Source organism: Sesamum indicum, linkage group LG3 (genome assembly GCF_026168435.1).
Source record: "Sesamum indicum cultivar Baizhima isolate 11 linkage group LG3, ASM2616843v1, whole genome shotgun sequence".
NCBI classification, from domain to species: Eukaryota; Viridiplantae; Streptophyta; class Magnoliopsida; order Lamiales; family Pedaliaceae; genus Sesamum; species Sesamum indicum.
In genome coordinates this window covers 19,027,822-19,130,257 of record NC_142659.1, presented here as the reverse complement: position 1 = coordinate 19,130,257, position 102,436 = coordinate 19,027,822, and the positions used below count along the sequence as shown (strand labels likewise).

Sequence of the window (102,436 nt, the reverse complement as noted above, 5' to 3'; positions counted from 1 at the left end):
GGGGAAAGGGGATAGGGGCATGACGACAAGGGGGAAGGGGAGAGGGAGAGGGAGAGGGAGAGGGAGAGGGAGAGGGAGTGGGAAGAGGGCGATGGCGTGGAGGGCGGTGACAAGGGTGGATTGGAGGGGGGAGGGGATGGGGTAGCTGGTTTCGGGATGACTATAAATAAAGTTATAAATGTATTTTGTAATTAAAAATAAAAAAATAAAAAAATATGAAAAGGTCGTGAAATACACGAACTCGTATGAGGGATTTTTTTGCTCCATTTTTTAAAATACATGAGGGTAAATTATTATTATTTTTTTTTATAATTTTTTTTTTTTTGCATTTTTTGATTAACATATAGAGGTGAATTGCATTTTACCCAACTTTAATATGTCACTTTATACAAATATATTTAAAAATAGAAAAAACTCCTAGTCGGGATACTTTGAGTTCGAGCTTTGAGCACGAAATTCCATTCGTGTTTGAAACAATTCGAATTTGGATCGAACCTTTTACTGAGCTGCAGAGACTCGTATTGCAAACACCGCGTCAGAAGAGCTACTTCTCGTTTAAGGCTCATTACCAAGATTTCAAACTCAATCAGGCGTAAAAGTCACCTCATCACAAATTTAAGCCACAAGAATTCGAATCTATTTCCACCATTTGAGCGCGTCGACTCGCCCCAGGAAATTTCCACGACGCGTTGATCAACTCTTTTACAATCTGGAATGAGCAACTCTCGCACCCTGCCTTCCTTCAAGGCTGACTAGATCGCACTTCATTTTACTCCAAATTCATCCTCTGGCAGAAGAATCATGGCTAGGGTTTATGATAATTGGGAGAGGCTGGTGAAGGCAGTGCTTCGGAGCGAGCAGAGGGGTGGCCACCAGCGAACCCCCAGCGGAATTGCCGGCGCCGTTCCCGATTCTCTTCAAAGGACCACCAACATCAATGCAATTTTGCAGGCTGCCGATGAGATTCAATCGGAGGACCCTAATGTTGCAAGAATATGTAAGTGAAAACACAATGGGTGTTAGTAACAAAGTTTCTTTGTGTGTATTTGTATTTTTATGATTACTTTTTATTTCTATTCTTATGATTCATGTTTATGCATCCTGTACCTAAAACAATCTATTTGTTTTAGTTACTCTTGCTAACGGGAGGGAGCATAGGATTAACGAATGAGTTTTAACGTTTCATTTAGAGTAGTATCTGAGACATGATATTGTACTTGGAACCTATTATTTCCTGGCTGAGAGTTTGCATCAATTGTCTTGAAGGTGCAAAAGCCAAAAACAAAAAAATAAAAAAAGAAAAAAATCTTTTCCGCTGCTGTGGAGACTACACTATGTTGAGTTCATTTCATTGTTATATTAGGTTCTATCGCTAACATACTCTAGAGAAAATTCTCTCGGGTTATGCGAAAATGAAATTGTGTTTGGATGAGCAAGTTGGAGGATTTGACCAATTTTTATTAATATGTAGTTTTGACATTTTTATTCAAGAAACTATCTTTGGTTTACGTGTTATTTAAATGCTTGATCTTAAATTTCAAATTAAGAACACATTTTTTGTTTCCTTGTTACTTAAATCTGAAATAAATAACGTTTTCTGAATGAGATGCATTCTTTTGAAAATTAGGATGTAGGCTTTTGGAATGGGGAATGAAAATTAGCGTGTAGTCTGAAAATAGGGTTGCTCTCTGCAAATGTTTTAAGCAAAGTTCCTTGAAAATGTTCCAAACTAACACATTCATTTTGGGGAAAGAATCCTAGTTTAGTTTCTAAATAGCCCACAAAACCAATACATGTCTAGGCAGCTTTCGATCTGCCATGATATCCACATCTGTAGTGGGAGTGTGTTGATGAACAGATGAAGATTTTATATCTGTGGTAGAACTTGTAGCCAAGGTGGATGCTAGCAGTAGTTTTGGAGGTGTTGTCTCTCATGTTGCTTTATGTGTTCTATGGAGGGTTATATGTGAAGGCATTTCCTCGACTTAATCTGGCTGTTTCTGAAGGCGGGCTGTGATGTATTGACACTGTTAGTGGTAATTGTTGACATTCTCATTGAAGATATGGTGCACTAGGCTTTTGTAATCTTTGCTAGTTATATGTTGGATGTGATCGTATCCTTGCATTCTTTAGTTGCTACTTATATGTTGGATCTGATAGTATCCTTGCTCTCTTTAAAGACTATGAACTGTGTCATGTGGATGGAGGGCTCCGGTTCTTAAAAGCTAAGTGTTGTTTGGTTTTGTTTTCAAAGGCACATTTTCAATTCTATACTATTTATTGTGATCATGTTTGGTTGGGCTTCTTTTTTTTTGTGGGATTAAACATAAACTTCAAAAAATCCATTCTATCACTTCTCTTTTCATGCCAAAAAAAAGAAAAAACAAAACAAAAATGCTATTATAAAATATCACGTCTTTTGCATAAGTAACTATCACAAAACATCATAATCCTTATATCACGTATTTTCGTATAAAAAGCTATCTCAATACATCCTAATCCAAACATATTTTCATTCTTTCACATCTTTCCGTTAGAATACCCATCTCAGGAGATTCTGATCCAGAAATATTTTCATTTTTCTCATAAAACCCAGTGTAAAACCAGCAACTGACTTAGCGTATTGAAAATTGAAATTGAGAATGAAGACAAAAACAAATCAGGCCAAATTATTTGTCAAATTCTTGTAATGAATTCTTTATTTTTATCCACCTTTGTTGGTTCCTTCATTCCATTTCTTTTAAGTGGTTAAACTGATCAAATATGGTTTTGAGGTTCTATATGTTTTAACAGTCTCTGGCAGCTGAATTTACTTGTTGATTTTGATATTGTAGCTATCCATTGATTCAAGAGTTTTAAGTTTAATTCTTGTCTTCTTGGCATTTTTTTGGTTCAAGTGTGCGAGCAGGCATATACTATGGCCCAGAATTTGGACCCTAACAGTGATGGTAGAGGTGTTCTTCAATTTAAGACAGGTTTAATGTCTGTGATCAAGGTACAGTAACAGTTATCATTTGCTTAATGTGTTTTATTTGGCTGGCTGAAGTAAGCTTACGTATGCTGGGTAATCTCACAGGAAATAATGGATTCCAAATATTTGATTAGAACAAAAAGTTTTCCAATTCCATTGACATTTGCGATATTCCATTTCAAAATAGAGAATTCCATTTATACCATATATGGGCTTCTTTGATCTGATATTAAGATACTTTCTTAACGGGCGGTTTCTTTGGATGCTTATTCTTGTTTTAATGATTCAATGGTTCTGTTTAAGTAGAAGTCTTTTAGCATGGAATTTCACTGTCTGCTGCAGCAAAAGCTTGCCAAAAAGGATGGTGGCAGAATAGATCGTAATCGTGATATTGAGCGATTGTGGGAATTTTATCATCAATACAAAAGGCGGCACAGGGTGGATGACATCCAGAGAGAGGAACAGAAATGGCGTGAAAGTGGCAATTTTAGTAGTAATATTGGAGAGTGGGTCTTCTATGCCAATTTGTTGTTTTTATGTTTTACCATTTGTCCTTGCTAATGCTACTTTAATCCACATGTGAAATATTTATTCATGTGTATCAGTGAAATATGATGTTCAAATTAACAAAACTTGCGTTCGTGCTTTGTGCATATACAGCCAATAATGTATTGGTGGCTGTATTACATATGGCATTTGCATGGATAAAGTATTTGGTATTTTTATGTGCAGGATGCGAATAAAACATATATTTTTAGCAGGGCTTTACATATGGTACTAAATAACCATATCCTAGTGTTACAACATTATTATTAGTTATGTAGTTCAATATTTTACTGATGCTCTATCCTCTGTAATTTGATTACTCTAGGTTATACTAATTGCTCTCTTTTCCTCTTGCCATCTGTTCTGCCCTTCCTGGAGAAAAAGGAAAAAGAGAAAACAAGAATAACCTTTCTCTCTTAGTTTGCTTGTACGCATTTTTATTATTACCCATATAACCTTTGTGACAAAACAAATTATTTTCTGTTTCTACATGATCTGTTATTAGTTATTATTTTGCATGTATTCTACTGAAATAGTTATTATTAGTTATTATTTAGTATGTTGATCCTACTGAAATAGTTTATTGTGCCTGCATAACAAGCTGACTTTTTTACTTGTGCTTGTCTTCCTCTTTTAGCTTGCAACTTAGATTCTCAGAAATGAAAAAGGTATTTGCTACACTGAGGGCTTTGGTTGAGGTGATGGAGGCACTTAGTAAAGATGCAGCTCCAGATGGAGTAGGAAGGCTCATTATGGAGGAGGTATTGCCTGTCTACTTTCCATGTTCTTAGTTCATATAAGAACGGAAATATATTCTTATCAATGTTTCACTGGTAATCAGTCATGGTTCTCTTTTCCTGCATGTATGTTAGTAGCAGATTTGTTAAGACTATGAACTCTTCTTAATGAAGCATGCCAGTGAAAACTAGTCCATTTTGGCTGATTTTGTTGTTTGTTGTTACAGTTAAGAAGGATTAAAAAGTCTGATGCAACTATATCGGGTGACCTCATCCCGTATAACATTGTCCCTCTGGAAGCACCATCCTTAACAAATGCTATTGGATATTTTCCAGAAGTAAGCTGATATTGATCATATATATGTACAGATACATATATATGTCCCTTTTCTTATTTTGTCAACTTTTCTAGATGTTGCCTGAGCATCCATAACCTTTGTAGTTTGATCTTTTACTCTATGAAGATGTACCATTTTGTCCTATTTTATTATTTTATAGGATGATCTTGTTTCTCTGCGGAGTTGTACTATTGATAACTGAGGCTCTAAGCTTGCCTATCTTTAAAATCATAATCTGTTGCTGATGGCTATGTTGGCTTTTCAGTTTTTACTTTATATTTTTATTCTTGCCTGGAAAATCATCCATTGGTTGAGGCTGAACTTAAATGATAAGTGTTCTTGAGCTCTTATCAACACTGTTTACCTTATAATCTGTGCAGGTCAGGGGGGCAATATCAGCGATAAGATACAATGAGCAGTTTCCTCGGCTTCCAGCTGATTTTGAGATTTCTGGACAGCGGGATTTGGACATGTTTGATCTTTTGGAATATGTATTTGGGTTTCAGGTTCTTGTTCTTCAACCTTCTCTCTTTGAGTAAAATTGTCTAGGGGGGTTGGAGATTTCCTTTCTTTCTGAGTTTAATGAAGTTTAAAAGTTTGTTCATAGGTTCCATTAACTCTTTCCTATTTGACGGAGAAAAGGAAAAGAGTATAGAGTGTGGTTATCATTTGTTTCTGAATGAGTTTGCTAGCAGTTTAATCATCTGGAAAGTTTTCTAAATGAATGCTGCTTGTTTGATGTGTGCAAGTTGACTAATATATGCTATGGCCTCTAATGGTTTTCATGATTCTTGATTTACAATCTTTCTTTTACTGATGTAAGTCTTTGAACCTTGCCTATTACAGAAGGACAATGTAAGAAACCAACGTGAGCATCTCATTCTTGCTTTAGCCAATGCACAGTCCCGACTTGGTATCCCAGTTGATGCTGATCCAGTGAGTTGCACATTAGGTTTTACTTGTTGGACTTGGAGACAGTCATAGGTATAGAACTATAGTAGTCTACAGCTAATCGTTTTGCAATATATTCTGTTGCAGAAGCTAGATGAACGAGCTGTAAGAGATGTCTTCTTGAAGGTCCTGGATAATTACATTAAATGGTGTAGATACCTGCGGATACGCCTCGTATGGAATAGGTTATTTCTTCAACATCCTGCTATCTTTTAGTTGACAAATAACCAGCTTCTTCGTTTCTTCAACATCTTGCTATCTTTTAGTTGACAAATAACCAACTTCTTTTCAATTTGTTCCTTTAGTTTGGAAGCCATTAACAAGGACAGGAAGCTTTTCCTAGTTTCCCTGTACTTCTGCATATGGGGCGAAGCCGCGAACGTCCGCTTCCTTCCTGAATGCATCTGCTATATATTTCACCACGTATGATTTTAATATACCTGCGTGTAGGATCTTTATTCTTTGTTGACCAAATATGTCATATCTTTTTGAAGTGTTCTTTATAATTTCTCTTTTAGTTGGAGAACCTTTACTTTTACATATTCATGTTTCGATTGATGAAGTATTTCCTTCTTCTGTGTTGGTTGCGTTGTCCAACTATTTTTATCTTTCCTTCGTCTTTCTGGTTTACTTTTGCCAAACTTTGATTCTTCTTTACAGATACTTTTGCCGTTGATGACCTATCTGCTCAACTCATTGCCGTTTCTATTTTTCACTTGTTATGCAGATGAAATAGACTTGCTTATTAGATTAAGTTACTGATGCACTTTCTGTACTTTACTTAGGCTAGACCTCTTATAAAATTAGTGTAAGTTTTCAGTATACCTTTTCTGTTCTTCTTTGGCTAAAAAATTTATGAAATTACTTCAAGTTATCAATGTATGATATGTTGTTGCTGTGGGTAAATATCTAGAACATGTATGGATGGAATTTTACATTTTCTAGTTTCATCTCCATATTTGTTTGCATGGCTTGTCTAGATGGCAAGGGAATTAGATGCAATTCTGGATCACGGGGAGGCAACTCATGCTACAAGTTGTATAAGTGAAAATGGTTCTGTGTCCTTTCTGGAGCAAATCATTTGTCCCATATATGAGACCTTGGCAGAGGTGAGTACATTTGTTGCATGCTTGCTCGTGACAGTTGTGTCTCACCTGGCTTCCTTAACAGGTGAGACATAATGTGCACTGTATTAAAATACCTGATGGAATTATTTCTTGGGTTTGTTATATGATAGTCTGTTGTCTAAGTTCTTGTAAAATGCATAGAATTTTTCCACTAAACATCTTAGGATAATGCAATATTACCTGCTTAAGTACCATAAATGGTTTCTTTTGGAAATTCTGGATGCAAATTTAACCCTCAAGATGCCTGTCTTTCTCCTTCTCTGGGTATCTCTGTTTATCTGCAGGAAGCTAGCAGAAATAATAATGGGAAAGCGGCACACTCAGAATGGCGGAACTACGATGACTTTAACGAATATTTCTGGTCTGTTTTTCATTTCAATTTTTTCTAACTGATGCTTTCGTATTTCTTTTTATCTCAGATATCACATCACTTGCAGGTCACCTGCTTGCTTTGAGTTGAGTTGGCCTATGAAGAAGGATTCTTCATTTCTGTTGAAGCCTAAACCTAAAAAAGGAAAACGGGTTGGTCTTGGTTATCATTTATCATATTTATTTGTATCTCCTTTGTTTGTATATAATTAAAATGGCTATATTGTCTGTATTTGTTCTGTATATTCACTTTCATTTGTTGTTTGTTCTCAACAACAGACTGGCAAAAGCTCATTTGTTGAGCATCGAACTTTCCTTCATCTGTATCGGAGTTTTCATCGTCTATGGATCTTTTTGATTGTAATGTTTCAGGTAAAGGTTTCAACTCTGTCAAATGTCATATGCTCCACAGGGCAGTCCATTTCTTATTCGGTCATCTTGCTTTGTGGTTGACAGGCTCTTGCTATTGTGGCTTTCAACGATGGAAAACTTAACCTTAATACCTTTAAAAGAGTGCTTAGCGTTGGCCCAACATTTGCTGTCATGAATTTTTTAGAGAGTAAGCCGTCCCATTATCTGATGTTATTCTGTCCTCGCTGCCCCAACTTACTAATCTCGTACTTCAGTAGTTTGCCTTGCCTTCCTGTTTTCTTCAGTGGGGCTTATTGTTTGTAATATAGGTTGTTTGGATGTGCTACTAACTTTTGGGGCCTATACTACTGCCCGAGGCATGGCTATATCAAGGCTTGTTATCAGATTCTTTTGGTGGGGTTTGAGCTCCGCGTTTGTGCTTTACGTCTACCTGTAAGAGTATACTCTTCATATAAATACTTGGGTTGCTTCAATGCTTATACTAGTTGCTTATGTAATAACATGGTTTCAGGAAACTTTTGGAGGAAATGAATACAAACGCCTCAGATTCAGTCTATTTCCGGATTTATGTCCTAGTATTGGGTGTATATGCTGGTTTTCGTGTGGTTCTTGCACTGCTGCTCAAGTTCCCTTCATGTCACAGGATCTCAGAAATGTCTGATCATCCATTTTTCCAATTTTTCAAGTGGATTTATGAGGTATTTGCTCGTCTATTGGCACATGTCCAGTATTGATTTTCAGTAAATTTCTCTATCTATTTTCAGAAAACCAACAGAGGAAAAGGATACCGGTAAAAATATAGAATGGAAGAGCGATACTGGCATCTCTTTTTTGCATTGCCTATGTCTTTATAATCAAGTTGACCCTAAATGATCAAACTATCACCTTCCTGCTTGAGGTTTTAAGTACAAGTTGATGGCTCCAATGCTTTCTATTCCTGAATGGGTCTTTTTTCCATGATTCAACAATCATGAGTTTCTTTTTCGTCCAACAAAAAAGGATTGTATTTTGCACTCTTCTTTTGTAAACTTAACAAGTTTCAGATCCTTTTGCTGTAAAAACAAGAAATTTTTTATGCTGAATTGGACTCCATAATGATAAAATAAATATTCGAATTACCTTTTATTACATGATTATCTGTACATTAAATCTTGTGATAACTTCAGGAACGCTATTTTGTTGGTCGTGGACTTGTTGAAAGGACTTCTGACTATATAAGGTTTGCTTCTGTTTTTCTTGAAATTGGTGCATGTTTTCTCCTTGACACCTCCATGTGGGTTTCTCACCTATAACTGAAATCTCATTTTTTCCATTGCTGTGCTCAATAAAACTTTTATCGATGTTTTCCTACGTATGCACTGCCATTATTTGTAAGCCAATCTACGGTGAGGAAACTGGTGGTTATGCTTTTGTACAAAAGCATACCACTTCACTTCATTACCTTTATGTGCATTAGAATCTATGTCCAGAGAAGTTATATGCTTCAAAATAAGGATTGGGCTTATCATGGTGGTGACATGCTAGTGCTGTGGTTTGTGTTTATAGTTCACCATACTATTACTGCGGTGTTTATTCTTTCTGCCTGTGCAGCTACGTGTTTTACTGGCTGGTGATCTTTGCTTGCAAATTCACTTTTGCTTATTTTCTTCAGGCAAGTCATGATATCGTGCTGTTGAAATATTTATTACTATTAGAATGTGCATTATTTTTTGTCTTGTCTGAATCAGTTAAGGTATTCTGTGATGGCAGATTAAGCCACTAGTTGAGCCAACTAGGATTATCATAAATCTACCGCGGCTTCGGTATTCATGGCATGATTTGATATCAAAGAGTATGTTCTTCTTTTCTCAGTTAGCATTTCCCCCTTGCTTGATGGTAAGATCTACAGGGTTGGTTTAGTGAGAAATCAAATGCTTTCTTTGGTATTGTGTCGTGTATTATTAAGAGGGCTTAAGTGTCCCTTCTGACTTCGAAAATAAATTGCACTTGATATTATGTACCTTGTAAAGAACCAAAATGTATTGTGGGCTTAAAAGATCTTGGTTTGGATTTTAGAGTTTTCACTTTCATTGTTATGATATCCATCTGAGTTGCTGGTTGGCTGAGATGTCCTTGATAAAGATTTCTTCTACAGAAAAGCAGCAATGATGGTTATAGCATTTTTTTACGGTGAATCTAAAATGGCTAGTCTAGATTATAAATCATAGAAAATTCATCCGCTGACTTCTTGTTTCCTGTCAGTTGTGAAAGAAATAACCCATAAGCTTCTTAATTTGTTAATTGTGGAAAACTTAGTATTCCCTAGTACTTTGTTTTTTTGCAGTTCAATTGTTAACCCTGCTCTTGTCAGCAGTCCTTGTCAAATTCCCCTTTGTTTTGGCTGTCCATGGAGTATCACAGTTGTAGTTTCAATTTCTCGCGCACAAACAACTGGAAAAATGTTTATTTCCCTTTTTGAGTTTCCTTGAGTTAGGAAATTTTGATTCAAAGGATCCATTAGGTCTGTGACCACCAAAAGATTGGCTGATGGTCAATCCTGGCAATGAAACTATTCGTTTAGTGCTTGAAGATTCTATGATTTAAACCACTCCAGCTGTTTACTTTCATGGCTAGGTAAGTTTTTAGACTGACTTGTTCTGCTGTTTTTCTCATACAAATTGATTTTGGACAGAAGATCGGAACTCTGTGTATTTGAACTTGATTTCCCTGTGGGTTCTTACATACAAACGACATAATCTCTCTAGGAGTGAAATATTTGTCTTTAAGATCTTGCCGTATAATTCAATTTTACAGGTGGAGTTATTTTTTGTGATCAATTTGGTTGAATTTTTGGACTAGAACCTGATGCTGTCTTATTTTATTTTGTCACAGATAATAATAATGCATTGACTATAGCTAGTCTGTGGGCGCCGGTTGTGGCTGTGAGTGTTTCCATTTCCTTTTTTCATGCATATGCAATTGTAGTGGTCGTTCTAATGCTTTGTAAAATAAACTATGTGGCATGTATGTATTACTGTACACCTGACGAGGAAAAGTTTACTTGCTACTCATTTCCACCAGGAACAAAACCAATTGCTTCTCTCTATGGAACACAGCGCATAGAGTAGAGTTATGAAGAATGGAGCTTGTTAAATTTTTTCTGGCTTGAGTCTGAGATTGTTTTAAACTTCTGTGCTCAAACTCTTGAACATTTATCATGCTTCACACCAGGTCCCATTGCCAAGAGTTGCAGAATAAAATGGCGAGGACATTACCAAACACCTTATAAAAATCTTACAAATGGAAAGAAAGACTAATCAACATATACTAATGTTTATCTCATCCCTGTAGCATATTATCCAAATGAAAGATTGTAAGTGTATAATAATAGGTATCTCAGTCCTGGTTGGACTCAATGATTGTGATGTTGTGCTTTAAGCTTCAATTGGAAGCAAATCCACTGAAATCATATTCTCGCAGCTGCCATTATCTTTAATAAGCTTCCCAGACTACCCACCTAATCTATCTCCTATTTTGAATTACAAAGACTTTAATGAGGCTAGTCAACATCACCGAACATCATATCTCTCATCAATCTTATTGTTATCATCATAAGTAGAGTCTTGATCCCCTTCCATGCGAACATTTCTTATCAACAATTTTTCTGGTTTCTATTATTGTTCTTTCTACTGTAGACATACATACTTGTAATAATGATTGTTTACCTACCAATTTGATTTGAAGGAGCTAATGCAGCATTATTCGATTATTTGGTGGTTTTGCTGATTTAGTTTTCATGCTCCAATGACCATCTAATGGTTTCTTGGAACCGTTCCATTGCGCTGCTGATTTCATGTAGCCCTGGCTATTTTCAGCTCCACTATTGTCTTTGTGCTTCTTTCTTTTAATTCGAACCTTTTCTGAACTGCGGTGCGGTAGGAGACTTTTAACGAGTTCTGCAGCATGAGTGCTTCTTTAATGGATTAATAAAGTCCTCCATCCTATCCTGCTCTTAGGTAAAGGCAATTTGCATTATCAATTGACAGAAGACCTCTGTTATAAAAAACAAGAGTTGTTGTCTTTTGTCTCAATCTTGAAACATAGTCTGAACATAGTTTGAGGACATGATTTTTATGGATAAGCTTGTTTTCTATTTCCTCTCTATCAAAATTTTAGACTTACCCCTTACATTAAGTTGATTTGAATTTCCTGATGCACGTCTTTTCGATACCAAGTCCACTACATTCATCTTTTCACTCTCAGATCCTTCTTTAAATCAATGATTCTCTCTAGTGTGGTTAATTATTTGTAGAAACCCAGCGCATAAATTTTTAATCTAGGAACTCTCATCTCACCTTCACTCTCTTGTCTGTTAGGCACACATGACAGTACCCCAATTATGATAGAAATCTCAATTTCCCTACGCCTGTCTGCGTTATTTGGACTATCCAGTTGCATAGTTAGAAAAAGGCTGTCGGATTTGCCTTTTTTTGGGGCGCCAGGACACCCATCGCACACCTGGTTGAATCTCAACCTTGCTGGGCTTTTTACAAAATAAACCTTTTTTTTTTTTTGGAAGAAAACCCTAATCTGCGCCTTTTCTTGTCCGTCAAAGGCAGTAGTTCTTATTTGTCCTATTCTTTTGTGTTTTTTCCTTGAAAATTTAGTAAATGGTTGATTACTTTATTTTGATATTGATATATTTATTGTTACAATGTCATAACTCAAGTTTCTTGCTATCAATATAAGTCAATTTCCTAAATAACTGAACTTATGGTTTTTCTTGCCATAATATTTGTAATGATTTGCATGCTTCTTTAAACTTTGGGTTAAAAGATAAAATACCTAAGTTTGAACATGTTGATCTTGGTAATTAATTGTAAAATATGAATTTTTTTATGCAAATATACTATGATGAACCATGGGCCTTTGACAACTATGTCCAGTGGCACAAGGTGCTGGGTGAAGGCTTTTGCTTGCCTGCTTGACTAATTCTTCCTCTTTATTTTATATGGAGGAAAAACTCCAGGGGTTGCATCATGGCCTCCACCTTCCTTTTGTGTTGCAAGTTTCTTGAGTTTCCCAAGGTCTTATTGCCAACTAGCATAACTAGTCTATTAAGAATTCGGTGCATAATTCAACTAGCTAAATAAAAATCAAGCAGCATGTTCAATGCTGTGCATCTCAACTTAGATACTGAGACTAGGAATTCAAAAACTTAAAACTACTTCTGTTCAAAATACTCTTCTTGGACTAGATTTCATGCTCACTGGCAGAAGCTCAGTTTTGAAGTGTCCTGTATTCCTATTGATAACTAAGTGAGCACTTTTCTTTATTCTGCTGCAACTAATGGGGCATGCTGTCCAATATGTTTGGGGTATAAGATGACCGTATCTCCTAGTCGCCTAATGCTGTGGTGTAAGATTCATATTTCTGCAACTCCTGTAGCATTTGAAATTTATTGCTAGCATTAGTAATTCATTTCTCTAACAATTCCAATATTTTTCCTTGTCCTGGGATGTTACTCTATATGCCTATTGTTTATATTTCAGGATTTCATTTATGATATATGTGGTCATGTGTTCTATTTTAATTTGGATATGCATTCCTTCCCCCTTGACCATTTGATCTACAGATTTATCTTATGGATATTCACATCTGGTATACTCTGTTATCTGCAATTTATGGTGCCGTGATGGGAGCAAGGGCTCGATTAGGCGAGGTATTGACTTTAGTCTTTGCCGTCTTGATATTATGTGTTTAGTGAATGCGCTGTAGATATGTATAGTAGTTCACTCCTCATACTTGTATATTGTAATGTTCAAAATGCAGATTCGATCGGTTGAAATGGTGCATAAGCGTTTTGAGAGTTTTCCAGAGGCTTTTGTGAAGAATCTTGTGTCTCCACAGATCAAAAAGTAAATATAAGAAACATCCTTTGTTAAAAAGACCCTAATTGGTAAAACCTGGGTTTGTATGACCTTTTCAATTGACGTTTTAATCATTATATTTCTAGGATCCCATTCGAAGCACAAGCATCTGAGGTCAGTTTGTCTGGAACAGCTACCTTTTTTTTTTATAATTGAAGTTAGCGTGTATTTGATACTGAATTTGATTGTAGATACCTATATTTCTGCAAACTGGTTCATCTCCCCACATTAGGTGGCATTTTGGTTTCTTTCCTTCATGAGTTTTATACGCGCATGAAGTTTGATTTGGTTGTTTCAAGTGAATTTGTGTGCTTTGACTTGCCAGCAAAAGAATGAATGACCTTCCCTTCTCTGTATCAATTGATTATAGATGGCAAAAGACAAAGTCCTTCCTTTAAATTTTAAATCAAGAGTGCAAGCATTTCTTTTCTGCTCTTATTGAAATTTGCATTATCACATCATGCAAATATTTGAATGCAAGATTTTAGATCAGCATTGTAAATACATAATTATGTGAGCAATGACGTGCATGTGCTTATAGAATTCCTATCTATTTTGTCTATCCTTAATTTATTTATTAGAGACTCCGTTTTCGTGATACTAAATTATGTGGCTCATTTCTTTGTCGGTCAATATAGTGCATGCGCAGTAATTATAAGCCAGTGGTCCATGAATGTAGTTTCTCTAAAGATAATTTTGGTTGAAAACAGAAAAGTATGTTCGGACTTGGCGAACACATCCTCAGTGTTGTGCTACCTTGGTTCTGCTTGTAGAAAAAAGAGTTAATAAACAAGAGTATTACGGAATTGATCTGCGTGATCATAGATAATTGACAAGAAGAATCTATTTTCTGAAGTCTGAACATGAAGTTAATCCACGTGTCCTGAAATTCATTTTGGCAGCTGAAGCCTTCTTGAGCTGATCTTTTTGAAGAATCAGAAGAATTTGTGCCAAAATAACAGCTGACAAGACATCCCTAGCACTGTAGAGCCATAAATTTTTGGGTTTATATTATTATGTCTCAAGAATTAGTAGAGTGGATTGATGCCACACTAATTCCATCTTAAGAGAAATAAAGATTGAAACTGATGCTGGATGTGAAATCACTAGGCCATTGACCAAAAATCATTGGAGATGGTTTCATGGAAGATGATATATGGGATCTTGAAGGGTTCTAACATATGTCAGCTAATGAACGGTATGTGGAAACAATAACTTGCAAAAATATAAGAGAGTAGATCAGGAATGTTCGAAACCTAGATTGGGTACAACTTCAGGGCATCAATCTGAGAATTGGAATTTTGTCACTGTTGAAGTTGTTTGATATCCGTCAGCTGATGAATATCACTGTAATTCCAAATAGAGGATATGACCTATGATGCATTGAAATCCTTCTGCGCAGTGCTGCAGATGTATTATACCTGGCAAGACGATTTCGACATATATCGATAAAAGAAAATTCCTGCACGGTTCCAACACATCACTGACGTGGTTGGGACTTGTTGCTGCATTATTGGGTCTTTACTCTCCCTCCCGTTTTTTAAAGGTTTAAGAGCTGTGACAAATTAGCAAACAATCTAAGATTTCTAAAATCAATTGAAAAAAGTAGTGTTAACGCTTCTAATTCAGTCTCTCTTTACCCTCTCAAATATCTTAAGCTAGTAGACTGATGTTTTCCTCTTTCTGATCTCATACTCCAAGTACGACAAACCCAGCATTACTTAATGTCTTTATTCTATTTGCATCAATGTCTTTGTGAATCTGTAATCTGTTACCAATTATACAAGTACATGCGTGTTTGTAAATATATATTATATACATATATCCCTCTTAATATTTTTTATAATTCTTAATAGGTAAAAGTACATTATAGTTGTGTCCAACATTTCCTATATTTCCATTTTTGTGACTTAATCGTTTTGTGCCTGTTTTTCTGTCCACGCTCAATAAGTCACAACTCCATCAATTGATTCCAGTATTTTGTTTCAACTAGTACTGAACTTCTTTTTATGAAAGATGAACTGATCCTACTATGTCTTTAACTTCTGATACTATTAAAAACATTAAAGAACTAATCTTAATTTGCGGAAAGTCTGCTGTTCATGTTACTCTAAGACAGTCTGGACTTCAGTACCAAACTACTGGAACCATACAAACTAATACAGATATCTCTTCTATACCTAATTTTATTATATCTTTTTGCTTCAATGATGGGGATAATTAGACTTACCTCTCTTCTGATATAGCTAAATTACCAATTCTTGCTATGCGTTTGTAATTTTAAAAAGGGGAAATTGCACCTTTGGTGCCACATGATAGAGGGTGTTATACATTTGGTCTCACAGTTTACGGGCTGAGCACATTTGGCACAAATAATGCTACACCCATGACGAAAAGGGCAATTCCCCTTTTAAAAACCTTCTTACCGAACTTCTCTTACTGTTAGATTTTGCATGGAAAAACGATCACATTAGTATAATTGTTGTGAGTTTTCCTTTTTATCTTTGGCTGAAGTCTATCCTCATGTTTTGCTGACAAACCTGAAGGGCTAGAAATGTAATAATTGTGTACATAAAGGGGAATAATGGTAATAAGCATTAAGAAAAGAATATAAAAATATAAATCTTTACTAGAAATTTGGTCCTTTGGAATTGTTGGTTCCTATTTGTGTGCCAGGACAGTTATTGAATAAATGGATAATTTTATTATTTTTTAATTCTAGTTCCAGCACATCTCAGTTTTGAATTTGGGTTGGGTTTTTTATTGACGCAAACTTAGAGTGGTGGTTTATATAATTGATAAAGATGGAGGGGAGGAGCTGGTAATTTAGGTATTTCAGAGACAAGGTAAGCATAATTAACCTTAAAGCTAATTTAGTTGGTTGCTGTAATTATTCAAAAGTCAAAATGGTATTGTTGAGGCTGGAAAAAGCATCTTTTGGCTATCAGATTTTAAGAAAATATTCTTGTCTGTTGTGCATTTGCGTCTTCTTGGTACTTATCAGAAGAGTGTGGTTTGATTAAGGATAATGAGTTAACTACTTCAACCATACTTACTTTTGATATGTCGGACTTTGGGAACCATGTGCTATCCAGCAACTAGGAAGTTGTAGAATGATTCCTATAAATCACATATAAGAATCATGAGTTATGGTGTGCTGTCATTAATATCGTTCCAGCGCTTAGTATATCTGTGTAATTTCTATTTGCAGATGTGACAAATGCTCTTGAATTTTTGTATTCTTTATTTCTCGCTAAACATTTGGCTGTTTCATCTGTGAATTGGATATTGGTTTCAGACTTCTCATGATAATAACAAGGCCTATGCAGCCATGTTTTCCCCATTTTGGAATGAAATAATCAGAAGCTTGCGTGAAGAAGATTTTATTAGTAATAGGTAAGTGGTTATGGGCGTACTTGGTTATGATCATAGTATTAACTTTCTTTTTTTCTAAGCTGAACTATTTTTCTGCTCGTGTATACATATATGCTTCAATTCTCATAAAAATTTCAGGGAGATGGACTTACTTTCTATGCCAAGCAACACTGGAAGTCTGAAATTGGTTCAATGGCCACTTTTTCTTCTAAGCAGTAAGGTGGTGCTTTTTTCACTTGTTTGCCTTAGATCTTAACTAGTAACTACCATAATTGCAAATGGATTTCATTTTAGTATGCATAGTTCTCAGTAGTCCCATCATTTTTTGTGTTCAGATATTGTTGGCTATTGATTTAGCTTTGGATTGCAAAGACACACAAGCTGATCTTTGGAGTAGAATCTGCAAGGATGAGTACATGGCATATGCTGTGCAGGAGTGTTATTCAAGTATTGAAAAAATTTTGCACTCCCTGGTTGATGGAGAAGGAAGACTTTGGTATAATGTCTTTACTTTCCAGGAGGAACAAATTTTTGTATCTCTCAATTCTTGTAGAAGTAAGGAATATTCTTCTTTTTCTGACTGATGTTTTTTCTGGTTTCTTTCATGGCAGGGTTGAGAGGATATTTCGTGAGATCAACAGTAGTATTTCAGAAGGTTCGCTTGTCATTACGTTGTCTCTTAAAAAGCTTCCGGTGGTGCTCTCCAGATTTACAGCTTTGACTGGGTTACTGGTATTTTGTTTTCCCTCTGGTAAAATTTATCTCCATTTTATTGCTAGATCTCAGATTCTAATCTGGAAATTGGTGCATTTCCTTCTTTGAGATCTGAAATTTTTTGGTTGAAGAGTATGGACTTCTGAACTGGCCTACCATTCACCTTCGCCACCTACTAGTACTAGAATTACTACTGCCACTGCCATTACTACCTCCAATGTTATAAATAGTAGTAACCAGAATCGCAATAACAAGAACAGTAGCAAGTAAAAAATACAGATAAAAATACAAAGTTATAGCAAGATAGAATATTCTATTGTTAACTAAACAATTCAAATGGCAATATTTCTAGTAGTCTGTGAGGAGTTGTAACCTTTTATTGTCTATGCTATGTACATCTTGTCTTCCGTAATCTAGTTGACAATACTCGGTGTACATATAATAAATATTTCAGATGTGGTGGAGTTTTAAACACAGAAGAGAACTTGGAATATTTTAAACTCTGTTGGTTACTCTTTCATAAGAATATATCCTGTAGATTCATATTGCGTATTGAGGGTTATTAATGATGTCTTCAATATTTCTTGTGCAAACTTAATTGATACACATTTTTTATTGTTTTATGCTAAGTAACCTCCTCAAAAGGCTGGGGAACTCTCATGGTTTAACCGAGTTTGCTGCTGCTATATCTTTTGTTGTTCCGTTAGTTGCCATTCCATTATGTTTTCTATTGGTTCTGTTTTTTCCCCCCACTCAAAACTACTGATGTGATTCTATGTCACATTATGTCTAATTTTTGGTAGTCTGTCTAGGTCTGAATTGTTATTGGTTACTTCAACAACAATTATATTGTGCTTGGGTTCTCTTTCACTACTACTAGATGATTGTAAACACATAAAATGTATATAACAAGTTCATTTATGATTCAAACATTCTCTTGCCTTTTCTCATTTGTCATTATGCTAACTCCCCTTTATCCTTTTCAGACTCGTGACCCTACTCCTGAACTTGCAAAAGGTGCAGCTAAAGCTGTGTATGATTTTTATGATGTTGTTACACATGAGCTGCTATCATCTGATTTGAGGTGAAACTGAGTGGAAAAATTTCCCACATTCTTTATTTAAATTTTCGAATATTTAGTGATATATATACTTTATTTCTCCAGGGAACAGCTTGATACCTGGCATATATTGTTGAGGGCTAGAAATGAGGGGCGCCTCTTTTCACGGATAGAATGGCCAAAGGACCCTGATATTGTAAGCTTCCATAATTCTGTTGTACTTCATTTGACTCTTATGCAATGAGGCTGCTATTAATGGCTTTTTTCTGGAACAGAAGGAGCAGGTGAAAAGGTTGCACCTACTTCTGACTGTAAAGGATAGTGCAGCTAATATACCCAAAAATCTTGAAGCAAGAAGAAGATTGGAGTTTTTCACTAATTCATTGTTTATGGACATGCCACCAGCTAAGCCTGTTTGTGAAATGATGCCATTCTGGTATGTTATTCTTTGGCATTATTATTACTACATTCATACTATTATTATTTTTATGATAATATTATGTTTATCTTTGTGTTACTTGATTTTCCGGTTTTGCCCAATAATTCATCCTAACTTTATGTTGGCTTGAGATAGTGTCTTCACACCGTACTATAGTGAAACGGTGCTTTATAGCAACTCTGAGTTGCGGGTTGAAAATGAAGATGGCATATCAATTCTTTTCTATCTCCAGAAGATTTTTCCGGGTATGTTGCTTGTTTCATAGGTTATTGTTCTTGGATTAAGCTGTATCTCATCACCTGCTTTCTTTAGTTAATTCTTATGCTATCTATGTCTGCAAGTAAATGATGGATTGCTAGATGAAGTATGCTCGCTGAGTGTATTTATAAATCTTCCCCCTTTTAACATCACCTTCTAAACGGCCTGAGGATTAGTTCGAAATGTTGAGCTTTGCTGAAGTTTCTCTTCGATCTGCTTGGAAAAGTTGTTTATTCTTTGCGGCCTAGACCTTGTTAGATTATTGCCTGCCTGCTATGTTAGCATATGAATCAATTTTAGCTGAGTGATCTTGTCTTTCTGTATGCATCTGTCCACAATGAGACCTTGTACTACCCTCTGCCTCTAGCCACCGTTCTTGAATTGGAGGGAGAGGACAAACGCTTAACGATCTTCTGCTGTTGCTTTCTGGACCAACTGATTTGTCAAGTCTTGCGGAAAAAATGGTGTCTTCTTTAATGTCTATTGAATTGTATTGCCATGGTTTGCTCGAACATAGAGAACCCCCGAGAGTCGCCTCATTCTTCTTCCATGGGTTCTGCATGTGAAAGCAGTATAGGTTCATTATATTCTTTTGCTGATCAAACATCAAAGGATAATTACTGATGTATTTACTTAATTGGCGTGACTTCTCTCATCATTTAAGCATATTTGTTCTGTCTCCATGACAAATGTGACTATGGATATAAAGGCGTCTATAGCTGCCTTTGCCACTTGGCGACACACTGTAGCCTGTGGTTTAGTTTGTTCTCCCTATTAACTCCATGGGTGTATTCTGTAAAGTATCTATTTTTGGATTTATTCTGCTTTGGTATACTGAATGACACTGTGCTTGTGGTTTTGCTTTAGAAAATCTGATTCTGGTGATCCCTTTTATCTACATAGCAAAAATGTGATTAAAGTTGAGGAGGTTTGTGAGGGAATGGTAATTGGCTAGGTACATGTTTTGCTGGATGTAAAATAAATATTTCAGAGGGTTTAGTTAGTGATCATATTAACCACATGGCTCCTCTAGCTGATTGTAGGCATTGAACTGCTGCTAGATATAACTTATGATGGTAAACTTATATTCATTCTGCAGTAAGATAAGGCCGCTCCTCTTCTTAGGTTGACCTCTGATTCTAACCTATATGTAGGATGGAAGATTGGTTTATCACATAGTATGCTAGAATCTTCTTACTATCTTTTCCTCTTGAGAATCTATCAGTGTGTTTTAGACTGTTGTTTGGCACAACAAAGTAAAGGGTCGGATTTGGGTTCATTTCCTTCTCTTATGAAGGATGCCTCACTTCTATGCACAATTAACCTGAGAAAAAGTTCACTTTGTTCAGTTGCATTTGGCTGGAATAAATTATAGGCCCAGTCCTTGACACTTAATTCTACTGCAATTTTCAAGCTGGTAACTTGTTTTCTCGAAAGCACTTTCTTGTTTTAAAGCATATTATGCAGTTCATATTTGTCTGATGTCTGCTAATAAATTGAATTGCCATTATTATTGCATTTACCAAGTTAGTCAAGAACGGAGAACAGTCATTATGGAATCACTTGCCATTTCTTTGGATGTTTTTCTACTCAGTCTACTTTTGTTACCACTTAGTTTTCTTAAATTGCTGGCGGTGTACCCAAGAATCATTTTTGCTGATTTTGGATTTCGATACTACATATGAGAACATATCAACAAAAATTTTCCTTGGTTCCTCATGCTGACTTCCTATGTTGGCTTTGAGTTTCCTCTTTGTTATCCTTTGTTTAAAATTCTTTGAAATAGACATCCAGCCAAGTGCCATACCATCTCCTACTTTAGTCCTTTCTGATTCAGCTGCAAAAGTTGGACTTTTAGCATGTGGAAGGATCTTTTCCTTACTCTTCATGTTTCCCCTAGAGTCTTAGGCCTTCTTGATTATTTGATTACTTAGTTCTCCTAATCTTCTTCACCAATTAAAGGACCTTGAAACTGTCATATGATAACTGTTCTAGATTGCCTTTTTTAGATTAACTTTTTAAGTGATCCAAACTATCATATTTTCTTCTATTTATTTCCCTTTTCTCTTCTTTAATCATGATTTGTTGATAGATTTTTTATTTCTTTTGAGTTGGATTGCCCCCACCTTGGAATCATTAATGAATCAAGGCTTGAACCATTTTCCTTGTAGAATTACCTTTTCACCTAAAATTTTAATATGTTAAAAAGGAGAAAATTTATTGCTTAGCATGCATAATACACCTTCACATGTCTGTGCTATTCTCTTTTTTTCTTTTTTAAAGATTTAGCGCGAGAAAACTCTTTTTCTTAAATGTGGCGATGAGATTAGAACTATGAGTTCTAATTTGGGATGGCTACATATGCCATCTCATCTAAAAAAGGTTAAGTTATTGGAGAGGAGAGTGCTCCGAAATGAGTAAAATGTTAATTTGTTTCTGTAGTACTCGATAATCATTGTATGTCAAAAATGATCAATCAACAACTTAACTTTTGAAGGGCTTCTATTGGTAAACAATGTATATTGAATTTGGCGAAACGATTAATTGGCACCATAACTCTTTACACCCCCTTTGGCGTAAATGTTAATTGCATTTGTTTAATTGTTTTCTGTCAGCCCACTTATAATTCTCTTTTTCTTTGGCTTCTGTATGGTTTGTCCTTGTAGACTTCAATTCTGAGTAGTGAGTTGTTACTTTTAATTTGAAATTTAGATGAATGGGAGAACTTTTTGGAACGTATTGGCCATGGTGATGGTGGTGATGCTGAATTTCAAGAAACTTCAACTAATGCTTTGGAACTTCGATTTTGGGCATCATATAGAGGACAGACTTTAGCTAGAACAGGTCTACAGAACTCCTTAAATGGCTGGTTCTTACTGTTTTAACTTTCAAGTGGAAAATTAGGGAATTCAGATGTTTTTTCCTCTTATGAGCTGTGACAGTTACTACCTTGGGTATTATGCAGTGCGTGGCATGATGTACTATAGAAGGGCACTCATGCTGCAAAGTTACTTAGAGAGAAGATCTCTAGAAGGTACTAATTCTATCATGGCAAGATCTTTTGGTGTCCTGAAATCACAATAATCCTCTGTTAAATGCCTTCTATTTTGCAGAGGATGTGTCTTATCATACAAGTTTCACAACTCAAGGTTTTGAGTTGTCCCGTGAAGCACGTGCTCAAGCCGATATAAAATTCACTTATGTTGTTTCCTGCCAAATTTATGGCCAACAAAAGCAGCGGAAAGCTCCAGAGGCAGCTGATATTGCTCTACTGCTACAGAGGTGGGCATTTGATGTTGATTCATATTTAATGTTCTCTCTGCGTATGAGGCATGTGTATTATCGTCTTGCTATCTTACTTTTGTGTGTATAGTTTCTTTTTTTTTCAGTGTTATATCCTGTACATTCTTCTTTTGTCACTCTGGTAGGAGGGTGTGAAAACATTCTGATCTTATGAATGCCTTGGTTGAATTACATTGCTTGGGCTGGGATGTGTAGTTGCTGGATTTCGGTTATTTGCTCTCATGCTTAATGAATCTGAATATAGATCCATGAGAGTAAATGATTTAAAGTTTTGCTGGTCTGATAATTTATCCTCAGATTGAGATCGATGAAGTTAAAGAGCTGTACTCATATTATCGGGACAATTATTGTAGGCTCCATTTGGATTTCATTGGAGGATTTGGAAAAAGAATTTGAAATGACTGCATATTAAATATTTGAAATCCATCTGAATGCTACTAAATATAGGTCAAAATTAGAACGGAAGGATTGGAAATTCTTCATAACATTGTATCATTCAAGCAATAAAGTGGATTTATTATTATGGATTTGAAACCTTTAGCTACAAAACTGTTGGTTCAAACACAACATTAGACCAATTATGAATCATTTTCTTTTGGCATGGAGTGGATGTTGAATGGACATTAGTCGTATGTGTAGCAGCCATCATGTTCATGTTGCTACTGTTTTATTAGGTTTTTGGGTAGTCTCTTAGTAATATTTTCAAAAGAAATTGCTTTCTATGAATATTTGATAGCCCTCTATGTTTCCAAACGGAGAAGGAAGAAACAAACTCAAAGCAAATTGAGAACTTGATTTCAATGCGGGGTTTATCTGCTCATATAGTGGAACTTATAATTAATCTCAGCCCCTGGTAGACTCACATGATGATTTGTTGGTCTTTGTTAACAATTAGGAATGAGGCACTTCGTGTTGCTTTCATACATGTTGAAGAGAGTGGTGCAGCTGATGGAAAAGTGACGAAGGAATTTTATTCAAAGCTTGTAAAAGCTGATGAACATGGAAAGGATCAGGTAAGGGATTTGGAAATTCATGCCAAGTCTTGTGGCTGTTGATGGATCTGGAAACTTTGGTATTTTCGTTCTTTTATGAAGTTGAGTGCTTAATTTTGTATTCTGTTGCATGGTAAATAGCAGTTGATTTTATGTTTAGAGATTTGCAAGTGGGATAATGTATATTTTGTAGATGACAAATAAGTGCTCCTATGATGCATGGATGAAGATACAGATACGGTAGAATACTTTTTATAATGCATACACACAGACATAAGCAGGTGCACAGAGGCACAGATACACATTTGTGCATATATTTATGTAGCATATACACTCACATATAATGGAAAATGACATTTACATGATCACCAATGTCAATAATTTTAGTATTTAATTACTTATGTTTTACCTTCATCCAAATGTTTGTTTGTGTGCCATTTTATAAATTTCTAGTACAGCAAAAGTAAATTGCGCTACTAAATATTTATGTACACTTGTGTGTATATATATGTAATACAATTGCAGAACATTACAACATTCGTAACACAAGTAAAATAGAAGATATATAATACACTCGATTCATTTGACCAAATAGTCTCATATTAGTTCTTTAATGGGTCAAATTCATACTTTAGTTGAAGAGGTGAATAATATTCTATGGAAGATGTTGAATTAAAAGTTGAAACAAAAGGCTGAAATGCTTTTTTAGATTTTTTCTTGGATCTTAACTTCTACTCCTAATTTTTTTTTTTTTGAAATATTATCAAGTGTCTTGACATATTGAAAATTAGCTGGATATTCCTATTTTCATATCTGATACCCACATCCATAGCTTTTTCTCCCTTATTTTGAGACTCCAATAACATCTTTTATATGTGTGGCCTCTGTATCTTACACGTCTACTTATCCTAGGAGCTTTAGTATTTGGGAAGTATCCGATATCGCATGAGATCACTAGAGTGTTGTACATCGTACTTGCACTTGCTTCTTTATGTGCCTATAACTTCACATATTAGCTGCCTCTTTGAAGCTCATTTTATCAATGAGTTAAAAGACAAAAATGGATTCTTGGCTTTTCTGCTTGGGTCACATGGATCTCTAATTGTATCTAAAAGTTGAGTGAACCGATGACTTAAATTTTATTGTTGGGTTGAGCTTGCAATTACAAGATATGGGAAAGTGGTCTTATACAATTGAAAAATCCTCAAGGAGGTGGATATACTTACCCTCTATCTTTTTCTTTGTTATGTTTAACTTTAGATGGAAAAATATTGATCGGAGGATAGGAAAGAATAATTTAGACGTGTTCAGGAGTATGATTTTGAGGGAGTTCTGGGATAGGACAATCACAATGGTCACCCTACAGACCTAAAATATCCCAGCACCTGGTAGCTGGTACCTGGGATATTTTAAGACTAATCCTGTTTGTGAGGTATAGCCAAGGAGGACATCTGGCACCGTTTTTCTTTATGCGTATTAGTTGCTCAAATTAGATGTTATAAATTTGGATGTTTTCCATATGTTAATTATTCTCCTGACCTGAGTTTTTCTACATGAAGCAACATATTTCACTTTATAACTTGATGAACTAACAAAATAAGATTATATTCTCCTTATTTGTATCAGTTTTTTTGGTGTTTTGCTTTGCATCTTTGATCTCTTTTATTTAGATGAGGAAAACTCTGATTTGCATGTGGTTTTGAAAATGATGGATATTATCCCTGAACTTCAGTGTTATGTGGATTGACTTTTTTTTTCCCATATTCGTATCTCGGAGACTTCGAGGACAAATTTTTTAATAGATGGTTGTCCATGTTGGTGTTATCAAGCAAGCTGCTTGAGCTAAATTAAGAACTTGGAACAATGAAAAATTGCTCTCTATTCGGGGGTGATGATTTTATGTTTCGGCACATCCCACTCTTATTCTAAAAGTCAGCTGGAAGCATGAAGCAGTCAGACTTAGAAAATAACATGAGCTTAGTCACCCTGGAAACTTCCACCGAATCATTTCTCATTCTTAACTAGACTAATAATCCAAACTGTGGTTGACTTGATGGTTTTGATTTCTCCTTTTCTTTTTGTTTCCTCATCTTCATGTGTCACATTCTATGGGTACGTATAGGTTCTAAGAAAGTCTCTATGGAATATTACGTTCTTTTAAGTTGGTAATAGGTCGGATGGATTTTGCCAAAACTCAAGACCTGACTGGAGGAGATACTTTGGACCCAAGACCCGGTAAACTCAGTTTAAAAATTTCAAAATATTAAAAAATATATCTTTTAGAAAATACTGCCATTTATGAGATAATAATATTATTGAGAGATTAAATCCTTTTTATAAATTTATATCCGCATATTTTGCGCTTTAAAATATCGAAACTTCCGAAATATACAAGTATTAATTTTATGCATTTTGTGGGCTTTAAAATATTGAAACTTTTAAAATATATGTTACTCTTATATATATTAAATTTGCAAATTATTATTTTATATCATTATTTTAATATGTAAAATGATTAACTTTATGTATCCTATTTAAGTATAAAATAATGTACACATATTTTTTCATAAATATATAAAATATGTAAATATAAACAATGTTAAAGAACTGGGTTCAGATCGAGTCATCGAGTCAGGCTCCAAAACACTAGACCCAAGAATCGCAGCAGGACCAACTTATGGCTTCAAAACTCAACCCAAACGGGCAGGTCCGGGTTTAATCCGGACTTTTTCTGGGCCCTAGTCTGGATTAAGAGTCTTTCAATTCGAATTTAAGACACTCTCTCTGGGTAGATATCTAATACATTGTGTAGATATCTCATATGTTATTTGAGAGCTTTGATTTGGTTAGGTATTTGAAACCTTTAACCCAAGTCCCTTCCTTTTGACTTTCTATATGCTTGGGCATATGCCATAATCGGGGATAGCTTTTAATTGAAAATTGAAGTGTACTTTATTGATTTAGTTTAACTTTTGAATTGCGTAATAGGACCCAACTTTTATCTCATTGATTAATTCTCTATTTGGGTTAGTCTTAGTCTAATAAGAGTAATTAAAAGTTCCAATTGTTGAAATGATTGCTTAACTCTTCAATTAATTAAAAAACAATTAATGTCATTAATTTTGTAATCGGAACGTGGATAGATTCCATTAATTAAGTATATCAAACTACAACCTCTCGTGCACAATAGCGATGTTAAAAATGACATCATATGTGCAAGTCTATCCCAAATATCGTCTCTTAGTGACGATGTGATCTATTCTAGGTTAATATCAAAATTTGTGGGACATTTTTCTTGTTTAAGTTCTATGAGCAGCCTTATTTAATAAATATGTAAATTTTGGGATTTCATGTGAAGTAATTAAATAGCTAAAATAATTAAAGTATAAGTATGAATACAAATTCCTTCTTGATTCATATCGAAATTGGATAAGATTGTTACTGAAGTATATGAAATGGCCAATTTTATTTGGCTTGTTGGGCATAACTCTAACAACATCTGATGTAATTGTACAAGGCGTATGTGCTTCTGTGCTTTGGATTATAGGTGGATCCTATAAAATATGGTTCTTTTGTCTCTGTTTTATGTTATAGATTTGATCTCTCCTTTTCATGTGCAGGAAATATTTTCTATTAAACTTCCCGGAGATCCTAAGCTTGGGGAAGGGAAACCTGAAAATCAAAACCATGCCATAATTTTTACTCGTGGAGAGGCTGTTCAAACAATTGACATGAATCAGGTAAGTTGTATATTCTTTCTTGAGATTGAGCATTGTGGCTTCATTATGCTATCATATGAATTTATTTGTACATTAGGCAAACTTCAAAGGCCAAGCACTGCTTCACTGCCTTCTTGCTTTGAATGATTCACTGTTTTTAAACTCAGGTCTATAGTGTCTTGATCAGACAGGAAATTTCCTGCAGAATAAAGACTTCCTTTGAGGTTTCTGTAACTAAGTAATCAAATTGCTCTTATTATGAAAAAATGGGGCAAGGAGTGGAGTATATAGACGAAGTAACAAGAAAATAAATGAGCACATTTGAAGGTTATAGTTTTTTGACGAAGTTGAAAACAAGATGACGATGGATAAATTCTGCAAAAAGCCGTCTTTGTGGAAGCTGCAATATTATATTAGGTAGCTGCATAATTTTATCTTAGCCCTGCACTGAGATTTAAGCTGGCTCCTTAGGAAACAAGATAAGCAAAAGAAAAAAAAAGGTTGGATCCAAAGAGCTGTAGCAATACATAGAACAACTCTGGACTATACCTTCTTATAATGGCTATTGATTGGGAAAGGATGAAAGTCGTGATCAGAAGGCAAGGCAATAATTTCTTCATAAATTTTAGGGTGAATTACAGCCTCAAAAGCAGTGGAGGAGAATAGTGGTTTCACATCATTGTTTGAGGGAGTTTCTTTTTTAAAGATTCACTTTTTGGAGATGAGACACAGAACTGGATATTTCAAAGAGAAAATAAGTGTTGATTACGGACAGAGGGTGGTACAAGTCAACTTGAGAAATTATTTTCTGCATTGAATGAATTTAGAAGTGTGGAGGACCAGCTATATAATTATTTTGACAATGGAAAAGGAAACAAAAATAATTAGATTTCATGATTCTCATACTCCCCCTCGAGCTGTTGAATAAGATATTCTCCTTCTCGGCTCGGATACAATATTATTGTTGAATGACCACCTCATGTTAAAGCATAAACTGTTAAAAAGGATTATTTAATATCTTCTATCTCTAACATACCTCTTCATGTGAAGACTTTTTTGTCCAGCCTTGCACGTGAAATTCCTTTTTTTTCATAAATGGTGCAGTGAAATTTGAACTCGGGACGTCTTATGACCTGTCTCTCATACCATCTGAGGAATAGTAAAATCGTGTCTTATTTACAAAGAATATGGTCCTATTTATACATGAGTATGCAGTAATTTCAATAAGTAAAGAATCAATCAATGATTCTGCCATATCCCCTAATCTAAATCAAATCGCTAATTGTCTGCTAATTATATCTCATCAGAATGATGTTTTATAGGAAACCCATTGCATCGAGAGTAACAGTCAATAAAGGTCACCAAAATAATTGAAACCCAAAAGAAAACTGACCTGACATAGAACCAAGACATCTGTGTGAAGAGGGTGACTAGGTCCTATCATTGACATCTATTCCATTCTTCCAATTTCCCTAATCAGTCAAATCCCTAATAGTCATCTGATCAAATCCAATCTGTGATTTAGGCTAATCATCTCTTCTGTTTTAACACTCCCATCAGGTTGGAGCATATATATTATATGTTCCAAGCTTGTTACAAGTGTAATCAATTCAATGACCTCTATTAGACTTTGTCGAAGGCATCTACAAGTTGATTGTTAGAATTGTAAGCTCATTAACAATGATACCATTAGCTTAACTTATACCTTACAAAATGATGGGCGATCTCAACGTGCTTAGTACCTTCATGTGAAAAACGGATTAGAGGAAATATGTAGAGCAACTTGATTGTCATATATGAGTTTCATTGAGTTACTATGGAGAGCCTTAATTCTTGTAGTTGATTTAACCATATGTCCTCACATGTTGCTTTCGCCTTAGCTTGATATTCGGCGTTCGCGCTTGATCTTGCCACCATTATTTGTTTCTTGCTTTTCCAAGAGACTGAGTGTCAAAAAGGGCACAATATCTTATGGTTGACCTGCAATCAAAAGCGCATCCTGCCTGGTCTGCGTTGACCTTCAACCAAAAGGCACCCTTCATTTTTATTGACTAAGCCTTTTCAGGTGCCCCTTTGATGTACTAGTGCAACTTCTCAATGAGTATCACATGGGATAATCAACAATTAACTTATGGCACTTTATTCTGATAAGTTAAGCCTTTTCTAGGTTGCATTTGATGTACTTCAAAATGCAAAGTAAATATTGCCAATTGGTATCACATGGGGAATTCAAGAAATGATTTACTATGCTCATAGCAAATGAGTTCAGTTCGAGTTACTGTGACATTATATAGTTTGCCTACTAGTCTTGATGTTTTCGTTGATTTTATCGAGGCTCCACTTGTTCCTGTAGAAGTTTAACATTGTGATCCATTGGAGAGTCAACTGGTTTACCGTCTAATATGCCTGCTTCCGCAAGAATGACTAATGCATACTTCCTTTGGGATATTGAAACCCCACCTTTTGCTTGTGCAGTCTCAGAACCTGAGAAATATTTTAGTTTTCCCATATCTTTTCTGCACAAGTGATACAAGATAGAATGATCTGATTCACCCCGTGTCATTCCACATGCTTGAGTCAAATTGGTGAATCTGCGAAATTACGGTCTGGTAGTATTTCATCTCTCCAACAATTATAGAATATTGAACTACATTAACCCCTTGGTAAGTACATCAACAAGACACATAAAGTGTGAAAATGGAATCACTCTCTAGATTTTCTTTTTCTTTTATGAACTGTCTCTCAACTTCAATATGCTTTGTTCAATTGTGTTGATCTGGGTTATGAGCTGTACTAATCGCATATCTATTATCATGATAAAGTCTCATTAGGCTATCCTACTTAATTTTGAAGGCCTGTAGGTTGATTTTCAATCGTGTTGTGACATTCAGCTTCTTACTTCTCCATGTCATAGATTTTCTCCGTGGGAGGTGTATGTCTTGAGATTCATCTCTTGTCAACAATTGGTCCTACATAATGAACATCCATATATGTCTTAATGAATGGACCACTGTCTCTGTTCAACAAGATATCTTTTCCTGCTGTGCCTTTCTGATAGGCTGCATGGAAATGAAATGAACTTGTTGTCAGGTCTTGCATTAACTGATGTATCACACTTACTAAATATGTTTTACCTGGTTGTCTGTGACACAAATAGATGAGCTTCTCTACATGGGGTTGATACATTTTCCTGTCTGCTGCAGCATTCTTCTCTGCCTTTTCGTATTCAGTATTCGCGTTTCTTAGCCAACATCGACTTAAAGGACTTTCCTTGTGATCCCGTGTTTCTATTTTGTCATCAGCACATACTATGCAAATTCAGTCCCGCTCTTGAGCACCCTACTGATTGTGTAGCACAATCAAATTGTTGAATCATAAGTCAAAATCAGATCATGAGACATCCTTGAGCAATGACTTGTTGGATCAAAATCATGGGGACAATTTCACAGCTCTCTTGTGGACTTGACTGACTACTGCATTTTATAAACAACTTAACCCATAGGTGAACTTAACTAGAATAAGTAGGCTTGACTTGACTTAGTTTCTTATTTTATTTATTTTTCTTTGAACATATGTAGGCTTCACGTAATATGCGTAACCAAACTTACATAAGAGTTAAGCGGGGCTTGAATTGCTAATCTAGCCAATGACATAGCTTCCGAATTGATTGGATATGTATTAATTTGTGTTGTTGCCTCTGTGACACACTCCCACATTATAGTTGTTAGTTTGATGCGCTCACCGCCCATCTCACCCTTGTAACTATTGCTTTATGACTTAGATCATGATGCAATGATTAAATATTTTTGTGGGCACAAGATTCAGCTCTTCCACATTACAATATCACTGTAATTTGGAATAGGTATTAGTTGATGCACGTCTTCTGTAATAAGAAATGCTATGGGTCATAACTAAGTCAACTATTTGAATTACAATCTTACTCTTTATTGCTTTGTTAACCCCGCTGTTTTGTCATTTTATTTGGTCGTTCTTTTGTTATGAAATTATTTTTGCTTCAGGTATTTTTTTTTGTGTGTGTGCCTTGTAGGACAACTACCTTGAGGAGGCGATGAAAATGAGAAATCTCCTTGAGGAATTTCGAGGAAACCATGGTCTTCGACCCCCCACAATTCTTGGGGTAAGAGAGCATGTGTTCACTGGAAGGTCGGATGCCACTCTCTCTCTGTAGCTACTTTGCTTTGCTTTCAGTTTGCTTGCAGTCTCTGTAATTGTTGATTATATGTTTAAACCATGCAGTGTTTCCTCCTTGGCCTGGTTTATGTCCAACCAAGAGACTAGTTTTGTGACCTTGGGTCAACGCGTTTTGGCGAAACCTCTTAAGTAAGTACATTGAGATTTTTAATAAATTGTAGGCTCATGCAAGAATCTGCACCTTATTTTTCATGTTCTCTCTAAAACTAAAGTTGTTAGCCGGGTGATTCTATATGCATTTTATATTAGTGTTCCTTTCTTTTTGAGTTTTATTTTGCATGATGCACTCTTGTTTGATTAGATATTCTTGTATATGATGTAATTACTTTCTTATCAAATCATTAATATTTGCCTTTTCCAATACCCTTGCTGGAGTACTGTAGTCAAGTGGGGAGTTCTTTCTAATTGTACATTATGAAACCTTTGCAGAGTCCGTATGCACTATGGTCATCCAGATGTCTTCGACCGAATTTTTCATGTTACTCGTGGTGGCATCAGCAAAGCATCTCGTGTCATTAATATTAGTGAAGATATTTATGCAGGTTAGTCTGAACATTACTTGTGGTTATATGGCCCTCATACATTACCATTGTGGAGTGTCTATATGGCCCTCATGTTAGCTGTTGGGTAATTTTGGGCCTTGGTCACATTGCAAAAATAGGACACTAGACTATATGATTATGATTATGACTATGATTATGATCATGATCATGGTTCTAATCCTAATCCTCTATGTTTGCCATGCCTTGAGGAAGGTCGTTCAACAGATACAGCAAACAAGGCTCATAATATAGCATGCAATGCATGCAACAAGTATGGGTGCCTTTTTGTCTAGATGCTCAGTATGTGTTTCCATTTTTGTTTTGCTCCTCTTATGTGACAAAAGTACTTTGTCTACTTTCTAAGTGGTTGCACCATGAGCTGCCAGGGATTCTATTTAACGACTCCTATTAGCAATATTAGATCCTCTGGGTATACTTTTGCCACTTGTCTGCGTGAGATCTTGTGTTATGAACTTGTAGCTCCACACTTATTTTTCTGACTTTGCAGGGTTCAATTCTACGTTGAGACAGGGAAACATCACTCACCATGAATATATTCAGGTTTGCCAGAGTTCTTTTGATGCACCAAAATGCAAGTTTTATCTTGTTATTAACCTTATAAGTTTCTCATTGACTAGGTTGGAAAGGGAAGAGATGTTGGGTTGAACCAAATTGCCTTATTTGAAGGCAAAGTTGCTGGGGGGAATGGAGAGCAAGTATTGAGCCGGGACGTGTACAGGCTTGGACAACTTTTTGACTTCTTTAGAATGCTGTCCTTCTTTTTCACGACTGTTGGTTACTATGTTTGCACAATGGTATAAATTTTACTACATTCTTCTTTGCAAAAAGTAGCACTGTTGGTCCTAAAAGTTTGCTTAATTATCTCTTGAATTTCCTCTTTTTAATGCAGATGACGGTTCTTACCATATATGTTTTTCTCTACGGGCGAGCATATCTGGTAACTTCTTTTGACCCATAGATTTCTTGCATTTGCTTGTTTATGATGTATCCTTATGTATATGCATTTCTAGTATAAAAGAGGCCGTCATTTGCATGTCTTTCTGGAATGTTTGCCACACGCCGTCAACTTTTGTGGTTAGCAAAACTCAATAGCTAATGGAGGCATATCACGTGAATCAGACTATTGAATCTAAACATAGGATCATGGTGCATTATTCTAAAACATCCATTCAACTCTAATAAATATGTTGGATTGTAGAAGTGAAAGTAGACCGTACAGTTGACACTAGGGCAGAAAAACTGATGTGGTACTTGAGATCTGTCTCAAAATCGATGTCTGAGTGCAGTTCATTATATATCGTTTGCCAAGCGTGAACACTTTTTATTGTGTGATAATTTTTGGAGTTTGGCTTGATCTAAATATTATAAGCTAGGAGAACATCTAGTTACTTGTGCTTGTGTTATACTCAGCTCTATTGAAACTAGTTTGGTCTTGATGTTCACAATCTGATTATATAAACATGTTTCAAATGGAATAATGGATTTGAATAATAAAAAGGCTAACAGAAGAGGGAGTAAGCAAGCTAAGTGAGAACGGATTATAGTTTTCTTTTTTTAATGGTGGAATAAAAGATTACTTGAAAGTTTGGTAGATAAGACTTCGTCACTGTAAATTGAAAACTATGGCAAGCCTATAAGAAAAGAAGAATGGACAAAGGGAAAAAGACATGAATGCTGTGGAAAAATTAAATCAGAGGAAATAACGAAGAGCATACGTGACATACAAATTTCTAAGGACTGGAATAAGAGGCAGGCAAATCTTTCTATATGTTCTCATACTGTGGACCGAATAGGTCATGGTGTGACATCCATTGGGATCCTTTACTTTTTGTTTCATGTGGAGATAAAGGAGAATTCTGCTGATATTTTAGGGCTATCTGCTTAAAGGGCTACTTCTCTACATGGTAGGATGTGTATATCTACACAATCCTTCGTAACCATATCTACATTGTTTTATAACTATCACGATCTAAACTATGTACTTTACCTCTCAGCCATTTTCTTTTTCAATTTCTCAGGCATTCTCTGGTCTTGATAAAGGAATATCAAGGGAAGCAAAATTGTTGGGAAATACTGCATTTGATGCTGTTCTGAATGCTCAGTTTTTGGTACAAATTGGAGTTTTCACTGCAGTTCCCATGATCATGGGCTTTATACTTGAACTGGGATTACTGCAGGTGTGTTCTAATACTGTATATGGCCCATCCAGGTTATCATGCTTTAACTGTTTGATGTTGGAGCAGCTAGATTGTTCATTTTGCATCACATTGTTTTACTGTCTGTTGGGATAATGGTTTAGGATGATAAGACAACATATTTATGGTTATTGTTCTGCTGTCAACTGGGGTAATCAATCATACCATATTTATGTATATGCGGGGATGAATTTTCTTATGCCTGGCTTTATGTTTTTGCAGGCTGTTTTTAGTTTTATCACGATGCAGCTTCAGCTTTGTTCAGTCTTCTTTACCTTTTCATTGGGGACAAGAACTCATTATTTTGGGCGTACTATTCTCCATGGAGGTGCCAAGGTATCTGAATTTCTGGATCTTGCATTTGGCTGCTTTATGTCTATGTAGGCCAATTTCATTATGTGTTTGAATATGCTCTTGCAGTATCGAGCAACTGGAAGGGGTTTTGTTGTTCGTCACATCAAATTTGCTGAGAACTATCGGCTTTACTCTAGAAGTCATTTTGTGAAGGCGTAAGTAACTTGTTCAAGAGAAATACTCTATTTCTCTTTGTGTGTGCTTGATCAACATCACAAGTTCTGTGCTTGTACTGTGTCTCTGATGTGGGGGTATTTCTGTCTTTTTCACGCACTAACATGTGTATGTACATTCATATAATTGTCACTGCAGAATGGCTATGAATATATATTTTCTTTTCCAGGCTGGAAGTAGCACTGCTGCTTATTGTCTGCATTGCATATGGTTACTCAGAGGGAGGTGCTGTTTCCTTTATTCTGTTAACTATAAGCAGTTGGTTTCTTGTCATCTCTTGGCTCTTTGCGCCATATATCTTCAATCCCTCTGGATTTGAATGGCAGAAGTAAGTCATAATTTTAGCCCTGAACAAATTATTTTAGCTTAGGATGATGCTTTTTTTTCTTGGCTTTGTTTTTAGGTTATGAATTTGCCCCGTTCTTATCTTCCAAAAATAAGTAATTCTGCCATTTGAGGCGCCCATCTTTTTTCATACTAGTGCTTAAAAAAATTAACCTTTATATTGCAGGACTGTGGAGGATTTTGATGATTGGACTAATTGGCTTATGTATAAAGGTGGAGTTGGGGTCAAGGGGGACAACAGCTGGGAGTCTTGGTGGGATGAAGAACAGGTGGTTTACTAGGATAAACTGGTGGATGGGTTGTTTTAAGTATACTTGACTCTCTTTCTTGCCACTAGAAGCTTATTTATTTTTATTTTTTTGCAGATGCATATTCAGACATTGAGAGGCCGCATACTCGAGACAATTTTGAGCTTGAGGTTTATAATGTTCCAGTATGGCATTGTCTACAAACTTCATGCTACTGGCAATGATACATCAATTGCGGTATACTTTTCTCCGTTTTCTATCCTGTGATGACAGGTTCTGTATCTAGTTCTAAGTTATAACTCAGTTACTCATTATATGGTTTTTGGCCTCTTGATGAGGAAATCTAAGCTATGAGCTGAATAATGAAATCTTGTTAAAGTGAACTGTCCTAGGTCACACGAGCTTAGTAGAAAGAAATGCTTTACGCTTTCTGTTACTGGATGAACAAAATTATTTAGGACTTCAGTCGGATTGTGATTTGTGTGGGACTGCTTGCTGGCCCATGAGGAATAATGTCCACTTGAAAAGAATGTGTATATGAAAATTTAAAATGGTGGTAACTTGAGAAGGAAAGAGTGACCAACAAGCATTTGAAGAGATTTTTTGAGCATTCACATAATTTCCTGTGGGAGGATGGGATGCTATAATTACCATGATATGTTGTGGATAGTAAGACACGTCTGCTTTATGAGTATACTTTTACTTGATCTCTGGTTGCAGCCCTCTTCCCAATTTCTGTTATAAGCTCATTGTTTTTTTGATATCAGACAGTCTACTGTATGATTTGATGTCAATGTGATGACATACTTACAACACATACACATTATCATCTCCTTAGCAAGGTATACTGAAAGAGCTATATTCAAGTTTTACTGATGTTATCCACCTCTCGAGTGATACATACAAAACAAAATGCGTTTCGTTATGCTTTCTCTACTATTAGGAGTGACTGCACAGAAAGTTTCATGTAGTGACTTGTTTCTTTATCAGTTTTCTCTGTTGCCATCCTTGGGCCTGGAGAAAAGCTGCAGATTAAATGTCAACTGGAAGGCTGTGACACTACTGGCATTTGCTAATTTTCAGTGTGGCCTTACATTGTCTCTCTTATTGTCCATCTTTTCAGGGTTTAATCTGTCTGTCTTTAATTTCTGTAGGTCTATGGCTTCTCTTGGGTTGTACTGGTTGGAATAGTTTTGATCTTTAAGGTTTGTCTTTTCTTCCTTGCCTGCTGATTAAAATTCAGATATAATGATTTTATAACTATTATAACTGTTGCTTAATCTTCCTTTTATTTCAGATCTTCACGTTTAGCCCGAAGAAGTCCACCAATTTCCAGCTAATGCTACGGTTTATTCAGGGGGCTACAGCAATTGGACTTATTGTAGCACTCTGCCTTGTTGTTTTGTTCACTAGCCTAACCGTTGCAGACCTGTTTGCTAGCATCCTTGCATTTATCCCAACAGGATGGCTCATTCTTAGTGTAAGTGAACATCACAAGAGTGTGTAGTTTTCACCCATATTGGGTTAAATTGACCAAGTATTTCTTAGTAAGGATAACAGGATTGTTACAAATCACACTGCCTTAAAGATATAGGTAAGTGTGTAGGTTCTCTTCCAATCTGTTAATGTGGCATTATGGTGATGAGGATTAGAAGCTTGGCTTAATCTACAGCACAATGGTGTGCTATTTTCTCATTTTTACATGTCCTCATCCAGATACTTTACTAATGCAGACCTTGCAGTTTTATGTGCTATACTCCCATTTGGAACCTAGTGATGTTGCCATAAAATGTTACAGGATATTGCATGAATTTAATTAAGCATAATCTGTTGTCTCATATGCCTTTTGCTTCATTAAGGATGCACCAAATCACACAACATGTATTTATTTTGATGTTATATGTATATCTTCTTGCACTATTTTCTTATCTAACATTGTTTCGTTCCTTTTAAATCTTTGCATCTCTTTTAATCATGTAGTTGGCAATTACATGGAAGAAGATTGTAAGGAGTTTGGGGCTTTGGGAATCTGTGAAAGAGTTTGCTCGAATGTATGATGCTGGAATGGGTATACTCATCTTTGCCCCAATTGCTGTGCTGTCTTGGTTCCCATTTGTCTCCACGTTCCAGTCGCGTCTGCTCTTTAACCAAGCATTCAGTCGTGGTTTAGAGATCTCCCTCATCCTTGCAGGAAACAAAGCTAATGTTGAGGCCAACTCTTTTTAACTGGATACTGTGTAGCATTAATTTCAACTGACCACTCTCAGCATCTTGATGGTTTTTGTTTTTCTGTAGCCTGCTGATTTTGAATCTTGTGGATGCGCGTGAACTTAAATATCAATTTTGTAGACGTCTTGTATTATTGTATATAAGTTGTTAATTTCTGTCATTGCTGTGTTGTCTCATGGAGTTCATGTTCCCAAAATTGGTATGCTGGTGTTAGTTTGCTCCTGTGTATTTAAATTCAGGCCAATGAAGTTGAGTCTTATGAAATACAATTTCATACGTATCTTCTATAATAATTAATGATTTCAGTACATAAAACTAAGTAAAATTCATTTCAAAACCCTTGCTTGATTTCATAATTGGTTTGGTACAATAACCTCCTTTGAGATTAATCATAATTACGAATATTTTCTTATTGTTTGAAAAATTATAAATATCTTTTGATATTGATGAAATTATGTGGTTTTTGGATGGAGATATGAAATTGTTAATTTTATCCTTATTGTATTTTTTGTTTTTTTTTTTAAAAATTAAAAATTTATAAAATAATCCAACAGGATGGATGAAATTTTTTTAAAAATTATCCACTTATTTCATAATTTTTTTAAAAAATAAAATAAAATTATAATTTTTAACCTACAAAGGCATTTTAGTCAGTTTACTATAAAAATATATGAAAATATAAAGGATAAGGTTAATTGTTAGATGATGTTAAAATCAAGGGGTATTGCTAATATTTTAAACAATAATATGGTATTTATAATTATGTCAAATTTTATAAAAAAAATGGTTGTAATTTACCCTAATTGGTTTTCATTATCAATTTCATCTTTTTGATGTTTTAGTTTTGTATTGCGCTTGGTGTGTAAATTAAGTTGTTTTTTTTTTTTTTTTGAGTTGTAAATGTTGAGTTTAATGGTTTAAAGTAGATACTTTATTGGAGATTCGATTATATCCAGAATACAAAGAAGCATTGTCACTTAATTTAATGGTGAGTTACATCCACACACCTGCGTTTTTATTCTCTTTTAATTTAAAATTTAAAATGGCACTAATCTTATATAAAAATAATTGGATCTTGATTTCAACATAAAGTTCAAAATTTAACTAATTGATCAATTGTGTAAATTTTATCTAATTCGAATCCGGCGGGCGGCAGATCTGAGGAGGAAGGGGAATGGGGTGGGCGAGGGGAGGGGAAGGGTGAGGATGAGACAGTGGTGATGCTGAAGGGATGGAGGCGGGGTGGAGACACGGAGGACAAGGGGACGGGAGGGGAGTGGGAAAGAGCGGTGACAACGCGAGGGGAGGGAGATGGAGTCGTCGGCAGTGCGCGGAGAGGGAATGGGGCGGCGGGGGGAGCGGGAGAACTGGACGACAACGGCAATGGTCCTGTGGTAAAAAAGAAGATGAAGAAAGAAATTACATGTACATTATTTTTATAAATAACATATTTATACATATATTACGATATTAAATATATATATAGTCAAATTTTTATTAGTTAAAAAATCTCAAATGCAGCATGGGCGCGTGTAATATACCACTGAGTATAATGGAATATTTCGCTCCATTTACACAAACACAGAGGGGTAAATCACTACTTTTATTTTCATCCAAAAATTTTTGCACATATCTCTTATTACATAGAGTAAATTACATTTTTCTCTTTTTAAATATTATCACAAAAATTGCGTGCCGCGGAACTAGTTTATATAAAAGAGTTTGTTAACTGTTAACCAAAATGTCCAAAGATAAAATTATATTTCATTCATTAATACCTTTTGGGGTGGAAACTGTCCATAAGGCTAAGTGACAATTTTAGAATAGTAGAAAGGTACTTGACATCAATAAATTCTTAACATCAATTTTTTTGTGTTTCTTGATTAATATTTTAACCTCGTCTGCAAAACAACAACTGACTAGTAGATGTTGTACAATCGTAATTATTTAGTATTCATCATATTTTTTTAATTTTTAATTATAATAATTAATCATGATTAGAAAAATCATATTTGTTCTGTAGTTTCATTGCTTACAGGATATTTAAAAATAATTTCGTAATTTCAGAAGCTTCTCATTTTTAGTTTTTATACAAACTTACGCCAGGAAAAAAAAAGCCACTATGCGCAAATGACGTCACTGTGTTTTCCTCCTTTCTGAAAAATTAACGACCACCAAATTGCACATTGATTTTCAGAACCTCATAAGAAGATTTAAACTTGAGAGATAATTAAACTCCTCTTCCCTAAAATCTAATGTAATTACACGTAAATTCTATGGTTTAATAAATTACATCTAACACCTTTGAGATTTGCTTTTATCCAACAAATAAGTCCCACAATTAATCGAATTTTCGATATTAACAAAAAAAAATCAAAAAAATATCTATATTCACTCACGGCCGACTTATTGCAGGTCAAATAAACCTTTTTATGATTAAATCACAGAAGATGCTAGACGTAATTTCCCAACTAAAGAAAATCCACGTATAAATACACCAAACTTGATAGATTACAAAAATAAAAAATATTATTTCTCCAATCTCCCAATATTTATGGGTGAGAAGGGGGGATGAGTCCCAATGCACCCAACATAATAATTTGCACCAACTCACCGTGGAAGTAGCTCAACATTTAAAGCCACATATAGAGATATACTGATTTTCTCAACTACTCTCATCAATCTTTGCCCATTTATTTTATCACCCTCACCCCCCAACCCTCCATTTATTGCAGTCTACCAATTACTGCACTACGTCCTATTTTTTTTAACCAATTGGTGACAAAAATATTATTATCAAGAATTAGTGATAAAAAAAGATGCATAAAGTTGTCACTAAATACAATTAATTAGCGACATATGTATGGTGTAGGCCTAGTGACAAGGATTAATAATTATCAATAAGTTTTTACTATAATTGCGTCAATAAATTGTAATTAGTGACAACTTTATATACAATTTTTGTCACTAAGTATTATATAGTGACAAGATAAAAATTATTCACTTAATATATATTTTTAATAATTTTTTTTTAAAATTATCACTTGATATTTTATCACTAATATCATGTTTTCTTATTCTATATCTTAGTTAGAGTTTTTCCATAACGAATTTAATTCGGTCGAACATTTTATTTTATTTTTTTACCAAAAAAGAAAAAACATAAGGAATTTGAAGAAATTTAATTTAAAAAAAATTACACTTATCAAATACGCACGGGAGAAAAAAATATGTAAGAGAAAACATAATTTCATAAGTATCAATGTATTAAAATCTTTTATTTTTAATAATACTAGTTATTATAGCACGTACAGTATTTACACGCATATAATTAATTAATAGATACGACCAAAATTTTAAAAATAAAATCAATATATGATTAAAATTTTTTGAATATCTTTTGTTTATCTAATTAAGATAAAAATAATAATAGATTTTAACTTTTAATATAATTATTCATGCTATCCCACAAACACTTTTAGTACTGATAGATACTTTGTTCTTCCTATGAGAGCTGATAAATGCCACGTACATGTACCCTTTTATGGTCGCATAACGCCAACAGTAGGCAAAATGTTTTTTTTTTTTTTTTTTTGGCTAAAAAAACGTAATTTTAAATTTTATGGAACTAAAAGCGCCACGTTATCATAGTTGTGGTACAAAAAATATTTTACCCCGTCAACAATTTTTTTCACTTATTTATATACAGAAGTGATGGTTACATGATTACATATGTTTCAGTTATTAGGACAATTAAGTAATATATTAGTTGGATCAATTCATCAATATAATTAAAAATTATAAAATAGATTCATATAAAGTGAAACAAAAGTCCACACGTCTGGTAGGATTCAAATCCGTGATCTTGATCTTATTTATGGAATTTCAATTTTAACCACTAGACTGAGGTATCGTTGGTGGGTAACGTCAACTGTTGGACACTGAGCAAGAATCAGACAATTATATAAACCTCAAACAACATCACAACAGCAAACCCTAGAAGCAATGGCCATTTCCTTCATCAGACTTCCATTCATCTTCACATTCACCATCATTATCTTCTCTTCTTCATCACTCTACGTCAAAGCAACAACTCATGATGATAGCCACCCCCGCCCTTTCAACACCATCTATGCCTTCGGAGACTCCTATACCGACACCGGCAACACCCGGTCCAACACCGGCCCTAACGGCTTCATGTTCGTCTCCAATCTTCCCTATGGCCGCACGTTCTTCCACCGGCCCACCAACCGATACTCAGATGGCCGTCTAGTCATTGACTTTGTGGCACAAGCCTTGGCCCTCCCATTCTTGTCGCCCTACCTCGACCAAAAGGCCGATAAATCATCTGGCATCAACTTCGCCGTTGCCGGCTCCACAGCCATAATTCATAGCTTCTTTGCTAAAAACAACATGACTTTGAACATTACTCCTCAGTCACTTCGAACTCAGCTCAATTGGTTTGAAAAGGTCTTGGAAGGTAAAGGGTGTAAGGACAAAATGGCAACTCCAAGGGAGTGTGAGGCTGTGTTCAAGGATGCATTAATTTGGGTTGGTGAAATTGGAGCAAATGACTATGCTTACAGCTTTGGATCTTCTGTTCCTACCAAAACCATCCAACAACTTGCCATTAATAGTTTCACTGGCTTTCTACAGGTAATTAACGTTGTTGGACTCAGTTTAAGGTAGATATATGCATGGTTGACTTTCGAAATTTTAGTTCGCACCTAATTCGATTAAATTTGAACTACTTATATGACAAGTGTATTACACTTGTCGTGTACAGTTTAAGAAAAAAGTGACCACATAACAAGTGTGATACACTTGCTTTATGATTGGTTTGGTTCGTCGAATCATGTCCGGACAAAAATTTTCAAGTTGATGACTAAGATTTGTGTGTCTGTATTAGGAAAGGAAAAGAACATGCTGCATTTAATTTTCATAATCTTGTGAAAGGTTAGAGGGTAAGTACATGGGAAATTCTACTTCGGATCTGACTCGACTGAATCTGAATTAATTATATGGCAAGTGCAATACACTTGTAGTATAATTGATGTACAGTTCAGAGAAAATTATTAATCATATAACTAATATAATACATTTGCTTTATAATTGATTTGACTCGAACAAATTTGATTGGAAAAAGAATTTTCTGTACATACTTAGGATGAGTCAACTATTCAATCGCTTAATTAGTTTTAATGGAATAAAGGAAGCAAATTTTAGAGATTCTAGACCGTTTTGACTGATCAATCCTTGTCCTCTATATTTGAATTGATGTTTTATCTTATATATTCCATATACACTTCATGGCTACACAAAGTTTTCTTAAATAAATAAATTATATAAACACTGTATAGAACGATAATACTATTGGCAAATTTTTAATATATATATATATATATATAATTCTAAAATTGATGTAGTGAGTGAAAATATCACTATTAGTGATAAAAGTTATTTCTAAAGTTATAATGGCAAATTTATGTTTTGGAAAAATTATTTTTTAATCCGTTAAGTATATCTAATATTAATTTAGTCCTGTAATTATATTTTCTTTTTTATAGAAAAAATGCAAGCAATCCCCTTGTAATATTGCAAATGAGCAAATTACCCCCTATGAAAGAAAAAATAACGATTTTATCTCTATGTGTTTTCAATCAGTAATTTATCCCCCAGGGTTCACCAAAATAGAACAATTTACCTCCTTAGACAGAGAGGTAAATTGCTTCATTTTAAAAAACACACAGGGGTAATTACAATTATTTTTTCATATAGGAGTAATTTACTCATTTGTAATATCACAACTAGGTAAATCCCATTAGAACCCTTTTTTTATTAAGTCCTTTAAGTTTCAAAATTAATGAAATTTAGTTCGATTTAGGACATTGTAGGTAATTTTTCGGCCAACTTTTGAATTTTAGTCGAAAACTGCATACGTGTCATTTCCTTGCTTAAATGTCCGGCCATTTATCCACGTGTACATCCACATAAGTTTGAATCTGATTGGGGGATTACAATAAATAATATTAAATTCTTTTTTTGTATTATTTATAAATTTAAAGAAAGTTAAATCAATTTTCTTAACTTTTTAAAAATATTTTTGTAGCTTTCCTTAAAAAACTAATTTTTTTCAAATTGCTTTTAATTAAATTAATTAAAATTTAATTAACTTTTTTGTTAATTGACTAGCGGCAGCGATGACGACGTTGTCGCCGTGCCCTTCTCACCTTTGGGCAATGGCAGTCGTCCGCACATCTGGGCGACGTCAACCAAATCTATTCCTAGTTTGGGCGACGCTAAAGGGGCGATAGGGGGGGTGGAGAGGAGGATAGGCGGCTGGGGTAAGGGATGTGGGTGGGGGTGTTTTTTTTTTTTTTAAATAATAATTATATTTTTATAAATTATAATTATGCATATAATATAGTTATATTCAACATGTCTACCAACTCATATCTAAAGTCACATAGTATTAAAATTCCCAAACAAATATCTAATTGGCATGTTATTTTTTCGATCAAAAATCAAAATTTTGATATTTTATTAATTTTAAAACTTAAAGTAATTAATAAAAAGAAGGGCATAGTTACCAAATTAAATTTAATATCCAGCATACTTAATGTACTAAAAAAAACAATACCCATTGAAAATTTCTTTATGCAAAAAATACAGCTTCGTTTAAAGTTATCACTATAGACGAAAAAATTGTATTTTTTGTCCCACATGATATAGAAAATGCTGCACTTTGATCCTACAATTTACAAACTTAGTTTAGTCCCATAGGCTAAAAAATTATAGTACTTGGGACAAAAAATGCTACACTCTTTATCTATGGGACCAATTATGCTAAGAAAATAAACTATGGGATCAAAAGTCCAACACCCTCCATCGTGTGGGACTAAAAGTGCAATTTTTACCTACTATATACAATTAGCCATATGTTTATATATAACTAGCCGTGATGGCACGTCGTTCCTACATGCATATAATCTATAATTACTTACACCTTAAAATATAGTATAAATAAGAATAATATTATATATATATAAACCATCACATCATATTTAAAAAATAAATGAATAAAATAAAAATTAATTTAGAAATATTATTGACACAAAAAATATATGGTGCGGGTGAAATTTTCATATTAGTATAGATAGATAGTATAGATTGTGCATATAGATGAAAAGAAGAATTTGAGTAGTTAGGGGTGGTTGAAAATACAGAAAAATATTTCAGGTAATTTAAAAAATTAGTGGTGTAAGTAACCGCTATTTGTGAGTGAAAATAGAATTTTTTTTTTTATACAGTATAGATGACAATTATATAAATTGATGTCGCTATACACGTGCAGTTACCAATTGTCTATAATGACAACTTTATGGATAATTTTTTTGTCAGTAACTATTATCAGTGACAGCTTTTATGCAAATATATTTCATCATTATTAAATTACAAAACAGTTTTTTGATAAAATAAAAATTATTTTACTTGATGAATCCATATAATTAATGATAATTTTAATATCATTGCTTAGTTTTTTCTCTTCAATAGGTCTGATTTACCCAGAAGTCACTCTACTTGAATCACAAAACGTCCCTAACCCCGAACTGTTATAATTAAACAGGCATTGCTGAAGAAGGGTGCCAAGTATGTTGTCGTCCAAGGCCTACCGCCGACAGGCTGCCTAACGTTGTCGATGTATCTCGCTCCCTCGGACGACAGGGACGCTGTGGGGTGTGTCGGGAGCCCAAACAGGCAAAGCTACACTCACAACCTAGCCTTGAAAGCCAAGCTGGATGGCTTCAGGAAACAATTTCCACAATCCATCATACTGTATTTGGACTACTACAATGCCTATCTCACTGTAATAAAGAATGCACGGCAGCATGGGATGAAGGAGCTCTACAAAGCCTGCTGTGGTTACGGTGGCGGAACGTATAATTTCGACTATTTCAATGCGTGTGGTTCGCCTTCCGCCAGCTCCTGTGCAAACCCTTCTCAGTACATCAACTGGGATGGGGTTCATCTCACTGAGGCCATGTACAAGGCCATGGCCGATGCGTTTCTGAATGGAACTTATTCTCAACCACCGTTCAGCTATCTGTTGAGCCAAAAACAGCGTTCAGGATGAATTGATGTCATGCTTCTTTGCGGGTAACAATTAGTTTTGTAAGGTCTTAATTGTTGCATCTAAGTCATGAGGGATATTTGCATGGGTTCATAGATGGTTCTAATGACTACTGAATTTTGGGCCTTTTCCTTGTTTTTGCTTTCATATATGTTAAAACCCATTGGAAATTCTAGCTCGTCCCCTGCTGGATCAAATTTGAACTAACCATATAGTAGTATGGTACACTACTTGTCATGTGATTGGTTAATTTACAATTTAGATAAAGTGATCAATCATATAGTAAGTGAAATACACAACAATGATTTTTATCTGTAGCAAAGAAAGATATTTCATAGAAGTTGAAATATGAAAAAATAGATATACCTAGCTCTTTTTTCTACGGATATATTAAAAAAGGATCTAATTGGTAGAGGAAGCACCATAAAGGTTAATTAACGAGGTATGGGGCCAATAAAATAATAACTGCGTACTTATGTCATGATGATAGATAGACTTATTCCATGATCTTAATCTGTGATTGGTTTGATTGGGCCAAACTTGATCTAGGCAAGACTTTCCAAAACGCATTTCATTTAAAAGACTTTTTTTTTTGTTTTTTGCATTTCATTTAAAAGATTAAGTTGCTAGAGAGAAAATTATTTAATATTAACAGGGTATTACACTGGGCTCTCCTGAAATTTGATATAATTATGAATACCCCATCGTTATTTGAAACATTAAGTTTAGTTATTTCCCGTGCTAGTTAAAATATCTTTCGTTTTGTTAGAAAATACATTATTCTTCCTTATTAAGCATTGTAATTTACCATAAATATTTTAACAATGTATAAGTTAATTTTGGAAACTTGATATGGAAAATTTGAAAAATCAAAAGATGGAGTCTGAAATTAAGGAAACTAACCTTTAATATTCACCATAAATACTCACCTACCATTTAAAGTATTTTTAGAATTAAAAGAAAAATTCAAATTCTAAGAATTCAACAATTTGTCAAAATTAAAGGATTTTGGTCAAAAGAGCCCCTTCAGATATTATAAATAATTAGTATGTGTGGTATACTCAAAAATCAAATTTAAATTTTAAAAATTATTTATCAAATCTATAAATATATATTACTTGGATAATATAAACTATTACAAAAAATAGAGGAATTTATAAGAAATTATTGGGAAAAGATTGACAGAAGAAAAGGACATGTGGAAGTTTAGAAGAGAGAAAAATGTAAAGTTGAAAAGATCGAGAAATGAGAAGTTGGAGATAGAGAAATAAATTAATTAAAAATCAATAAAAGATGACATATCATAAAAATTGAAGACACCAAAATGGTGATCTCAATTACATAAAGGCATATGAGCAAATTAACCCATACGAGTAATTTAACTCCTTAGATATGCAGGTAAAAATATTTTATTTTAAAAATCACCAAGGAGGTAAAATGGTATTTTTTTAATAAAGAGATAATTTGTTCATTTGCAATATCAAAATGCGAAAATAATTGCACTAAACTTGCTTAAGCCTTTTGAACACAAATACTTGGGCTCAAGCCGGCTAGACTCCAGCTCAAAAACTTTCGAGTTCTTATCGAGTCAGCTCGGTTCATCTTACACTCCTAAATATTTGTGTATTTTGACCTAATTACATAAGGTATTAAGGTATTACATAACGACTAAAACTAGAAAACGCCAAAAGTGTTGGGTTTCAATGACTCTAAAACTAAACCTTTTCTATTAACTTAACAATGAAATGTACATTATTCAGACACTAGTTCCATCTGATACCAAGTTGAAGGGGGAAAGTCTGCCAGACACTAATAACATTCATAACTTGGCATTTCACTGTACAACTATATATATCAGATCAAGTATTCATAATGACATAAGAAGAGAGCATCAGGAATATCCTTAGGCAAGCTGTTCACATACAGATGGAAGCGGAGCACGTCTTCCTTCAAAAGGGATTCTTGATCAACCACGTCTTCGTTGCATATCATAACCCATAAATCGCCTGAATTCACTCGCTTTAAGCTACCTCGACAGAAGGGGCAGGATTCTGATCTCCTATTCCTGCCATGCATGTTGACAAGGATGAAGTTAACTTCAAGGAGCAGCTTTTAACATAATGGATTTGTCGTGTTTTTATCTCTTATCGGAGCATTAATAGAGACAAAACCGAATTTGTCCATCCAAATGTAGTCTTAAAAAAGAAGCCTACTGCCTCCTGCATTGTCCTTTTCTCTTTTTAGAGGCTGTTTTTTGTCTACTAAAATACATTTGGATGGGAAGATTTATATTTGAGAAAGTGATTAGAAATAAAGATTTATATTAAATGGATTTGGAATTCATAAAAAGCCAGAAAATATTGTTCAAATGAAAGTTAAAAAATTTCACAGCATTAACGGCATGAATTTATCGAAACAAGTTTGATGAATTTGTTATTACGGTTTGAAATCCTAAGGTCCAAATCCATTGATCCAAATAAAAATATTAGGGTGTATTTGGATTTGGTTTTGAATGAAGGATTTCGAGAATTGTATTTTAATTGACTATTTGAAAGAATTTGAAATCCATCCATATTTAGTCCAAATGCAACCTTAGTATTTTCACAAGGAGGGTCTGTGGCATTTAATCTTCAACATGACTATGAGAGCAAACTATCTTGAAGATGCAGTTAGAGAAGAGTAGTTAGCCTACCAGTCACGGTAGCAATGAGTGCACATTGCATGACAGCAATTCGGCAGAACAATCTTGGTGCAGGGCTCTAAGCAAATTCCACACTCGTCTTCTCTCTCTGGATCGACATCCAAATGCTTGTTATTATCTTCCGTTTTCTTTCTGACGGTCATGTCAAGGCCATGAACTTCATCTTGGTAATGGCCGAGCTCCGATGAGCTATTGTACATGCGTTCTAGAGAAGGCAATATCACAGCTGCAAAGTAAACAACATTATAAATGCGCAATATCACCATTGATCTATGCATTTAAAGAAAACTCAGAACATTGATGGAAAATATATAGGGTACTAGAATTCATCAAGACTGAAAGAAGGGGTTCTAAGATGTTATACACACATAATAAAAGAAATGACTATACGACCCCTGAACTTTTGAAAAAGAAGCACACTACCTCCCACGTCTGGGAGTCCCATGTTGCCCTTCTTCTAAAAAGTTCAGCTTGTCACATTGCTCTTTCTTTTTCAAGGGAATTTTTACAGGGTTCTGTTGCATTAACCTAAATAAGTTATAATGGTTTCCCAGTGTATACAAATACGCATACCATAGAATTGTCCAATGGTTGCTTTTCTACCATATGAGGGAAACTTCTGCTTACTGTCTAGGTGAACCTGAAGAAGATACAAAAGTAAACTTAGACAAGATCATACTCTTTAAAATTTCAAGCAAATCAGATATTCAGAAAGAAAAGTTATTCTTCCAAAATGACTACCTTGTAAACAACTACATGGAAGAGATTCAGAAAATTCGGGAGTGAACACGTGCAAGAGCAGTCAAACCATTGCAACAGAAACAAATATATGGGTGCCACCTGATTGTAGACCAATTTCATTTGTAGACACGCACAACCTTTTGTTCTCGAGATAGAAGCTGCTCTGAAATGGATAACAAGGTCACTTAAGCTCCATGAAGTAAAACAATCTCGAAAAGCACAAGAAAATCATCTAGTGGTGAGCATAGCAAAAATAGAAACAAGATGTTCACATATGCATTAGAATCAGAAATAGTTGGCAAGAATCATAACCAAATGGCTTTTCTCCAAAGGCCTGGACTGATATGGAATCTAACTCTGTATGGATGATAGATCATGAAGTCTTCTTTAGAGTAACTGAGATCTACATATGTGCATTAGCTATATGGCCATTTTCATTGTCAGTGCCTGGTCTACCTTCCTGGTTCTTCTGTACTTTACTAAGGTTTTTGACCTTGAAAATGTTTTCCTTCCCTAGGACAAAGTTACGGTTGTATTGAAAAATTGGCACTCTGAATGACAAGCATTTGTATTTTGACACAGAACTGCGACTACAAAATTTTCAATGTCGTCAATGAAGCTGATTATATTAGAGCAGTCCAATAACTCTCCCCCTCAAATGCTCCAAAATATATCAATTACAACATTTACAACCATGACTGCAACAATTATCTAATACTTGTATGTCAAAAAGACGAACAATCATCTACGAGCACTAAATAATACACATAACTAGACAGCGTGTCTCTCCGGCTCAGTTATGGGGACAGGTAGGAACCAAGTGCCAGTGCATATGAATTGTAAAACTTCAGGAACAAGGATCGACTCAAATAGTGTTTCTGATCCATCTGGATGGCATGCTATCTACGGCATATCACCTAGACACCGTAGATAAATTTGAACTCATGGCATTTCAGACTAATATGCATGTCCGAGGAAGTAATAAACATACGTTAGACAAGGCTATATTAAGTTGATATGAGCTGTGCATGTGTCTGAAAGGTTGGAGAACTACCTAATTTCAGCAAGGTTGGACATGTTTCTCAACACGGGTATGGCGTAAATGACAGCATGATAGGTTCACAGGATAGATAATTTAACTAGAAAGAGACAGAATGGATACAGAGACTCCTGATGCTAGAGAAGCATTTCTACCAATAAATTTGTATTGATCACAGCGAGAAACAGACCTCCTCCTAAATAAGCCATAAGATTATAAAGAGAAAAGAACCGATGTTTTTATTTGAAATTGTAACTTTTGCCAACACATAATTAAGATATCCAAATTCCACATATACATAGAAATACCAAAATATGGAACTACTCCATAAAATAGAGTCCATAAATCACTATACTCTTGATGTCAATTAATATGAACATATCTAACATAACTGGAGGAGCAGCAACAGAGTATATTCCAAGAAATGCACATCAGTCAAATAATTCCTTTATTCTAGTTGGAAAGGCGGTGCCTGTATCGCTCCGACTAAGGTATTACCATTACACAAGACTATAGTCAAAGCATAACTTAACAAAAGAAATGAGGGTAAAAACTACATGAATTCAGTATTTGATCGACCATGTCGTCTAAAAGCGAGAAAAATCATTTAATATTTAATATCTCCGACGTGTCTTCTCACGTGGCAGGCGTCATTTGTTTTTGTGAAGCCTTGCACTTGAAACTTGTCTTTTCATAAATGGTTACACTAAGATTCGAACACAATATTCAATATATTTGCGAGCAGAATCATCTAATATTCAATATCTCTGACACAGGAATTCAGCTTTCTGGAATTGAACGAAGTTGATGTTTATCCAAAACACAAAAACGAATCACGCAATTTATTAAGAAAAAAAATTTACAACTCCCTCCCCCCTCCACACTCAGAAAGCAAAGAAATATATCATCATTTTACTGCAGAAAATCTGTGCATGATTCTCCACTAGATAACTCACAACTCATAATGAACCTCCAAAAAATGCAGACTTCACAAAACGAATCCTCCGATTAGTGCAACAACAACATAAAGATAAAGAAAAGAGAACCCACAACATATTGGCGTGCTCAATGTCAGACTCAATGGCCTCAAGAGAATCTTGGCAAGAAGGCGCCTTTCCAAGGTGATGGTAATCCATCATCTATAAAAGATGATTCCTTCGCTATAATGGGCTCACGCCCTCTTCCGTGTTTTCCAAGAACCAGAGAGAGAGAGAGAGAGAGAGAGAGAGAGATGATACAAATAAGAAATCAAGTGAAATGGGGTTTATGCAGACTAAATTTACTTTCCTGAATGGTTCTATAAAGATTTTAAGAGAAGAGGGGGTTGAGGTTCTATGCAGTGTAGAAGCAGTTGGAGAGGAGACAAGCGAGAGAAACTTATAATAGAATTTTCTGAACCGCCAGAGAGAGAGAGAGAGTTTGGTGATTGCATGATTCGTTGGTAGTTTAAATGAGTTATGACAGTTAAAAGGTAATCTAAATTTGCTTCTGAATTTTTGATAGGATATCACAAATTATTATCATAAGATTCATAACATGGCTCTATTCTTATCCTCCCAACTTTTCAATTCTATCCAATTGAATTTTACTAATCCTCATATATGTATATATATATATGTTCTTTTAATGAAAATATAAATATATAAAATATGTGAAATAAAATATTATATTATATTTATTACTTTTAAGGTTTATGTGATTTTAGGACCTATATATATATAATGAAATATTAATAAACTAAAAAAAATATAATTTTTCGCTACGATTCATTACTATAGTAAAAAAAAATATATGATAAATACAAAATCAACGACTCCGCAACAACCATTCACCGTTATTTCTGTAAGTGTGTCAAAAATATTATTCATGGCTAAAATAAATATTTTAACTATAGCAAAAAACATAATAAATATTGATTAATCGTGGTAAAAAGTTAAGTTTTTTATTTGATTTTATTTTATCGTGGTTGATAGTATTAAGTTACCACGTCTTTGAGTCTTGCACATTTATAGTGTAGCAAAAAATTCAATTTTTTCTTATAGTGATATAGAAATTAGAAAAGTACAAAAAAAAATGGATATATTTAAAAAATTATTCTTAGAATTAGTGGAGAATTTTAGTAGAGTCAGGATTCTTTAAATAATAGAGTGTTTATGGAAAAGTCAAAATTCTATATAGTCAAGGAGTCTTATTTATTTAGACATTATGAAAAATATTTAAAATAAAATTTTGGATAAATAAACTAATAATAATATAAGTATTGTGAGATGCATTTATTATTTTTATTTTGGAAAATATATATTAACTTTTCACATGAACCAATATATTATCATGTTTCTTTTTGGGTCTTCAAATTTAGGGTTATTTGCATCCACCTCCACCTCTTTTTAATTAGACTTTGATCATTAGAATTTGGATGTTTTAATTTTTGACAAAAAATCTCCCTGCTTATAGTTTTTGGGCAAAAATTCTATTAAAATTTTTAATCAAAGATTAAAATACACCTAACCTAACATTTATAAAAAAATATTCAGTAATTTCTATAGTATAAAATTATGATAAACATATAATTAAGAACAATCCAAAATTTTGAAATGCATAATTTTCAAAATGAAGGAATTGTAATAAATTAAACAAAAAGTCATCTTTAATACTATAAGGTTGATGTATTTTATAAAAAAACTAAAACAAAATAGGTTATTTGAATTTTGTTAATTTTTTTATATATAAGCTAATACGTATTTATATATTTTTAAACTTGATAATTTAAGTTTGATATTATATTCTTTAAAAAAATATAATATTGCTAAGTTCATAGATTCAAATGAAACGTATAAATGGGTGCCTAGGACAACCCAACATGCAATCTAACTAGATAAGTCCAAACAACTTAAGTAACCCGACAAGCTCAGGAAGAATGAAGGTAGCCCAAGACCCCTGACGGTCCGAACCATAATGAAAGCGTAATAAGACGTTCGATCACAAAATGGTCTATACACATGACAGTCAACACTCCAACATGGCACCTAGTTGGCCTAGATGCCAGCAGTCACCTTAGACCACATCAGCACAAGGAAGCCTAAGTGAGCAAGGAGAGACTTCTTAGCAGAGAGGACTCCTTGCAGCATGGGATCTCTGAAGGCAAAAAAGACTCCTATTAAAGCACATCCACCTAAAGATAAAGATGATTTATTCCTTATCCAATCAATTCTCGCGAGTTTCCTACGGCAGATTAGACTCCGCGCAGAAGGGGCACTCCCCCTATAAATACAGGTTTAGCCCCTCTATGCGAGGGACGACTCTCTCACTCTCTAGGGAATCTTTCAATCATTTTTCTATCAGACTACTACATGTTCTTGCATTCTCTATCAATCTCACTCACAATATTTCGATTTTCGTTCAAATTCATTTACTTTTTCAGCTTTGTTTGATCCTAAATTCAGTACTAACTTGGGCGTTGGTGTGCTAACATTTTTTTTACAGGTCCTCTCCTAAGAGCACACATACGCTTCGGCCCAAGTTACGAACGATAGTCTATATCCATTGGACCCATGCTATTTTAAAGAAAATGGATAATGGATCGTAAATTGCAATTCTTTTTAAACTTATAAAACTAAATCTGTTGAGTCGTAAAATAATAAAATCAAAATTACAAATAAAATAAGTTACCAAACATAAATTACAATTTTCCCACCTTGATGGAGCAACATCATCTTTTCTGCAACCATCGACAAATATACTATGAACACCAACTAACAAGCAAATGTCTAGATTCAATTGCCTTTTCGCTCTTTCTTCAAAAAAAAAAAATGAATGTTGATTTTGAAAAGAGAAAACATGTTGTGAGGTGAGGAGAAAAAAATATATATGAACTAAAATAAAAAAAATATTTGTGAGAAGAAGAAACATCAGTTTTTTTTTTTTTAATATATAATTGCAATAATTCAACTCTACCTCCCCATATACATTTTGCAAAATTTTTCTCAACATGATTGAGAAAGGAATTGCATTTTGATCCGGTTAAGAAGATGCATCTTTTTGCCCTCTACTCGTGGTACAATTTTATGCTTTTTTATCTCCATATTAACTATATCCAATCCCACAATCACTTCAAAAATTAAGTTTAAGCAAAAAACTAAACATATTATACATCAACAATATCCAACTCTAAAATAGTTGAATTCCTTCTTTAATCTAAAAATTCTACAAAAAAGAACAAAATGAAAAGCACAATCGCCCTTGAAAGGTCAACTTTCCTCGTTAATTTTCTGATTTGAATCTTTTATTATAAATTAGTATCGTATCTTGTACTGCACATTGCAAATAAGATACGATACTAATTTAACATGTAAAAGACTCAAACTGTTCCTATTTTCCCATCAATGACTATCTCTTACGGCGACTTGTGCATATCCCGTCACATAAAATTTAAAAAAAAAAAAAGAACAAAAAACCACTACTATAAATCCATAATAAACCAAGGTTAATTGCACTTTACCCCTTATAAAAATATTAATAGGCAAAATTTCCCCCAAAAAAAAAAAGGTAAAACGACCGCCGTCCTCCTCCGAGGGGATCATTGCCCATTTTCTTAAAAATTCAGGGGTCGCATTGCCTTTTTTTTTTTAATTTAGAAATTTTTTTACCTATTAGTATTTTTATAAAGTATCAACAGTAGCATTTAACCCTGTAGAACGCATTAATGTCAAATGATTTCAAGACTCTGCTCAGCAGCAGCAGCAGCAGACACCTGATTCTGCTCCTTCACAACCATTCTCCTCATCTTCATTGCCCACTTCATACATCCCACAGCACGCTCAAACAATTCAAGCGCAACGAAAATCCCAATCCCTCCAACGATCCCATTCGCGATTGAATACGTCAATGGCATCAGAATTATAGTAACAAACGCCGCCACCGCTTCCTTCACGTTCTCCCACTCTATCTCCTTCACCACCTTCATCATCAGCACCCCCACCATCACCAGAGACGGCCCGACTGCCCACGGCGGCACACTGCTAAGCAAAGGCGTCAAGAACAACGACAGCCCAAAGTATATTCCCACGATCACAGCCGTTAGCCCGGTTCTCCCACCTTCCCTGATTCCCGCCGTTGATTCGACATACGTGGCGATGGGCGAGACTCCGAGGGCGGAGCCCACGATTGTGGCGCCTGCGTCCACCATGTACGCCGTGTATTCCCCCTCGAAAGCTCCTTCATTCACGAACCCTCCGATTTCAGCCATTGTGTACAGCGTGCCTGTGGTGGCCAAAACGTCGACATATAGCAGCGTGGCTAAGGCCACCCACACTTCAGTTCTGTTGAAGTCCGCGAAGCTGATGGCCCAGAAAGTGGACTCTATTTTGTGAAAATCGACCACTTTTTTGAAGTAGTCGAAAGTCGAATCCCCGAGCTTAGTGTATGGGAATACAGTGACAGAAGTGCCCCTAATCCACGATATTAGCGTCACAAAGAGCATGCCGTATATCATGCTGCCTTTGATGTTCTTCATTAGTCCATAACACATTATCAGGAAGCCCACCAAGCCAAGCCAGAAAGTCGGGCTTTGCATCTTCCCACCAATGCACTCACCACTGGCTGGATTTATGTTTTTGCAAGCAGATAGTGTGACCAAAGTGGCTGGATCAGGACCCACCAGACCCACACCTTGGTGGGGCTGTAAGCCCACAAAGGCAATGAACAGCCCAATGCCCGCGGCGCAGGCGAGTCGTACCGACGTCGGAATCAGCCGAGCCAATTTGGCACGGAGCCCAAGAACTGCAATGGCGAGAAATGCGCAGCCTTCGACGAAGACGATAGCCATGGCAGTACGGTATGTCATTTGTCCGGACCCATGGAAGCCCACCAAGTTGTAGGCCAAGTACGCGTTTGCACCCATGCCGGGAGCCAGGCCAAGCGGGAGGTTGGCTAGTAAGCCCATCGCAAGTGATCCAATCATGGATGACAGGGCAGTAGCCACAATGAGATCACTCTTGAGTTTCGACAGGCAGTTCTGATAGCCCACATTAGGCTTTAGCCTGCAGTCCGGACTGGCAGGTGCGCTGCAGTCGGACACGGAACACGTCCCCCCAGAATCCGCCAGGATGGTGGCGTTGACGGAGATAATGTACGCCATAGTGAGGAACGTGGCAGTGGCAGCACGCAACTCTCTACTGAACGAGCTCTTTCTCGCCTCCAACTTGAAGTACCTCCCAACTCTGCTCTTTGAAACAGCTTCATCCAACCCTTTCTGCATTGTTTTCCAGTCCCTCCCCATTTTTATGTGGTGTGTGTTTTTCTCACAACACTAAGTACTATGGGCAGCCCTTTTATGGGTATGATGTTGTGCAGTAGAGAAATGAATCTTGGGGGTGAGTGTCTGTATTATTAATATTAAACCTGAGGCATTACAAAACAAAAGGCATAAAAGGGCAATCATTTCTTTCAAGGGAATTCAAATTTGTTTGTAAAGTAGGTAGGTATAATTAGAGCACTACTCTCACATATCATACTTGATTTGTTTAATAGCGAGTTGTTGGGGTGTCTTTTAGACTTTCGTATTTACCTTTTAAGTACAAAATCTGGGTAATGGTAGTTTAGGTTTTGCCACTAAGGACTTTTGTGTCCGCCCACGAATTTTCATTGGTCATAACAATTTTCAAGATTTTCCAACAAACCTTCTTTATCACTTGAGATTGATCAAATTGTATAGTTAAAAGGCTCATTGTGGAAGCCATGTTTTTTTTGCACTTACATGTACAAATATATATATATATATATATATGAAAAAATGCAAACAACCCTCTTGTGATATTACAAATAAGCAAATTACCCCCTTATGAAAAAATAAATAACGATTTACCTCTTTGTGTTTTTAAAAATACAACAATTTACCCTCTTATAATTTTTAAGTGAAGCAATTTATCTCCCTGTATAAGGAGGTAAATTGCTTCATTATAAAAAGTATAGAGGGGTAAATTACTATATTTTTTTCATAGGGGGATAATGTGCTCATTTTCAATATCATAGGGGGATAAATTGCTATTCACCCTATATATATACATATATGAATGTTAAAATGAGGGACACAATTAAAATTTTGTATAATTGTCTTTGCTGACGTTAATGTTTTTATTTTAAATCTTAATGGAAGAGGTTTTAGATGTAAACGAAGAACTTTTAGAAGGGGTGTAAGTGTAATTTTAAAGTTTTTGGGGGAAGTATGATTAACTTTTCTAACTTTGTTTATAAGATCTTATAAGTTATATAAAATTAATATATCAAAAGACTAAAATATCCCCATTTATATCTTACACACACTCTCTCACACACACCCACACACACTCTCCTCTCTCTCTCATTTAAATTTTTCTTTGCTATATAATTTTCTAATATTCAAAAAAGAGAAAACTTTTTATTATTTAATAATAAATTATTATTGTTAAATAAAAATAAGATTAGTAGTGATATTATATTTACTAAAAAAATATAAAATTCAAGATATTATAAATTATACGACTAGAATAATCATTGCATTAACAAATATTAATTATATATTTATATTAACATTCTACTAGCATGAATACACATATATATTATTTTTATTCAAAAGTTTAGGTAATAATTCGTCATCTTTTTTGTTATTGTAAATAAATTATCTATTAATTAATTTTTTATTTAAAATTAAACTAATATATACTATTTATAAAAATATTTTAAAAATATTTAAAACAAAATATATAAAAAAATAAAATATTATTTGATTCTAATGATATATATGTCTATTTTAATTATTTTATTAATTAAAGACCTTATTAGAAACTTATAAAATATTTTTAAAAAAAATAGCCAAACACCCCCTCAAGCTAATCTGATTTGGGATGGAGGAAGTATGGCAAATCATTTGTATTAAAATATGTGACCTTTATCCTTCTTTAATACTCGACCTCATTTTTATAATAATAATAATAATAATATTTAGGGATAATTACATTCTTCTTTTATAAAATTTTGTATAATTGCACATAAATTCTTTATAGTTTGAAAATTACATCTAAAATACTCATGTTGTTTCCCTCTAACATATAGGTCCTTCTGTTAGTCAAAATTTACTAAGTTGTTGATATTAACCAAAAAAATGAATGAAAACTGATATATACCTTTATTTAACTTATTACTGATTTATTGCAGGTTAAATAAATATCATTTGACTAAATTGCCTTTATAATGATGAAAATATTACCTCCTCACATGCATTAACTTATGAAGATGTATATTGGTAATTTAGCCATAAAAATATTTATTTAACCTTCAATAAATCAATAAAAAGTTAATCGTTGATAAATATGGATAACTTGTTTCTTTTGTTAATATAAATAAATTCGGTAAATTTGACTAATAGAATGACTTGTTTGTTATATGGAAGTAAACCTCAGGAATATTAGATATAATTTTCCAAACCTCAGGGGGAGTGGAGTGTAATTATCCTTAATAATGGTAATAATAATGATGATGAGGGTGAATACTATATTTGGTCCATTAAGATTTCGTTTAGAATCATTTTAGTCCATCAAGTTCATTTATTGATTTTAATATCCTTAAACTTTATTTTTTGTCTCAATTTGGTCCCTCTGACCATTTTTCAGCAAAAATGTGGCTAGATTTTGACTCTTTGGAGGGTAAAATAGTTAATAAATTTAATATTATCACTTTATTCCCTTAAAGTTGTGAAATTGTCAAATTTCTTACATAAAAGAATAACTCTTTTTATATTATTTTATGCTGAAATATTGTAATTATCTAATGTCAATAACGAAAATTTTGAACTCTTGCGAACATACTAGTAATATATTATTTAACTTAAAATAAATAGTCTCCTTTTTACATAGCTAAAAAAAACCAAAATTACGAATAAATTTCATAAAACTTATCTAATATGAATATATAATAAAAAAATCTAAGTAATTTTTATTTCAAGAGTTAAAGATAAGTCTAAACAAGTTAATCCTTAACAATATTCATTAACTGTTTGGATTTTCGAACAAAAAGTTGGTAGGTTATACTTTTTAACTAGATTTTATGTGGATTTCATATATATATAATTCATTTTAAGAAAAATATATAGTCACATTTTATAGAAAAAAATTTATAAATTTTCTAAATACATAGTCCCAATTTATAGAAAAAGATCTATAAGAACCTCTTAAAATGAATATTTTTATATATTTGAAATCTGCCAAATAATTAAATTAAAAGTATATACCACCAATTTTTTTTTTCAAATATGTAGCTGTTAATATTTAATTACGTTAATGTTAAAATTTAATTTTATTAGACATAGATTAAAAATTGACTTAATTTTTGTTATTAAATTTTAGATTAGATAAGTTTTACAAAATTTATTTATAATTTTCATATTTTGGGCCATTTTTTTGGAAATAAAAAAAAAGATAGACTATTTTATTTTGAGTTAAGCAATATTTTAATATTATGTTTATAAGAGTTCAAAGTTTTTATTTTTCATACAAGATAATCACATCATATTCACCATATAAAAATATAAAAAATATTTTCTTTTCTAAAAAAGGACTAACTTGATAACTTTATAAATTAAGGGACTAAAATGATAAAATTAAATTTAAATTAATCATTTTACCCTCTAAAAAGTCAAACTCTGGCCATATTTTTGCCAAAAAATTGTCAGAGGGACCAAATTAGGATAAAAAATTATAGTTTAGGGATGCTAAAGTAATTTACCTCCCGTGATATTGTAAATTACTTCTCTATGGAAAAGTGTGCTTTTTAAAATGAAGCAATTTAACTCTTTAAACAAGGAGGTAAATTCCCCTATTTTAAAAACTACATAGAGATAAACTAATGCATTTTAACAAATACAGGTGGGTGAATTTTATTTTTTTTATAGGAAAATAATTTATTCATTTATAATATCATAGAAGATTACTTTTATTTTTTTCTGAATTTAAACTACAAAAGTCATCGCATCTCGTGGATTTATATACAAAATGGCCCATCAAAATAAATAAACAAAATTTAGAAAGAAAAAAACATCATAACATCAACTTTAAAAAAAAAAAAAAAAGGTTTAAAATGTGGAGAATTTTGTTGGCATCTACCAAACATTGATGTTGAAGATTGTATGTGTTTCTTGCCAAACGCACTTAAAAATGTGTGTGAAGTTTGGCAACTCAGAAATCATGTTGACTAATAAGACCATAAGATTCCAGTTTTGTCCCCATTTGGGAGAACTGGTCCAAGAAATCTGTGTCCGAATCTTTAGGTATCACTGCCTTGTGACTCAATCATAGCTTTGATGACTGCTCTCTGTAACCCACACATGTCCCACTATTTGCCCAAACTTTCATTACAAATCTCTGAAAATTAGGGATTCTTTTGGCTTAGTTTAAGGGGGTGTTTTAGTGTTCAATATATACTATAAAATAATATATTTTTTAATAAATTATATCGATATTTTTTAAATTAAATTTAATTATACAAAAAATTTTATTTTCTTGTAAAATTACGTACAAATAAGGGGTGTCGATTAATTTTACCTTAAGGGATGTACTTGTAATATTTTAACCCTGAATAGAAAATATACTTACTGGTACTGCTGTCTATAAACCACAGAACAAAACCCTGAATAGAAAATATACTGTAATAATTTGTAACGTAAGAAATAATAATTTTTTTTTCACTAAAGTGTTTTTGTATGTTATAAAGTATTTTTTGAAATAATTATAAATCAAATACAAAATATTTTGAAAAGTCCACAAATTTAGGGAGACAACCTCCAAACCTATGTGGATGGACTAATTATAATGAATCTTGAAAAGTAGATTATTAGTACTTGATTCAAAGTTGACTTGGTGAGGGTAACTAATTGATTAGGCGAATCCAGTTTCGTGGTCTTAATAATTACAGCACAACAAAAATTATGTAAATGAATTAATTCTAATTTTATCAATAATTTTTTTATGCAAACTATTTTCGATTTTTTTTTTGAAGTAATAATTATACACAATTACATCAACTTCTTGATAAATTGAGCAATACATCAATATGATTACAAACGATAAATAAATTACAACAACTTACATAAAGTGAGATAAATATACGTACGTCACCACAAAAAGTACAACATTTAATCATGGATAATTATCATGGTTAAAAACAAAGTAACCGTAGTAAATAGTTATTGACCACGACCATGCAACAATTATTTTAATGTGGCTCTTAAACATGACAAATAACTTTTTTTTTTTATGGAAAATCTATATTTTTGCGTTGGTTTTATTTAACCGTGGTCAATAAAAATTATTTACCATGATTTTTTATCCATAGCTGTTAAAGATTTTATTAATTTTGTAATCAAATTAAGTTATTAACTATTTATTCTTTTAGATAAAAATGAGTAATTAAATGATTTTTCAAATATATTTTCATTAAAAATATATAACTTTTGGTTAAGCATATATATTTGTCAATTTCTTCTAAATATCATATATGAATTGTTGGTTATATTATATTTATTGTGTGTCTACTAATATATTAATTTATACTCCGCTTGTAATTTAAATTCTTTCCTTATTAAAAAAAATTGAATGATTTAATATGTAAAATACTAAAATATAATATTAAAAATAATATAATTATTCAAAGTATGAGAAGCATTTTAGTCTAACCACAGGGGTAAATGTTACATTTGTTAATTTAGGGGGGTAAGTGTTACATCAGGGATAGTTTAGGGAGGCAAATTGTATTTTACCCTTTTCGTTATAGGAACGATGATTAAATAATTATAACAATATCATGAGCGATACAATTAATCAATAAATTCAAAATTATAATAAATTTATATTAAATGTGGCAAATACCCATTATAAATAAAATTCTATATTAAACGAGATAAATACTCTCACATCTAGTGAAATTCGAACCCATAATCTCGAATTTATTCATGAAATATTAACATTAATCAACAAGCTAAATCATCATGGGTTATAAAATGAAATTCTTGTCATTGGCTTAATAATGACACGTACATGTGGTACTAACAAATGTGCGTTCACAATTAATTTTAAATTTACAAAATTAAGTATTATTTTATAAATATATAGAAAAACGATTATGAGAAATTGTTGAAGATAAAAAGTAAGATAATAAAAAGGGGCGTGGAAGTTGAGACGAGAGAATAGCAAATTGAGAAAAGAGAGAAAAATAAAAATAAATAAAAGAATTATAATAAAGAGTCGGCATACCACAAAAATACCAGAGACCAAAAGGGCGATCTCACTAAATAATAAAGTAGATACTAATTAACAAGAACTTGGTAGTCAATTGTGTCGCTAAGTGCCATTATGACAATTTAAAAGTAGTTATAATTACACTCTCCTCTTCTGATACTTAGTGTAATTATACATAAATCTCACGTGGTTTGAAAAAATGCATCGAGTACCTTTTAGACAATATACACTCACATAAAATGAGACAAATACCCACACGTCCATATGACTCAAAAACCATACCCTAAAACTTGTTTATGGGATCTCAACCTTAACGAACAGGCTAAAACGTTACAAGGGGTTTCGCCGTAATTTTTGAACCTAATGCAGAGAGAACTCATTTTTCTGTTGTAATGATTCAAAAAATAATAATAATAACACAATAATAATATGATAATATTTGATAAATACACATCTTATAAGTTAATTATTAAATATTTCTGATGAATCCTACAAAGTAGAAACATAGGCAAGAGAAAAGAAATGATTAATTATGAAACAAAAATAAAGTTAAGTTGGGGAACCCAAGATGTAAAAATATGCATAAAAATCAGATATGCCTCGGCTGCTTCAAAAACTTTCTCTACTCTCCTCGTTACTTGTAAGATTCTAATCTACTTACAATTAATTATTAATTAAGCTCTAATTGCTTTGAACTATATAAATTGTAATAAATAATTAAATATATCATTTATGAAATTGTTTATTGCATGCGCAAGAATTTTATTTTATAATAATACTGTAAAAGGACTGAAATGGGTTGTTCTTTTGAGATGCTGACACCAAAAATTCAGTATTGATACGAAATTATTCAAGTGCGTGGACTGTTTGGGATAGTATCAATGTTGGGGATTTTTTTTAGAAGTATCCGTTGTTATGTCACATCGTTTTTGTGTGCATATAATACATAATTATTATCAACACAAAAAAAAAAATTGGTATGGGTGAAATTTTCATATTAGTATAGATAGATAGTATAAATCATATGGATGCGAAAAAGAATTTGAGTACGGATGATTGAAAATACATAAGAACATTTTTGATAATTTGAAAAATTGAGAAACGGTTTTTTTTTTTTTACATTTAGTAATATATTGGGTAAATATCGTTTTTGGTCCCTTAACTATACCACTCATCTAAATTTAGACCTTCAATTTTGTAAATTTCATTTATTTTGATCCCTTTCATTATCTAGCTATTAATTTTAACGGATTTGTGGTGGGAAAAAAAAAAAGACGTACCGTTCAGACATTGGAATTCGAAATTGTGACTTGGCATAAAAGAATAAGTAGCCTCACCACTCCACAAATTAATTATTCTACTATATGAAATATTGCTTATAATTGTAAAAAAAAAAATATGTTAAAAAATATTTCAAAATCATACTGAAAAATCTTAAAATGAATAACTTCAATCATTGTTATCCGACATACCTAATAATAAAAATTAAAATATAACCAACTAAAATAACACGAACACCAAACATTGTCGTAAATCACAACATATAAACAAATATATAAAAGTGATGCCATCAAATACATAAAAACAATCTAAAAAATATTATGAACATCAATTAAAACATAATTCAAAAATTATTTGATGTGTTGTGATTTATGAAAATTATTTGGTGTTTGTGTTATTTTGGTTGGTTATATGTTAATTTTTGTTAACAGGATATATAGGATGACTGTTATTAATGTTGGTTGATTGATGTTTTTCAGCATGATTTTGAGATAATTTTTAACGTCTTTTTTATTTTACAGTTATGTATAAGTAATATTTAATTTAATAAAATAACAAAATATCGTACAATAGTTAAGTAAGCTGCAATAAGCACCTTATCACCATCTTAAAACTTTTAGCTTAATTTGAAATAATCATAAACAAAAGTTGTATTTTCAAACACCTTCATTTAGCAGCTTATTTAGGCTATAATTTAAAAAAGACTTACATGGAAGCGTTTGCGAACACTCTCTATATGTGCGAACCAGCGCAATAAAGATAATATTAATTGCAAATAATTAAGTGATAATTTTAAAATTATCACTAAAAATATATATTACATTACGATCATTTTAAAATTATTGTAATATAATTATTAGTGGTAAAAAATTTTAAATAAATAGTCGCTATAAACAATTAATGAAATATGTACAATCACTACAAATAACTACAGTTCAAAAATCATGATAAATCAATACCATTTATTATTGTCAAATAAAATCTACTCGAAGAAGTTAAATTTGTGAAAGGTTGTTCAAAATTTATTTTGTTTTTTTAGTCATGACTAATGTTTTGGCATATTGCCAATGAGGCCTAACTCAGTTGGTGAAGTTGAATCCCCATGACTTTAGAGACCATGGATTCAAATCTCACTATATACGTGGAATATTATTCTACTTTATAGTAGATGTTGTTTAGATTTCATGTATCTGATATTGTTGATTATTGTTGTAATTGTCTTTTTTAAGTATTGATATTTGATAGAAATGATTGTAATCGAGTTATACAATTAGTAATGGTTCATCACTTCAAATATATATGTATATATATATGTATATAAAAGAATAACAAAAGAGATTTTTAGAGAACACAAATCTTGTTTTTCTTATATACTATTAGGAGTGATAGGTTAATAAATTTAGAATTTTTCTTTGTTGAAATAATAATTACAATTGAAAAAATAACAAAACAAATCTTTAGACTGAGGCGTAGATATCGCTCTCGTTAAGGAGATTCAAGCCCACTACAGTAAAATTTTTACTTGTCCGGTAGTATCACTCTTGATTTGTCCCATCCAGGATACAATAGCACGACAATGTAGTATGACTCTAACTTACTCTGGACAAGTAATAGGGTCTAAAACCCCATAAAAAAGAACACCTTCCAATAACTAATATAACTCTCTTTTGTAGAATAATTACATATAGTGTATGCGCATATATCACAAAACAAGTAGACTGATGCCCCTTTATAGGTATAGAAATCACCCACCATTTTTAATATAAAATAGTGGACTAAATAGAAAATAAAAAATAAATCTTCAGGCTGAGGTGCTAACATCTCGCTCTCTTTAAGGAGATTCAAGTCCTCTACAGCAAAATTCTCATCTCTTGACTTGACTCCTCTAAGATACAATAACCCAACAACATCGTAAGACTCTAACTCACTGTGGATAAATAGTAGAGTCCAAAACTCCACAAAGAAAAACACCTTCCAACAACTAAATATAACTCTATTTTATTTAATAATTACATGTAGTATATGTGTATGTGTACATAAAATAACAACCACCGAATGATCTGAATTGATCGTAAAATTCACCGTTTCATTTCACACCGTACATCTCCTATTCATATAAACAATTACGTAAAAATATATTAAATAACCTCACTAATACTTTATATTTAATAGAGTAAATGTATAAATATTATTTAATAATGTATCAATTGTCATTCATTTACTCTTACATTTTACAACAAAAATATTTTTTTCAAGGCTAAAATTGGAGATTAGTATATTACATGTAGGCGTTATCTGTGTAGTTGCATCCTTCTGTGCGCTGTTCAACAAATTCCGTTTAAAAGTTCAACAAATATATATACGATGTTCCAATTAAGAAGTTTCATATCACCAGCTAAATTTTAAACAAGCTAAATAACCATCACCTTCCCTAAAATTTAATATAATTATAAACACCTCCTTATTATTTGAAAAATTACCAATATTCTCCTGATTTGAACGATCGTTTAACAAATTAGGAAACTTAAAAAGAAAACAATGAAAAGGCTCGGCTGTTTCGTACTCGTCGCCTTGTAGCTGCCTCTACCGCAGCCACCATTTATTTGAACTGAGAGAAGCCCAACCTCTGAATAAAACTGGGCTTCTGAGCTTGCAATTCAATTATACAAAGTGTTGATTTCAAATTGTGAGATCATATTTTTTTGATCATAGATTTCAAGAAATCCTTTCTATCATGTCTTTTCGTGAAGAAAATATTACAAACCATCACTCTTTTCATACAAAAAGCTACTACAAGACATTCTAATCCAAATTATTATCACATTTTTTCTTGCAAAAAACGCCTATCCCAAAAATTACCAACCAAGACCACTTTCATTACATAACGTCTTTTCGTACAAACATCTTCCACACATCCAAACACAATACAAGAACAAATTCGCACCTAAAATTATTCAAAATTGAAAATCGAGAATGAAAACAAAACCAAACAAGAACTCAGTTTTCTCAAGGGCTGTCACTGCCAATGAACTTTCTCAACTTCAAATAATCGTCAACATACCTAACCCCGAACATAGACAAGCATACTAAAAAAACCATAGTCAAAATCTTCGGTAAGCATAGAGACGCATAAACCCAGAAAAAAAATCAAGACGAAAAAGCACAATACTCGATCCCCACCTTGGTTGTGAGGCAAACAATTCACATCATTTGGCTGCTGAGACTTTGCCCTTCTTGTTGCCCTTCTTTCTGGAGCTGCTAGTCTCCGCTGCTTCCTCCTCTTCTGCCTTTTGTTCCGCCTCTAAGATAGCCAACTACATTATACCCGCATGGGAAGCATATGTTAATACTTTAGATTGCGAATTTAATGCACGAAAGCAGAAAACGTTACCTCATCGAGTATTGGCTTGAGTTCCTTGTACCTAGCTTTGGCAAGATCAAATCCATCTTTCCGGAGTTCCTGTAGTGCCAAGAGAAAAATATAGATGAAATAGCTATTGACCCAAAATCCAGCTCTTTTTTAAAGAGAGGAACAAGCTCTTGTTCAAAGGGTCCGTCATGAAGTTGGCTGTAGAAAGAATGGCCCTCAACATACGGGAAAACAGAAGTATGAGGCATCTAAAATTTTGTTCTAAACCATGATTCTTCATGCAACTTTGAAGTATCGCACTTGGTGAGGCAATTTGGTAGTACAAGGGACATTTCTTTAATCATTTTCATTTTCCAAATACTTTGGGCCTTTCTGGTCATGATTTCCCCAATCAATTTAAGTAGTAGTTACAAATCCTGTCTGTGGTTGGAGTTGTTTATTACAGAAAACCTAATGTTTCTAAGTCATTCTCATGAGGTCATGGTAGAAGTATACCACACAGACATAGGTACCGGTAGTTTCAAAAGGGGAAGGTGTGAATTATAACTATACTAACACTAAAAGGAGGTAGTTTTAATCAACCCTGAAACAGAAAATGTAGATTCAAACAGGGAAACAGACCTTTCCAGTGTGTTGTGTATGTTCATATGCAGCCATTTGCCAGTACATATTTGTACGCTTGTAGAAGTCCTTCAGAGATTCTCCAGGCTGTGCAAAAAAGAGGAACAAAAAAAAAAAAGAAAATCAGCAATCAATGATGACAAAAAACGTCAAAGCCGTGAAAAATAAAAACCCATTAAAGACAAGTTCGAAGAAGATATGGAACAAAAGTTGTTCAGGCATGAAGGTGAGCAAGATCCAATCATGCCAGCTATAATCACTTTTGATCTAGCAAAAAATACCATCGGCGTTCTCTGCGAATCAGAAAGACCCAAGCTGGCCCTAATCTGCTCAATCCTGACTCGTTTCTCTTTCCTCCGAAGGCTTTTTCCTTCTCCCTTTATTATAGCAACAGCATCCCCCATTTTAAGCGATGTAGCAGCACCATTGGTAGCCTAAACAGACAAACAACAACGTTTAGTCCCTACAAGCCAAAAGAAAAACAGAACAATGTATAATTATGTTTTTACATTCCATTGATGAGAAATACCTCCGTGTCGTCATCTTCATCACCCGACTCTTCACTGTCATCTCCACTGCCAGACTCTTCATGTTCACTATCATCTTCGTCTTCATCTTCATCTTCATCTTCATCTTCATCTTCGTTATCCGAGGCTTCAATCCATTCTGATTCAGATGCCTGTATTACGTAACCATAAAACTCAGTTGAAAGTGGGCAAACAGAAAAATGGGAGTTGAAATTGGCATATAGTTTGAACTGCATTTTCAAATACAAACCGGAATGATGCACTTCCACTCATCCAGTTTGCTAAGATTAAGTGCATACAGATCATCAAGTGTAATTTCTCGATCTTTAACTTCCATCATGCCCCCATAAATATATAACGTATCTTTTCCAACAACCATACAAGAATTGATTCGACCACAAGGTTTCACTATCTGCAAATTAGACTGAAGTCAATTAACAGAATCCACGAAACCAAGCAATAACCGAAAAATTATGATAACATAAAACAAACCTCTGGTATAACAGAGTTCTGCACGGAGAATCTCTTGTTAGGTCCAGAAGCTTTCTCACTATGACTAACCACTAAATTTCTATCCAAATTAACAGATACATTCTTTATGTCACTCTCCATGCCAGCATCATCACTATCAGAATTTTCATCCTCATCAGATGATACAATATCTTGCCTTTCTGCCACCCTCGTCTTGCTCTCGAGATCCGTATCATTGAGCATCTCAGCAGAATCTTTTTTTAACTAAAACGTCATTTAAACACAAAAGCATGTGAGTGTCAGTCATATACATATTTTGGGTTTGGGACAAGGAAAAGCAGAAAAAGTTTATAAATATCTACATAAAAATATTCATGAAATAAAAGAACTAGATCTTGAAGCGTGGTAGCAGATACTTATGATGCAGGTGCATTATTTCAGGTCATCAAGTTGGAGAGCTGATTGGCAGGAATAATGCTGACAAGAATTACCTTATCTTTTGTTGCCTTCTCCTTTCGCAGCTCCAATGGATACCTTTTTCAAACATAAGATGAATCTTCATTGATTTAGCATAATAACTACTTAGATAAGAAAAGGGATAAAGAAGGAGGAGGCAAATAAAGGACAGGTCAGGAAACTTCCAAACTATGATTAAGGCCAACTTTAAGCACATAGTCATAACAGAATGCAAAAAACTTCGACTAATTAATAAGATAGACTCCTGTCCAATTCACATCACTTAGATGTAAGTTTCGAATACTTGGTTTATATGTTTTCTAGAGTAAGTCTTGCAACGAAAGTTCACCTTTTGATGTTGTTAAACCAAAAGGCACACAAGGTTCATTCCCAAGTTTTAATCTGCGAACGTCCTAACCCTTGCCACACTCTCCCCCCACCCCCCAAAAGAGAGAACACATGTAGAACAACTAAAACACAACTCACTGTCACTTAGATACATTCTTTTCGTTTCCTTTAGGTTCTGTCTGATATTTACTTATGGAGCAGTTTAAACACACACATGCACATATACATATATATTAAGCACAGATAAGAAGCGTGTCTAAAAGAGAATTTTCAGCCATCATTTAATTAAAGCAGCAGTACAGCAGGTAGAAAGGAGGAAATTACCAGCGATGATTGTCTAATTGGAAGCCATAAATTTCATTCAAGAATAAGCTCATCATCAAGTCACCTGCACAGAAACTCTGGTCAGAAGTTTGGACACAGAGAGAATACTTTCAGTTGAGTAAAAGAACATTAGGAAGTCCGAGCTCTTTTGACTGCCACAAGAAGGGAAAGGAAAAGAAAGAGAGGGAGAGAAAAGAAGAGTCAATAAAGAGAAATATTAAAAGAAGAGCTCCACCTCAAGCCCAGCCAATTGAGAACATTACAACACTTCATTAGAAAGTCACATTAGTTTGCAATCAATCATGCAAAACTAGTTCCTTTTAACATGGGTCACGTATTTCCAGTAAGAAGGGTGTTTCAAATCCATATTCATATTACGTCCAATGACACAATATTGGTCTGCAAGAGAAAACCATTATAAGTAGCTGACCATTTTTTCATACTTGTTATTCAAATACAAATGTGCAGTTTTCATCACTTCTCCAGTCTGTCATAACAGTAGCAAATTTCATTACTGAATGAATGTCACTACTAAAAAACATGGGTGGTTTTCATTTTAGTATCCATCGAGGACCTAGATCATAAGAACTCGTCCAACAGAGTTCAAAATGAGACTAAATTATCCATTTTCAGCTAAAGGGAAAGGGACCTGAATCTGTTAGAATATACAGAAGAGCAAGAATAGCTCATAAAAGAGTGACCTTCCATTTCCATATCCACCACTCCCCCAAAGAGCAAGGCCCTCTTCTTATGGACGCACATAGAGAAACCAGCACGAGGTCCAGGTGGCAGCCCACTTTTCTTCACCTTTTACATGGAAGGAAAAATAAATGTTAACTGCCTGAGATACAGAAAAGATCCTTGCATAATCAAGATCCTCAAGGCAAAAAAATGGTCCCACTTGTTAATAAGCAAATCTAAGAAAACATTATCCTTCCACCTTTCAAGAACGCATATTATGAGGTTTAACTTCTGTATAAATCTGAACATAAATTGACTAGAACAGGGAATGATAAGGGAAAATCAATATATTATCAGCAATAGCTTATTTCTAGGGGCTTTCAACTTAAACAGAAATTGATCCTTTTCATTCGTAAAACGTGCCAGAGAGGATCCTTTTCAACATAATTCACTTTGATCCAAGCCAACCTATGTTTCGTGCAGGAACAGAAGATATATAAAGTAGGTGCAAGAAACCAGGCTACTGTACAAGATTAAAAACAAAAACAAACTTGTTAGTAAGTGAATTCTGGAAAATGGTGATTATGCATCACAGGACTTTGTCATCTGCAATTGAATCTGAACAGCGACATAATCAAAAAGAGAATTAACTAAGAAAGATAACTTTAGTAGAACCTAGACCACATTTGAGATCAACCGAATCAAGACCAACCTCATTCAACCAACATAACCACCTCACCTACCCATGGAGGAAGAAAGACTCATCCTCAAGTTGTTCATCTTCTAAACACAAACAAAATTTTCTAATTAATCTCATCAACAAGTTGTTAATCCTCAAAAATCGACAAAAATTTTCTATTAATCTCTTCATCAGCATGGTTGATGTTCCAGCGAAGCTTTCACATACCAAGAGGAAAGCACAAATTCATTCATAATAGTTTGGCTCGTCCGTGAATTCACTAATGAATGGTTGCATAAAAATGTACTTGAGAGTTAAAAAAGAACAACCAAAAGTGGAAAAGAAACCTAAACTGAATAAGAATAGTTATGAGCAGGTCCCGTAATAACTTGTAACGTAACAATTGAAACTGAATCTAACCAAACTACTATAGCATGCAAGGTTGCTCGAGTAAAAACTCTCTTCACCCAATTTATTTTTCCCGGGCCAAGATGTGTTAGAGAATACTAAACAGTACAAGTACCCAAAAAACCCAATCCACTACAACCATGCAACGAGTCAATAAAGAAATGCTTCTAATTATGCGTGTTTATATTATTTTTCCATGCAGAACGAACAATAAGGAAACAATAAGTACCTTATTCCACTCCCAAGTTCTAGGATCAAGGCACCACATGTCTGAGTGAACAATTCCTCTCTCAGAAACTTTTTTGTCTGAAGATGAAATCTCCTTTGAATAACCTCCATATAAATAAATCTGAAATGAAGTTCTAATGAATGAGAAAATTATTGACCATTTAGAGTGCGAAAGCAAAAATTCAGCTTTATTGAGCTTCACAAGAAACAACTATGTTTTGTAGTTTTACAATTCCATCATAATTCTGACTGGTGCTAATGACTTTTTATATGTCAACAGAAAGAAGTTCCCTGTCCTATTATTTGATAATGTAAAGCCCGCAGTTGATGCACTCACGTCATCTTGGTAAACACAAAATTGGAAACCACTTCGAGGACTTGGCCACAAGCATCCAGGTCTAGGTTTTATCTCTTGCCACTACAATGAAACAAATTGTTGTGTTAACAATCTGAAATTGAAAAAGACACCACTGAGCATTTGCTATGAAGGCAAACCTACACTCTTCACCATACATACCTTAAACTGATCCAGGTCGAATACATGCAAGTCATTGAAATACCTGCATCAGTAAGCATTTCGGTGATATAACAGCAATCATACAAAAATAAGTATATGTGGGAAGAATTTGCATCACATCCCTCAATCTCTTTCTAAGTAAGCATTTGAACTTGATAGTATTGTTACCGATTCTTTCAAGTATTACCAGGCTCCCTAAATATACTTAGGAGCCCTCAAACATATCCAAATTTCTATAAGGCTCGAGAGGTTTAGGAAGATAAATGCTGCCATCTATTCATGAAAGGATCACCTGTCAAGCTCTTAAACTAAGATCTAACTCAGTCATCTCATTCTGCCACCTTTCTTGCATTGAATTAAACATGGCACCACTTTTCCTTTAATTAAATGACCCACGGTAGGCACTAGAATAATTGAATATTCTATCATTTGTCAATTACAGCCCCCTATTCCACGGCTATCATCAATATCACTTATTAATCTTCTTGATATGTGTCAACATCACATAATTACCTTTACTAGTCTCACTCAAATCTCAATGATCTTAATCTTAGTTAACTTTGACTAATGAAGCTTAAGAATTAATTGCCCTTAGCAGGTAATCAATCATAACTTAAGCATTAAATATACACCAAGAATGTGTTATCCCACTTCTGGGCCCAAGTACTTCCCAGCCTACTGATTTCCTAGTCTAAGCATTATCTTCTCTACTATGACAGCTTAAATTCTTAGTAAGTAAAGTTCTTGCAACTGCTGCACAAGAGCTAGAAGTAGATATCATTTAGGACCCGTTTCTTCGGCAAGGAATGACATACTCCTTGGTGATCTAATTATAGAGTATCATATTGTTTCTTTTGGTAACATTACTTCAAGTTTGGAAAAGCAAACATATATGTCTAAAAATTGTGAATATCGCATCAAAAATTCGGGAAAGTAATCCCTAATATTTTGGTGATATTCCTATTCCTTTTCCTTGGGAATCGGCTAATATAGACATTTCATGGTCTTTCCTTATAATTCTTATTTCTTTATTCACAATTTGTGTTTCTATTCCACGTTAATCTTTCATCTATTCAACTTTATATGATGACAATATGGGTATGTAGGTACGTTAGGTACAAGATAAACATATATTTATATATTTCAATGCAAATATATATTCATTATATTTTATTTGATAACATTATATAAATTAATATGATCGTAAATGCATATATATACATAAAATATCATGTATTCATGTGTATATATACATAGCTATATATATGTCGAGAACATTTTTGTCAACTTATCTAAACATAACATTCCTTATATACCAAGCATTTGTAAGGACTTCCTTTTGTTTTCCTATTTAAATTCCACATGCGAGCCAAACACTTGAGATAGAGATAAGATACCTAACAATAATGTTACCAAATAAAAGAATATCATATCCTGTAATTAGATTCCCAAAAAGAATAGCATTCCCTATCAAAGAAACGTGTCCGTAGTGTATTTTTCTGTTAGAGCCCCTTTCTCACAAACTTGTGGCCTTAAATTTTTTGCTCCTCTTTTTAAAGGCACTACTACAAACCCTTTGACCTAGGAATTAAAGTATCAATAGGCATTGTGAACCTATTGCTTTAATATATTTGAACAAGACAAGTCAATGAATCCTTGAATTTGTACCCTGTCATATTGTAATGCTGAAGAAAGGTTAAATATAAGGATCAGGCAAAGAACCAGAACCCCACCTCACTTCTCTAAGAGTGTCATAGAAGCCTCCAAAAATTATGATTTTGTGCTTGTACAAGACCTGCAAAACAATGGAAGTTGAAGCACATAAATTTGTGTATGACCAGAGGAAGCACAATCACGCAAATTCAGACACTCATAAACATACTGTCTAAAACTAAATGCACATGCACACATATAGAGGCAAAAAGAAAAATGCGACTCGAATTAACAATGCGTCTATTACAGCCACATGCACCAGAAAGGGAAAAATGAAAGGAGGTTCAGGAAAATACTATGAAAAGAAACAAACGAGGAGAAGAGGATTAAAGCCATGTGAAATTGGTACAGCAAATATTAATCTAAATTCTCACACAAAAGGAGTTGATATCTAGGAGTTAAGCATAATTTTCCACAGTTTCATGCCAGTAAGAGTCAACCAAGCAAGTGAGCTGGATACATTTTTTTTAGATTATTTCTTTCCCATAATGCTTTGCGTTCCCTGAATAATGCCTACTCATCCAAGAAAACAATATCACAACAGTTGAATCACCACTGTTGTTTTCCTGAACTGAAGAAGTAAAAACAAACTCAAAACCATTACCTCCAAAAAGAAAGTTTCAGTAAGGTCTCCACTTCTGCCACATATAGATGGATCATTAAGGAAACACTATTTACAAAAGACGAAACTATACAATCAAGTTATAAATGGTAAAAGAACCATGATCGGGAATCAACAGAGAGTATCCATTTGTAAAATGACCTGCATATCATGAAACTGCTGGGGCTGGAAATCTATTGCCGTACCCCAGGAGAATAGTACTTGCCTAAATTGGCAAAGGCTAAATACGCACACAATCTTTGTCTGATATGGTGGTGTTTGGGTCTTGGTTTTACGCAAATGATGATATGATACTATTGCATATCTTTGAGTCAGTCAATCAGACGTAGGTGTTAGGCTTCACTAATAGAGATAAGCAACCAATATCACAAGCTAAAAGCTCCCTGATGGTCACTCAAAGATCTTTTCAATCCAAAACATCCAATTACATAACACCAGAACCAGCATGGATCTTGCCACATTAGAATCATGTAAACTAGAAACTCAGTCATTATGGATGGGCTCATTCCAATCATCAAATTCTTCTAATGCTCTAGCAAGCATTTGATATCTAGCACTTCTAGCTTGGCTAATGAAGTAATAGGATTCTCTATGTTATCAATGTGATTGCAATTTGAAAATATTCACCACATTGTACTCGGAGGGATTTAGACCTAAGATTCTCCAGGAATATAATGAGTAAGTTTAACCTCTCACCAGAAGTAAACCAGCCGTGCAATCAAGGCCAGCTCATATGCACAAGACAGCATTAACAACACAGGTTCTCAGGTAATAATCATACAATGGAATTATTTTTTTCATGATAAGTCTTTCTAAATGAAATTCATTTCAGAAAGCTGACTTACCATTCGATGACCTGATCGTGGACTAGGACAACCTTTATAATTCAGTTGCTCCCACTGGTTTGTTTTCAAATCCAGCATCCAGAAGTCCTACAAACACATTTCAAATTAATATTTCAACTTTGCATAGCCTTCCCTCATCCTCTGACGATCTATACCTTGTAGTGGTGAAAACGCTCTTGATTGGGAGATGTGAATTCACCCCCTGATTACATGCAAACAAAGAGAATCATGTCTTATATCATGTATATAACCTAAGTATGGTTGCAGTCTAGGTTCTACCATAAATATAGAGATAATTCTTCCATGCAACCGCCTGATGGGCACTTCGGGGAGGCGGGCTGTTGGGGCTTGAAATCAATTTCCATTCTTGCTTTTCCACTTCATACCGATATAAATCACCATATACAAATGTCTGCATTGAATAATTCATCTCAAACTCGTCAGTTTCAAAATAGAGTGTGATACTATTTTCCTCATTTCATTTCCTTCACATAGTCATATGTTAGTTGGTACTCCTCAAAAAAATTTCAGGTACTTTAAACTCACATGATCTTAATTTCAAACCAACATTTATACATAAAAAACTTGTAGGACCTTAGAAATAATCTTTCAAAATCAAACAAAGTCACCTATTTCATTGTTACCATTGGAAGAAGGATAAAAGAAAAAGGTGCATAAAAATATTTGCATACAGGTCCCATAAGGTTTTGCCTCTTGGTGAGGACGGTCCGCTAAGCTTTAATTTTGCATGGAACCCCTTTTATTATGATAGGTAGCTCAACTGCTAAATGGAAAGGACAAATTCTACCTCTATTAATAACTAAAAAGGAAAAGAATGAATTAACACCTAATGTGGCATCCAACATTGTGATGTCATCATTGGTTGAATTATCTTAATAAACTATTAACTTGAATATTTTTCAGTATCATTACAGTTTTGGACTTTTAGTTTGATTTTGAGAGGATTATGTTGAAAAATTAGTAAATTTTATCATTCAAACATGAAAAGTACCATATTAATCCATATTCTATTTATGAAATCAAGTCAGTCCCCTTTCATTAATTTATCTTTTCAAGAGAAAAAAGAAAGGAAAAAAAAATGGTTCAGATGATCTTCACAATCAAGGAAAACATACTAATTTTTATCATCAAACAGAAATAGCTCTCAAATTATGAGTAATCTTTTTCAAATTTTTCCCATATAAATTAATGAATGAACTCACTTGATTTTAGAAATAGAACATGAGTTGGTAGGCTAGCCATTGTGGCACCCTGTCCTACTTGCATATAATAAATAATCTTCCATGCTTTAAAATATATTATAAATAAAAAATAAAATATATAACCAACAAATCACATTTCAAAAAAAAAAAAGAAAAGAAAAGATAATCAATTTAAGGGTATTCTCAACACATCCAAAAATTTGGTGTAGTGATGTAACAAAGACAGAAAAGTGCATTTCCCTCTTATATTAGTATAGATGGTGGAATTTACTAACTTCACAATTTATCAAATCAAAACCAAACAAAGAATCAGTACTAAAAAATATTTAGTTATTAGTTTATTGAGATAATTCACCCAGTAATGACGTGGGACTGTTGGTTGCTGCATCAAATATCATATATTCATTTCGTTTCCTTCCAATTTTTATATGATAAATATTCAATAAAAGTACAAATTTTATCTTTCATTTAACAGCTGACCTAATAGTCAATGATCACAAGGGTCTCCATAGGGGTGTGCGAAAAACGGTTAAACCGGCCGACCGAACCGAACTGAATTTTCGGTACGGACCGAAAACCGAACCGAAAAATTCAGTTCAGTTTTCGGGTTTTTTTTTTTTAAATTTGGTTTTTCGGTTCCGTTTTGTTGGTCATCGTTCAGTGACTCAACTAAACCGAAAAATCGAATTTTTTTATATTATATTATTATATATTATTATTAATATTATATTATTACAATATAAATTATAAAATAAAGATAGAGAAAGAAAAGAAGAATCATGAGAACAGAACACAGAAAAGAAAAAAGAGAAAAGAAAACGGCCAATGCGACAACAGATTCTTCACCACTCTCTCCACTCTCCGGCCGGCGGCAGCAGCTCTCTCCAACAGTCTTCTCCAAGGTAATTTTGCTCTCTTACATTGGAGGATGAAGTTCAAAAAATTTGACGTACAAGCTTTGCTTTGAAAGTGTTTGATCATTGATGAAATGCCTAATAGAAAATTTTTGTTCTTTTTTTTGTTTGATTCATTGATTGCGTGCTTGACCTTGCAAAACCAAGTGAAATTGCTGCTATAATCTGTTTGTAAGCTTGTAGCTTCAAGATTAACCGAAAAACCGAACCGGCTTCGGTTTTAACCGAACCTTTACGGTTCGGTTTTCAGTTCTTAAAACCGCCGAGTTCGGTTCGGTTTGGAACCAAAATGCACACCCCTATGTCTCCATGCAAAGAATTTAAAACCTCAAGAGATGAGTATGGAAATAATCCAAAGTTCAGAACTCACTTATCTCACTCATCTAAACAGTATTTTATCTTATCCACCAAGCATAAGGATCTGAGTTTTGTTACTAATTACACATTTTAAAGAAACAACAAAAATTCAAAAGAAAGACACTAACCTTGTTCCCATTGTAAAACTCACCTCCATAGAGAATTAGTTCCGTCTCTTTCAACGGATTAATTGTTAGCTACAGACAAACCAAAGAAAAAAGAGTCAACAGAACCCAATTATCTTTCTAACAAAATAAAACACTAGTAAAATATAGTAGCTACCGAACAATTCGATCTAGGAGATGGGGAAGGGACATTATCTTCGATGTGAACTTCCTTCTTTTTAGCTTCCTCTTTCTGTATACTCGACTGCATAAAACAACAGGGTAATGCAAAAACTCATTACAGAAGAGTAAAGTTTATAAATTGCAGCAGGCAGGGAGGCCCATATCAACTCATTTCCTAAATATGAGAAGGAAACAGCAATCAGTTCAAAAACATATTTTTTCCATCAGTGCATAAAAATCCCATTTCCACACGCTTCTAAATAATTTTTTATAGCATTATTTTGGATACCCGACTGCATGCAACAATGAGAAACGCGAAGCTTATTTCACAACAAAGAATATAGAAAGAACTTTACAAAATTAGCAGAATAATATCAATCTTTGAGTTATTGACATTTAGAGCGAAACAGTAACCAATTCAAGACTCGTTTTTTCACCACTACATAGGAATCCCATTGCAACTTTATTAGGCCCTGTTTCTGTTCTAGTGGATTATTTTGAATTTGCAAAAGGAGTTCTTATAAGAATACCAGAATAGCATCGATATCGTCTTCGGGGGAGAGTTTCTTGGACTCTCTGCGAGCCCTTTTTTGCTCAGCTTTTGCAGTTTTCTTTTCCGTTTTCTCTTTTCCTTTGCCGGGCTTCTTTGTTTTCTTTCCCATCTTTTCTTTGTTCTCTGCTTTTCCACCGCTGCCGCTACCGCTGTTTGCTGTTTCTTAGTTCCCGACTCTTTGTTGGCGACTGAAGCTCTACTGTAATTGAGAAGTGGAAACCTCTTCTTTACTCCGCGGAACGGTGCCGTACCGGCTGTGTTGTTTCATGGGTTTTTTGTGTGTTTTGTTTCATGAGTTATTAAATTTTTATTTTAAATACATAATTGATAATTGAATTTAAGTATAATTTACAAGAAATAATATTGGTGGCCCAAAGTCCACTTAATTCTTTAGCCCACCTAGAGGCCCACTACTTCAACCCGCCCGACTGGCCCATTAGCCGCCCCAAGTCACCTAATCCCAATCTTCTCATTTCTCTCAAGAATCGACTGCAATCCTCTCTTTCCCTCTTTTGTGATTTTCTTGCCTTTTCTCCTCACCGAGAATAATGATGAGTTTTCTTGGTCAATGTAAATGGTTTTTGGAAAGCCATTATCACCTTCCTTATACACTTCACCCCTACTCCTTTAAAAGGGAGATTCCTCTTCTCGGTTTAAAAATGAAGCTTAAAATCCCTTTTCTCGTCTCTCTCGAACAAAATCTGTGTGATCATATACACCTTTGTGGGTTTTTGTGACAAAGTCATCTTGAAAGTTCAGAGAGATTAGAACTTTGTGGCGTCGGGTTGAAGGTGGAGCAACCGTGGGAAAAGTGTTCTTTGTGAACGGCCATTTTTGTGTTCGGGTTGTGGGATCTGGCGAAAACTGAGCCTACTTCTACAGATTTGTGATTCTTAAGATTTGTTCTCATTATTTTCTTATTATCATTAATTTTGAGTAATATTGGTTTGTATTAAGGAGTTTCGTACTCCAATCATTTGTAATAATCGATTAGGATCGTGAGATTGCCACTCTACAGTTACTAGTTTGATGTGGCACATTCGATATATGTGCACAAAAAAATTACAATAATTAAATATCATTTAATAAAAAAAATTATTGTAGAAAAAATAATAATATCAAAATGATTATGATAAAAATAAATAAATTTGAAAGAGAATATTGGAGGTAAGGGAAAGAGAAAGAAATATTAAATAAAAATAAATTACTATTTAAAAAAATAGTTTCTACCACTTATACATAGTGGGATATGTGGAAGTTGGTGAGTAGAAAAAGAAAAAAGAAAAAAAAATATACTAAAAATAAAAGAGACACCAAAGAGGTGTTCTTTCTTAATATATAGTATAGATAATTAATTAAAATGTATATTTATATATATATTTGAACTTAAAGAAATATTTTAGTATATTAATCTTCGTATTGTGATTTTAATTTAAATTTTTAATGTAAATAATAAATTTTTAATATTTTTATACTCTTTTGGTATTTTGATATTTAAACAAATATATTGAAGAATAAAATTAATTTTTTTTAGGAGGGAGAAAAACGTTTAAAAAACTCAAAGCAAGTTTAAAGTAAGTCAATTTGACTAAATCCTTATATAGACATAATAATGGACATTTAATAAAAAAAGGTCAAAAAGGGGTCCAAGCATTCAAAAAATTCAGGCCGAAAAGCACTTTGTTACATCAACTCTACCTTCTGTTAGTTTCAAATTCAGGCCAAAAGACGTATGACTTGGTTTAGCTTGACTTCATAGTGGGCATGGTCGAAATTTTTTGGCTTTCATACCAAAGTTCATCAACTGGATAACATAATGCATTAGGTCGGCATCTTATTTGATCTGTATCAATAGAGAAGCTCACAGTTTCTTACAAGCAACTCGGGAGTTGAGACAGGGGGATCCTCTTTGCCCCTATTAAATCATGTTGGTTATGGAAGGAATGCACGTCTTAATCAGATGGAGCATAGTGCAAGAGGGAGTGTTGCAGTATCTTCATGCTTAGTTTTGCCCACAACATTCTTTTATTTTGTAAAGCTGAGACCCAATCTATTAGTCTTCAGCACCAAGAGCTATAGGATTTTGCTCAATCCCAGGCTTATAGACAAACCCTTCAAAGTAGTTGCGCATCTGACTGAAAAGGTCCAATTCTTAATGGGTTTCCAGCTTCAATCTTTGCCGGTAAAGTACCATAGACGCAGACCCGACTAACTATAGCACAATGTCGCCCCACTTTTAGAAAGATAGCTTCAAGCATGGAACCCACACATGTTGTTGTTTGCAGGGCGATTGCAACTTCTTAAATTAGTTATGGCCGCCTTGTCTACATATTGAGCATCTACATTCCTCCTCCCAGAGGGTATTATTTATCAGATTGAAAATAAATGTGGGAAGTTTCTTTGGAAATGAGGTAGTGATAAGGGGTGTTAATCCGCCTATGGTATCGGTTAGTCTTGGTAGCAGGTTGCTTTTGCCAATGAACCGTGTGCTAATGTGAAGACACCAATGGAATCTTGTTACTAATAAACACTCCTTTGTTTGGGTGCAATGGATGGTTGAATATAGGCTACAGAACTAGAGTATTTAGAGAATTAGAAGATCAAGGGTTCATGGTACTGGAAGAAGATGATTAAGCTTAGAGAGGCCTTTCTACAAGGCATGTAATATAGAGTGGGAAATGGGAGTAAATTTTGGCTATGGCTTGATTCTTGGCACCCTAAGGGGGTGTTGCTCGACCATGGACCAAGGGGGCCACATATTTTGGGTCTCCCAATAGATTCCAAGCTAGAGGTTGTGCTCAACCACGCTGGATGGATTTTTCCTAAAGCAAATAATGCTGAAGTTAATGTGATCTCAGCTTCCTGAGGTGTTTTGGGCTCCAATTTGGTCCGTTGGAAGGAAAAAACTTTTGGGGAGTTTGAATCACAATCAGCTTTGTCGTTGTTCACAACTAGCGGGCCGATGGCCTTCTGGACGTCATTTTTACTTGACCCTTTGAAAATTCACAAAGACTCATTTATTCTTTGGCTTGCACTATAGCATGGATTGTCTACAATGGACAAAATATGGATAGCCCAACAAAGCAATTCTTGCATCTTATGCTTGACGGGATAAGTGGAAACCCATAATCATCTCTTTTTTGCATGCACTTCCTCACTACAATGGTTGGTTGTTTGCAAACAGCAAGTTTAAATGCAACGGCCCTATACTTGGGAAATACAATAGGGGTCGAGGTAGCGGTGAGGCAAATATCTTGTTGCGGCAGAATTCAGAAATACAATAGGCGATGAGGCGGTGACGAGGCAAGCTCCTGTTGCGACAGTGTACAAACATCTGCTAGCAAGCTAGGTTTATCACGTGTGGTAAGAACACAATAATAGAAGATTTAACGGAAATCGAAGAGAGGTTTCTGTGGTGGCAACACTTGTTTTAGATCAAATGAGAAATTGGATTATAGGGGCATACTTTGTTTAGAATATGGAGGATTTCATGGGATATCACATAAATAGTACTCCAAATCAAATACTATATAATGGATTATTAAATTAATTATCATTCCATTTTCCATCTCGTTCAATTTTATCATGCCATATCTTATCAAACAAACCAAACGAGACCTTAAAGCATTAATATAACTACACTATTAGATTGTGTTTACTTCGAGAAATTGGGTCGGTATTCAATATCTAACCCAATCTATTATTTATTTATAATTGGACAAAGCCAAATTTTGTGTTAGAATAATTTCAATCTCGTCTAATAGGTGGACAATTAAACCCACCCAAACCCAACTTGAGTTTATAGAATTGAATTGACTATTCTAACCTTAGAAACAAGAGAAAAGTCCAAAATATCAACAATTCACCACTATGTTTGGTTTCATTTTTAACTTGTTTTGATGTGTTCTGTGGAGATAGAGAGAGAAAAATAAAGATAAATAAGTATATATCAGAGATAATGTGTATCTTTGAATTTGATTTTGGAGATAATATAAAATAAGTATGGTATGTTTGATGTTGTTTAGTGGGAGATAAAAACTACTGTTCATTGTCAAATCATGTCTCTTTTATATATATTTGTATATATATGTATGAGTATGTATATAATTTTTTTAGTTGTAGGGCCTATAATAAGTGTAGACTTATTTTGACAAAAAACAAATAAGGCACTGATTCAAAACATTAAAACACTAACAAAACTTTCAAAACAAATCAAAGCAAACATTGTCCATGTTTTAGCCCATCTCAGAGATGGGCCAAAAATGAAACCAAATACTATGCACATGTTTTGCGTTCTCCAAAATGTCTCCACCTACACATTCCAGCCTAAAAGAAAAAAAAAATTGACTTTCAATTTTTCTCTTTTTTTTTTTCCTCCTCCATTACTATATTTTCGATCTTCAACTACATCTCCACGGTGATGCCAACCTCACAAAGTAGGCCTGTCAATAGGTAAGGTCTTACCCTATTCAAATCTAGATCCAAACAAATTAATTTAGATTTAGACCCTACCCATTCCATTGAATCCCATTTAAGACCCGTGGATCTCTTGATAAGACGCATACCCGATTTTCTTTCTTTTCTTTTTTTTTTTCTTTGGCAAATTGTACTAATTAAATTAAATTTTTTTATTTTTTATTTTTACCCATAATTTATCAATAAATTTAGAATTATCGAGACAAATTTCCAAATAGCTCTTTTTTTATAAGACTTTATAAATAATATACCATTTATTATACCATTTACAAAATAATTTTATGAAAACATTACACATTAAATAATTTATCATGTCTTAAGTTTTTTTAGATTTGTACACTTGAAATTAGATCTGATTGATAAATAATAATCCAAATGAATAGCGAAGAAAAATAACTATATTTTTTGTGTCCAAATTGGATACATAGACCCATGGGTATTGACGGGTAAGAGCTAACCCAAATTCAATCTATATTTTTTTAATGAGTCCGGGTCTAATAATATTTATTAGATTTGAGTTTGAGTCTAATAATATTCATTAGATTTTGATTTAGATCTTAGAATTTATTTATGAGTTAGGGTAGAATCTTACTCTACCCATTAACACCCCTACCACAAAGCACCAATAAAGACCTCTTGAAAAAGTCATGGTCTAGAAGAGAGCGCTGCTATCGACTCCAAGTTCGCCAAGTCCGCCCTGCGGCTCAAGGCGTCTGCTGACTGCTTCCTAAGCTCCACAAGCTTAGGTTGCGACATTCTGTACGATGCCCTAGCGGGCGGTCTCGTGCTAGGCACCCACTCAATCTCGTGATCCACTGCCCTCTTCGGTGGTAGCTTCCGAGGCAGCTCGTCTGGCATCACGTCTTCAGATTCCCCCAACAGTTTCTTACTACCGCCCGGGGTGGGCCTTGACACCTCTTCCATCTCTTCAAAACAAAGGGTACCCAAGTAGGAGATCTCATCCTGCTTGCGCCCCTTCTCAAACTGCATGGCCGACAAGTTCTTCTCTCCTGTACGTCCGGCCAAGGTAGGGATGACACACGACTTCGCTCCCAACATCATCAGCGAATCGGCTCCCAAAAAAGTCATGGTCTCCAAAAGTTATAACAACCCATCATTTTAGTGTTTTCAACTTTTATAGTATGTTGTTTTTTTTTTTTTCTCTCTCTTCAAATTTCCCAGTTCATCTCCTTTCACCTTTTCATTAATTTTCAATTTTCATATCTCCTTTTCTTAATAATTCCTCATAACCTTTTTTAAATTTTTTAATATTTTATATTTATTCAATTAATATATACTTTTTAAAGCAATAATTAATTTTTAAAATATAAATTTAATTTTTCATACACATTTAAGGTGCCGCATATACTAATCTATACGTTTATATAATTGAAGAGCACCCTTTTGGTATCTTCAATTATTTGGTCTGTCAATTTATTTTAATTATTTCATTAACCTTCATTTTTCTCTCTCTTTCCTCTCTCATCAACTCCCCATTTCTCTATTCTCAACTTCTACATCCTTCTTTTAGAAAAAAAGAATCCACATTTCATTTTCTTTTCTAATTTTTTTCTAATAAATTTTCATGACTTTCTTATATTTTTTAGTATTTTTATTTAATTAATTAATATATTATTTTTTAAAATTATAACATTTTTGTAAAACCTATATCTCTTTTTTCCTTTCTAATTTTTTTCTAATAAATTTTCATGACTTTCTTATATTTTTTAGTATTTTTATTTAATTAATTAATATATATTTATCAAAATTATAACATTTTTGTAAAATCTATATTTTATTAGGCACACATATATGAGTGTGCGCCATATATACTAGTTAATTAATAAAGGCAATCACCAATAGAAGGTGGACAGCAAATTTTTTGGGCTTGATGTGGTCGAAGTTTTTACTAAGGGATAAAAATTGAGATACAGCACAAATACCCACCAGGTGAAGTGCGATTTTTGAAAGAGCAAGAAAAGTAGTCAAATCAATAAATAGTGCTTACCTTAAAAAATTAATATTTTTGGTATCTATAGTAGTGTTGAAAATTACATGGTGTGGTGGATTGCATTTGTTTAATGTATACCTCATATATGTTAAATTATTTTTTTTACCCTTACAAATTAATATTTTTTACCAATGTACATGAGGACTATTCAAGTTGCATTTTCAAAACTCAATCAACAACATCGTCTTCCTCAAACTTTGCTCATTATCAAATCTTAGTAAGAGGGATTACGGATTTATGATGTCAAATTTTCGTATAGTCCCACAAAAATTTGGTAATTGATTCATGATCCAAATGGCCTGACAAAATGTACATGTTATTATTGGACTAGTACAAAATTATATATCTGAAGAGTTCCAGTCTTTGCACTTGGAATGATGATCGCCAACCTAGTTATTTTAGACTAATGTTGAGTGCTAATAACTTATGGCTTTGTGACCTTCAAGATGATGAAGCCCCCAGCTTTGATGGTAACAAATGAAGCAGACAAGAATTTCCACTTGGCACAGCTGGAATACATGCATGGAGGAGAAGGTATAGGTTTTTTACCAACCATGTTTGCCATTTTATCATTGCCTTTGCTGCTCATCATCATCATCTTCATTGTTGGATGAAATAAACTCTAAGGGATGCTGATGGTGATAATGGTGGAGATCATGTGCTCGGTTACCATTACTATTTTAGTTGGCATGCCGTTGATCTCTTTTAGGATGACGAGGGTGGTCCTTTTTTACAAGGAAGCTGTAATGAGTCCTTGCAGAGCAGCATTTACAAGGAAACAGCTCAGAAAATCATCTTCTACGACATCATCGTGTTCTGCATTTCTGAAACCGACATCATGAGGATATAAATCTTGTTTTAAATTAAATCACAGTAGCTAAGAAGAAATTAATTGACAGCATTTACACACTTGACATCAGCAAAGAATCCCACAACGGCCACAGTTGTATGGCTAATATGCTAGATATGCCTTTCCATGACAGATTCAAAAATTGTGTCTGAATACAGGAGAATCATGTATGTGACAAAAGTAAGGAGAGAGAGAGTGAGGAAGCAGGTGGTTTTTATCTGGAATCGCTGGTTGTAATGAGGCGCAGCAGCAATGCCTCCAGATTTTGCAACTTTTGCATAAATATGATGCCTCCCAGTCCCGTGTGCCACAGGCATCAGAATTAAAGAATTTAGGGGGCTTTCTTGCGAGGATAATGCGTGAATGTGATCCAGGTGCAATTCTCTCAGCAGTTTCTCTATAAGTTTATCCAACATACCCACATGATACTGATACGTGAACATTGTACTCACAGAAAGGACAATGATAGGCAAGTCCCTCAGAAACTCTTCAGAAAATAACACCAAGACATTTAACTCTTACAGTGACTTAAAGTGAGTTGGTGTTGTAGGAGAGCATGATGCACAATCTGTGTAGGCAATTTGGTGCATCTTCTTCGATATAATCCTGCTACTGCTTCGCAGACTGCTACTGTGGGCAGGCTCTAGGACCAGTTTATAAACCCCTAATAGCTTTAGTCTACCATCATCAATCTGCATTATATCAGTGAAAATCAGTGGATACTCATACAAAAGTTCTCAATCTTCAGAACCCCTCTCTCTCTATACATATATATACACACACACACAATATATCAAAAGGGTATATGATAGGTTAAACAGCATCAAATTGCATAAATGAATATATGACAGTTCGGATTGGATAAATATATTAGAACCTTTGAAGCATCAACTTGTTGTCCCTGAAATTTACAAGATACCCCATAGAAACGAAATGGCGAAGCAACTAATACTAGTAACCATATTAGCAAAAGACAAAAAAAGAAAGAAAGAAAAACAAAAAATCAAGCTAATAAGATTGCCTATGAATTTTTGAAAATCGGTATATGTCTCAATATTTTAGTAAAGAGCAAAGAACCCAAACACTTGTTTTCCTTTTCTAAATTAATCACTAACAATATTCTTATGCATCTTTAATAAGGATCACCTACAATGTGGAGCTTGTGAATTTGAATCAGCATCCTATTAGGTCTACCTGAAAGTTCAACAAAAGTATGTGAGATCTTAAAACATTTCAAACAAAGGTAAACAGTCCAAATTGAATGAGAACTAAATTCCTGTAATAATAACACTCTATTGATTCATTAAAAGTCAGAATAGCAACATTTTAAAATAGTGATAAATTAATGAGAACAACCAAAAACAAACCAACCTATATGAGGCTTTAGAAGAAGGAAATTGAACCGTTTCATCAAATGTCCATTAAATGCAAGCCAATTCACTGAGTTGAATTCATTAAAATAGGACCAATACAAAAGAGGTAATAGGACAGGATTCTGCTGAAAATATGTAAAATCCTACAACATGATTCAGACAAGAGAAAAATGAGAGTTATGGTGGAGACCTGCAAAAACAGGTTGCCAGGAAAAAGATATAGGTTAACTTGATACCACCTGAAATTTGACCAACATGGGTTTCAACTAGTGACGATGATACCAATCAGTAGATTTAGTTACTCCCTGGACATATTTCACATGTATGAAGTGCTTACAGCAGTAATCCCGTCAATCTAAGAGAACCTAAGAATTCTTTCGTCATAGTCATACTAGCAGTAACAAATATATTTTGGTCGCAGGGATAAATTATTGGGAAGTGCAAAAACTAAAGTAGTTGACTAAACAAGTGAAGCTTGAAGCAAAAAAGAAAAGAACTAATAATGCTGCAAAGAAGAACTTTCTATGTCAAGTAAGACACAAGTACATAAATATCATAAGGCAGTTCTATTGGGAAAAGTTGAACTGTGTACCTGTTGGTTGTTAGTTTTCATGAATGTCACAACTGTCTAATTGAAATTTCAATCTTTTCTTCAGAGTTGCAGACATTATGTTAAAAGATCGACTTTCTAGTTTAATCAACCAATCAGACCAGATCAGGACAAATCCCAAAACGTCATTTTTCATGATAGGCTGATACAAGTCAATAAAATGTTTTAAGGTCATGAGGCTTCGTGTCAGCAACATAAAGGATCACTTTCAGTAACCATAATACAACCAGACACACACATACAGAGCACTTACCACTTAGAAGCAAGTGTTGGAGCTGAACCCACCAGTTTAGCAAAGATTGGAAAAACTTTGCTTCAAGAGGATGAGGATAAAACTTTAGGTTTCCAGTGACTCCAGACAATTCTTTTCTGAAAACACTCCTTATAAACCTCGAAGCCTCTTTCTAACTCAACCTTTAGTAGGTCAGAGGATAAGTTAAAACTTCAGACAAGTAATTACCTGCAATAAACACAAGAAAATTAGAAAGAAAAGAACCAGGACCTCAATCTATAAAGAGCACTCGAAACAGTATTAAGAAATAGGCTCCCATTATAGTATCAATCTCAGAAAACCCATACAGTTATCAACCATGAAATTCATATAGCCTTCCGACTGATCAATATTTTGCCCAACCTGGCTTCTGGATGGAGATACTAAATATTAAATGTCTCAGCTCTCTAGCGCGGCTTAAGCTTTTGGGTTGCATGGTCATTTAATAGCTTGCTCCAGTTTTCCTATGCGCAGAGCTTATAAATTCTCTTGCATTTGCCTGAATCTTGGAGTTTCCTGGAGGGAGCGAGAGCTGGTTAAATGACTTTTCCTTTTCTTACCTTGCGGTGGGGTTGGGGGTGATTATAAGTTCTCTATCAGATGTTTCAGAAACAAAGGAAGAACCAAAATGAAATGAAAGAGATAAGTGCATCGTGTGAATTGAATAAGTCACTATAACTTTAGCTTCTTATTAATAAGTGCAACTCTTCTAATTCCCTAACCACATTGTTATTCCACTGCAGTCCCAATTTTCTTGCAAAGTATCATAAGTTGCTACCATAAGAACACCATGTCACCTTAACAAAACATAACAACCAGCACCTGCATAGCCTGTGTCAGAAATAGATGGCAATTCAGTAATTTTCTTAAAAAAATAGCAGAAATATTTGATAAAATCAAAAAGGAAGATGCTTGATAAGCTCTTCTTTTACTATCAGAGCGAACTCCTTTTATATGTGAATTGGCTTGCCTTTTTCCCCCACACTAACATGCAAACTAGCACTGATAGAGGACCAATGTCTAACTTAAACTTATACTTGAGATGCAGTGGCACAGCACTTTATAAATGGATGTAGAAAACATCAAGTATATTTATGAAATTAGTGGTTTCGAACAAAGGTTTATCTTTAGAAGCTTTCAATCTTTAATATTTACATGTACGTACTGACAAATAATGTCATTGAAAAAAACATTTTGAGGTCATACATTATAACACAGTTGTTCATGATGTGCACAGCAAATTTTTAACAGCCATTACAACAATCATTAAGCAAAGAGGGGGGAGAGGAAACAAAATCAAAATAGTGGTTCTGACTTAAATAATGTGCGTGATCTAAACTGATAGGAAAAAAAAGAAGGAACAAGGTCCACTCTACCACTTAAACTAATTTTTAAACTGAAACGGATCCGGGTCTCTTGTGAAAGTGTTGAAGTTCAGAACAATTTTCAATGAGAAAACATTATGATCAGGATAAGAAAACGGCAAGTACAAGACTTTCACGGCTAAAATTTCGTAAAGCATTAAAAGAGAAAAGAAAGAGTCGAATTGGTTAACTCTAACCAATTAAGAAAAAATGATTATATTTCCAATTTGGAACGAAAATTTACCTATTCAAGAACCAGTGCCACGCTTGATCATCTTTTCTAATACTTCATGAGCCATGACCATGTTTGAATTAGCTGCAAAAGCATCTATTAAAGCTCTGTAAATGTAACTATCAGGTAACATGTCCTTCTCTTCCATCTTCTGGAAATAGACCAGAGCAACATCCGGCTTCCGGCACTTGCAAAGCCCATGAATAAGAGCCATATAAGCAATTCTATTAGTGTCACATCCCTTATCCTCCATTTCAGTCCAAAGGTTAAGAGCTTCATCTGATTTTCCAGCATTGCATAATCCATCTATTAAAGTTGTGTATGTAATGACATTTGGTTCCAGTTCTTCGTCTATCATCCTTGAAAACCATAGGACAGCCTGATCAGTGTCACCATTTTTGCACCAACCATCAATCAGCAAGTTGTAGGTAACTACTGATGGAACGAGTCCCTTACCAAAGATCTCATTCAGAATGTCTTCAGCTTCTGTTATCCTTTTGGCTTTACAGAGCCCCTTAATGATAGTGTTATAGGCAACTACATCAGGACAATAACCTCGTTCACAAATTTCTCTGAATAGCTTCAGAGCTTGATCCAATTCATTGATATTGAGGAAACCATCGGTTGTTGCAGAGTACGCGATCATATCAGGGAGGAATCCTTCTTTAGTCATGTCAGCAAGGAAAATACGGGCCTCAACTGCCTTCCCGTGTTCACATAGTTTCTTAACAAGCAGCGTATAATTTTTTATCCAAGGCTCATGCCCACAAATACGCATCTCCCTCAACAAACTAAGAGCTCCTACAACATCCTCTCGCCTGCATAAGCACCCAAGTATGCAATTGAAGGTGAAATGTGTCGGCTGGAGCTCTGTCTCCTTCATCTCGTTCAGGAGATCAAAGCACTCATTCAACCTATCAGCATTGCTCAAGCAATAGATTAAATTATTAAAAAGTAAAACGGTACGTTGGCAACCATTTCTATGCATATCGTGGAACAGATCCAGGGCCATATCTAATTTATCAGCTTTGCACAAACCATCAATCACAGTTTGAAAACAAGTTGTATCAGGCTTTTCCTTAATCAAGACCCTTTTATCTGCTTGACTACTTACATTCAAACCGGATACCGTAGTTGCCTTCAGCAGATGATAAGCTTTATCAACATTACCACCATTAACAAGACCTGTCAGAACAGAATTATATAGCAGCAACCTATTCGCCATATCCAAATTAATCCAACTATCTTCAAGCAATTGAACCATGTCTCTCTCTTCTGAGATGCATGATAAAAGCTGGCAAATTATTTGAACATCAGGAGAAATTCCTGATTCCTTCATGTGCATGTACAGCATTAGGGCTTTTCCCATCTCCCTATTCTTACATAAACCTTTAATTAGCACATCATAAACAGAAATATCTGGCAAAATGCCAAGTATTTTCATTTTATAATATAGCTCTAGAGCTTTATCCACTCTATTCTCCCTCACAAACCCATGAATCAAAACACATAATGTCTTCTCATTCAAGCTAATCTTGAGATTCCTCTCTGCCCACTCAATCAATTCAAAGGCTGTATCCACTTCTCCACACTTGCTATAAGACACAAGTAGAATAGCCAAGACATGCTGATCAACCCAACCCTTCTCATTCAGTTCATTAAAAACCATCAAAGCCTTATCAAACATTCTGGCACTGCAATAGCACTGCAATGCTGGTGTCAGAGAATGCTTATCCATAGGACAACCGAAATCTCTCATCTCATTTAACCTGTACTCCAACAAACCAACATCACCACTGTTCGAGATAACCTCCAACAAACAGTTATAGCTATAGCAATTTAAAATGCAAAGTCCAGATATTTTCACTTGATCAAACAAATAATTTGCTTCTTTAATTAGACCTTGACTACCTAGACACCTTAGAAAATATCCAAAAGCCCCAGGCGTCCAAAGACACTGGGAAATCAATATACTCTCAGCGAGTTCTCTCAATGGGGCAATTTGTCGAGCATTGCAGAGGACAGCAGCCAAAGCATTATACGTATAACAACTGTGCGAGTACCCTTCTTGTTTCGACGCCCAGCTGAAGAATAGCTGAGCTAATCTCCAATTTCTGAAAGATTTCAAGACGGTTTCGACTATTTCCGGAGTCAGCTTGGAGCTTAGTTCTTGAAGTTCAGGGGACTCCAAACAAAAGGGTTTTCTTGTAAAGATGGAGATGAGGGACGCTTCAACTGTGGTTGTTCTAGCATTGCTGCAAATGGGCTTCCTTTGTATCAAATGAAGGCAATAGCTTATGCTTATACAGACTGTTGACGCCATGAAACTTTGGTTGGTTGATTTGAAGAGAAGCATAACGCGATGAGTGTTTTTGGGGATTCTCGTTATATACATTGCAATTTGTATACAGAACTTGATTCTCAATGAGCATGAACGAATCCTATACGCTGCTTATCATCAGAACTTACAGTTTTTGGCGAATTGTACTGAACTCATCTCTGGTGTTTGAAGATGGCGGGGCGGCTTCTCCCCTGCAGTTTCGATTTATTTTGTTGGCTTAATTTTCTTCTGCTTCTTTCAGGAATATGATAAATCGGGTTTTTTGCAATCCAAACGATTTCGGTCACTGCTGGAGCACGTTTTACTAATGAAGCTGGACAGCACCAAAGTGAATAAATTCACAAATTTCCATACAGCCTATAAGTGAAAAATAAAAACAAAAATAGTAGAGTATAAATGTGACTCCTAAATGTTGATATTTTGGGCATTACTTTTCCAAATTTCTTATCTGATGTTGAGGTTGAGGTTGAGATCCCATAATTAAAAGATCGTGAATTTAAATTTTACAATCGCAGATGTTTAGTCTATTTTTGTAGTAGTTTGTGTATATTATTTTTTGGTTTGCTTTGATGTTATTGGTTCATTTAGAAATATTATTATATTGTATATTGAATGTTATAATAATATGTTGATTGGTTTAAAGATATCAATTTATTTTGTAAAAAAAAAAATTTAAAATTCAAGACGTTGACGGGCTTAATTTGCGGTGAAACTCAAGGAACAAAATCCCACGCTTAACCCAACTGAGGCCTATTGATGATGGCTAGAAGTGTATGCGGTGCAAGTTTGCCCAATTTAGGTTATTTTTTTGGTCCAACTCAATTTTGCAATTTAAAAAAAAAAAACAAAATAGCTCAATCCAGTTTGACAATCATTAAAACAACACCTTGCGGTCTAATTAGGTTGAAAAGGTTTTTAGCATAGAGTCAATCGTTTGTGCAATTGAATAAATAAAGTTCAACTATTCTAAATACATAAAATTTGAAATCTCAAAATATATATTCTAAATTCATAAATTAAAGTTTTTATACCAAATAAATTAATAACATTCGTTATATGGTTCTTTCTCAAGTTTGAAGAAATATTCTACAACACGAACTTCTCTCTAACCCTTTAAAAGCCCATCTGTATTTTTTAGCATGCTCCAACATCAAATGTATACAATTCCAACTAGTATCAATATCAAGACTCAAAAGGCGTTTCTGTTCAATTTTTTCCATACAATCACATGTTTTGAAAATTTGGAACCTGAAATGAAAAAACTTTACATATTTGATTATATTTCGAATCCTAATAATGCATTTGCTTTATTCATTTAAGTCACGTTTCACAATGAACTTCACAATATATACACAATACTTCACACCTTAGGATCGAGCCGAAGCATTTGTAGTCCATTGATATCCCAACTTGTGAATTTTGATCTTGGAATGTGGGATCATGTTGGTTTCAATATGGGTAGGGAGATAAAATGAAAAATTTAAATTTTTAATTCCGACAAAAAAAGGCATAACAATTATACTTTTATAAATTTACAACCAATCACTTTAACAAAATCATGCACGAAATTAAAAAAAAAGGCTCGAAAGAGTTCAAGTGTTTAAAATACATTTTCTCACTCGACTATTGTAGATGTTATTGAGACACTTCAAAGGGTTATCCCACCACGAAAATGGTTGTTTTAGAATCGCAGGCCTAATCATTGTTCCTCTAATGGTATCCACACCTTGGATCCCCACTGATGTTTGAATCTATACTAGAAGATTTCAAACCCTAACTTCTAGATCTCTCGAAAATGAAATGCCTAATATAATTTAATTGTCTAGTCGATGTACAAATAAGAATGTTTTGTGGAGGGGCTTAAACTTTTTATCCTATCAATTCAAGACTATAAGTGGTAAAACATTAAGGGAGTTGCCTTAACTAAGTTTTAATATATAACAATGTTCTCTTCTACATTTTACCTCCCTCATTGTTTGTTGAAGGGGTGGTTTCTTTGCTCAAGTTGAAATTTTGGTGGTTAGTTTTCAAAAGATGATTTCAAAATTTCAGTATGTCTCTATTTGGTACCAGCTATTCAAAATTATGTCCCCTATTTTTAAAAAAATGACGATACTCGTCGATTTTGCAGGAGCCCAGGTCGTACTTGGAGGCGGTTCAACATAAGGAATGGCGAGAAGCTATGGGGGCTGAATTACAGGCTTTGGAGCATAATCATATATGGCAGATGACTCCTTTGCCGGTTGGTAAAAAATCCATTGGGTGTAAATGGGTTTTCAAGACAAAACTCCAAGTTGATGGGTCGGTAGAACGGTACAAAGCTCGTCTCGTGGCTAAGGGATTCAACCAGATTGCAGGGGTTGATTACACAGACAATTTTTCCCCTGTTGCTAAGCCGGTTACGGTTCGTTTGTTCCTCAGTTTGGCTGTTGCGCGTGGGTGGCCCTTGCATCAAATGGACGTGAACAACGCCTTTTTACACGGTTTTTTGGACGAGGATTTGTACATGGTGCCGCCGGAGGGATATCCAGTTCAACCGGGTCTTGTTTGCAAGTTACTACGTTCCATTTATGGGTTAAAACAGGCTTCTCGCCAGTGGAATGTAGAGCTCACTGCCAAGCTCACATAATTTGGTTTTAAACAATCTGGTCATGACCATTGTTTGTTCACGAAAGACGTTGATGGTGATCTGTTGGCTCTCCTCGTATATGTTGATGACATTTTAGTTACATCCGCTTCTCTGCAGCACATTCAATCTGTTAAAAACTACCTTCATTCCTTGTTCACAATCAAGGACCTCGGTGAGGCACGTTATTTTCTTGGGTTGGAAATGGGCGTAATTCTGAAGGTATCTTTGTGGCGCAGTCCAAATATATTCACGATATTGTTCGCGATACTGGTTTGGTGGCTGCCAAGTCTGTCTCCACCCTTTTCCCTTCAGGTCTCAAACTTAGTGAAGATGGTGCTTTACTTCCTGATCCGGATCGTTTCAGAAGGTTGGTTGGGAGGCTTTTGTATCTTGCTTTCACTCGCCCGGATGTTTCTTATTCGGTTCAGCAGCTTAGTCAGTACCTCACTCGGCCATGTGATAAGCATTGGAAAGCAGCTTTACACGTTATCAGATATCTCAAAGGTACTCCTTCAAAGGGTCTGTTTCTTCCTTCACATTCAACGTTTGAGCTGGTAGCATATTGCGATGCCGATTGGGCGTCTTGCACGGATTCCCGACGTTCTCTCACCGGTTTCTGTATATTTCTTGGTGATGCCTTAATTTCTTGGAAAACGAAAAAACAATCGACTGTCTCTCGCTCCACCGCTAAGGCGGAGTACCGGAGCATGGCTGCGACTGTATGTGAATTACGTTGGTTATCATTTTTATTGTCTGATTTTGAGATTTCTATCTCGGTTCCCATTCATCTTTTCTGCTATAACCAAGCTGCTTTACATATTATGGCGAATCCGGTCTTCCACGAACGCACTAAACATATTAAAATTGATTGTCATGTGGTAAGGAATGCCTACAGAGATGGTTTTATTGCTCCCTCGCATGTTCGCAGCTCCCTCCAGCTTGCGGATTTGTTTACCAAGGGGCTTGGGTTCAAGAGTTTTGCTACTTTAGTGGGCAAGTTGGGGTTAGTTGCCTTGCACCCACCTCCCACTTGTGGGGGGGATGTTGAAATTGCACAGACACAGGTGAACATCTTAGCCACTGATTTGCAGAATAAAGACGCCAAGGTTGAAGACAATGATCAGGAAGATGACTACTGTTTCAGTTTTGATGCAGGATAGCAGAAGTCGTGCTTTGCATATAACGTTTTCTCTTGGTTGCTTTGTATTCATTTATTCTGTTATTTTGTTGAAGTCGGACGGTTATTTTAGTTACATTAGTTGGCTATGATTAACTGTGTATTTAGTCTGGGGTTCAAGCTAAATATCTGTAACATAGAAAACACTCTGTTTTTCCATCAATGAAGATAGCTTTCAGCCCCAACTCTGGTCTCTGTTTCTTTTCTTTCTCCAGCCTCTGTTCTATTGAAGATTCCAACAGCTTTGAGGTGACGTAAATCTCTTGAAAATATCTCGTGGCATGTATTTATGTTCAACTTTGTTACCCTCCATATTATTGTTTAGTACTTTTATTTATGATTTAATCTTGGGTTGAATGGCTTCGGCTAGTATATGAGGTGTGAGTGGACTTCATCTAAGTGGTAAGGGGAAAAACTTGATATTCCCTAATTTTGTCTCAACTAACGACTATGGAGCGATTTGGAAACCTCTACAATCTTTGAGTTCCTCCCTCCGCTAGCTCCTTTTGAGATGTGGAGACCAACATAATCAATCCTTCGTTCGAGAGGGAGACCTTCTTGTCTACCTCTTCCTCGTATCTCATCACATAGATCTTGTGACCTCTACTTCCTTACCTGTCCGTGGACCTTATGCTAATTCACCATTAGATAGTAATGTCATATCAATGCATTATGAAAAAAAAAATTATTATTAATTTATTAAGTTGTTGATTGAAAAAACAATATATTCATATTTATATTTATAAAAAAAATAATGATTAAATGAGAATGATGGTAGAGATATTTCGTGTGAGGACACATATAACAAACATATTTTCACTTGTTCCAAGAATTGAAAACAGAATAAAAATAGAGACATATAAGCAAGGATAGTAACTAACCCAACTAGGATTCAGACCCGCCCCATTTGGAGCTGGTTTTGACGCCATAATCGAATTATGGGTGGGGTCTTGAGTTTTGGTGTTTTTGTACCAAACTTGACCAGAACTCGATTCTTTTAAATAGATTTTATTTATTTTATATATATTTATGTGAAGTATGTTTATAAATATATGTTTATAGTTTATTTATAGTTATATATAATACATAAAACTAATACTTTTAAGATAATGATTTATTAAAATATTAATTTTTCAATATTATCATGATTTCATATTTATAAAAGAATAATTATATAATTTATATAAATATTTAATATTTTAAAATTTTAAGTTAAAAGGGATTTGTCTCAAACTCGATCCATTAACATCCCTATGAACAAGGTAGAGTATATTGCTAAACAATACTTTTTTAAAATAAAAATTAAATATGCTTGTCCAATGTTAAGGCGGACTGAATTTTTTTATAAAAAATGTCATTATAGTTTTATTTAATTTTCTATACACACATGATATGTACAAAAATTATATTATGTATTTTATTTGAAAAAAATAATTTATATGCATAATATTTTTATATTAATTATAATAGAAAATGTAAAGTATGATTCAGAATAAAAATTGAGTAAACGACAACCAACTCTTTTGAGATTTGGCATAATTACGAATATTTTTTTATTATATAAAAAATTATCAAGACCTCCCTAATATTAATGGTCGTTGAATAATTAGCTAATCCCTTAGTCTCTGCTAGGTTTTCATCAAAATTATTTTTTTATCGTGAACTAACCAAAATATCCTTATGGATTATGAATTGTAATTTTATTTATTTTTAAAAATTTCCTAAACTTTTTTATGAATTAAGTAGACAATATTCTTATAATTTTTCAAAATTTTACATTCACCATTGCTTTTTTATAATGTTTAAATTTAAAAAGTTAAAAAAAAATAGAGAGGGTAAAGTTGATAATTATGTGTTTCTATGTAAGGATTACATCATTTCTTCAAAAATTTGAGTAACTTTCTAAACAACGAGGAAACAACAAAGTTGTTCGTAGTTATGTCAAATTTCAATTTTAATTTACCCTAACAAATTCTCAATATGTTAATTGGGCCAAACTTATAACCAATGTTTTGAAACCCAATCCGGCCAGGATGGTCGGACCGTCAACTACCAATCGAGCCACAAAACGAGCCGATTAAAACCATAAATTCGGAGGAGCAAAATAATCACTTTTTTTTAATGAAAATCATTTGACACAGTGGTTAAATCAGTGAATCATGTGACTCAGTACTTGATTTATTGAACCAGACGATCAACAATCAAATAGGAATACATGATAAAATTTTAATTTCTCTTCTAAAATGTGTATTATTTTTATTAAGTACCCTAGTTTTATGTTATTTTTTAAAGGATAATAGATTATTTCTGAAAAATATACATTATTCCTGTTAAATTTAACTATATTATGTTATTTCTAAGTATAAAATCCGAACTTCTTTTTTCAATTCAACTTTGCTATTTTTGTTAGATTATTTATGATAATAGTGTATCAGAGTTTCTGTCAAGTTTGAGAATGTGAAATATTATTTCTGTATTTGAACTTTCTTAGTTTGTTCTTAAATTTATTTTATTATATTATATATCTATTGAACTATTAAATATAAAAAAAAAACAATAATTTTTTTTTTTAAAAAAAAGAATAGATCGTTAAATATATTAATATTATTTTTAAAATATTAATAATTATTTATGACATAAATACGGGAACATTAATCCAACCATGGTAGACCAAATAATTAAATCAATGTAACTCACTTAATTTTTCGATTCGCTGTTTCTCAATTTTTTTTTTTTTTTTGATATGGTAAAATTCATTTAGAAAATAAATGTGAACTAAGGGGTGGGTTCCCCTTGTCACAAAATTATTTTCAGGAACTATGTGTAGTGGAAAGAGTGAGGGATTGACAATACCGTCTGTTCAAAGATTTCAGAAGTGGATGTCCAATTGAAATCAATCAACGTGAAGAGCTTTTCTTGAACTTAGAATCCCGCTGAAAGGTTTCTAGTTTTTGAGAGGCAAAATTGGGCAATTTGGTGAAGAACGAAGACCATCAGTTCTTGAGTTTTATTGGGATATTGGCAGAGAGAGAGATAGAGAGAGAGGAGGGAGGAGGTGTAGGCAGATGGGAGAGACTAGAGGATGCGCTGTTTACAGTATTTTTCTGCTTTGGATGACTCTGCAGCTCTGTTGTGCTACTTCATCTCCTTCTCAATCACAAACCAACCAGGTCAATTTGTTTGATTCTTTTAAAGAATCAAGATCCCCAACCCCCCAAAGGGAAAAATTGTTCAACTTTGTATGTGTAAAATGTCATAAATCTTAATATGAGATTTTCTTTTTTTTTTTTTTTTTTAATCTTTATCCATCTGTGCGGGTTTCTCTATACATTTTTGGATTTAACTGATGGCCGTTTGATGCTGGGAATACTCTACATTTTAATGAAAAAAACTTATTTTAAGGGGGTGAACAAGATGCGAGCAAGAAAGGAAAAGGTTGTGTCTTTTAGTAAAAGTTTGTTTCTAAACTCATAAGATCAAGGCCCACTAATCTAAAGATTAGTTTCTCGGGATTTCACACTTGGTCTCATTCTTAGAAACTTTGGTTGCTTCATGTTATGGTGTATAGATAAACAAATAATCTTTCATATGTGTTTATATGCAATTAATAGAGGAATGCCCCGAGGCTGAGATTCATATATATGTAAGGAAATTGGGTACGAACGCTGTTGGTTATGGTTAATGCCACTGCATCGTGCAAAGAGAATGATCGAGGAACTTTTGAATGGAAATGCATAAACTTAAAACCAGAAGAGGAAACATGAGAAAAGAAATTTGAGGCAGCAGGGTGCTGCCCATAACTTTCTTAAATTGCCATCCACTCGTTCTCCCCTTAACTGATGCATTTAGAGGCTTTCTGGAAATCTTCTCTCCTCTAATGGATGGCATGGGCAGTATCCAGCTATTATTAGTAGACTAGCCCCACTTATCCTTTCTGTATTTATCACTGTTAATCCTGGATGTAAATTGCTCAATATGTTGAGGTCTTGACAAGTTATTTTATTTGCTGCACTTTAATTCAGAAAGTATGCTTGCTTGAGCGTCTTTACCATGTTCTTTGCATTGAAGTCACGGTATAAAGGTGGTTTTATGTGATCACATTTTATTTATGGATAAAGTAGTAGTTCGATGTGCACATAAAAAATTTACCTTAGTCTCTCATTCAGTTCAAACTTATGAATTTACTTCTGTCACAGGGTACTGACGTTGCTGCCCCAAGGTAACTTCCTTTGTTTTATTTAAGTTTATCTTGTCTATTGTTTCCAGATCACTGCGTTCCCTTTTCTTCTCCTTTTTTATTTCATTTATTTTTCTTTCATGCTTTTCTTATTGCAGTAAAGGTCTTGGGTAGGGGCCATAGGGCCAGGGTTCTTATTTTATAGTTCTATTTGGTTAGTCCTTGCTTATTAGTCCACCGAAGATGCATCTGGTTGGTTGAGACTTGAGAGTCTCTTTTTTCTTACTAACATGTGCTGGTCATATTGTTGGTGACTTCTAATTTATTGTTCTTATGCTTATAAATCTTAGAGAAGAGCAGACTGAAGTTCATTGTTCCCGAGAGAGGAGTCGAGCAGCCTGGAAAATAATAGAGGAGGTACCGAAAAACTGCTATGTGGATACATGTATGGGAACAACTCTAGACCTTATTAACTTCGAAGAGCTTTTTTCAGTATCTCATGCCTTTTATGGAGAAGCAAAAGTATCAACTTTCAAGCCAATGCAGACTTCATCCAAGCAACGATATATTTAGAGACCAAGAGAAGCATAAGAGTCATATCGACATAAATGAGTGGCGATGTGGGTATTGTAAGAAAATTTTCCGAGCTGAAAAGTATTTGGATCAACATTTTGACAACAGGCACTACAATCTTCTAAATGTTGTATGTTACAGTGTCTTTACTTCCTCAATTCTTCAGAGTGTCAATAATGGGTTCAAGCTACTGTCGATGGTTTTGTTAGGCATGCTGCATCATGGATGGATTGCATGATCTCATATAATAACTCCTTTTAGTTTGCTTGCAAACTTCATATGGTTCTTCCTTAGCTTTGGAGAACTCATTTTATTTCTTTGATTTTCGTTTTAAAAAATATTTAGTGAGAAATGAGGGAGGTCATATGGGTGTTTCTGCTTTGTTTGGGTGACTGTATTTTCTGTGATCCTATAATTGACATATTGGGTTGGGACTTGGGAATATTTACTCTTCTTATTTCGACATTAAAGAAGAATTAGATTTGAAGCTGGTTTTCCAGTAAGAGTACCTAGGAGGTGCCAACCATGTAATGGTGAAAAATACTTAAAATTGTATCCGCACTTATTATTGCGCGATAGTTAAGAACTCATGCTATTACAGGACATATTATCTTCAGGTGTAGTTTTCCGGGTAGTCATATGACTGATATGTTGAATAACAATACTTGTGTGTATTTTGGGCTGCAGCAATTATCTGTTCTTATGTTGGGCTTTTGGGTAATTGCTGACCGCTGGCTGCTAAGAAATGGGGTGGGAGGTGGATTTTGTCAGATACTTTACAGCCTAGCCACTAGTCTTTGTGATTCCCATACCAGAAATCTGTTTATTGTAAGAGTATTGTTGGTGCTCTATTGTTGAGCAAGCAGTAAAGATAGGAACAGTGAGAATGACCAGAGAGGGGGGGGGGGGGTGGTGGTGATGCACAGCTTCCAACGGTAACAAAGTTATTATAAATTACCATCAGTAACTAATTCTATTGTATCCAGTATTGGAGACTGCACCAGTTATGGTGCACATCCATTGTGTTTTCTGATATCTGTTGACAATTCAGTTACTAATATTATTCACTGTTATTAATCTTCATTGAATTTTGAAGTTTCTATGAATAGCTTTTTGTTGCTCTCTTCACACTCCATCCTCCTTGAATCCTCCGTCCAGATTTTTGTGGTTTCCCACTTGACTCATAATTATACATCCCTCAACTCTCAACTTCAAAACACAATTAACGTAATTGGAATCCTTTTAGTTGCTTTCTTTTGAACAATTATTTTATGGTAGTGCAATTCAGTTTGGTAATGCAGAAACGTCTTAAAAATGACTGTACATTCCATTTTGAGTTTTAACATGATGAAAAGAATTCCTGGCTGTATCTTGCACCATAATTTTGTGAAATTCCATGATCACTTAGACATGAGTACTTTGTTCCTCTATTGCATGGCCCTGAGTTTTTGTGTAGAGTTCATGATTGATATCTCTATGCCACATCATTGCCTTCTGTGCATTCAGAGTCATGGCAAGTGCTTGGCGGATCTATGTGGAGCTTTACATTGTG

General features: G+C 34.2%; 7 protein-coding genes across 20 annotated transcripts in view; 3 read left to right on the top strand and 4 right to left on the bottom strand.

The window, feature by feature from the left end:
- The first annotated feature begins 401 nt into the window (after positions 1–401).
- Positions 402–37,660, top strand: GSL8 (glucan synthase-like 8). Its single transcript, XM_011074684.3, has 51 exons — positions 402–997; positions 2,898–2,995; positions 3,314–3,477; positions 4,155–4,278; positions 4,482–4,592; positions 4,973–5,098; positions 5,439–5,528; positions 5,631–5,728; positions 5,849–5,966; positions 6,524–6,652; positions 6,955–7,031; positions 7,108–7,192; positions 7,319–7,411; positions 7,496–7,598; positions 7,720–7,843; positions 7,923–8,109; positions 8,578–8,630; positions 9,002–9,062; positions 9,161–9,242; positions 10,283–10,332; positions 13,026–13,112; positions 13,223–13,308; positions 13,407–13,434; positions 16,619–16,716; positions 16,834–16,915; positions 17,031–17,191; positions 17,307–17,427; positions 18,396–18,493; positions 18,575–18,665; positions 18,745–18,905; positions 19,044–19,153; positions 21,879–22,010; positions 22,132–22,200; positions 22,280–22,448; positions 23,365–23,482; positions 27,082–27,201; positions 31,229–31,344; positions 31,438–31,521; positions 31,822–31,934; positions 32,443–32,495; positions 32,573–32,749; positions 32,845–32,892; positions 33,974–34,132; positions 34,373–34,486; positions 34,571–34,659; positions 34,848–35,006; positions 35,190–35,292; positions 35,389–35,508; positions 36,426–36,476; positions 36,569–36,751; positions 37,252–37,660. Exons 1-51 carry the CDS (start codon positions 802–804, stop codon positions 37,495–37,497), a joined length of 5,715 nt encoding a protein of 1,904 aa, XP_011072986.1. The 5' UTR covers positions 402–801; the 3' UTR covers positions 37,498–37,660.
- Positions 37,661–41,457: 3,797 nt separating this feature from the next.
- LOC105158059 (GDSL-like Lipase/Acylhydrolase superfamily protein) lies at positions 41,458–45,806 on the top strand. Its single transcript, XM_011074682.3, has 2 exons — positions 41,458–42,156; positions 45,128–45,806. The coding sequence occupies exons 1-2, from the start codon at positions 41,506–41,508 to the stop codon at positions 45,632–45,634; spliced, it is 1,158 nt and encodes a 385-aa protein (XP_011072984.1). The 5' UTR covers positions 41,458–41,505; the 3' UTR covers positions 45,635–45,806.
- Positions 45,807–47,335: 1,529 nt separating this feature from the next.
- LOC105158058 (E3 ubiquitin-protein ligase AIRP2-like) lies at positions 47,336–51,522 on the bottom strand. Its single transcript, XM_011074681.3, has 5 exons — positions 51,163–51,522; positions 49,074–49,236; positions 48,906–48,972; positions 48,324–48,558; positions 47,336–47,696 (listed from the first exon to the last, which is right to left on the bottom strand). The coding sequence occupies exons 1-5, from the start codon at positions 51,249–51,251 to the stop codon at positions 47,486–47,488; spliced, it is 765 nt and encodes a 254-aa protein (XP_011072983.1). The 5' UTR covers positions 51,252–51,522; the 3' UTR covers positions 47,336–47,485.
- Positions 51,523–54,272: 2,750 nt separating this feature from the next.
- Positions 54,273–56,497, bottom strand: AZG2 (Xanthine/uracil permease family protein). The gene has a single exon (XM_011074680.3). It carries the CDS (start codon positions 56,387–56,389, stop codon positions 54,818–54,820), a length of 1,572 nt encoding a protein of 523 aa, XP_011072982.1. The 5' UTR covers positions 56,390–56,497; the 3' UTR covers positions 54,273–54,817.
- Positions 56,498–66,511: 10,014 nt separating this feature from the next.
- On the bottom strand, positions 66,512–79,083 carry LOC105158056 (Galactose oxidase/kelch repeat superfamily protein). 3 transcript variants are annotated; one of them, XM_011074678.3, is made up of 21 exons: positions 78,778–79,083; positions 78,243–78,329; positions 78,089–78,157; positions 75,746–75,878; positions 75,622–75,668; positions 75,467–75,553; positions 74,020–74,081; positions 72,287–72,329; positions 72,107–72,187; positions 71,771–71,890; positions 70,475–70,580; positions 69,774–69,837; positions 69,137–69,179; positions 68,667–68,909; positions 68,425–68,586; positions 68,177–68,326; positions 67,929–68,081; positions 67,648–67,734; positions 67,048–67,116; positions 66,837–66,970; positions 66,512–66,742 (listed from the first exon to the last, which is right to left on the bottom strand). In XM_011074678.3, the coding sequence occupies exons 1-20, from the start codon at positions 78,907–78,909 to the stop codon at positions 66,863–66,865; spliced, it is 2,046 nt and encodes a 681-aa protein (XP_011072980.1). In that variant the 5' UTR covers positions 78,910–79,083; the 3' UTR covers positions 66,512–66,742; positions 66,837–66,862. The 3 variants fall into 3 exon arrangements, with proteins under 3 accessions (XP_011072980.1, XP_011072979.1, XP_088734812.1); XM_011074677.3 differs by having other exon boundaries at positions 66,512–66,970; XM_088878686.1 differs by lacking the exon at positions 78,778–79,083 and having other exon boundaries at positions 66,512–66,970; positions 78,112–78,157; positions 78,243–78,330.
- A 6,438-nt stretch (positions 79,084–85,521) lies between these two features.
- LOC105158055 (Tetratricopeptide repeat (TPR)-like superfamily protein) lies at positions 85,522–92,614 on the bottom strand. Of its 12 annotated transcripts, none has more exons than XM_088878960.1 (5): positions 90,000–92,614; positions 88,374–89,222; positions 87,288–87,331; positions 86,198–86,829; positions 85,522–86,111 (listed from the first exon to the last, which is right to left on the bottom strand). In XM_088878960.1, exon 1 carries the CDS (start codon positions 92,380–92,382, stop codon positions 90,004–90,006), a length of 2,379 nt encoding a protein of 792 aa, XP_088735086.1. In that variant the 5' UTR covers positions 92,383–92,614; the 3' UTR covers positions 85,522–86,111; positions 86,198–86,829; positions 87,288–87,331; positions 88,374–89,222; positions 90,000–90,003. The 12 variants fall into 12 exon arrangements, with proteins under 12 accessions (XP_088735086.1, XP_088735092.1, XP_088735094.1 ...); XM_088878966.1 differs by having other exon boundaries at positions 86,660–86,829; XM_088878968.1 differs by having other exon boundaries at positions 85,522–86,103; positions 86,660–86,829.
- Positions 92,615–98,918: 6,304 nt separating this feature from the next.
- LOC105158054 (uncharacterized) overlaps positions 98,919–102,436 on the top strand; it is a 4,724-nt gene continuing 1,206 nt past the window's right edge. The window contains exons 1-5 of the mRNA XM_011074675.3: positions 98,919–99,304; positions 100,331–100,353; positions 100,662–100,728; positions 100,805–101,014; positions 102,391–102,436. The exon at positions 102,391–102,436 is cut by the window's right edge and continues 77 nt beyond it. Of these exons, the coding sequence (XP_011072977.1) occupies positions 99,200–99,304; positions 100,331–100,353; positions 100,662–100,728; positions 100,805–101,014; positions 102,391–102,436 (451 nt within the window). The 5' untranslated portion in view covers positions 98,919–99,199. The remainder of the gene's footprint in view (positions 99,305–100,330; positions 100,354–100,661; positions 100,729–100,804; positions 101,015–102,390) is intronic.

Excerpts from the sequence above, each read along its gene's own strand:
- LOC105158058 (XM_011074681.3), bottom strand. The coding sequence starts at position 51,251 with ATGATGGATTACCATCACCTTGGAAAGGCGCCTTCTTGCCAAGATTCT. Across the intron at positions 48,559-48,905 it reads AACCATTGGACAATTCTATG|CTGTGATATTGCCTTCTCTA; the intron begins GTATGCGTATTT and ends TTTACTTTGCAG. Across the intron at positions 47,697-48,323 it reads ACTCATTGCTACCGTGACTG|GAATAGGAGATCAGAATCCT; the intron begins GTAGGCTAACTA and ends CATGCATGGCAG.
- AZG2 (XM_011074680.3), bottom strand. The coding sequence starts at position 56,389 with ATGGGGAGGGACTGGAAAACAATGCAGAAAGGGTTGGATGAAGCTGTT.
- LOC105158055 (XM_088878960.1), bottom strand. The coding sequence starts at position 92,382 with ATGTATATAACGAGAATCCCCAAAAACACTCATCGCGTTATGCTTCTC.
- GSL8 (XM_011074684.3), top strand. The coding sequence starts at position 802 with ATGGCTAGGGTTTATGATAATTGGGAGAGGCTGGTGAAGGCAGTGCTT. Across the intron at positions 5,729-5,848 it reads ATACGCCTCGTATGGAATAG|TTTGGAAGCCATTAACAAGG; the intron begins GTTATTTCTTCA and ends TTGTTCCTTTAG. Across the intron at positions 18,494-18,574 it reads CTGCTATCATCTGATTTGAG|GGAACAGCTTGATACCTGGC; the intron begins GTGAAACTGAGT and ends TTATTTCTCCAG.
- LOC105158056 (XM_011074677.3), bottom strand. The coding sequence starts at position 78,909 with ATGGGAAAGAAAACAAAGAAGCCCGGCAAAGGAAAAGAGAAAACGGAA. Across the intron at positions 75,669-75,745 it reads GAATTATCTCTATATTTATG|GGGGTGAATTCACATCTCCC; the intron begins GTAGAACCTAGA and ends GCATGTAATCAG. Across the intron at positions 68,082-68,176 it reads ATGAAGATGACGACACGGAG|GCTACCAATGGTGCTGCTAC; the intron begins GTATTTCTCATC and ends TTGTCTGTTTAG.
- LOC105158059 (XM_011074682.3), top strand. The coding sequence starts at position 41,506 with ATGGCCATTTCCTTCATCAGACTTCCATTCATCTTCACATTCACCATC. Across the intron at positions 42,157-45,127 it reads GTTTCACTGGCTTTCTACAG|GCATTGCTGAAGAAGGGTGC; the intron begins GTAATTAACGTT and ends ATAATTAAACAG.